The sequence below is a fragment of the Brachyhypopomus gauderio genome, unplaced genomic scaffold (genome assembly GCF_052324685.1).
Source record: "Brachyhypopomus gauderio isolate BG-103 unplaced genomic scaffold, BGAUD_0.2 sc117, whole genome shotgun sequence".
Classification (NCBI taxonomy): Eukaryota; Metazoa; Chordata; class Actinopteri; order Gymnotiformes; family Hypopomidae; genus Brachyhypopomus; species Brachyhypopomus gauderio.
The window spans coordinates 1-144,179 of NW_027506938.1; the positions used below are offsets into that span (position 1 = coordinate 1).

Consider the following 144,179-nt stretch of genomic DNA (forward strand, 5'->3'; position numbering starts at 1 on the left):
TAGCAGTAAATGAATAACATGAACGTTCGTATGATTGAACGCTATTTGGCCTCCATGAAGGTTCTGGGCGGAAACTGCTGGAATTGCCGATTTCGGAAGTGCTCTGTTTGCTTATTAAGTCAATATGATAATTAAAATATATACATATAAACTCCCGACCCCCGACCCCCCCCCCCCCCCCCAAAAAAAAAAACTCCTCGGATCTACACGATTCACGTAGGTCACCCTTTTCGACTTCAAAACGGCGAATTTCGCCGAAAGGTGACAGATTTTCATGCCTGGACGTGCCACAACTACAACACCCTCACCAGGACAACAGGGGGCGACACACACAACAACAAGGACAGACACAGTGACACAGAAAGACAGACACAGTGATGTGGAGACAACAACACCAAGGAAAACTCAGGTACTGACACAAACATGGTGTCAGGGACACAGACAGGGACATGGACAGACACTAAGATGGCGACAGGGATACACACAGACAGGGACAGACAAACAGACAAGGGAGGGTCCTGGCTGACATGCAGGGAACCTGCTGGTCCCTGGGGGGGCGCCGACCCATAGAGGCTGGAGCAGGGGTGTCTGCTTGGGCTCAGCTGGACTCTGGGCTGTGGGGAGGTGGAGATGTGTCTGGGTGTTTGGAGTGGTGTGTCCTGTTCCTGGAACAGTGTGGGTGTAGAACCTCCTCCACCTCCATCTGTGACTCAGCACTGCTAGGATCTCCAACTTCACAACCACACTCCTCTGAACACTACGACTCCTCTTAATAGGATGGAGAGTGGGTGTTGTGTAGAGGGGGAGAGTGGGTGTTGTGTAGAGGGGGAGAGTGGGTGTTGTGTAGAGGGGGAGAGTGGGTGGTGTGTAGAGGTGGAGAGTGGGTGGTGTAGAGGTGGAGTGAGTGGTGTGTAGAGGTGGAGAGTGGGTGTTGTGTAGAGGGGGAGAGTGGGTGTTGTGTAGAGGGGGAGAGAGGGTGGTGTGTAGAGGGGGAGAGTGGGTGGTGTGTAGAGGTGGAGAGTGGGTGGTGTGTAGAGGTGGAGAGTGGGTGTTGTGTAGAGGGGGAGAGTGGGTGTTGTGTAGAGGGGGAGAGAGGGTGGTGTGTAGAGGGGGAGAGTGGGTGGTGTGTAGAGGGGGTGAGTGGGTGTTGTGTAGAGGGGGAGAGTGGGTGTTGTGTAGAAGGGAGAGTGGTTGGTGTGTAGAGGTGGAGAGTGGGTGGTGTGTAGAGGGGAGAGTGGGTGGTGTGTAGAGGGGGAGAGTGGGTGTTGTGTAGAGGTGGAGAGTGGGTGGTGTGTAGAGGGGGAGAGTGGGTGGTGTGTAGAGGTGGAGAGTGGGTGGTGTGTAGAGGGGGAGAGTGGGTGTTGTGTAGAGGGGGAGAGTGGGTGTTGTGTAGAGGGGGAGAGTGGGTGTTGTGTAGAGGGGGAGAGTGGTGGTGTGTAGAGGTGGAGAGTGGGTGGTGTGTAGAGGGGGAGAGTGGGTGTTGTGTAGAGGGGAGAGTGGGTGGTGTGTAGAGGGGGAGAGTGGGTGGTGTGTAGAGGGGGAGAGTGGGTGGTGTGTAGAGGTGGAGAGTGGGTGGTGTGTAGAGGGGGAGAGTGGGTGTTGTGTAGAGGGGGAGAGTGGGTGGTGTGTAGAGGTGGAGAGTGGGTGGTGTAGAGGTGGAGTGAGTGGTGTGTAGAGGTGGAGAGTGGGTGTTGTGTAGAGGGGGAGAGTGGGTGTTGTGTAGAGGGGGAGAGTGGGTGTTGTGTAGAGGGGGAGAGTGGGTGGTGTGTAGAGGGGGAGAGTGGGTGTTGTGTAGAAGGGAGAGTGGTTGGTGTGTAGAGGTGGAGAGTGGGTGGTGTGTAGAGGGGAGAGTGGGTGGTGTGTAGAGGGGGAGAGTGGGTGTTGTGTAGAGGGGGAGAGTGGGTGGTGTGTAGAGGGGGAGAGTGGTGGTGTGTAGAGGTGGAGAGTGGGTGGTGTGTAGAGGGGGAGAGTGGGTGTTGTGTAGAGGGGGAGAGTGGGTGGTGTGTAGAGGGGGAGAGTGGGTGGTGTGTAGAGGGGGAGAGTGGGTGGTGTGTAGAGGTGGAGAGTGGGTGGTGTGTAGAGGGGGGAGTGGGTGGTGTGTAGAGGTGGAGAGTGGGTGGTGTGTAGAGGGGGAGAGTGGGTGGTGTGTAGAGGTGGAGAGTGGGTGGTGTGTAGAAGGGGAGAGTGAGTGGTGTGTAGAAGGGGAGAGTGAGTGGTGTGTAGAGGTGGAGAGTGGGTGGTGTGTAGAGGGGGAGAGTGGGTGGTGTGTAGAGGGGGAGAGTGGGTGGTGTGTAGAGGGGGAGAGTGGGTGGTGTGTAGAGGTGGAGAGTGGGTGGTGTGTAGAGGGGGAGAGTGGGTGGTGTGTAGAGGTGGAAAGTGGGTGGTGTGTAGAGGTGGAAAGTGGGTGGTGTAGAGGTGGAGAGTGGGTGGTGTGTAGAGGTGGAGAGTGGGTGGTGTGTAGAGGTGGAGAGTGGGTGGTGTGTAGAGGGGGGAGTGGGTGGTGTGTAGAGGGGGAGAGTGGGTGGTGTAGAGGTGGAGAGTGGGTGGTGTGTAGAGGTGGAGAGTGGGTGGTGTGTAGAGGTGGAGAGTGGGTGGTGTGTAGAGGTGGAGAGTGGGTGGTGTAGATCTCCTCATGGACTGACTGTCTCTCCTCAGACCAGCAGTCAACTGGTCGTCCCCCTCACTGTTTATATTAATACAGCCTTTAATACTGGAATAGTTCATGTACCAAACACACAATGTTAATGTTTCTCTCTCTATAGAGTTCTAATTGTGAGGAGAACAGAATTACTCTAATTAATCAAAGAACACCAAAACTCACAGTACTGGAGAATCTTCTGCATTCTCTCCCAGACTCTGAACTTCAGGTTGGAAAGATGTTTTGCTACATTGATCAGAGCTCCTGACACCTTCTTATGTTGTTTTGGGGTGTGATGAACTCTGGAAGTGTATAAAGCTGTATTATCATAATATTTTAGCATATATCATATTCTAATTATTTAACATTTAAATTAACACATGAAAAAAATTTCACATGAAATGTACAAAGCTGTATTATTATCTTTCATTAAACATATCAGTGTATCTAACCACGTTTTGCACATAATCAGTATCAAAAATGTATTTATATTTTCTTAAATACCGTCTTCATATATCATGTTTCTGAAATAACAGAGACCACATACTGAAGATTTGAATGTATGAGAACAATTTCACAAACACATTGTGTAACACAATATATCAAACAGAAATAATATTCACTTACTGTTTCAGTGTGGACGACACGTTCTGAGAAGGAAACAGAGGAACAAACACAGAAAGTGAAATCAAATTTTAGTCATTTTGTTTATATAAGGGTCAAACATGCATCTTCCTTATATGATAACATCAATGTGTCTAAAGACCCTCACACACACACACACACACACACACACACGCGCGCGCGCACGCACGCACACACACAAACTAAAACAAATGTCAAAACATTTTACTTATGCATTTGTGTGTGTGTGTGTGTGTGAGAGAGAGAAAGAGAGAAAGAGAGAGAGAGAGAGAGAGAGAGAGAGAGAGAGAGAGAGAGAGAGAGAGAAAGATACAGACTGGGTGATTCTTACTAGTAAGAACGGGATGTTCTCAGCTTCCATCTCCTTCTCTGTGTTTCTGATTTGATCTGAAAGAGATGCTATTTCTCCACTCATCTCCTCAATCTTCCTCCTCATCATGTGACTCTTCTGCTCCTCTTCCTCCTTCAGTGCAGCTATTCTTGCTGCTTCTTCATCTCTTAGAAACTGATGGATCTTCTCAAACTCCTCCTTTATCTGCCTCTCTGTGTGATGGGCCTGATACTGGAATGGGAGATGATGAGGAAATATAAACTGTCCAAATGTGTGTGTTTCATTATGGTGTACGTGGACAGTGATCACAGCACCATTCAGAACTCAGAGTGACCTTTCACCTTAATGTGTGCTGCTGTTTTCTCACAGACTTGTTTATGTTCCTCTAAGACCTTCAGATGCTGCTGTAGAGACTTCAGTGAGGTCTTGAGTTTGTTCTGTAAAATACGGGTTTAGTAGAGGACAGTGTGAGTCTTACAGGACTCATCACTGTATCTGTATAGATGTGCTGGAGATTTCAGAGATTATAACAACTGGACAGAATGGCATGTTTACTATGATTCCTTTTCATCCTTTTACCGTCAAATGGAGATGTTTGATATATTGTAGCCGGTTGTATAACCAATGTTTTAATTCTATTATTTTTCAATGTGAATGAAGGTCTGATTTAGTTGTCGGAAATCTCATCATCTGAGAAATTCTATCTAGAATTTCATGATAATTGTGAACACTGGAAAAACATTTAAAAACAATTAAATAAGAAGTGTACATTTCATACCTTAAAGTCACACACAGCTTCCTCTACTGGACAGCAGTCATGAGTTTTATGTGCCTTTGAAATCTGACACACCAAACACACAGGCTGTTGGTCCTCCAGACAGAAGAGTTTGAGTTTCTCATTGTGCAGACTGCAGAGAACCTCAGACCCTGCTGAAGATCTCTGAATCCTGCTGGCTTGAAATGCCTCACACAAGTTCTTTAGGACAAGATTACAGGGAGGTTCGTCTCTTGAAGATCTTCTCCTACAAACTGGACATTCTTGAGATCCCTTGGTTTCCCAGAACTGCTGCAGACAGGTTTTACACACACTGTGGCTACATGACAGTAGAACAGGATCCCTGAAGATGTCACAGCACACAGGACATGAAAACTCTTCTTCTGACAGAGTGTTTGTAGCAGCCATTTCCTCCAACAGCTGCTGTGCTGTTTCTCTGTAATGTCTCCTTCTGTACAAACTTCACTTTCACTTTTAGATCTTCTGTAATAATCACTGTAGCACAGGAGAGAATCAGTCACTGTAGTCCTTTATCCAGCTGAGGGAGTTTAGACTCCTTTCAGAAATAAGGCAGAAAGAAGTAAATACCAGATTTAAGAGGTTTTTATGATATTTATAACTCACTTTAACGTATAATTAACAAAGACCACTGTGGCGCTCCAAGATTTACTTCCTCAAACACGTAGCCGTGTACAGGGAGGAGGGGCTTCGGTATAAATGTTATACATGATTTCTCCACCAGATGGCGACAGAGCACTACAACTAAGTGAATCTGGCGACTCTCAGCTGACTGTCTTGGTCTCTGGTCTTGGCAGAGAGTAGAGTACTGCAGCTGTAGAACAGATCATTGTTAAGATGTGTTAAGTGGTCAAGTATGATTAAACTCAGTAGGTCAACAGATTAATCAGATCTAATTTCAAAATCTTAATATTTTAAATTTGAAAATGTGAAATTACATTAAACGCATGTTGTCATGAATATGTCATAAAAAGCTAAGACACCTGACACTGGGTCCTGGAGTAACTGTTCACAGAATGATCACACTGTGTAAGAAGGGCAGAAACCAGGAGAGCAGAGAGTGGAGGAAGAGTTTCAATCACGGTAACCTCAGCCAAATTGATTATACTTTTAAACACCGGATAAGATGGTGAAATATCCTATGCCACTCCCATACTCCTCACAAGGCCCTACCGCCCATCTTCTCTCCAACAACCATAACAGTGCATGTTATTAACCAACCAACCACTATTAGAACACTGCAACATCTACGAACTGATACTGGCTCGGCAAGGATCCAGAACCACAGTGTACTATGTTCATGGTCACTTGCCTCAACTGCCAAGTACTCAGACCACAACACAACCCTGGACAGACCTTCAAGCAAAGTAACAACGACGCCCACAACCACTTGCAAGCTCTTCACTGGGGTCATCAGGTGGGCACCTCCCTTCGTTGGTGTTTCATTGATTTGAGCCCACAACATCTCCAGGAGGCTCAACGGTGAGGGCTGGCGTCCCAGCCTCACCCCCCTCAAAGCTTGCTGTTCAACCACCTTTTATGTTACCCATTTCACCTTCCCAACGTCTCACTCATAAGACCAGTCAAGCCACCTTTATGGGACATGACCCCACGTAGTCTGTGCCCTCTTAATCCACAGCCATTGGCTAGATCTTTCAGCTACCACCGACAGCTCCTTCACAGCTGACCTTAACTTTCTCACTCTAAGGCAGAAATAAATAATAAAGTGGTCATTGAAGAATGAGTAAACTCAGTAGGTCAAAAGATGAATCAGATCTCATTTCAAAACGTTAATATTTTTTACATGAAATAAATGAAATGACATTAAACACACGTTGCCATGAATACATATATTGTTAAAAGCTAAGACTCCTGACACTGGACCAGCAAAATCAAAGTTGTTGATTTCAAAAAAGTGGCAGGCCGCCAAATGCATGCTGAATTATTGTGCAAATCTGTCTTTTGTCTTGTCACTAGTTCACAGGTCGGTGTAAGAGGCCTTGCCTAAGCCACGGGAAAGTCTGCAACACAACCTGAAACCAGGGGACTGGGTTTTTTCAGAAACTCAGTAGCAGGTTTAATCACTTTATCTGCGTGACATCTATGTACATAGGCAAAGCATTTCTTCATTGCAAAGCATTCTGTCATTATCAACAGTATCATCATGTGTTGGCGAAATCATTTCTTCATTGAAAAGCATGGGAACAGTTTACCTTACCAGACCCTTCCCGATCGTCACCAGTCGAACCCCTCCGACCGTCAGTCCCCGCCTTGACTTTGCTGAACTTGCTTCATTGCAAAGCATTCTATCATTATCAACAGTATAAGCATGTGTTAGAGAAAGCATCTCTTCATTGCAAAGAATGGGAACTTTTCTGAAAATAGATGAGGACTCAGACGTGGTTAAAATGATTAATTTATTAAAATAAATAAATATATAAAATGGACAAAGACAAACACAAGACAGAGACAGACATGAGAGTCTCATTCAAGCATGACAACTCTGAGAACAAGGGGGCAGTCCCCCTGCTTATATACAATCTTAAACACAATTCAGCAGTTCTAACAGCAGGTTATCTTTAGCACAGCATGTTCCAAAACATAGGCGCCCAGCAGGCTACTTTGTCTCACGTATGTGTATCTCCTAATATGGACTTCCCTAGAGTTAGCGGAAGAAACTGATGTATCAGTTGAACGGAGAGAAAGCTAACTAGTGACTAGTGACAACCAGTTAACAGAGTGCTCTTACCCTCTGCACTCTCCCTGACCTGGGTCACAGTATAGCACACATGCATAATATGAACTAAACATAAGTACATGATTACACTGAAACACACTTCATTATTGTCTAATCAAATGACATGTACTAAATCATAAAGTTCATAATGATCTCTTATAATAACTAAACATGATCTAATCAATAATTTCTGTCACACTGACATTACTTCTTGACAGAGCCCAAGAGGGGCCATTCCTCAGTAGATCAGGAACAGAAACACCAGATCTTAACACTAACACTAGTGCATGTTTGTTACAGCTCGACAGTGCAGTACTGAGAAGAGAGGAAGGATTTGAAAACACCAGGAGGTCCTTAGACTCCATTGAAATGATATTACACCATTTGCAAACAATGATAGCAGAGAAGAGCAGTGGAGAAGAATGGAACGGTCAAGTGAAGGAGCCCAAAATAAAGAGTGATGGAGACATCTGCAGTGTCACACTGAGAGGAAGATACACTCCACAACAGAAAAAGAATGATCACTCTCACTTAGGAGAACAGAGGAAGAGAGAAAGGTGGACCTGACCTGGGAGAAGAATGAAATGAAGGAGATCTCCAGAAAATAAAGGACAGAGTGACCTATTTGGAGAGATTCATAATGCAAGAAAGAGAAGAGAAGAAAGAGATGGAGGATGTGATGACCAGAGAGATTACACTGAAGGAACACACTGAAGGAGATGTACAGACTGAGAGATGGAGAGAGAGAGATGTAGAGAGTGAGAGAGATGGAGGCATAGAGAGGATCAAACAGAACAAGAAAAAAAATCTGAAGAAACACGAAGATGATTGGCATCAAATATATTTGGAGATGCGTGGTGAGAAAGAAAAAGAAACAATGATGGATTGAAGGAAAATATTAAGGAAAAAGAGACAAATTATGAAAACTTCAGTAGAGAGAAGGCCACATGTAAATCCATCCAAGGAAGGTCAGAAAACGAAAGAAAAGACCTGAATGTGAAAAGAAGCTACAGATGGAGGAGATGGACAGAAAGTGAGAGAAGAAAAAAAAGTGAGAGAAGAAAAAAAAGTGAGAGCAAGAGAGAAGAGGACCTGTGTGGGAGCATGAATACAGAAATGGTGGAAGAGTTCAAGGAGGAACATCAAATAAAAAGGGAGAAAAGGATGAAGACAAAAAAGAAGAGACAGAAGGACGAAAAGCTGAAGGAATCAGAGAAAAATGTGCTGAGAAAAACAGTAATGTTCAGCTTGAGAGGAATGAGAAAGAAAGAAAAAGAAAGAAGAGAGGGAGAATAGAAAGAGGAGAAACAAAGTCCTCTGCCTGACAGACTGAGAGGAGTTAAAGTGTGCTGGACATGAGGACACACTGGGATCACACTGACCCCACTATAATGATATTCAGTTAATGATGTAATTTAATTGTAACACTAGATGTCACTAGTGAGATAACGATAGTTAAGCAGAACATGAATAGAGGGAGTAGGAAGAACACACGTTGAGCGAGTGGGAAATAAAACAAGACAAGTTTCTTAAAGTGTCTATCTTTATTGTATTAAGAACGAATACAATAACGTTACATGGTACCAGGAGTAAATCATAAAGCCCTCTCAACGGGCACGCGACCAGTCTTTCTGGCAGCCCCCGTGGGGCGCGACGCAGGATGGCCCCTCGCCAAGGACCCCAGCATGAAACTCCACCTCCCCCTGGTGATCGCTCCCCTGATCTGGCCTCCTGAGTGGTGCTCTCTTCCTCCATTTCCTCTTCTTTACCGCCTGAACACCAGATCATTGGCTTCACCAGGGTTTCGCCACGGGACCAGTCCATAGTGCTCCCCTCAGAGGGATAGGGACAGACTTCCTCCTTGCACCCTCTCTTCCCCCTCACGGTTTCCCCGGAGAACTCCGAGGGGGGCGGACTCAAGTCCTCCTCCTCCGTTCACGGGTCACTGTCTTCCTCCTCTGTGCACGGCTCACCGTTCTCGTCCTCCGTGTACGGCTCACCGTCCGAGTACTCGGACGGAGGAGGGCGTTCTTCTTCCTCGCCCTCACCATAATACTCGGTGGGGGCCGAGTACGCGGACGGAGGAGGGCTTTCCTCATTTTCGGAGTCCTCCTCCGACTCTACTCCCTCGAACTCGCTCTCGGGGGTCTTCTCTGCTGAGCAGAGCTCTAGGGAGCCAAGCGCCAGAGGCGAGCAGTCTCTAGTGGGAGAGCCGTGTCGCTCCTTCCACATCCTCACCGCGGCTTCGCCATCGAAGCCACCTTGGTGTCCCGAGCCTGACGCAGCAGGTGCGCGCACAACGGGTCCTGCTGCATCTCCTTACTGGTCAATGGGGCTTCACGGTGCTGTGCAGGGGAAGAGGCATGGTGGTGCCTGCTGGGCCTCTTCCCCTTCTTGGCACGGGTCGTGTATCCTGGCATTCAATTGGTCGGCTCGTCTTTCTGTGATGCTCGGTGGAGGGCGAAGGACGAGGCACAGAATCCTTGCTTGATGAACGCCACGTTTATTAACATATAAGTTTTAGTGCGGATAGCGCACACACAACTATGGACACATTATCGTGTATGACTTAGACAAAGACGAGCACGGGACACTGCGCGAACGCACATTCAATAGACAAACCACATAAGCCCAGAGTGATCACGAGACGAGCCACAGTTGAGACGAATTAACACATTCCGACACATCCACACCCACGAAGATCCACAGACGCAGACGACTAGACGTAGACGACATAAATACACGCCCAAAGGGGAGGAGTCAGGGGCTGTAACGTGACAGAGATCAGGAAAACACAGATCAAACACTTAATCAGGGACAATACAGCAGAATGATCATCAACCTTATACACTTGGACTGCTGAACATTATTTATTATAGTATCATTATGGTAAGAGATTCCAGTCAGGACATCAGATCCATATTTCTCACATGTAATACATTCACATTCAGTGGACTCATTAAAAAAATTATATTTTCTAAGTCAATAATTAATAATCAAGGTCATGATTCTAATATTTTGAGGAAAAACATGTATTGAATTTTCTAAGATATAGTCAAAATATATATTTATAAATATAATGTTCATTATTACATGTATGCAGATTAATTCAAGGCAACATTAATTTTGCTGTTCCACTGTTACTGATATCTTTGCTGGTAAGATCCTCACAGGAGAGGAACTGTTATTATAGAATAAAGGGAAAACAGTGTCAGTAAAAGTGTGTGTTATAGTGCACAGGTGTGAACTGGTTAGAAGATCAGTGAATGTCACTTTCCCCCTGTCCCAGTCCAGCTGAACTCTGACCCTCTGCACTTTATCTGTAGGTGTGAGGTAGTAATCTGTCTGTCCTGGGCAGTGTGTCCAGTATTTACCAGCCATTTTACTGTAGCCCAGACGCCACACTGAATCCCAGAACCTCTCTCCCTTTCTACATACAGACTCTCTAATTACACCCAGTATCCAGGCATCACTGTCTCCAACATCAACATCCCAGCAGTGTGTCCCTGAGTTAAAGCCCTCAGAGCCCAGGACACACGCATACTTATCAAATCTCTCTGGATTATCAGGAAGCAATGAGTCCTGTGGTCTCAGTTCTACAGTAGTGAGATCATCAGACAGGTGGAGGTGTGGATGTGCAGTGTTGGGGTCCAGAGTAACAGGGTCTGAGGAGAGAGAACAGAATGAATCATCATGTTCTTCATGTGTTTATGTGATGAGGTCACATCTACAGACTGCAGGCCCTTTACTCTAAGTGAAATGCTGCAGTAGGTTGATAAGAGGGAAGTGATGGTGATGATGTGTGTTCACCACACACCCCTGCAGTACTTGTGTGCTTGTTGTTTTGACACTTGAAATTGTGTCTGTTTTATTCATTAATATATTTCTATATATCTTGGATTCATTATTTGAGTATCACATGTGACACTTAACTAGTGCAGTGTTACTGTTACAATGAGTGTCACACTGCATGTGTGTATTATTAGTGTCTGTGTACTGAAGTGTGTGTGTGTCCTCATTAGTGGGTGGATACTGTTACAGTTCCCCCACTAAAGGGCGCTACTCCCAGAGTGACTAACACCAGTGGACTGTCCCCAGACTGAAAGACGGGACCAGAGGACGAGGACCACAGTGTCCAGACCCCCCAGGAGCAGATCCTCCAGGGAGGAGTCCACCGACGTGCCACAACTACAACACCCTCACCAGGACAACAGGGGGCGACACACACAACAACAAGGACAGACACAGTGACACAGAAAGACAAACACAGTGATGCGGAGACAACAACACCAAGGAAAACTCAGGTACTGACACAAACATGGTGTCAGGGACACAGACAGGGACATGGACAGACACTAAGATGGTGACAGGGACACACACAGACAGGGACAGACAAACAGACAAGGGAGGGTCCTGGCTGACATGCAGGGAACCTGCTGGTCCCTGGGGGGGCGCCGACCCACAGAGGCTGGAGCAGGGGTGTCTGCTTGGGCTCAGCTGGACTCTGGGCTGTGGGGAGGTGGAGATGTGTCTGGGTGTTTGGAGCGGTGTGTCCTGTTCCTGGAACAGTGTGGGTGTAGAACCTTCTCCACCTCCATCTGTCAGCACTGCTAGGATCTCCACCTTCACAACCACACTCCTCTGAACACTACGACTCCTCTTAATAGGATGGAGGATTGATGGAGGATTGTGGGGAGCCCCTTAGCCTGGAGTCTTAAGGACCCACGTCTCACTTCATACAGCCCTATAGGGTCAGACTCAGAGTGATGGGGAGTGGGTGGTGTGTAGAGGTGGAGAGTGGGTTATGTGTAGAGGTGGAGTGTGGGTGGTGTGTAGAGGTGGAGAATGGGTGATGTAGAGGTGGAGAGTGGGTGGTGTGTAGAGGTGGAGAGTGGGTGGTGTGTAGAGGTGGAGAGTGGGTGGTGTAGAGGTGGAGAGTGGGTGGTGTGTAGACGTGGAGAGTGGGTGGTGTGTAGAGGTGGAGAGAGTGGGTGGTGTGTAGAGGTGGAGAGTGGGTGGTGTGTAGAGGTGGAGAGTGGGTGGTGTAGAGGTGGAGAGTGGGTGGTGTGTAGAGGTGGAGAGTGGGTTATGTGTAGAGGTGGAGTGTGGATGGTGTGTAGAGGTGGAGAGTGGGTGGTGGAGAGTGGGTGGTGTAGATCTCCTCATGGACTGACTGTCTCTCCTCAGACCAGCAGTCAACTGGTCGTCCCCCTCACTGTTTATACTAATACAGCCTTTAATACTGGAATAGTTCATGTACCAAACACACAATGTTAATGTTTCTCTCTCTATAGAGTTCTAATTGTGAGGAGAACAGAATTACTCTAATTAATCAAAGAACACCAAAACTCACAGTACTGGAGAATCTTCTGCATTCTCTCCCAGACTCTGAACTTCAGGTTGGAAAGATGTTTTGCTACATTGATCAGAGATCCTGACACCATCTCATGTTCCTTTGGTGTGTGATGAACTCTGGAAATGTATAAAGCTATTATTTTTATTTCTTTGCCTTTATTTAACCAGGTTAGTCCCTTGAGATACAATATCTCTTTTACAAGGGAGACCTGGCCATGACAGAACGAGCAGCAGCACAAATGACAACATTGTCCAGAATTTCAAACAATCTTACATAAAATCAATTCAAACATACACACACACACACACACACGCGCGCGCGCGCGTTATGACCAATGTTGGACGCTCCAGGTCCAGATGTGTCTCTGCTCCCCACCATGTCACTCTCTCTTCCTAGTTGATGCGGATTGACTGTTTTCTGCCCAAGACCCACAGTTCCGCCTTTAAAAGACCCACAAAGCAGCGAGACGAGGAGAATCTTTCTCCATCTGGTGTAGTTGCGTGTGTAGTTGCTAATATCTGTGATCTGACCTCCCGGTTTGTTTGAGTAATGTTGTACCCCAATCTCGAGTCGCTGATGTATATATTGTATATATATATATTAGGGGTGGGACGCAATAAAAAAAAATTAATTGAATTAATTAGAAGCCTTGCAATTAATTAATCGAAATTAGTCGCATTTTAATTGCATTTCAGTATTTAACATAAGAAATATTAATTTAAGTTTGAATGATGAATGAATCAATGAACATAATCATAAACATCAACATCTTGTTTATTTTTCCACCAGTCTACTACACAGACCAATAGATGAGTGCAGAAAACTGAGCAAACAGTTTTCAGAACACTGAAAATTCTCACAAAAACTGTTGTTTAATTTTGGGAGTTTTGCTCAGAATACTGGAAGAATACGAATAACTGAAGTAAATCAGAATATGTTTTTTAATACCATTTGTACTGACTAATCCTGTACAGTCAGTTCCTGGAGGCTGATGACTGGATTGTTAGGACGTGTGTCTATGCACTTGAAAGTAATCACCCAGAAAGTTCGGTTGATGAAGGTAAAATGTATGTGCTAGTTTATTTTCCCCAATAAGACAACATGGCAAATAACTCATGACAAACTTGAAAGTAACCAAAATAACACATAATCCTCACCTTAACCACTCACAATATCAAGGTCACACAGACACAGTCGAAAACTGTTGCTTCCTATCAGCCCCTGTCTCCGGTGGAGTTCACCATGGGTATTTAGAGAGTAAAAAGACCCTCTAGTGGCAGGGAGGTAAATTACAGCAACACAAATAATACATGGCTCATACACACCCACCCCTAATTGAATCTATAAGAGCAATTACAAAATCTAATGAGCCATAAACACCAAAGTGAAAACAAAAAAAAGGGAATAACCAATTACTCCACAGCTTCATTGAGCAAACATATTTTGGTTATTGGTCGTTCAATGATATTGGCCTTGGTTTGCAAACGAACCACACGTACTAGGCCACACTTATCAGGGAATGTTTCAAGTATGCGGCCAAGTATCCATGACCCACGTGGTGCTGTGTGATCTGCAACCATGACCAAGTCTCCAGGAGCAAAGTTCCTCTTCGCCTGATTCCATTTTTGGCGCTCCTGCAAGAGCGGTAAGTATTCATGAATCCATCTTTTCCAAAAGAGATTTGAAATGTACTGGGTCTGTTTCCATCGCCTCCTTGCATATACATCCCCTTTGTCAAATAGACCTGGTGGAAGAACTGGTTTTCCTTTAAGGAGTAGCAAATGGTTTGGCGTCAGTGCCTCAAGATCGGTGGGGTCCCCCGAGAGCTGTGTAATGGGGCGATCATTCAACATAGCTTCAGCTTCACAAAGCACAGTATGAAACATTTCATCAGTTGGGGTTTGCTGACGGAGTACAGAGCACAAAATTCTCTTAATCATACGAATAATGCGCTCCCAAGTGCCACCGTGATGGGACCCGGCTGGAGGGTTAAAGCTCCACTTGATTCCCCTTTCAGACAAGGCCCTTTCAATGCGGTCATGGTTCAAAGAGGCTAAGGCTTCTCGCAGTTCTCTTTCGGCACCCACGAAATTAGTGCCATTGTCAGATCTCATGTGCGCCACTTGTCCTCTACGACAGATGAATCTACGCAATGCGTTAATGCAGGAGTCTGTGTCAAGAGAGTAGGCCATTTCTAAATGCACAGCCCTGCTGGTCATGCAGGTGAACACTACGCCGTATCTTTTTACAAGGCCACGCCCTTTTTTCACGTTAACTGGCCCAAAATAATCTACCCCAACATTAGTGAATGGTGGTAGATCAGGAACCACTCGCTCCTCTGGCAGATCTGCCATTTTTTGCATGCCAGGTTTCGCACTCTGAAATTTGCAAATGAGACATCTGGATATAACCCTTCTCACTACCGTTGGTCCACTTGTATTCCAGTACTTTCGCCTGGCAGTGGAAAGAACATGGTTTCTTCCACCATGTCCAAGCTGTAAATGGAAGTAACGGAGGATTAGTTCAGAGACATGCTGATCTTTGGACAAGATGAAGGGATGTTTGATGTTCTCGGGAATAGCTGCCTTGTTCAGCCGTCCCCCAACCCGCAAAAGCCCTCCTTCTAACACTGGACTTAATTTGAAAATGCTGCTACCTCTTGGCACTTGCGGTTTGCCAAGAGCTAGGGCCGCGAGTTCAACAGGGAATCTCTCTTTCTGGCAGAAGGCAATGATGGAGGTTTCAGCCTCCAAAAGATCTTCCAGGGTCACCTTCTGATTCCCAAGTGTCATTGAGAAAATTTGTAGCTCCCTTCGAGCATTAGACATTACTGCCCTGGTAGCATGAGCGTTTGATAGCTCAAACTCTTTCCTTTTCTTACTTAATTTTAGCAGAGTTCTTTTCAATTTCAGGAACCAAGCAACTGCAACCTTCAATCTTTGCCAGTCAGAGAAGTGGGTAATCAGTCGTGATGTGGCATTGGCGTCGATAAGTATAGCATTAACCGTTAAACTTTTCTTAAACTCTGGATCATCAGCGGTAACACTTATGTCCACAGGAAATGTCGGCCACCTTTCTTCAGGTTCACTTAAAAATTTTGGGCCTTCCATCCATTTTTGCTTCAGAAGATCTTCTGCCTTACATCCACGTGAAGCAGCATCAGCAGGGTTTAGGGATGTGGGAATGTATCTCCATTGCTCAACCTCCGAGCTATCCCTGATTGCACTTATCCTGTTTGCAACAAAAGTTTGAAATCTGCGGTCCTCATTCTTTATATACTTGAGAACTGATGTACTGTCAGTCCAGAAGCATGTCTTCTCCAGTGGAATATCCAACTCTGATCGAAGCATCTTATCCACTCTTGCTGCAACCACAGCAGCCGTGAGCTCTAATCGGGGAATGGTGACAGACTTCAACGGAGCCACTCTGGCTTTGCCAAACAGGAAGGCAACATGAACCCTCTTCTCCATGTTCTCAATCCTCAAGTAAGTTGCCGTGCCATATCCGTTCACGCTTGCGTCAGCGAAGTGGTGTAACTGGGCGCTGATCTTTTCCAAGTCACCTTGAGGCCACCACAGGAATCTTAAAAAGTCTCTGTGCTGCTCTGCCACCCTAACCTGGTGAAACATAGCCTTTATGTCTGCCATTATGGCTACTTTATCCTGTCTAAACCTTAGTAGAACGCCAACTAATGAACTGGTGAGGTTTGGACCTTGCAAGAGCTGACTATTAAGAGAGACCCCTTTGTATTCTGCTCCGCAATCAAACACAACTCGTAGCTTCCCTTTCCGCGGATGGTAAACGCCGTGGTGTGGGATATAACACACCTTCCCGATTGGTGCTTTGAGCTGTTGCTGAGGCACTTCCTCTGCATAGCCGTTACTAATGACATCGGCAAGGAAACTCTTGTACTCATTATGAAAGCTTGCGTCTTTCTGTAGTCTCCTCTTCAGACCACAAATACGTTGTATAACAATGCTGAGGTTGTTTGGCATGGAGACATCTTTGCCTTTGAAAGGCAATTGAAATGTGTAGTGCCCCTCTTGCAGCTGAACTGAGCTTTTCATTGTCTCCATAAACCTTTTGTCTTCCTGTGACATTTCCTCCTGTTCGTCAGCAGCTCACTCATTGAAATCATAATTGTACTGGCTAATTAGCAGTTCCTCAATTCTATCAATTGCGATTCTGTTGGCATGGACTTGAGGATGATCAATTTCACAGTCGCTGCTACCCCTTAACGGCCCGTTTATTACCCACCCCAACAGGGTCCTGATTGCATAGGGTCCATTCTCACCTTCACGACTATTAATGACCTCCCATGGTTCCATAAGTTTGGAGGCATTGGTGCCAATCAATAGGTCAACTCCAGCATTTAGATAAGGAATTTTTACTGTCTCCAAGTATGGCCATTTTCTTAGCTCCCTTTTGCTAATGATGTTGGCTGTAGAGACGGGCATTTCTTGCTGAACACATACTTGGGGAAGTGGATAGAAGCAATCATCTGAATAGGCAGATATCTCCAGGTTGTCAACAACAGAACTCTCTACCACATTGGCATGGCCTAATGTGCGGATATGAAGCTTGAGTTTGCGCCCTTCCAAGTTCAGCGTCTCAATGAGGTTCCTGGTGCAAAAAGTTCCTGTACTTCCTGGGTCCAGAAAGGCATGCGTTTCAAGGACTTTGCTACCCTTGGAGCACTTAACTTTTACAGGCAAAATGGGCAGAATTCCGTTACAGTGGCCAACCCCTGTAAGACCACAAGCGGATGATGTAGAACAGCTGTCAGAAGTGTTTGGCTGCTCAGAATCCTTCTGCTTACTACCCGTCCGAGTCACTCCTTGTTTGTCTCCAATGTGCAAGACAGTGGGGTGCATTCTGTTACACCTTTTGCAAGTTATGCGCCTCTCGCAGTTCTTGCTCAGATGTCCTGTGCACAAGCAACTGAAGCACAAGCCATTTTCTTTTAAATACTCCAATTTCTCCCTATGCAGCTTTCTCCCCAGCTTAAAGCACTGATCCAAAGTATGACCGCTAATGTTGCAATACATGCAGGAAATGGAATCAGTCTTAGTAAATGTGACTTTGTCATAGTCATCATCTGGTGTACTGGACTCATCCTGAATGACCACCTGTGTGGCAAAGCTGTTACGTCTTAGGTAGGGTTTAACTGATGATTTGGTTGCCCCTTTGACATCAGGTGAGCCCTCCTGTATATCACCAAAGACTGGATCTGAAGTGACTCTCACCTGACGCTCAATGAAATTCACAATGTCTAAAAATTGTGCTCTTCATCCTGTTTTCTCCAAGATATCACATGCCTTAGTTCTCCATTTATCTCTGAGTTTATATGGAAGTTTTCGGCTCAGGATCTTGATGTTAGCTGACATGTTGAGCTCCTCCAAGTACTGAAGGTCAGCCATGGCATTGGAACACTCACGTAAGAAAAGTCCATAAGCCTTGAGTGCTTCAGGGTCCTCAGCTTTAATGCTAGGCCACTCCATGACCTTCTTCATGTATGCTGCAGTGATTTTGAATTCATTTCCAAAATGCTCCTTAAGCAGCTTCTTTGCTACTGCAAACCCTGTCTCAGCAGGCATATGAAGGCAGCTACGTATCATTTCCCTTGGGTGCCCCCTGGTGAATTGCTCAAGGTAGTATAAGCAGTCTCCTTTAGATGTTGATTTAGCTTCCACACAGTGTTCGAAAGCTCTGATAAAGGAGTTAAACTGCAGAGGATCTCCATCATAAATGGGCATTTCCCTGCGTGGTAGCTGTTGAGCAGTTTGCATATGAACAAGGAGAGTTGTTATGTCGTTCTGTTTTTGAAGCAAATGGTAGAGACCTGGGGTTTGATTTTGGCTTTGCATAGGTGGAAACACTTGTTGTGTATGCCGCTGTGGTAGTGAAGGCCCAAAGGTTGACATGACAGGTCCAAATACTGGGGCATTGCTTTCCAACGGTTGACATGCGTTTTGATACAATGGCGGAATCGTTGGAACCTGTGGGTTGAGCGAGGTATGTATGATCTTAGGCCTAGCCCCCTTCCTCATGTAAGAAGACATTCCATCAGATCGCTTTGAATGGATGCTGCTGCCAACTTTTAGTGCAGCCAGCTTAGCAGTCACTTCAGCTATCTCAGTGTTCAACTCCAGTTGTTCTCTCTTTTTCTTCAGAATGAGCTGCTGCTCCTCCAATGCATGTTTTTCCTCCAAAGCAGCAGCCCGAGCTAAGAGTGCATCTCGTTTTGCCTCAGCCTTGCGCCAAGCAGATGAAGTGGAAGAACCAATTGAGCCATGGTGCTGTGATTGCACATTTGAGATACTGTCATGAGGTCGGACGCCATCTTCCTCGTCGTCTTCAGTTTCCACCATTTGAATTTCAGTTTGGCCCAATAAAGCTTCATTTTGAGGGTCACCACAGACTGTTGTATTTGAACCTGTTTTAGTGTCAAACAGCCATTGGCTTACACATATAATAAATTCCTTGAAACTCAGCATTTTAGCTTGGTACCAAATATCATGTTTGCTTGCTTCATCAGCAGGTAATAACCCCAATAAAGATGCATGCACCTGATGTATATTTTCACACAACACATTAAAATCACCAAACTCCTGTTCAACCTTATTTACATGCTTGTCACCCATCAGTTTCAAAATACATTCTCTTAGATTAGTCAATTTGCAAAATGCAGACTTCCTCTGCTTTTCCAACATGCTTATCTTTTCCAGCAATGCCTTTGGTGTTAGTTTAACCACACGTTTTTCAGACATAAATTTCACATCTGCACTTTCGCAAGGTTCAGTCATTTTAAGAACGCGTTGTGTTTCTTCAGTCATAATGGTCACGAAAGGTAACTTCCCAATGAATCCCGCAAAGAGTTAAAAATCGCCTGCAACAGTCCGTACCAACCGGCGAAAGCTATTTAGATGCGCAAGCAGTTGCAGTGTTTCACAAATCGTCTCGCCGAGCAAAGCGATTTCAAAACGCATGCGAGTGTATGCACACAAATAAACAATGGCCATTCAAAACACATCAGCGCTGATCACCACATACCCCAATCGAGCGTTGGCCGGCATTGATGAGTTCCTCCCGGTGTGATGACGCTAGTATTCGGCTTGCCCCATAGCTAATGCAGTTCGGGTTTTGGCAACTCCAAATATTTGCCCTCCTTACATCCGGAATTTCCACACAAACGCCACGAACAGTAATCCCAGTGAAGCAGTTTTCGACCAATTGTACTGACTAATCCTGTACAGTCAGTTCCTGGAGGCTGATGACTGGATTGTTAGGATGTGTGTCTATGCACTTGAAAGTAATCACCCAGAAAGTTCGGTTGATGAAGGTAAAATGTATGTGCTAGTTTATTTTCCCCAATAAGACAACATGGCAAATAACTCATGACAAACTTGAAAGTAACCAAAATAACACATAATCCTCACCTTAACCACTCACAATATCAAGGTCACACAGACACAGTCGAAAACTGTTGCTTCCTATCAGCCCCTGTCTCCGGTGGAGTTCACCATGGGTATTTAGAGAGTAAAAAGACCCTCTAGTGGCAGGGAGGTAAATTACAGCAACACAAATAATACATGGCTCATACACCATTTTAGATGGTAGACTTTCTTTTAATTTCCCAGGCCTCTGCCACAGGCATCTCCATAGTGCCTAGAAGTGGTCTTCTGCATGCTCAAAGCAAATGATTGCATCTTCCATTCATCATCTATAATATGAGCTGTCACACCAAGATAATTCTTGTTGCTAACAGAGGTCCAGTGATCCCCAGTCAGAGCCACATTTGTGGCGCTCTTCACAATAACCTGTTTTACTTCCCTTTCCTCATCATACAGCTGCTGGATTGCAGTTCGTAACCTGCATCAGCTGCCGCAATTTGCAGCACTTCTTGTAAAGCCTGCATTATACTTTCGCGAGTGACCGTAGCGAGCGACTCCACCCACCTCGCGCGAACCTCCACGAACGGCGGAGGCGTTTAAACTTGCCGCGTCTTACTTAAGCCTTCGACCACAGAGAGCGGTCTACAGTCCACAGCAATCCATCTCGCCAGTGAATTGGTCAATTTGTCTGATGTGGACTTTGACATTTTGTTTCTTAATTTGAACCCCGACATGTGGTCGAGTGTTGACTGACGACACTGTTTGTTCGCACTAGGAATACATTTAGCAGCTAAGTTATCATTACTGACCTGCGCGTTAGCCCCAGAGACCGTATATATAATGGACGGTACGTCACCGTTGACTCCCGTTTGAATTTTTGAAGCCACCAAGATGGCGTCCTGGACGCTGCCATCTTGGATGCGGTTGCGCAGTAGATGAAAATTGGAGCCAGAGCATGCGCATTAGAACCGGTAGGCAGGACAGTATCTCCGCCAGAGACCGTATCTCCGCCCCAACTCTGATCACATTCTTTGAGATACGCCCACCAGTATAGACACTTTTGACGTTTTACAAAATAAACAAAGGTAAAAGGTTTTAATACTGCTGTCGAGAGTTTTGATAGAGTTTAGCTGTTGAGCGCGTTCACATTTGAGCGTCTGGTATTAAATGTCAACCAACGCAGCTATTAATTGTCAATCACCTTAACTCCACACCCCTTTAAATAACACTTAATAACTTCTATAAAATCGTAGATTATCGTAGAGAAAAACACTGGGAGAGACACTAACGCAATGGGGTGTTATAGAATTGACAAAATATAATTGCTCAAAAAACTTATTTTACGTGTAATAAAAATTCAAAGTTTCTCGTCCGGCCCGTTCACTTACATGGGAATGGGCAGGGTTAAAAGTTGTACTGCAGCCAGCCACTAGAGGGCAGCTGACACACGGAGGCTTCACTTTTCACTCGTGTCGTCCAGTCCACTTATATATACGGTCTCTGGTTAGCCCCAACATGTTTTGCGTTGAGGTGGTAACGAAGGTGCTCCTGTGATAAGTGAACTCCTTCCTACATAAAGTGCAAATAACACTATTTGTGTTTGTACTTCCATCTGGAAGTTTCTTATATTTAAATTTCCCATCCACCAGCGTAGCCTCTTCAGTCATCTCCATAATGCTCATCTTATTGTGCGTCCATATAATCTGAGAAATATTCCACGGTGCAAAAGTGTCTCATGCGTTAAATGCGTTAAAATGCGTACATTTTTTTAGTTCGTTATTTTCCATGTAATTAATTAATCGAAATTAACGCGTTAAAGTCCCACCACTAATATAGTGTGTATGTATAAATATTCGTGTAAACAGTTTAAGCCTGTTAATACAGCCCAAACGGGAAGAAAGGACTACGGCGCTCTTTTTGTTTATCCCCTTCTCTTTGTTTTGTTATAGGAAGTTGGGGTAGGTTATTGTATTTTGTTTACTTTTCGTTGAACAGGCTTTGGGTAAGGTAGTCTATTGTTTTGGTTATAGATGTATAGTTTATTATTTTGAGCATCGGGTCGTGTCCTGAAGCTACATCCCTGGGCAATTGTAAATAAAACACTAATCTTTTCACTATCCCCATCACAGTCTCTCCATATACTTTCTCTGTTAGGGCTACTGCCTAGAGTAGTCATAACACACACACACACACACACAGATGATCTGGACCCGACTACTCTTATCGGGGTCTTAAATCTACTCAAAGAAACAATGTCCTTGATTTTTATATCCATCTGTAACAGGTTCCATGTGTATGGAACAGCAAAGCTAAAGGCAGTCTATCCCAGCTCTAGGTACAACAAGTTGCAAAAACTCACTCGAGCGAAGACTGAGCAAACCCTGCCTTTCAATTCAAAAGACAGGATAAATAATAAGGTAGATTATCAATTAGCACTTTATAAATAAAAATATACCAATGTAGAAAGCGTTGTACCTGCAACAAAGTCCAATTCACTTTTGTATACAACAAACAATGATGGTTAAGTGGTCAGCAGTTTGTTATAAAATGCAAAGCACTGTAATACACACTGTCCAGTATGCTCAAACAGCGCACAGGAGCATGCATATTCAATGTATCTCCATAATCTATTATAGGCATAAACGTTGATTCAACTAACCTCTTTTTTTACAGTAAAAGAAAAACAAGATTTATTTCTGTAATAAAAATCTAATCTCAGCTTTTAAATTAAATTAAATGCTGGATATGAGGTTTAAAAGATAACTTCTCATCAATTAAGAAACCCAGATATTTAAAACTTGACACTAGTTGAATCTGTTGACCAAGTTTGGTGCATGTTACGTGTTGGAATGCGAACCCGCACACGACGCGTGTAATGTTAAACCGGGAAGACCCAAATGCCGATCACGAAATAAAACAGTGAACTGAAACCTCCGCCAAATGGAATGCGGGAAAAGCGCCAAAAGAAAATACCTCCGTAAAAGGGAAGAACGGAGGGAAACTCGAAAAAGAAAGAGAAACCAAAAGATTGCTGAATACTCGACGCGAGAAAACCAAAACAAAATAAACAAACTGAAGACGCCAGGGGAAGTAGCTGGCTCTCAAACCACAACGGGGAGCAAACAAAAAACTCTTCACAAAATAACATACGAAACTGGATAGAGAAACAACAGGCCTGGACTTGAGATTGGCCAGAAGTAGCGAAGTGGTGAGCGAACTCGGAAACGACAGGGAAAACAGCGAATACGGTAAGTGCAACAAAGACACATTGATCATCAAGAAAAGGCTGGCTGAAAGCGTGTGGAGACGGCAACAACTCAGCAATGAGACTCTGCAGTCGTCCTCCTTAAATAGGGAGGCGAACAGCTGCAGGTCATCACTGCTGATTTCGTGTTTGTGAACGCGTTCGTGAACTAATGTTGGTCTGTGCGCGAGCGCTGGTCCACAAACGAGTGTTGGCTCGGGAGCGAGCACTGGCTCGTGAGTCTCCTCCTGTGGCGACAGGAGGAGCGACTCCGGGGTCAGTCCTGACAGTGCAGACACTTTAGCTGTTTGTGTTTTTGACTTAGAGAAAAACACAAGTTTAGTTTTTCCAGCATTTAATACAAGATTCATGTGATATAATTGATCTTCTATTTGATCTAAAGCTGACTGAAGATATTGAAAAGACTTTGCAGAGTTTGGTGCTGAACAGTAAATAACTGTATCATCTGCATACAAATGTAATTTGGCATTTTGAATGTTTTGGCCAATGTTACTTATGCCACTGGATGAAAATTGATATTTTATGTCTAACTGAAACGTGGATTCAATCTGGTGACTATTTAACTCTAAACGAAGCCACTCCTGTGGGATATAGGTATATACATAGACCTAGATTGTCAGGCAGAGGAGGTGGAATATGTATAATCTATCGTGATTGTTTAGAAATTCATCAGAAATACCTAGATATCTCAAATTAATTTGAGATGCTGTCTATTAATGTAATTAGTCCATCTGAAAATAAAAGTGCATTTTCCCTAACTAATGTATACAGACCACCAGGGCCTTACTTAGATTTCTTAAACGATTTCACCGATTTTGCAGCAAATTTAGCAGTAAGTAGTGACAAAATAATAATGGTAGGAGACTTTAACATACATTTTGATAATGCGGAGGATCCACTGACAAGGGCTTTTACTTCTATATTGAACTCTGTTGGCATTACACAAAACATAGTAGGACCTACACATTATCAAAATCATACCCTAGATTTAATCTTAACGTTGGGTATCGACGTAGATAATATAAATATACTCCCGCAAACCGCAGCAATCTCCCCAAAGGGGAGCCGCCCACTTCACATTCCACACATTCCTCTACATAGCCCCTCCCCTTTTCTAATTCACCCACATACTCCATCATCACTGACACCTGTCTGTCATCACCTCAGTTCCTACTTCAGCCCACTGGTTCTGCCAGTCATCACTGTGTATTCCTTGAGCGTAGGGGAGTGAACCTGCGTGTGTTTTCTTCTGTTGCTGCACTTTGACTGCCAAGTCAGGAAATTTACACCTTAAGTGTTTATCTTGCTCTGACTATCTCTGTGTGTGTGTGGCTGTGTTTTATTTCACTGTGTGTGATTGTCATTGCTGTGTGTGTGTGGCTGTGTTTTGTGTTTTATTTCACTGTGTGTGTGTGGCTGTGTTTTATTACACTGTGTGTGTGTGTGTGGCTGTGTTTTATTACACTGTGTGTGATTGACATTAAAGATTCCATGTCTGATGTTTCTGTCACCCCGTTACTGTCAATATCAGTTTGTTTTTTATTCCTAAATATATAACATTTTTATTCCTTCTTCATATATCATGTTTCTGAAATAACAGAGACCACAGACTGAAGATCTGAATGTATCAGAACAATCACAATGTGTAAAAATATGGAGATCAAACAGAAATAATCACTTACTGTTTCAATGTGGACGACACGTTCTGAGAAGGAAACAAAGTGACAATTGTACACAGAAATTAAAATGCAATTATAATTTTCTTCAAATTATATTCTGTCAAATATCCCTTTTCCTTATATGATATAAAATCAATGTGTCTAAAGACCCTGACACATACACACACAACAAATGTCAAAACCTTTTACTTATGCATTTATGTGTGTGTGTGTGTGTGTGTGTGTGTGTGTATGTGTGTGTGTGTGTGTGTGTGTGTGTGTGTGTGTGTGTGAAGTGGTGTCAAGATGGCCAATGAGTGATTCTTTGTCACTTACATTGGTGTATTTAACATGTTTTGTACGTGTGTTTAAGTGAGAGAGATACAGACTGAGTGATTCTTACTAGTAAGAACGGGATGTTCTCAGCTTCCATCTACTTCTCTGTGTTTCTGATTTGATCTGAAAGAGATGCTATTTCTCCACTCATCTCCTCAATCTTCCTCCTCATCATGAGACTCTTCTGCTCCTCTTCCTCCTTCAGTGCAGCTATTCTTGCTGCTTCTTCATCTCTTAGAAACTGGTGGATCTTCTCAAACTCCTCCTTTATCTGCCTCTCTGTGTGCTGGGCCTGATACTGGAATGGGAGATGATGAGGAAATATAAACTGTCTAAATGTGTGTGTTTCATTATGGTGTACGTGGACAGTGATCACAGCACCATTCAGAACTCAGTGACCTTTCACCTTAATGTGGGCTGCTATTTTCTCACAGACTTGTTTATGTTCCTCTAAGACCTTCAGATGCTGCTGTAGAGACTCCAGTGAGGTCTTGAGTTTGTTCTGTAAAAATGGCAGAGGACAGTACGAGTCTTACAGGATTTAATCTCAGTGTCTGTATCTGTACTGGAGATTACAAAGATTACAAAATAATGTCAAGAATGAAAAGAAAGCCACGTTTACTCTTTGACCAAGTTTCATTTACTGTAGAATAGTAATACTATATATTTACAGTATTTGAATAAATAAACTTTGAATATAATAATTGTGAAGGTTTGTTTTAATTCTCTCAAATCCCATCCCTTGACAGGTTTAATCTAGCCTATTTAACATTCATTTCAAAATAACCTAAACCATGGAGGAAAACAGATATTACAGATAAATATATATATAGTATGTTTCATACCTTAAAGTCACACACAGCTTCATCTACTGGACAGCAGTCGTGAGTTTTATGTGCCTTTGAAATCTGACACACCACACACACAGGCTGTTGGTCCTCCAGACAGAAGACTTTGAGTTTCTCATTGTGCAGACTGCAGAGAACCTCAGACCCAGCAGAAAATCTCTGACTCCTGCTCGCTAGAAAAGACTCACACAGGTTCTTTAGTGCACGATTAAGAGGAGGGTTGGATTTAGAAGATCTTCTTCTACAAATTGGACATTCTCGAGATCCCTTGGTTTCCCAGAACTGCTGCAGACAGGTTTTACACACACTGTGGGTACATGACAGTAGAACAGGATCCCTGAAGATGTCACAGCACACAGGACATGAAAACTCTTCTTCTGACAGAGGGTTTGTAGCAGCCATTTCCTCCAACAGCTGCTGTAATAGATCGTTTTGCCTGAACGTCAATTCCGTAGGCTAAGTGTAGTTCTTCATCCAGGTTAGCGAGTATAAGGAGTTGATGCCAGAGTATAGAGATTATCTAAACATTTATGACAGACGTGAGTCAAGACAGGTGTGGTAGTCCAAGGTTTATTTGCTTAAACGGGCAGCTATGTACAGGGAGGAGGGGACTGTATAAAGAAGTCAAAAAGATGAAAACCTTTACGATATTTCCACCAGATAGCGCCAGTTCACAAACATTGAATCAGGGGGACATCAGCTAACACTTCCTTAGTTTTTACAGTTTAGTTACAGTCTGTAATGTCTCCTTTCTTAACTAAAAGCAGATCTAAACAGGTTTTGAGACTCTTCTTAAAGCTGTTTAGGGATGAAATGCCTCTGAGAGAGTTCCAGAGCTTTGGGTCATAGTGGCTAAAAGCACCCTCGCCAATCTTTAATCGGCTTTTAGGAATCACCAGTAGATTACTGTTTGAAGACCTGAGAGACCTGACGGGAACATATCTAACCATCATTTCACTGAGGTAAAGAGGAGCAAGACCATGAAGATATTTAAAAACCATGACTAGAACCTTAAAATCCATTCTAAAGCTGACAGGTAACCAGTGTAGTGAGTGGAGTGCAGGTGTAATATGATCTCTCTTTCTCCTGAGGGTCAGAACCCTTGCAGCAGCATTCTGAACTCGCTGTAGGTGCGAAATAGAGCTCTTTGGAAGAGCAGATAGAACAGCGTTACAATAATCTAGCCTTGATGTGATAAATGCATGGACAAGTTTTTCACTATCAGCAGGAGAGAGCATATCTCAGACCTTAGCGATGTTTCTGAGGTCCATTTTATGAGAGAGGAGGGAGGGACTGTATCATGTCTGTGAAGGCCACGGCACTGCCAGCACTGAGATAATGCTAAATTCATTTACAATTAACAAAATTATTTTTTATTATTATTGTTAATAATAAAATTACTAATAATATGAAACACTCCCCCACCAGGGACAGGTCCTTCCAGTGTGCCCAGCGAAGCCCCGGACCCACACTGACGGGCAGGCCTGGGGCCGCCAGATTCACACACGTCTGGGAGTCACCGCCCCCAGATGTGGGAGTCCACCATGAAGCAGCCTAGATCACCTCCCTGGGAAGACAGGGGAAAACACGTTAGACAGAACAGGGACATTCACAAACACACACAGAGGAACATTGAACACGAACGGCACAAAAGGGGAAAAACGGATTGAGGAGAAACACAGAGACAGACAGAAACACAGGCGCAGGCACGAAGGGGAACAGATTCCCAGGCCTCCATGCCTGAAGCCCCACGATGGGCTGGTGTTGGGCTCTGAACTTCTCTTCAACACTTCAGCCCACTGCGTTCATTTGATGCAAAAGGAAATAGCAGGAACACAAGACCAAAATTATTGCAATGCCAAAAAGCCTTTATTTGAACAGAGATATCTCTGGGGATCTCATACATACAAAACATGTACATCAGAGAGATCAGAAAGTTACTGGTAACAGGCATGTTTTATATGCTACTGCTCCACCCCTACAGTCATCTTCCATCCCATACATAGAGTTCTCGTACATACATGCATGACTTTACGTTATTTTATGTTCACGGTGTCTCAACCTGACAGGGTGTCATTACAGGTAGTTGTTGCAAGTCACCTTCTGTGGAGTTTATCAGTATAGAACATACTTCGCAAGAGTCTGACACTTCCTGTAGACCAAATCGTTTTCTGTTGCAACAATATGCTGAACAGCCCTTGTGGGGCCCTTCTTAAGATTTATAACTTAAAGCATTTAAGGTAGCAATTATATCTCATTTTAAAATCACTTTAACTGATGAACAAAATATACTGTTGCTGACATTATTGCTAAGCAATAAACTCATTTTCTCAAAACTGGGCTGGCAGTCCTGGTGTTACAAGCACTGGAGCCGGTGGCTTCCCCTTTGATCTCTTGACAGGGAACTACCGGAGCTACCGGCCTTCGGCCCCTTGGGAGCGTGTGCAGTCCTCTTTGGTGTCACTGGGGAGCACACACTGGCCTCAGGCTCAGTAGCAGAGCTCGCAGTCCCTCTAAGTGCCACTGGGAGGCGCGCAACAGTATTGCTCGCATTCGGTGAGCGTGCACTTCCCTCACTCACCACTGGAGGGCCACAAGTGCTGGGCTCTGTAGGAGGCGCTCTGGTGAGACCATCAGGAGACGGGCCAGGTGGTTCCTCCTCTTGCGCCTCCATCTCCTCCTCCTCCTCCTGTGAGGAGAAGTAGCTCTCCATGCTGGCACCCTCTGGGGTACTGTCCACTGGGCAGTCCATGTGTAACCCACCTCGGCAATGCTAAAGTGGATCACAGGGTAAAAGTATAGTACACAGAGTACGAACTAGTAATAAGACCTTGGCCAGAATCAGAAGATACCAAGTTCGTCAGGAGTCGATAAGATGAGCAACAGTGACAAAGCAGACGGCTGGGAAAACAAATGTTGAGTAGTCACCCTTGTATTGTTACAACACTGGGAAAATATTCAGATCTGTATAAAACTCCACAATGAGACTACCCAATTAATGCAAAACAAACAAAGTGTACACATAAAATAAAGTAAAACGTCCGTTGGGGCCCTTAAAAAAGCGAAATTGTTGTAGGTGCAAGAGGTACAAGTATATCTCCTCAGAGATGTCTCTCAGAGGTCCTGGTTCGCCATCAAGTCCAATCTGAATCACTTCCTGGCCCGTGAATTCTTCCAGGCTCCTCAAAAAACCTGACGTATTAGCAAGGTCATACTCATCACACTGTCCTCAGATCAGTGGCGTGCACAGACATTTTGGGGGGCAAGTGCTCGGGGGGGTTGAAGGGCACTTTTTAGCGCACGTGGTACACTTAATTATAATAAAAATTACAAGCACATGTTGAATGAAATTTGACATTTTATTTGTAACATTCTCTAAAGTGAGTTTTCAATGGAGAAAAGTCACACAGCCAACTGATAAAATTCATATCCAATATTAACTATATACAGTCATGTCCTTCAGTTAACTTCTGTTTACCCTCCACTGTCTGCAGGCCTTGTTGCATATATTTTGCAATTAGTAAATCAATATAGGCCTACAATTAAGACAGTAAAAAGTCCAAAAAGTACGAGAAGGAGTTATAGGCTACTGAGTGTTGTCATTACATGAATGCAAATGGGTATTTTTCCACAGGTAATGGGGAACTTCCCGTTTCTTTCACAAACGAATGTGTTAATTTATGTTGCCTAACAAAACCTATACAACAGAAAACGTTCAGCTTAACACATAGATTTGCAAACTCTACCTTAATTAATTGTATGTGGTCATCCTCATGTTATCTATCATTGATTTGGGCTAGAGCGACTAGTTTATCAGGTGACCAGTCGGCTAAAAATGCTTAGTAGTTTGGTGCTGTATGAGACATTTTACTGCACAAGAAAATGATTTCACGTTGGGCTTAGAGGGCAAACAGTACGATTTTACTTGATGTGTATGTGACCTGGCTGGTGGGGACGGGAGAAGAAGTCTATCTGTGAGCGTGTGTGCTGTACTGAAGACGCTTCCTTCCTTTTGCTGAACTGAACTGCTGCTGCAGCGCATCTGGTGTTAAAGGAAGAGAGAGGTCGGGTGTGTGCGAGGTGGTGGCTCATTTCAGGTCATTGTTTTTAATCGCTCAGGTTTTCTAAAGATCATTTCAAACCGACCTCAGTAAAATGAAAACCGAAGTTTGAAAAGGACACTTTCGTTGATAAAGGGCAGATTTGGTGGTGCTTTAGCACCACCTGATGTCTATGTGTGCACGCCACTGCCTCAGATGCATCATCATGGGTTAACTGTAAACTGCCACACATTACACCAACCCCATAAGTCTTATTAAATCTAAATTCTTGGTTTTGTTGCACATTACAGCATTATATAATGGTTCAACATGAGAACTAAAGTTCAAAACAGTTTTCGTTCATATAAATGAATCAGTCATACTGTATATATATACATTTCATTAAAATATGTTTGAAGATTAAATTAATCCAAGGCAACATTAATTTTGCTGTTCCACTGTTACTGATATCTTCGCTGGTAAGATCCTCATAGAAGAGGAACTTTCATTATAGAATAATGGGAAAACAGTGTGAGTAAAAGTGTGTGTTACAGTGCACAGGTGTGAACTGGTTAGAAGATCAGTGAATGTTACTTTCCCCCTGTCCCAGTCCAGCTGAACTCTGACCCTCTGCACTTTCTCAGAAGGTTGGAGGGGGTAATATTTCTGTCCTGGCCACTGTGTCCAGTATTTATCAGTGCTCATAATGTAGCATAGACCCCACACTGAATTCCAGTAAGACTTTCCCTTTCTCCATTCAGACTCTCCAATTACACCCAGTTCCCATATTTCACTGTCTCCAACATCAACATCCCAGCAGTGTATCCCTGAGTTAAAGCCCTCAGAGCCCAGGACACACACATGCTGATCAAATCTCTCTGGATTATCAGGAAGCAGTAATTTGTATGGTCTCTGTTCTACAGTAGTGAGATCATCAGACAGGTGGAGGCGTGGATGTGCAGTGTTGGGGTCCAGAGTAACAGGGTCTGAGGAGAGAGAACAGAATGAATCATCATGTTCTTCATGTGTTTATGTGATGAGGTCACATCTACAGACTGCAGGCCCTTAACTCTGAGTGAAATGCTGCAGTAGGTTGATAAGAGGGAAGTGATGGTGATGTTGTGTGTTCACCACACACCCCTGCAGTACTTGTGTGCTTGTTGTTTTGAAGATTGAAATTGTGTCTATTTGATTAATTATAATATGTTTACATGTTGTCTCTAGTGATGTTTACAAACAACAAGATTTTAACCATCTGCTCGACATTCTGGAGTTTTCCCAGTATGAAGTTTTCATTTCTGGACCAATACCAACTGCACGTCGAGGCAGTGGTCACATTACCAGACTGCTGGCTCTAAACAGCTGGTTCGCTACAGCCTATGCACATCAGAAGGTAAACTTCATTGACAATTTCAATGTCGGAATGTAGATTGACCAGTAAATTGAGAGCTTTGCCTTTTGGCTCAGCTCCCTCTTCACCACAACGGTCCAGTACAGCGTCTGCAATACTGCAGCCGCAGCACCGATCCGCCTGTCAATCTCTCGTCCCATCCTTCCATCACTCGTGAAAAAGAACCTGAGATACTTGAACTCCTCCACTCGAGGCAAGGACTCATTCCCGACCCAGAGAGGTCACTCCACCCTTGTCCAACTGAGAACCATGGTCCAAGTTTTAGAGGTGCTGATTCTCACCCCGACTGCCTCGCACTCGGTTGCAATCTGATCCAGCGAGAGTCGTAGGTCCTGGCCCAATGATGCCAACAGGACCACATCATCCTCAAATGGGAGACGCGGAATCCTGAGGCCACCAAACCGAACCCCCTCCACCACTTGGCTACGCAGAGAATTTCTGTCTATAAAAGTTATGAACAGAATCGGTGACAAAGGGCAGCCCTGGCTGAGTCCAACTCCCACCGGGAACCAGTCTGACTTACTTCCGGCCATGCAAACCAAGCTCCTGCTCTGTTTGTACAGGGACTGGATAGCCTGTGGCAGCAGGCCTCGTAGTCCATACTCCCGGAGCACCCCAAGAGGAATCCCGAAGGACACGGTCGAATGCCTTCTCCAAATCCACAAAACACATGTGGACTGGTTGAGCAAACTCCCATGCACCCTCTAGGACCCTCGCAAGGGTGAAAAGCTGGTCCAGTGTTCCATGACCAGGACGGAACCAACATTGTTCCTCTTGTAATTGAAACTCGACTATCGACTGGACTCTCTTCTCCAGTACCACTACATAGACCTTACCAGGGAGGCTGAGGAGTGTGATCCCCCAATAGTTGGAGCACAATCTCCGGTCCCCCCAGAGCCTTGCCATCAAGGAGTTTCACAACTACCCTGGTCACCTCAGCCTGAGTGATGGGCAAACTCCCGTCCAAGTCCCCGAGCTCTGCTTCCTCCATGGAAGACGTGATGGTGGCATTGAGAAGATCCTCAAAGTATTCCGTCCACCACCTAATGACATCCCCAGTTGAGGTCAGCAGATCCCCAGCCCCACTGTATACACTATTGGTCGGGAACCGCTTTCTCCTCCTGAGTTGCCTGACGGTTTTCCAGAATCTTATTGGAGCCAATCGAAAGTCACTTTCCATGGTCTCACCAAACTCTTCCCACACCCGAGTTTTTGCCTCCTGTACCCATCTGCCGCCTCCGGAGTCCCACGAGTCAACCAGGCCTGATAGGACTCTTTCTTCAGAATACATTGGGTTTGGCGATTGCCGCCATGACAGGCACCGACAACCTTGCGGCCACAGCTCTGGTCCACCGCATTGACAACAGAGGCGTGAAACAAGGCCCATTCAGACTCAATGTCTCTGGCCTCCCTCGGGATGCGGTCAAAGCTCTGCTGGAAGTGGGAGTTAAAGACCTTTCTGACAGGTTCCTCTGCCATGCACTTATAGACACTTCTGTGCTTGAACATGGTGTTTGTTATGGACAGACTCTGACGATCACAGAAGTCCAATAACAAAACACCATTCGGGTTCAGATCGGAAAGGAAATTCCTCCCAATCACGTCCTTCCAGGTCTTACTGTCGCTGCCCACATAAGCATTGAAGTCACCCCAGAATGCCCAGAATGGGCAACTTCTAGTATCCCCTCCAAGGACTCCAAGAAGGTTGGAACTGCCATTTGGTGCATAAGGACAAACAACAGAGCCCATTCCCCAACCCGAAGGCGTAGGAAAGCAACACTCTTGTCTAAGGGGGAAAACCCCAACACACAGGCAGCGAGCTGGGGAGCTATGAGTAAGCCCACTCCTGCCCTCCGCCTTTCACCCTGGGCAACTCCAGAAAAGAATAAAGTCCAGCCTCTCTCGAGAGGATTGTTTCCAGGACCCAAATGTGTGTTGAGGTGAGTCCAACTATATCTAGTTGATATCTCTAAGACTCGCACACCAGCTCAGGCTCCTTCCCAACCAGAGAGGTTACCTTTATGTCCCAAGAGCCAGATTCAGTAACAGAGGATCAGTACGCCAATGCCCCCACATTCGGCCACCGCCCAATCCACAATGCACTGAACCCCTACTATAATATAATAATAATAATAATAATAGAATTTTATTTATAAGCGCCTTTCAAGACACACAAGGACACTTTACAAGGGAATAGGCAACAAGAGATTAAATAAACTAAAAAGGATTAGAATAAGTCACAACAATTTAAAATAAATCATTAAATAACTAAAAACATTAGAAAGAAGCAGCAGATGAGAAAAGGGACACACATATACATAAACACGGACACATGTGAACCTACATATTCAAGAAGGCAATACTAAAAAGGTAAGTTTTTAAGAGCTTCTTAAAAGTAGTTAGGGATGTACATGTGCGGAGATAGAGGGGGACAGAGTTCCATACCTTAGGACCAACAACACTAAATGCTCTTCTACCATACGTGTTGAGTTTAGGACCAACAACACTAAATGCTCTTCTACCATACGTGTTGAGTTTAGGACCAACAACACTAAATGCTCTTCTACCATACGTGTTGAGTTTAGGACCAACAACACTAAATGCTCTTCTACCATACGTGTTGAGTTTAGGACCAACAACACTAAATGCTCTTCTACCATACGTGTTGAGTTTAGGACCAACAACACTAAATGCTCTTCTACCATACGTGTTGAGTTTAGGACCAACAACACTAAATGCTCTTCTACCATACGTGTTGAGTTTAGGACCAACAACACTAAATGCTCTTCTACCATACGTGTTGAGTTTAGGACCAACAACACTAAATGCTCTTCTACCATACGTGTTGAGTTTAGGACCAACAACACTAAATGCTCTTCTACCATACGTGTTGAGTTTAGGACCAACAACACTAAATGCTCTTCTACCATACGTGTTGAGTTTTGCAGTGCGTACGGATAGAAGGTGAGCATCTGCAGACCGAAGTGAGCGTGATGGTGTATATGTAGAGAGTAAGCCAGAAAGGTAACAAGGAGCCAAACCAGGCAGGGATTTAAAAACCAAAAGTAGTATTTTATACTGGATACGGTAATGAACCGGTAGCCAGTGCAGGTCTTTTAATATGGGGGTAATGTGTTCCCATGTCCTGGTGTGCGTGAGTAGTCTAGCTGCCGAATTCTGGACATACTGCAACTTCTTGAGGCTACTCATAGAGAGCCCAATTAAAACAGAGTTACAGTAGTCAAGTCTAGAAGTAATAAAAGCATGTATAAGTGTCTCCGCCACTGAGTCAGTAAGGGAGGGGCGCAGTCTGGCGATGTTTTTAAGATGGAAAAAGGCTATTTTGGTGACGTTCTTTATGTGTGCATCCAGAGAGAGTGTGGAGTCTAAAATAACACCCAAATTGCGAACCTGTGCCACCGAGGATGTGACGAAACCGGGAAGAGATATAGTTGGTTGGCCAATCTTCATGAGTGTGGAGGGTGATGCCACAAGAATGGCTTCAGATTTATTACTGTTCAGTTTCAGGAAGTTGTTATTCATCCATTTTTTAATGTCAATTAAACAGCTAACCAATGCATCAGGAGGCAATGGGTCGGAAGGCTTCGTGCTGATGTATATTTGTGTGTCATCTGCATAGCAATGGAACTGAAGACCACGTTGTCGGATAATATTACCAAGTGGAAGCATGTAGATGATAAAAAGAAGGGGGCCTAGAACTGAACCCTGAGGGACACCGTAGGAGTGAGACAAAGTGTCTGATCTAAAACCATCCAGTGAAACGAACTGCTGCCTGTCCGTGAGGTATGACCGGAACCAGGCCATTGCCATGTCAGTGATCCCAGTCCAGGATTCCAGTCTGTGGAGCAATGTGTCATGACAGACAGTATCGAATGCTGCAGTAAGATCAAGGAGGACAAGGATGTTCACTAGTCCAGAATCAGCTGCCAGCAGTAGGTCATTCATGACTCTTACCAGGACAGTTTCAGTGCTATGATTCGTTCTAAAACCAGATTGAAATTGTTCAAAGAGGTTGTTAGAGATGAGATGTTCTTTAAGTTGAACAGAAACTACACGCTCAAGCACCTTACTCAGGAAAGGCAGGTTAGATATGGGACGGTAGTTATTAAAATCATCAGGGGTAAGTCCTGGCTTCTTTAGTAAAGGAGTAATAGCGGCCAGCTTTAAACTGAGAGGAACTGAACCGGTACTGAGAGAAGCATTAATGATCTTGGTGATCGGTGAACAGAGTGTTGTCAAACACTCTACTACTACTACCTCTCCCACAGGTGGTGGGCCCATGGGAGAGTGAACCCAAGTATCTCTTTCTGACTGTCCACGGCCAGGCCCCATGGGTAGAAACCAGGCCACCAGGCGCTCACCAAGGGGCCCCTCCCCCAGGCCTGGCTCCAGGGTGAGGCCCCGATAACCCTGATCCGGGTGAGGGTAACTGTTATTTATGAGTTCCATAGGGGTTTTTGGATCACTCTTTGTCTGGCCCATCACCTAGGACCAATTTGCCTTGGGAGACCCTACCAGGGTCACACCATTCCATATAGCCCTGGAGCAGGGGGTGTCTGCTTGGGCTCAGCTGGACTTCAGACTGTGGGGAGGTGGAGTTGTGTCTGGGTGTTTGGAGTGGTGTGTCCTGTTCCTGGAACAGTGCACATTGTCTCTGGGGTGTTTGCTAGGGTCTCCCTAACTTCACAACCACACTCCTCTGAGCACAATGACTTCTCTTAATAGGTTTGAGGATTGTGGGAAGCCCCTTAGCCTGGAGTCTCAAGGACCCATGTCCCACTTCATACAGCCCTATAGGGTAAGACTCAGAGTGATGGTCTTCCTCTCATCTGTGAGATGGGTCCTCCTCCTGGTAGAGGAGACCAAACCCAACATACAGCACAGGAACCTCTTACACTGATTCTCCTTTGTTAGGGATGGGGGAGGAGGCAGGATGGAGGAGCAGGTGGAGGTGGTGGTGTCCTGGGGAGAGTGGGTGGTGTGTAGAGGGGAGAGTGGGTGGTGTGTAGAGGTGGAGAGTGTGTGGTGTAGAGGTGGAGAGTGGGTGGTGTGTAGAGGTGGAGAGTGGGTGGTGTAGAGGGGAGAGTGGGTGGTGTGTAGAGGTGTAGAGTGGGTGGTGTGTAGAGGGGGAGAGTGGGTGGTGTGTAGAGGTGGAGAGTGGGTGGTGTAGAGGTGGAGAGTGGGTGGTGTAGATCTCCTCATGGACTGACTGTCTCCCCTCAGACCAGCAATCAACTGGTCGTCCCCCTCACTGTTTATACTAATACAGCCTTTAATACTGGAATAGTTCATTTACCAAACACACAATGTTAATGTTTCTCTCTATATAGAGTTCTAATTGTGAGGAGAACAGAATTACTCTAATTAACACCAAAACTCACAGTACTGGAGAATCTTCTGCATTCTCTCCCAGACTCTGAACTTCAGGTTGGAAAGATGTTTTGCTACATTGATCAGAGCTCCTGACACCTTCTCGTGTTGTTTTGGGGTGTGATGAACTCTGGAAATGTAGAAAGCTATTATATTATTAAAATATATTATATATATTATTATATCATTATTTATCTTATTCAAAGTATTTAACGTTAAAAGTAACATGTGAAATCTTTCATAAAATCCATCAATATGTATTGAAATGTCTGCACATGGTCAGTGTCACGGTAGGCGGGGTCAGACCCACAGGGGAGCTGCCCACTTCACATTCCATACATTCCTCTACATAGCCCCTCTCCCTTTCTAATTCACCCACATACTCCATCATCACTGACACCTGTCTGTCATCTCCACACTTCCTACTTCAGCCCACAAGTTCTGCCAGTCGTTTGAATGTATCAGAACAATCACAATGTGTAAAAATGTGGAGATCAAACAGAAATAATCACTTACTGTTTCAATGTGGACAACACGTTCTGAGAAGGAAACAGAGGGACAATTGTGGCTTTTCCTTATATGATAATAAAATCTATGGGTCTAAAGACCCTTACACAAACACACACTAAAACAAATGTCAAATGGCCAAGATGGCCAGTGAGTGATTCTTTTTCTTCTACATTGGTGTATTTAACATGTGTAGTGTCTGTGCCTATGTAATACATTATGTAGTGTTTAAGTTTAAACTAACTGGTTTAAAATTCATTTCTCTTCTTGCTTATGTTCAGTTGAGCAGGACAAAGAGGTTGAAGAATGTGGTTTACATATGGGTTTGGTTTAGGTGAAAAGGGACCCTAGTCCAAGGGTCAAAGGTCTGGTGGGCCCTTTTCCTGTCTCTGTTTAGACTAAGTATTGAGGCCCTTCTCGCCCTACTCATCTTTCTTTTTCAATATGTATGATGGTTTACAGATGTGAGGGACCCTATGACTTCTTTGTTTAACTCGCATATAAATATGGGTAGACTGGCAGTGTTCGAGAGAGGAGATTCACAATTGGCCCGAGACCTCTCTCAAGCAAGACCTAGGTGCTTGATTTGATGCTGATCTTTTTTTTACAATAAACTTATTATTGACAACTAAGACAGTGTCGGCGGAGACTTCTTCATTCATCATCACAGCATTGCTAAAGAAGAAAATACACCTCAAGAGTTGGCACCCCAGATGGGACCGTGTTGTGACTGACAGCGCTGCTGACGACCTCTGCGCACTTATTCCTGCACCAGGCCAACAAACGGGTGAGCTGGTTTCTCACGTGTTTTGGGTGTTGGTTTATTCGTAAGGGCTGTTGTGTGGTTGCTGTCTAGTTGCACCGAGAAGAATCATTTATGTGCCATGCTGTGTTGCTGTTAGAGAAACTCTCCGTTTTAAATTTGGGTTTTAAATTTGGGGATTATGGTGGTGCATATGTTGAAATATGGGAATAGAGATGAATGGGAAATAGTGAAGATAAAGGTTTAAAGTTGAAGTAAAGAATAGGAAATGGTTTAAGTGTAGAATAGCGTAACTAGTAATGATAACAGTGTGCTAAATAACACCATGCGAGAGTAAGTTGTTTGGGCCCTTGACTTCTTAACAGTAAGACATGTGTACATTAGTCACTGCATGAAAGTTGGCTTTGTGATATAGTCTGATTTGGTTAAAAGTAAAGAGACTAGTGGTAACCCTGGGCCCAGGGCAATTGGCTACTAATAAGCATAAATAGAGGATTAAAGAGGAAAAGGTAAAGAGATAATGAGAAATGAGTTTAAGAGTTAAAGGTTAAAAGTTAAAGGAAAGCCGCAGATTTGGTTTAAAGCCCTCTGGGAGGCGATGTTAGATGGGCCAAAATCCTGGAAAGTCACTAGGTGAGTTTCAGGTCAGTTCAATGGAACTGGTGGTGTAGCGTTAAGATTCATTGTAGGTTCCCACTCAACATTAGCTGACGAGCTGTGTTCGAAGCAGCCTGACATTTGAATTGTCTACACTTCATATGGTAGCAAAAATTTTTAATGTAAGAGAAAAGGAAAATGAGAAAAGGAGCGGCTATAAAGCATGCTATAGGGAAGTGTATGAATGAGTCGACTCTGAGTGTTTGGGATTTAGTGGTTTGTAAGTTTATGCCTGGTTTAGGGTTGAGAGTTGTTTTGTGTTTTGTTTGAGGTGGAGAGTTGTCCTTTGCCTGGGTGTCTGTCTGTGTGTGTGTGCGAGCTGAGTTGGTCTCTCTGTGTGTGTGCGTATCTTGGTGGAATGCCAGATGTGTGTGAGAAGCTGAGTGAGTTGGTTTCCATGGATTATATGATTTTATATTAAATAAAGGCCTATATAAATGTTAGTAGTTGAGTTATATATGATATAGAAAATTTATGAGCCTTTTTGGGGGACTTGAGTTGTTAAAAAATAAATAATTAATAAATAAATAAAAATGCATGAGCCTTCGGAAAGAGGACTATGAATAAAGATGAGAACTTATGAGCCTCTTTCCAGGGACTTTGTTAAAATCTATGAGCCTCTTTTGAGTGGACGTAGGATATTTGAGTAAATTATATGAGCCCCAAAGAAGGACATTTATTCTTTGAAAGAAGATCAGGGAGGATCATTTGTGTGCACCAGCATAGAGAAACATTTTGTTTTTGGAGTAAAATAAAATAAAATGAAGTTTTTCATGTATGGTATAGAACTTTAATTGAGATGGACATTTGGTAGACATATGATATATGTGTTGGAAGATAACTTGGCGTGAACTGTGCTGCTCAGAGTGTCGAAACATTAAAACTCTGGTCTGTTCCTTTGTTTGTTCATGGTGTGTGTGTGTCGAGAAGGAGGAGGGGCCACTGCTTGAGGTCTGCTAACTCCAGCCTGACAAAGGCCAGTGTGTCTACTGACAAACTTTTTGACCAATCCCCTCTTCCTGAATATATATGTGTATAATCATTTAAAGTCACTAATGTTGATATATCTAGTCCAGTTTCACATTTAAGCTGTTAAAGGAAAATTTTCAGTTTGGGGTTTAATAGATGCATCTCTTGTTCTGTGTATGCAAGATACTACATGCTGTGTAGTCTTTTTATAGAACAAACCTTGGCAACAGATTGACTAGTTGATGCTTTAGTTACTTGAGGCTACTTTGATTTAGACTCTGTAAGGAGTTGTAGGTGAGAGTTTATCTCTGTGCATGGTTACTTCTTATTTGAGTTGTATTGGAGATCCATTTGTGTTTATATGGTGGTTTGAGGTGTATGGGAGTTGTGCATTGGTAATGAGTAGGTGATTGTCTTGCAGTGGATGAGAATACCTTTGGTGATAGTTGGTCTGTAGCTGGAGTCTATGCTTTTCCCTTGGGGTTGTTTTTCTTTCTAGGATATTTGAAGTGGTTTTATTTACAGTTTGATAGAGTGATTGGGAGTGACCAGTATTGTGAATGTACATTAATGTGGTTTGATTCCTCTGGAGTTGGCAAATTGTGTTCTTTTTCTCTTTGATTGCAGCAAAATAGTGATAAATAAATTTAATAAATTGATTGGTTAATTGATTAGTTATAAATACTTGAAAAAAGGAAGATTAATAAATAAGCACGTAAATAAATTTAAATAATTTAATTAAAATAAATTTGAAAAAAGAAAGAGGCAGGAAGTCAGTAAATTTTTAAATAGTCTTAAAGGAGTCTCAGTATTTTTAGTCAGTTTAACCTATAATAAGGGAATTAAGGGAGCTGTTGCAATGTCGGATAAGGACAGTAAAGCGGTAAAAGTACTTACACCTGTTGATGTAGTGCAGAAGAATAATCCTTTAGTTAAAGGTATTGCAAAGATGTCAGAGAAATGGAATAAGCGTTGGCCTGATATAGATCAACCATGGCCACTGGAGGGGACCCTTAACCCGGATGTGATCAAAACAATGCAAGTGCTTGTGTCCACATACAAGGCAGGACAAAAGAAGGGTAGGAAAGGTAAACACCGCAAAGAGAAGAGACATGCAGAGCTTGGGTTTCTCCAGTTGTTTGAAAAGGAAGGACAGAAGATGATAAAAGTTGCAAAAGAAAAGAGAGAAAGAAGTGCAGAAGATATAGAAAAAAGTGAAAGAGAAACGGAACGGCTGACGTCAGAAATTGAGACCCCTTTCTCTCACACGGATCTGGTAAAGAAGCCCCCTCCCTATGAGAAGGAAGTGAAGTTTAAGGAAATCTATCCTCAGCTCCCAGTGATCAGTCAAGAAGGCATCTATAATGTCAGAGATGAAGATGATAAAATAATAGAAACTGGACAAGCGGAGACAATTATCAAGATGTATCCAAGTTCTAAAAGCAAGAAGGAAATCGTAAGTCTGGAAACTAAGGGTAAAATGAAGGTTAAGAAGATGGTTTCTGAAGATGATGAAAGTGACCTGGAGGAAATCAGGGGTGGATATGACCCTGAGGTCAGAAGAATGCTGGAAAGAGCGGAAAGGAAGGGAAACAGAATGTGGAGGAAAGAAGATTCAGAAGATGAAAGTTCAAATGAAAGTGAGAATGGAGACAGTGATGGAGATATTGAGTGTAGGAGTTCTTCATATTCAAGAGGGTCTTGTCTGGCAGCATCTAGTACTGGGACAAAAGAAGACAAGAGGAGAGCCTCAAGGGAGGTTGAGCGACAAGGCTCCCCAAGATCAGAAGCGAAATATGTATTGCGCTCAAGAAAAGGGAAGCGACCTGAGAAGATGTGTCCAGTCATCATTCGAGGGCAGAGTATGGAGTACAAGCCCTGGCAGAATACTGATATGTCAGACATACTTGAGAAGTTGCCTACTCTTCAAGATGGAGCACATCCGTGGATTTCAAAGTTGGAAGAGATCATGGTGGGGACGCAGCCTGCCATAGGAGACATTAAGAGACTTTTGGCTAATCTCCTAGGGGTTCCAGCTATGGAAGAGATCATATTGAAAGCTGGACTGAATAGATATGTGGGAACTGCTGTGAATGATCCTGAGTTGTTTTCTGCGAATAGAGGACGAGTGTGGGGAGCACTGAGAGATACATTTCCAACAAACGTACATCCTGATAATATTCTCATTGAACCACTGGGACAGGAAGAGAACCCAAGAGCCTATGTATCAAGAGCACATCAAGTGTGGAGGAATGTCACAGGACGTGATCCAGATATGAATCAAATGGAGCAATCAATCCTGAGAGCAAAAATACAGAAGGGGCGGCCCTTACCAGTAAGAAGCAAACTGGCAGAAGTAGTTGGTCTTGGAAGTATGACCAAGGGTGTTTATACAGATCATATAGCCCATCAAGTGGAGCTATACCGGAAGAAAGACCATGACCAGAAAGAACAAGATCAAGAGATTCTAAGAAAACTTAATCAAATACAGCTGCTAGATAACAAGAAGAAGGAGAGAGGCTAAGTGGAAGGCTTTTGGCTTTGATTCTTCAGTGTTACAAATTGCAGACCAATAGGCAGGTAGGAACTTATGGTTTCAGCAATTAACTCATTCTGTAAAATCAGTAAGGAGATTGAAATGTCCATGTGTGGTGAAAGTGCCAACGCCAAGCACATGGCCTTCAATTTTAGAGACAGTACCAGAACCGCTACTTGCTGAGTGTCAGTTTTTTGCGCTATCATGGTTGTTAGTTCAACAACGTTCATCTACAGTTACTATGCTGGCATTGTCTAAGTATTTGTTTAAGCCTAGGTATGATTGCTCTTGGCTGGAAGAGTTGCCATATATGAATTGGTTTGATGAGGATGATAGTGTGATGACAGCGGTTCCTGATGCTATGGATGTGCAACAGGTAGCGGCTGAAGACTGTTTTTGTTCTAATGCTACGCATAACATACCGGGAAGGTTTATGGGCATATCAGACTGTGATAATTATATGATGGATTTGAGTAATTATAAACGAAAGACAAAAGATGAGTTGTATAAAGTAACTTTTCAGGTTCCACATCATAGACGGGGTATGACATTAATGGTAAAGAATCAAGTTTTGCCTGTAAATGTGACCATAGGAAATTTCAGAGATATTTGGTGGATTTGTGGTGATAAGGCATATATATTTTTGCCGCATGGATGGACAGGATGCTGTTACATGGCAACGTTAAAGCTTCCGTATGAGGTTTTCTCTGTTCAGAGAGGGAATAGATCTGATGAGGATCACTCTGATGCTGTTTCTGGAGATAGACCAAGAAGAGAACTAGCACAATTTCACGAGGTGGAGTCCTTCCATTGGAGGATAAGTCTAGGAGAGAAGTGGGGTATAGGTTTATTTCCATGGTATGGTGTAACATTTCTGGCAGATCATATTGATAATATTACATATACCCTACAGGGTTTTGCAGATGAAACTATAAAGGGTTTTGATCATTTGACAAATACTCAGAGGAGTCACCGTCTGACGTTACTGAAGCATGACATGGCTCTTGATTATCTTTTGGCCAAACAGGGAGGTTTGTGTGTAGCTTTGAACTTAACTGGGGATGCCTGTTATACTTTGATTCCTGATAATTCTGATATGACTAGTGTTATTGATGCATGGAAGAACATTAGGGATGCGTTTGGTCCATCTGAAGGAGCTGGATGGTCTGCGAATGCCTGGTTGCGAGAGAGATTAGGATCAATGGGAGCAGCAATGGTTCAGATTTTGATAGCAGTTCTCCTATCATTGTTTGTGATGTTTTGTGGTTGTACGCTGGTGTTGACCTTTGCAAAGGCTATGATATTGAGATGGGTTGGAGTTGTGATGCCTGGAGATTCGGTTCAGATGCCGTTGTAGCAGAGGTCTGATATAGGTGATGACGAGGAGGTGGTGATAGAAGGTGAATTAGTGGAAAAGTATCCATTTTGATGGTTATTCACATTTATTGTTTTGACATTTGTTGTTGTTTTTTAGTATTCTAGTAGTTTTTAGTACAATAGAGTGTGTGAGTGTGTGTAGGGGGGAAATGGAACAGGTGACTTATAATTTGGAGTGTGAAAGTATGATATGGTGAATTTTGCATTCCATATAGGATTAAGTCTGTGTTTGATGTTTAATTCACATACGTCTGTTGTTTTTGCAAAGATACTGGTTGGTGTTTTTTCTTCCCCTCCAGAACAAATAGTGGGGAAGGCTGCTATGAGGGGTTCAGGAGCTAAAAAATGGACAATACAGAAGGACTCTGAACAAGGATGTTGAGAGATGGTGTCCAGAGTCCACAGGCTATCGACACTACACTGAGAGTCAAGCTGCTGAGGAGCTGCAGAATGACACATCAATATGGTTTACTCCATATGCACATTTGCATACTAGTAGATTGTATGATAATATTAATCTGAATAAAGTAATAATGTGTTTTGAGTGTATTCTATGGGTAACATTTGCAAATATGATGGTTGATGGTGATATAGGATGATGTTTCTGTTAGTTGGATGAGTACATGTGGGACCTCAGATGTTTTGTTTTTTCCTCGATGCTAGGGAAAGGGGTAACTAGGTAAGGAAAGGTTCGAATTTCAGGTCCGATGGGTCGACCAGCCTGGATTTGAACATTTTGACTTTATTTTCTGAGGTTTCTATATGTATTTGTTAAGCTATATAACTACTTCATTTGCTTGTGAGGTGTATTTTCTTCTTTAGCAATGCTGTGATGATGAATGAAGAAGTCTCCGCCGACACTGTCTTAGTTGTCAATAATAAGTTTATTATAAAAAAGAACAGCATCAAATCAAGCACCTAGGTCTTGCTTGAGAGAGGTCTCGGGCCAATGTGAATCTCCTCTCTCGAACACTGCATGTCCACTCATATTTATACACAAGTTAAACAAAGAAGTCGTAGAGTCCCTCACATCTGTAAACCATCATACATATTGATAAAGGAAAACGAGTAGGGTGAGAAAGGCCTCAATACTTAGTCTAAACAGAGACGGAAAAGGGCCCACCAGACCTTTGACCCTTGGACTAGGGCCCCTTTTCACCTAAACCAAACCCATATGTAAACCACATTCTTCAACCTCTTTGTCCTGCTCAACTGACCATAAGCAAGAAATGAAATGAAGTTTAAACCAGTTAGTTTAAACTTAAACACTACATAATGTATTACATAGGCACAGACACTACATATTTCCCCCCTTCGAGACTACGTAGAGTCTCGAAAACAAGAAAATTTCATATTTGTTACATGTCATATACATTTTTGTACCAATCACATTATAACAACTCTCCTATAGTGCTTCCTACAGCACACTTAACAATACAACATCTTTGTGGAGTGTAAGAGCAAAAAACCTGTCAGGCAGAAATCTTTCTTGAAATGTCCATCAAACAATCTAGACAGGAAAATTCTCTTACGGCCCCTCTGCCTAGGCGACCACATAAAGTACTCCAACCAATTTGAAAAAGGAAGATATTTCAAGCAAATGAAGTAGTTATATAGCTTAACAAATACATATAGAAACCTCAGAAAATAAAGTCAAAATGTTCAAATCCAGGCTGGTCGACCCATCGGACCTGAAATTCGAACCTTTCCTTACCTAGTTACCCCTTTCCCTAGCATCGAGGAAAAAACAAAACATCTGAGGTCCCACATGTACTCATCCAACTAACAGAAACATCATCCTATATCACCATCAACCATCATATTTGCTCATAGAATACATTCAAAACACATGATTATACTTTATTCAGATTAATATTATCACACAATCTACTAGTATGCAGATGTATATACGAAGGAAACCATATTGATGTGTCACTCTGCAGCTCCTCAGCAGCTTGACTCTCAGTGTAGTGTCGACAGCCTGTGGACTCTGGACACCATCTCTCAGCATCCTTGTTCAGAGTCCTTCTGTATTGTCCTTTTTTTAGCTCCTGAACCCCTCATAGCAGCCTTCCCCACTATTTGTTCTGGAGGGGAAGAAAAAACACAAACCAGTATCTTTGCAAAAACAACAGACGTATGTGAATTAAACATCAAACACAGACTTAATCCTATATGGAATGCAAAATTCACCATATTATACTTTCACACTCCAAATTATAAGTCACCTGTTCCATTTCCCCCCTACACACACTCACACACACTATTGTACTAAAAACTACTAGAATACTAAAAAACAACAAATGTCAAAACAATAAACGTGAATAAATATCAAAATGGATACTTTTCCACTAATTCACCTTCTATCACCACCTCCTCGTCATCACCTATATCAGACCTCTGCAACAACGGCATCTGAACTGAATCTCCAGGCATCACAACTCCAACCCATCTCAATATCATAGCCTTCGCAATGGTCAACACCAGCGTACAACCACAAAACATCACAAACAATGATAGGAGAACCGCTATCAAAATCTGAACCATTGCTGCTCCCATAGATCCTAATCTCTCTCGCAACCAGGCATTCGCAGACCATCCAGCTCCTTCAGATGGACCAAACGCATCCCTAATGTTCTTCAATGCATCAATAACACTAGTCATATTATCAGAATTATCAGGAATCAAAGTATAACAGGCATCTCCAGTCAAGTTTAAAGCTACACACAAACCTCCCTGTTTGGCCAAAAGATAATCTAGAGCCATGTCATGCTTCAGTAACGTCAGACGGTGACTCCTCTGAGTATTTGTCAAATGATCAAAACCCTTTATAGTTTCATCTGCAAAACCCTGTAGGGTATATGTAATATTATCAATATGATCTGCCAGAAATGTTACACCATACCATGGAAATAAACCTATACCCCACTTCTCTCCTAGACTTATCCTCCAATGGAAGGACTCCACCTCGTGAAATTGTGCTAGTTCTCTTCTTGGTCTATCTCCAGAAACAGCATCAGAGCCTCATACGGAAGCTTTAACGTTGCCATGTAACAGCATCCTGTCCATCCATGCGGCAAAAATATATATGCTCTATCACCACAAATCCACCAAATATCTCTGAAATTTCCTATGGTCACATTTACAGGCAAAACTTGATTCTTTACCATTAATGTCATACCCCGTCTATGATGTGGAACCTGAAAAGTTACTTTATGCAACTCATCTTTTGTCTTTCGTTTATAATTACTCAAATCCATCATATAATTATCACAGTCTGATATGCCCATAAACCTTCCCGGTATGTTATGCGTAGCATTAGAACAAAAACAATCTTCAGCCGCTACCTGTTGCACATCCATAGCATCAGGAACCGCTGTCATCACACTATCATCCTCATCAAACCAATTCATATATGGCAACTCCTCCAGCCAAGAGCAATCATACCTAGGCTTAAACAAATACTTAGACAATGCCAGCATAGTAACTGTAGATGAACGTTGTTGAACTAACAACCATGATAGCGCAAAAAACTGACACTCAGCAAGTAGTGGTTCTGGTACTGTCTCCAAAATTGAAGGCCATGTGCTTGGCGTTGGCACTTTCACCACACATGGACATTTCAATCTCCCTACTGATTTTACAGAATGAGTTAATTGCTGAAACCATAAGTTCCTACCTGCCTATTGGTCTGCAATTTGTAACACTGAAGAATCAAATCCAAAAGCCTTCCATTTAGCCTCTCTCCTTCTTCTTGTTATCCAGCAGCTGTAGTTGATTAAGTTTTCTTAGAATCTCTTGATCTTGTTCTTTCTGGTCATGGTCTTTCTTCCGGTATAGCTCCACTTGATGGGCTATATGATCTGTATAAACACCCTTGGTCATACTTCCAAGACCAACTACTTCTGCCAGTTTGCTTCTTACAGGTAAGGGCAGCCCCTTCTGTATTTTTGCTCTCAAGATTGACTGCTCCATTTGATTCATATCTGGATCACGTCCTGTGACATTTCTCCACACTTGATGTGCTCTTGACACATAGGCTCTTGGGTTCTCTTCCTGTCCCAGTGGCTCAATGAGAATATTATCAGGATGTACGTTTGTTGGAAATGTATCTCTCAGTGCTCCCCACACTCGTCCTCTATTCGCAGAAAACAACTCAGGATCATTCACAGCAGTTCCCACATATCTATTCAGTCCAGCTTTCAATATGATCTCTTCCATAGCTGGAACCCCTAGGAGATTAGCCAAAAGTCTCTTAATGTCTCCTATGGCAGGCTGCGTCCCCACCATGATCTCTTCCAACTTTGAAATCCACGGATGTGCTCCATCTTGAAGAGTAGGCAACTTCTCAAGTATGTCTGACATATCTGTATTCTGCCAGGGCTTGTACTCCATACTCTGCCCTCGAATGATGACTGGACACATCTTCTCAGGTCGCTTCCCTTTTCTTGAGCGCAATACATATTTTGCTTCTGATCTTAGGGAGCCTTGTCGCTCAACCTCCCTTGAGGCTCTCCTCTTGTCTTCTTTTGTCCCAGTACTAGATGCTGCCAGACAAGACCCTCTTGAATATGAAGAACTCCTACACTCAATATCTCCATCACTGTCTCCATTCTCACTTTCATTTGAACTTTCATCTTCTGAATCTTCTTTCCTCCACATTCTGTTTCCCTTCCTTTCCGCTCTTTCCAGCATTCTTCTGACCTCAGGGTCATATCCACCCCTGACTTCCTCCAGGTCACTTTCATCATCTTCAGAAACCATCTTCTTAACCTTCATTTTACCCTTAGTTTCCAGACTTACCATTTCCTTCTTGCTTTTAGAACTCAGATACATCTTGATAATTGTCTCCGCTTGTCCAGTTTCTATTATTTTATCATCTTCATCTCTGACATTATAGACGCCTTCTTGACTGATCACTGGGAGCTGAGGATAGATTTCCTTAAACTTCACTTCCTTCTCATAGGGAGGGGGCTTCTTTACCAGATCCGTGTGAGAGAAAGGTGTCTCAATTTCTGACGTCAGCCGTTCAGTTTCTCTTTCACTTTTTGCTATATCTTCTGCACTTCTTTCTCTCTTTTCCTTTGCAACTTTTATCATCTTCTGTCCTTCCTTTTCAAACAACTGAAGAAACCCAAGCTCTGCATGTCTCTTCTCTTTGCGGTGTTTACCTTTCCTACCCTTCTTTTGTCCTGCCTTGTATGTAGACACAAGCACTTGCATTGTTTTGATCACATCCGGGTTAAGAGTCCCCTCCAGTGGCCATGGTTGATCTATATCAGGCCAACGCTTATTCCATTTCTCTGACATCTTTGCAATACCTTTAACTAAAGGATTATTCTTCTGTACTACATCAACAGGTGTAAGTACTTTTACCGCTTTACTGTCCTTATCCGACATTGCAACAGCTCCCTTGATTCCCTTATTATAGGTTAAACTGACTAAAAATACTGAGACTCCTTTAAGACTATTAAAAATTTACTGACTTCCTGCCTCTTTCTTTTTTCAAATTTATTTAATTTAATTATTAAAATTTATTTACGTACTTATTTATTAATCTTCCTTTTTTCAATAAGTATTTATAACTAATCAATTAACCAATCAATTTATTAAATTTATTTGCCACTATTTTGCTGCAATCAAAGAGAAAAAGAACACAATTTGCCAACTCCAGAGGAATCAAACCACATTAATGTACATTCACAATACTGGTCACTCCCAATCACTCTATCAAACTGTAAATAAAAGCACTTCAAATATCCTAGAAAGAAAAACAACCCCAAGGGAAAAGCATAGACTCCAGCTACAGACCAACTATCACCAAAGGTATTCTCATCCACTGCAAGACAATCACCTACTCATTACCAATGCACAACTCCCATACACCTCAATCATCATATAAACTCAAATGGATCTCCAATACAACTCAAATAAGAAGTAACCATGCACAGAGATAAACTCTCACCTTCAACTCCTTACAGAGTCTAAATCAAAGTAGCCTCAAGTAACTAAAGCATCAACTAGTCAATCTGTTGCCAAGGTTTGTTCTATAAAAAGACTACACAGCATGTAGTATCTTACATACACAGAACAAGAGATGCATCTATTAAACCCCAAACTGAAATTTTCCTTTAACAGCTTAAATGTGAGAACCAGACTACATATATCAACATTAGTGACTTTAAATGATGCAGGTATTGGTCAATAGTTTTGTCAGTAGACACACTGGCCTTTGTCAGGCTGGAGTTAGCAGACCTCAAGCAGTGGCCCCTCCTCCTTCTCCTTCTCTGACACACACACCATGAACAAACAAAGGAACAGACCAGAGTTTTAATGTCTCAACTCTCTGAGCAGCTTAACACAGTTCGCGCCAAGTTATCTTCCAACACATATATCATATGTCTACAAAATATCCACCTCAATTAAAGTTCTATACCATACATGAAAAACTTCATTTTATTTTATTTTATTCCAAAAACAAAATGTTTCCCTATGCTTGTGCACACAAATGATCCTCCCTGATCTTTCTTTCAAAGAATTAATGTCCTTCTTTGGGGGCTCATATAATTTACTCAGATATCCTACGTCCACTCAAAAGAGGCTCATAGATTTTAACAAAGTCCCTGGAAAGAGGCTCATAAGTTCTCATCTTTATTCATAGTCCTCTTTCCGAAGGCTCATGCATTTTTATTTATTTATTAATTATTTATTTTTTAACAACTCAAGTCCCCCAAAAAGGCTCATAAATTTTCTATATCATATATAACTCAACTACTAACATTTATATAGGCCTTTATTTAATATAAAATCATATAATCCATGGAAACCAACTCACTCAGCTTCTCACACCCATCTGGCATTCCACCAAGATACGCACACACACAGAGACAAACTCAGCTCGCACACACACACAAGCAGACACCCAGGCAAAGGGACAACTCTCCCTCTAAGCACAAAACAACTCTCAACCCTAAACCAGGCATAACCTTACGAACCACTACATCTCAAACACTCAGAGTCGACTCATTCATACACTTCCCTATAGCATGCTTTATAGCCGCTCCTTTTCCCATTTATCTTTTCTCTTACATTAAAAATTTTTGCTACCATATGAGGTGTAGACAATTCAAATGTCAGGCTGCTTCGAACACAGCTCGTCAGCTAATGTTGAGTGGGAACCTACAATGAATCCCAATGCTACACCACCAGTTCCATTGAACTGACCTGAAACTCACCTAGTGACTTTCCAGGATTTTGGCCCATCTAACATCGCCTCCCAGAGGGCTTTAAACCAAATCTGCGGCTTTTCCTTTAACTTTTAACCTTTAACTCTTAAACTCATTTCTCATTATCTCTTTACCTTTTCCTCTTTAATCCTCTATTTATGCTTATTAGTAGCCAATTGCCCTGGGCCCAGGGTTACCACTAGTCTCTTTACTTTTAACCAAATCAGACTATATCACAAAGCCAACTTTCATGCAGTGACTAATGTACACATGTCTTACTGTTAAGAAGTCAAGGGCCCAAACAACTTACTCTCGCATGGTGTTATTTAGCACACTGTTATCATTACTAGTTACGCTATTCTACACTTAAACCATTTCCTATTCTTTACTTCAACTTTAAACCTTTATCTTCACTATTTCCCATTCATCTCTATTCCCATATTTCAACATATGCACCACCATAATCCCCAAATTTAAAACCCAAATTTAAAACGGAGAGTTTCTCTAACAGCAACACAGCATGGCACATAAATGATTCTTCTCGGTGCAACTAGACAGCAACCACACAACAGCCCTTACGAATAAACCAACACCCAAAACACGTGAGAAACCAGCTCACCCGTTTGTTGGCCTGGTGCAGGAATAAATGCGCAGAGGTCGTCAAGCAGCGCTGTCAGTCACAACACGGTCCCATCTGGGGTGCCAACTCTTGAGGTGTATTTTCTTCTTTAGCAATGCTGTGATGATGAATGAAGAAGTCTCCGCCGACACTGTCTTAGTTGTCAATAATAAGTTTATTATAAAAAAGAACAGCATCAAATCAAGCACCTAGGTCTTGCTTGAGAGAGGTCTCGGGCCAATGTGAATCTCCTCTCTCGAACACTGCATGTCCACTCATATTTATACACAAGTTAAACAAAGAAGTCGTAGAGTCCCTCACATCTGTAAACCATCATACATATTGATAAAGGAAAACGAGTAGGGTGAGAAAGGCCTCAATACTTAGTCTAAACAGAGACGGAAAAGGGCCCACCAGACCTTTGACCCTTGGACTAGGGCCCCTTTTCACCTAAACCAAACCCATATGTAAACCACATTCTTCAACCTCTTTGTCCTGCTCAACTGACCATAAGCAAGAAATGAAATGAAGTTTAAACCAGTTAGTTTAAACTTAAACACTACATAATGTATTACATAGGCACAGACACTACACTTGAAATATCTTCCTTTTTCAAATTGGTTGGAGTACTTTATGTGGTCGCCTAGGCAGAGGGGCCGTAAGAGAATTTTCCTGTCTAGATTGTTTGATGGACAATTCAAGAAAGATTTCTGCCTGACAGGTTTTTTGCTCTTACACTCCACAAGATGTTGTGTTGTTAAGTGTGCTGTAGGAAGCACTGTAGGAGAGTTGTTATAATGTGATGGGTACAACAATGTATGACATGTAACAAATATGAAATTTTCTTGTTTTTCGAGACTCTGCGTAGTCTCGAAGGGGGGAAATATGTAGTGTCTGTGCCTATGTAATACATTATGTAGTGTTTAAGTTTAAACTAACTGGTTTAAAATTCATTTCTCTTCTTGCTTATGTTCAGTTGAGCAGGACAAAGAGGTTGAAGAATGTGGTTTACATATGGGTTTGGTTTAGGTGAAAAGGGACCCTAGTCCAAGGGTCAAAGGTCTGGTGGGCCCTTTTCCTGTCTCTGTTTAGACTAAGTATTGAGGCCCTTCTCGCCCTACTCATCTTTCTTTTTCAATATGTATGATGGTTTACAGATGTGAGGGACCCTATGACTTCTTTGTTTAACTCGCATATAAATATGGGTAGACTGGCAGTGTTCGAGAGAGGAGATTCACAATTGGCCCGAGACCTCTCTCAAGCAAGACCTAGGTGCTTGATTTGATGCTGATCTTTTTTTTACAATAAACTTATTATTGACAACTAAGACAGTGTCGGCGGAGACTTCTTCATTCATCATCACAGCATTGCTAAAGAAGAAAATACACCTCACATGTTTTGTACGTGTGTTTAAGTGAGAGAGAGACAGACTGAGTGATTCTTACTAGTAAGAACGGGATGTTCTCAGCTTCCATCTTCTTCTCTGCGTTTCTGATTTGATCTGAAAGAGATGCTATTTCTCCACTCATCTCCTCAATCTTCCTCCTCAAAATGTGACTCTTCTGCTCCTCTTCCTCCTTCAGTGCAGCTAGTCTTGCTGCTTCTTCATATCTTAGAAACTGGTGGATCTTCTCAAACTCCTCCTTTATCTGCCTCTCTGTGTGCTGGGCCTGATACTGGAATGGGAGATGATGAGGAAATATAAACTGTCTAAATGTGTGTGTTTCATTATGGTGTACATGGACAGTGATCACAGCACCATTCTGAACTCAGTGACCTTTCACCTTAATGTGTGCTGCTGTTTTCTCACAGACTTGTTTATGTTCCTCTAAGAACTTCAGATGCTGCTGTAGAGACTCCAGTGAGGTCTTGAGTTTGTCCTGTAAAACACGGGTTTAGTAGAGGACAGTGTGAGTCTTACAGGACTCATCACTGTATCTGTATAGATGTGCTGGATATTTCAGAGATTATAACGACTGAACACAATGGTGTGATTACTATGATTCCTTATCATCCTTTTACTATCAAATGGAGATGTTTGCTATATTGTAGCAGGTGGTATATCAATGGTTTAATTATATTATGTTTCATTATGAATGAAGGTTCTGATTTAGTTGTCTGAAATGTCATCATTTGACAAATGTAATCTAGACTGTCTAACATATATTTCAAGTAGGGGTGGGACGCGATCAAAAAAATTAATCGAATTAATCGGAAGCTTTGTAATTAATTAATCGAAATTAATCGCATTTCAGTATTTAACATGAGAAATATTCATTTAAGTTTGAATGAATCAATGAACATAATCATAAACTTCAACATCTTGTTTATTTTTCCACCAGTCTACTACGAAGACCAATATATGTGTAGTGTGCAGAAAACAGTTCAGAACATTGGAAATTCTGACCAAAAATGTTGTTTAATTTAGGGAGTTTTGCTCAGGATATTGGAAGAATTGAAGTAAATCAGAAGATGTTTTTTAATACCATTTTAGATGGTAGACTTTCTTTAATTTCCCAGGCCTCTGCCACAGGCATCTCCATAGTGCCTAGAAGTGGTCTTCTGCATGCTCAAAGCAAATGACTGGATCTTCATCATCTATAGATTCATCATCTATAATATGAGCTGTCACACCAAGATCATTCTTGTTGCTAACAGAGGTCCAGTGATCCCCAGTCAGAGCCACATTTGTGGCACTCTTCACAATAACCTGTTTTAATTCTTTCCTCATCATACAGCTGCTGGATTTTCTTCGACATTGTCTTTCTGGGGTGAGTTTCCCAAAACGTTCTTACGTACGAGGTTAAGAAGTACCTGGCGCTAAGAACGTTTTGCGAAACTCACCCCTGGACGGTAGTTCGTAACTTGCATCAGTTGACGCAATTCGCAGCGCTTCTTGTAAGCATTTATCTTCGACCACAGGGAGCGGACAACACAAATAATGTGACGCATCATGTATAAACGCGTGCGGAGTCGCGCGCCATTCGCGAAAGTTTAAATGAAGGTAATTTAAAAACCAGGACGTTTCCTCACAGGATGTGAATTACGGACGTTTGGTCACCCTATCGTACTAGGAATACATTTAGCAGCTAAATTACCATTACTGACCTGCGCGTTAAGCTGGGCGTACACTGTGCGATTTCTGGCCCATTTTCAGCCGATTTTTCACTCGTTTCGGCTCAATCGCGTGTCGTGCATCGTATAGTTTACACAGGTAAACGAGGAACGATTCACACCTCACGACCAACTCCCGATCAGAAATTGCAGCGTCGCAAGAACGTCAAACATGTTTGAAATTCAAATCGCTCCTCGTGAGAGTATCGCACTGTTGAAGCAGCTCCACGAGCCGTCGTACAGTTTGAGCTGGAGCTGAGTACACGATTTAAAATATCGCACAGTGTACGCCCAGCTTTAGCCGCAACATGTTTTGCGTTGAGGTGGTAACGAAGGGTGGAAGTGCTCCTGTGATAAGCGAACTCCTTCCTACATAAAATGCAAATAACACTATTTTTGTTTGTACTTCCATCTGGAAGTTTCTTATATTTAAATTTCCCATCCACCAACGTAGCCTCTTCAGTCATCTCCATCATGCTCATCTTATTGTGCGTCCATATAATCTGTATGCCCGGAACTCGCGCACTGAGAAACATTCCACGGTGCAAAAGTGTCTCGTCCGTTAAATGCGTTAAAATGCGTTAATTTTTTTAGTGCGTTAATTTTTTTAGTGCGTTAATTTTCCTGTAATTAATTAATCGAAATTAACGCGTTAAAGTCCCACCACTAATTTCAAGATAATTGTAAACATTGGAAAAACATTACAGTTAAAATGAAGAGCACCTCAGAAGATCTCTGACTCCTGCTCGCTAGAAAAGCCTCACACAGGTCCTTTAGTGCACGATTACAAGGAGGATCATCTCTTGAAGATCTTCTCCTACAAACTGGACATTCTTGAGATCCCTTGGCTTCCCAGAACTGCTGCAGACAGGTTTTACACACACTGTGGCTACATGACAGTAAAACAGGATCCCTGAAGATGTCACAGCACACAGGACATGAAAACTGTTCTTCTGACAGAGGGTTTGTAGCAGCCATTTCCTCCAACAGCTGCTGTGCTGTTTCTCTGTAATGTCTCCTTCTGTACAAACTTCACTTTCACTTTTAGATCGTCTGCAAAAACACCGTAGCACAGGAGAGAATCAGGTACTGTAGTCCTTTATCCAGATTTTAGTTTAAATTCCTTTCATAAATAAAGCAGAAAGAAGTAAATACCAGATTTAAGAGGTTTTCATAATATTTATAAATCACCTGAACGCAGAATTAATAAAGACTAGTGTGTCACTCCCAGACTTACTTCCTCAAACAGGCAGGCGTTCACAGGGAGGAGGAGCTTTTGTAAAGAAATAAAGGAGTTGAAAAAGTGTGATGTCTCCACCAGATGGCGACAGTTTACTATCAAGTACTTGAATCAGGGAAATATCAGCTAACTGAACTTCAGGTTTTAATTTTTATTCATTAAATAGGAGTGGAGCAAAACATTTGAAGTAAATATTTACATAATTTTGAGATCATGATTTTAATTTTCATTGTACTTGTAAATAATAAAATAAGTTAGTTAAGCAATGATAAGTTCTTTAAAAAAGTAGTTCATTTATTGTAGTTCATGTATCAGTATTTGAGAGAGCAGTGTGTGAGGGGACCAGCAAGACATTTTATAAACACAATAGAATATGGCCCGCACTTCAACTTTTGCACTGGAATTTGGCTTTTTAAAAGAGATATTTTAAATGACAGTGACTTTGAACTATCCCTGGTCAAAGATCGCCCACCGCCTGCAGTGACACTACAGGTTTGATCTTCCACTGCAGCTGCAGTGAATGCAGTTGCATGTATTACCGCCCCAACACCCACTGTGGCAACAGTGGCATCCTACACACCACCTGCAGCATCCTCCCCATCACACCATGTGTGGTGTCTGAACCTTCATCCTCCCATCACACCATGTGTGGTGTCTGAACCTTCGTCCTCCCCATCACACCATGTGTGGTGTCTGAACCTTCATCCTCCCCATCACACCATGTGTGGTGTCTGAACCTTCATCCTCCCATCACACCATGTGTGGTGTCTGAACCTTCATCCTCCCCATCACACCATGTGTGGTGCCTGAACCTTCATCCTCCCATCACACCATGTGTGGTGCCTGAACCTTCATCCTTCCATCACACCATGTGTGGTGTCTGAACCTTCATCCTCCCATCACACCATGTGTGGTGTCTGAACCTTCATCCCCCCATCACACCATGTGTGGTGCCTGAGCCTTCCCCTCTGTTTTTGTCATGTGGTGTGAAAGTAATCATTAGGCCTATTTAAACAAAATAAATGAATAGTCACAATAACATGAATGATAAATAATCTTTTTCATTTTGAGTATTTGATTGTCTAAGTAAATTTTAAATGTTACAACCTTGTTGTAACATTGGAGTGACTGTATTTAAATCAATTTTGCAACCTGTACATATTTCATAAACCCACTTAAATACATTGTTTCAGTAGTTGACACATTGAAGTTCATAATAGGGTCATTCTACAGAAATGTCCACTTTTGTGTCCCTAGATTTTAAAGGGCTGTTGCATTTTAAAAGCCCTCAAATTTAGGGATTTATTTACATTTTAAGACAAAACAACATGATATTTGAACAATTATACCTTTTTGAACCACTTACGAGTCAGTGTTTTTCCAAGTATGCCCAAAAATACCTGTCCTCGCTGTCATGCTTTGAAACTAAGGGCTTTATTTCTTAATGGAAAACATATACTTTATTAACTCAACTGCAGTTATGTGTCCATAAAGGTCCAATATATCAACCAAAATATTTAAAAATACACTATTGCAAATAAATATAATAAAATACATACTAAATGTGTACGTCCCCAATATTCATGTCACTGGTGTTACCGTATGACAAAAGACTATTATTTTAATATACAAAGCCATGCTGATGACCACACAGGAAGTCATTTTGTTTCCTCTCTGAAGATTAATTAAAACAGACACATTGTAAGTTCAATGTCATTTTTCATTTTTTATAAATTTTATCATCTACCCCAAGATTTCCTTCGAAGCTTTAGTGCAAGTCACTGGTATGCCCTACTTTAATCTTTGGAAAATGAATATAGAATAATAAAAATTGATTAATTTATACATAATTCAGTGAGTAGTTCATGACTGTCAACATGTGGTTTGATTCCCTGTGGCAGCTACTTTGTAAAATAGGTTTGTTATGACAGTTGTCACTGGTGTTACCGTCACTGGTGTTACAATCCTGATGGGTAACGGTACATGAAATCTTTAAATAAATGTACAAAAAAGGCAAAAAGCCATTTAGGTGTACCATATATATGTTCTTATAGCCAATTAGTACAGTAATAATGTAGTATAATTTAAAATCCTAAAAAAAGAAATTTATATAGGAAAAATTTCCACCTGTCAAAAGTGGACGTTTTTGTAGAATGACCCAATACAGCAAATTGGCTATTCCAGTGTAAATGGTTTTTGATTCATTGGAAAAAATCACAAAAAGTGTTACAACTGTCCCTGGTCTCCCCTATATATTTGATCACTTATTTTTTGACAATTTGGGGGAATCTGAGCTTCCCTTGCAGTCTTAGAGCAATCGCTTCTGGGATAATGTGGATCAGCCCCACAGCTGGATGGTCCGATTTTGTAACGAGTGTGAATCAGGAGACGGACACAATTGCTGGAGAGAGGCTGATTTATTGACGGAACTAGCTCGCAGTCTAACTGCGCCAACGCGGACGGTGCGAGACATAACGACTCACATTACTTTAACACACAACGATGATATAATGCATACAGCAACATTTTTATTGTCAGTAACAACTCGTCGCGTTTGCACTGATGTAACAACTCGTCGCGTTTGCACTGATGTAACAACTCGTCGCGTTTGCACTGATGTAACAACTCGTCGCGTTTGCACTGATGTAACAACTCGTCGCGTTTGCACTGATGTAACAACTCGTCGCGTTTGCACTGATGTAACAACTCGTCGCGTTTGCACTGATGTAACAACTCGTCGCGTTTGCACTGATGTAACAACTCGTCGCGTTTGCACTGATGTAACAACTCGTCGCGTTTGCACTGATGTAACAACTCGTAGCGTTAACATACAGCAATCATACGCAGAATGGAAGCCGTGAAGGCTATTTTACATAATATGACAATACAATAAAAACTAAATAAACGTCACACACAAATTTGAATCTTCAAATACCCAGACACGAAATATCGACAAAAGGTTAAAAACACGAGCAACCAATCCCAGAGAACACTCGACTAAGGAAACACCAAAAGTTGAAAAGAACCAACAAACGAGAACTACACTACAATCGACGATGACACACACCGAACTAGAAGGACACAAATCACGCTAACCAAGGAACAACTAACTGTTCCGACACATACACCGAGGAGATTAAATCAGTTAGAGACCGGGACATAAACAAACGATACCGCTGATATTCATACTTAAATGACTAAACTCTGATCATGTAGATACTCAGTTAACATGACTAGGAAAAACAGATACATAATCAGAAGCGGAGAACTCCGACCTAACATGGTTATGTGGCGTGAAACAGGAGCCTGACGGTTACACAAAACAACGACCTCCAACGAAGGAATGAGAACACAGGGAATAAAACCCCAACTCATTACACAAACAAACCCAAAACAGCTGATGAGACTAATACTGGGCGGGGGAAACAAAACAGGGCGTGACCACGGATGATTAAACAAAACAATAATAATAATAACAGCATGAACCAGGGGGAGGGCCGAGTCAGACATTACAGATTTACATACCAACGCAGCTGATACTCACCAGAATAATTTACTAAAATTACATGCACGCCTGTTATCAAGTCAAGTTCAGTATGTTAATGTTGATAATCGTTTCAAATGAATGTTAATAAAGTAAATAACGAGCTTAACATTTTCCCCTTTAGTGTTTTTTCTCTGTACTGTAAACCTTCCAAGAATAATCCTGAGGCTGCTGTTCTGAGAAAAAAGCTACCAACCTTTGTCTTAATAAATCAGTAAAGAACAATTTATTGAATTATATTCAACAATATAAAATATTTGATCACTTTTAATAGATTTCTCTAACTTCTCTAGCTGTATATCTATTTTGTGGCCCTCAATGAAAAAAGTTTGGACACCCCTGTGCTAAAGTGATTTGTGTGATTGTAATGAACGCTGTAGGCAGCCCCCCTACCCAGGACATGAACCCAGGGGTTATACCAGGAAGCGGCTTAACAAACTTTAAAATTAACAAACTCTAAAATCTGCATTGACTTAGGCTACCCTGATACCCAGTTCCTGATCAGAGTTAAAGTAATCAGGGTTGATCAACTCTGAGTAGGTTGACCCTGACAGAAGTGCATTCACGCATAACTATAAAAGACATTCTTAATGGAGCACAGATAAATTGGATTTTTCATGGACATAAGAGAGAATAAGAATAGAGCATCATATTACACACCACTGGAGCTTGAAATATTAATGACTGTATATGGGAATATGAGCAGTTTTAGGCGCAGATATAACACTGCTGAGTCTGATAAAGAAATACTATCAGCATGGTTATTTAAACTAATATCAGCATTTTACTGTCTAATGGATAGATGAAAAACACCCTAATAAAGTATTGTAATAGGTCTCTGGTCTACAATTATTTCATGATATGTATGAAGATTATTTCAAGGCAACATTAACTTTGCTGTTCCACTGTTACTGATATCTTTACTGGTAAGATCCTCATAGGAGAGGAACTGTAATTATAGAATAAAGGGAAAACAGTGTCAGTAAAAGTGTGTGTTATAGTGCGCAGGTGTGAACTGGTTAGAAGATCAGTGAATGTCACTTTCCCCCTGTCCCAGTCCAGCTGAACTCTGACCCTCTGCACTTTCTCTGTAGGTGTGAGGAAGTGATCTGTCTGTCCTGGGCAGTATGTCCAGTATTTACCAGTGTTTTTATAGTAGCACAGACGCCACACTGAATCCCAGAACCTCCATCCCTTTCTCCATTCAGACTCTCTAATTACACCCAGTATCCAGCCATCACTGTCTCCAACATCAACATCCCAGCAGTGTGTCCCTGAGTTAAAGCCCTCAGAGCCCAGGACACACTCCCACTCATCAAATCTCTCTGGATTATCAGGAAGCAGTGAGTCCTGTGGTCTCAGTTCTACAGTAGTGAGATCATCAGACAGGTGGTGTTCTGGATGTGCAGTGTTGGGGTCCAGATTAACAGGGTCTGAGGAGAGAGAACAGAATGAATCATCATGTTCTTCATGTGTTTATGTGATGAGGTCACATCTACAGACTGCAGGCCCTTTACTCTGAGTGAAATGCTGCAGTAGGTTGATAAGAGGGAAGTGATGGTGATGTGTGTTCACCACACACCCCTGCAGTACTTGTGTGCTTGTTGTTTTGATGCTTGAAATTGTGTTGTCACGTAGGGCTACGCCCCCCTCTTCTAGCTGTCACTCCGGTTCCATGTTCCTTGTGTCTGTATTCCCTGCTTGTCTGTTTCCATGGTTTCCCTCTGTCTGTCACACCCATGTCATTAGTGTTTCCAACTGTGTCTTGTTAGTTCTGTGTATTTATAGTTCCAGGGTGTCGTTATTTTGTGAAGTTTGCGATCTCTGTTTTTCTGGTATTTGTGATTCGTGATTCTTGTGAGTTTACTCGGTTTTTTCTCTTGTCTGTTCTAGCATTTGTTCCTGCATGTTCTGTTTCCCTGCCTGGTTTTGTGAGTACTCCTTGTGTTTAGTATGTCGCTACATGTTTCATGTTTGTACTCCCTCGAAGATCTGACCCGTGCCCTTCTCTTCAACCCTGAGTTTGGAATTTCCCATAATAAATCTCGCTCTCCTCAGAGTTTGTGTCTGCCTCCTCACTCTGCAGCATACAGTGTGTTTTATTCATTAATACATGTCTACATATCTTGGATTTGTTATGTATCACATGAAACTCTTAACTAGTGTAGTGCTACTGTTACTACTGTTATACTGTCACACTGCATGTGTGTATTATTAGTGTCTGTGTACTGAAGTGTGTGTGTGTCCTCATTAGTGAGTGGATAATGTTACAGTTCCCCCACTAAAGGGCACTACTCCCAGAGAGACTAACACCAGTGGACTGTCCCCAGACTGAAGGACGGGACCAGAGGCCAAGGACCACAGTGTCCAGACCCCCCAGGAGCAGATCCTCCAGGGAGGAGTCCACCGATGTGCCACAACTACAACACCCTCGCCAGGACAACAGGGGGCGACACACACAACAACACAGACACAGTTGTAATGTCAAACTCGAAACGCGGAATCAAACTGTATGGATTCATTTGAATCACGGTTACGAAGTCTGTATCAAAAGTGAAAAGCCACATGACTGTTCCAAAAATGGGTTCTGTTATGTCACGTAGTTTCGAGACGTTTTGAATCTTTTCGCACGTTTTAGTCCGCACTCAAGTTCAAGCAGCTGGTCTGATATCAGAATCTTTCCAGATTACTTGTGATTACAACTGATTACTTGCAATATTTAATAAATAAAGGATTACACAAGCATTTCCCTACATTGCAATGTAAAATTAATAATGTCAGCTATATCAATCCACTGACTAACCAGTGTATCATAATGAAAAATGAAAAATCTTAATGACATCATTAAAACAACCCTGTTCTCTGCAAAATGATATGTTTTCATGACTAAAATTGATTTAGGGACACATGCTATGGGGGAATATTTCATGTAATTTTTCATAAAAAAAACACATTACTTCTATTTCTGTTAAGAAAAGGTTGTGGATTTAGGCCCTGGTTGCCCACTAGATGTCACTGTGGTGTGTGATGATTCAATCATTTGACAAGATTGAATCATTTTCTGAATCAATTGGTTCATTTGATTCAATCTCCCAAAAGCCCCACTTTTGCCATCACTAAGACACAGTGACTGACAGAAAGACAGACACACGGATGGGAAGCAGCAACAACACTAAGGACAACACAGGGACAGACACAAAGACAGTGACAGGGACACAGAGAAGGACAGACAGACACAAAGATGGTGATAGAGAAACAAAGACAGTGATATAGTCACAGACAGGAAAAGACACAGGCACACAGACAGGGACAGACACAAAGACGGTCACAGGGATATAGACAGGAAAAGACACAGACTCAAATATGATGACAAGGACACAGACACACAAAGATAAGGGAGGGTCTCAGCTGACACGCTTGGTCCCTCAGAGATGGAGATCCATGGAACTCAGACTCAGGATACCGGACTTCCTATAGACCCCTAGTATCTTCATTTATACAGGATGGAGGAGCAGGTGGAGGTGGTGATGTCCCAGGGAGAGTGTGTGGTGTTTAGAGGGGAGAGTGGGTGGTGTAGAGGTGGAGAGTGGGTGGTGTGTAGAGGTGTAGAGTGGGTGGTGTGTAGAGGTGTAGAGTGGGTGGTGTGTAGAGGTGGAGAGTGGGTGGTGTGTAGAGGTGGAGAGTGGGTGGTGTGTAGAGGTGGTGAGTGTGTGGTGTGTAGAGGTGGAGAATGGGTGGTGTAGAGGGGGAGAGTGGGTGGTGTGTAGAGGGGGAGAGTGGGTGGTGTGTAGAGGTGGAGAGTGGGTGGTGTAGAGGTGGAGAGTGGGTGGTGTAGAGATGGAGAGTGGGTGGTGTAGAGGTGGAGAGTGGGTGGTGTGTAGAGGTGGAGAGTGGGTGGTGTGTAGAGGTGGAGAGTGGGTGGTGTATATCTCCTCATGGACTGACTGTCTCTCCTCAGACCAGCAGTCAACTGGTCGTCCCCCTCACTGTTTATACTAATACAGCCTTTAATACTGGAATAGTTCATGTACCAAACACACAATGTTAATGTTTTTCTCTCTATAGAGTTCTAATTGTGAGGAGAACAGAATTACTCTAATTAATCAAAGAACACCAAAACTCACAGTACTGGAGAATCTTCTGCATTCTCTCCCAGACTCTGAACTTCAGGTTGGAAAGATGTTTTGCTACATTGATCAGAGCTCCTGGCACCTTCTCAGGTTGTTTTGGTGTGTGATGAACTCTGGAAATGTATAAAGCTATTATTTTTATTTCTTTGCCTTTATTTAACCAGGTTAGTCCCTTGAGATACAATATCTCTTTTACAAGGGAGACCTGGCCATGAGAGACCGAGCAGCAGCTCAAATGACAACATTGCAAAGTACATTCCAGAATTTCAAACAATCTTATATAAAATCAATTAAAACACACACACACACACACACACACACACACACACACACACATTATGACCAATGTTGGTCGTTGTTCGTGTCTGACGCTCCAGGTCCAGAAGTGTCTCTCCTCCCACCATGTCACACTCATTGCTCAGAATATTGGAAGAATAAGAAGAACTGAAGTAAATCAGAATATGTTTTTTAATACCATTTTAGATGGTATATTTTTCCCTTATATTTTGCCTCTACCACAGGCATCTCCATAGTGCCTAGAAGTGGTCTTCTGCATGCTCAAAGCAAATGACTGGATCTTCCATTCATCATCTACAGTGGGGAAAATAAGTATTTAGTCAGTCACCAATTGTGCAAGTTTTCCCACTTAAAAAGATGAGAGAGGCCTGTAATTGACATCATAGGTAGACCTCAACTATGAGAGACAAAATGTGAAAAAAAATTGAGAAAATAATTTTGTCTGACTTTTAAAATAATAATGGTGGGAAATAAGTATTTGGTCACCTACAAACAAGCAAGATTTCTGGCTGTCACAGACCTGTAACTTCTTTTTTTAGAGGCTCCTCTTTCCCCCACTCATTACCTGTATTAATGGCACCTGTTTGAAGTCGTTAACAGTATAAAGACACCTGCCCACAACCTCAAACAGTCACACTCCAAACTCCACTATGGTGAAGACGAAAGAGCTGTCGGAGGACACCAGAAACCGAATTGTAGACCTGCACCAGGCTGGGAAGACTGAATCTGCAATAGGCAAGCAGCTTGGTGTGAAGAAATCTACTGTGGGAGCAATAATCAGAAAATGGAAGACATACAAGACCACTACTAATCTCCCTCGATCTGGGGCTCCACGCAAGATCTCAGCCCGTGGGGTTAAAATGATCACAAGCACGGTGAGGAAAAATCCCAGAACCACAAGGGGGGGATCTAGTGAATGACCTGCAGAAAGCTGGGACTAACGTTACAAAGGCTACCATCAGCAACACACTACGACGCCAGGGACTCAGATCTTGCAGTGCCAGACGTGTCCCCCTGCTTAAGCCAGGCACGTCTGAAGTTTGCTAGAGAGCATTTGGATGTTCCAGAAGAGTATTGGGAGAATGTCATATGGTCAGATGAAACCAAAGTAGAACTATTTGGTAAAAACACAACTCGTCGTGTTTGGAGGACAGTGAATGCTGAGTTGCATCCAAAGAACACCATACCAACTGTCAAGCACGGGGGTGGCAACATCATGCTTTGGGGCTGTTTCTCTGCAAAGGGACCAGGACGACTGGTCCGTGTACATGAAAGAATGAATGGGGCCATGTATTGTGAGATTTTGGGTGCAAACCTCCTTCCATCAGCAAGGGCAATGAAGATGAAACGTGAAGAGATCTGCATGGAGGAATGGGCCAACATACCAGCAACAGTGTGTGCCAACCTTGTGAAGACTTACAGAAAACGTTTGACCTCTGTCATTGCCAACAGAGGATATACAACAAAGTATTGAGATGAACTTTTGTTATTGACCAAATACTTATTTTCCACCATTATTTGCAAATAAATTCTTTAAAAGTCAGACAAAATGATTTTCTCAATTTCTTTTCACATTTTGTCTCTCATAGTTGAGGTCTACCTATGATGTCAATTACAGGCCTCTCTCATCTTTTTAAGTGGAAGAACTTGCACAATTGGTGACTGACTAAATACTTATTTTCCCCACTGTATAATATGAGCTGTCACACCAAGATCATTCTTGTTGCTAACAGAGGTCCAGTGATCCCCAGTCAGAGCCACATTTGTGGCGCTCTTCACAATAACCTGTTTTACTTCCCTTTCCTCATCATACAGCTGCTGGATTGCAGTTCGTAACTTGCATCAGCTGACGCAATTTGCAGCACTTCTTGTAAAGCATGGATTATACTTTCGCGAGTGACCGTAGCGGACGACTCCACCCACCTCGCGTGAACCTCCATGAGCGGCGGAGGCGTTTAAACTTGCCGCGTCTTACTTAAGCCTTCGACCACAGAGAGCGGTCTACAGTCCACAGCAATCCATCTCGCCAGTGAATTGGTCAATTTGTCTGTCGTGGACTTTGACATTTTGTTTCTTAATTTGAACCCCGACATGTGGTCGAGTGTTGACTGGCGACACTGTTCGCACTAGGAATACATTTAGCAGCTAAGTTATCATTACTGACCTGCGCGTTAGCCCCAGAGACCGTATGTATAATGGACAGTACGTCACCGTTGACTCCCGTTGTGAATTTTTGAAGCCACCAAGATGGCGTCCTGGACGCTGCCATCTTGGATGCGCTTGCGCAGTAGATGAAAATTGGAGCCAGAGCATGCGCATTAGAACCGGTAGGCAGGACAGTATCTCCGCCAGAGACCGTATCTCCGCCCCAACTCTGATCACATTCGTTAGGATACGCCCACCAGTATAGACACTTTTGACGTTTTACAAAATAAACAAAGGTAAAAGGTTTTAATACTGCTGTCGAGAGTTTTGATAGAGTTTTGCTGTTGAGCACGTTCACGTTTGAGCGTCTGGTATTAAATGTCAACCAACGCAGCTATTAATTGTCAATCACCTTAACTCCACACCCCTTTAAATAACACTTAATAACTTCTACAAAATCTGTTTATCGTACAGAAAAACACTGGGAGAGACACTAACGCAATGGGGTGTTATAGAACTGACGAAATATAATTGCTCAAAAAACTTTTTTACGTGTAATAAAAATTCTAAGTTTCTCGTCCGGCCCGGCACTTACATGGGAATGGGCGGGGTTAAAAGTTGTACTGCAGCCAGCCACTAGAAGGCAGCTGACACACGGAGGCTTCACTTTTCACTCGTGTCGTTCAGTCCACTTATATATACGGTCTCTGGTTAGCCCCAACATGTTTTGCGTTGAGGTGGTAACGAAGGTGCTCCTGTGATAAGCGAACTCCTTCCTACATAAAGTGCAAATAACACTATTTTGGTTTGTACTTCCATCTGGAAGTTTCTTATATTTAAATTTCCCATCCACCAGCGTAGCCTCTTCAGTAATCTCCATAATGCTCATCTTATTGTGCGTCCATATAATCTGAGAAATATTCCACGGTGCAAAAGTGTCTCATGCGTTAAAATGCGTAAATTTTTTTAGTTCGTTATTTTCCATGTAATTAATTAATCGAAATTAACGCGTTAAAGTCCCACCACTAATATAATGTGTGTATATATGTATAAATATTTGTGTAAATAGTTTAAGCCTGTTAATACGGCCCAAACGGGAAGAAAGGACTACAACACTTTTTGTTTATCCCGTTCTCTTTGTTTTGTTATAGGAAGTTAGGGTAGGATATTGTATTTTGTTTACTTTTTGTTGAACAGGCTTTGGGTAAGGTAGTCGATATTGTTTTGGTTATAGATGCATAGTTTATTATTTTGAGCATCGGGTCGTGTCCTGAAGTTACATCCCTGAGCAATTGTAAATAAAACACTAATCTTTTCACTATCCCCATCACAGTCTCTCCATATCCTTTCTCTGTTAGGGCTATTGCCTAGAGTAGTCGTAACACACACACACACACACACACACAGATGATCTGGACCCGACTGCTCTTATCGGGGTCTTAAATCTACTCAAAGAAACAATGTCCTTGATTTTTATATCCATCTGTAACAGGTTCCATGTGTATGGAACAGCAAAGCTAAAGGCAGTCTATCCCAGCTCTAGGTATAACAAGTTGCAAAAACTCACTCGAGCGAAGACTGAGCAAACCCTGCCTTTCCATTCAAAAGACAGGATAAATAATAAGGTAGATTATCAATTAGCACTTTATAAATAAAAATATACCAATGTAGAAGGCGTTGTACCTGCAACAAAGTCCAATTCACTTTTGTATACAACAAACAATGATGGTTAAGTGGTCAGCAGTTTGTTATAAAATGCAAAGCACTGTGATACACACTGTCCAGTATGCTCAAACAGCGCACAGGAGCATGCATATTCAATGTATCTCCATAATCTATTATAGGCATAAACGTTGATTCAACTAACCTCTTTTTTTTTACAGTAAAAGAAAAACAAGATTTATTTCTGTAATAAAAATCTAATACAAGTCTCAGCTTTTAAATTAAATTAAATGCTGGATATGAGGTTTAAAAGATAACTTATCAATTAAGAAACCCAGATATTTAAAACTTGACACTAGTTGAATCTGTTGACCAAGTTTGGTGCATGTTACGTGTTGGAATGCGAACCCGCACACAACGCGTGTAATGTTAAACCGGGAAGACCCAAATGCCGATCACGAAATAAAACAGTGAACTGAAACCTCCGCCAAATGGAATGCGGGAAAAGCGCCAAAAGAAAATACCTCCGTGAAAGGGAAGAACGGAGGGAAACTCGAAACAGAAAGAGAAACCAAAAGATTGCGGAATACTCGACGCGAGAAAACCAAAAAAAAAGACACAAACTGAAGACGCCAGGGGAAGTAGCTGGCTCTCAAACCACAACGGGGAGCAAACAAAAAACCCTTCCCAAAATAACAAACGAAACTAGATAGAGAAACAACAGGGCTGGAAAACTTGAGATTGGCCAGAAGTAGCGAAGTGGTGAGCGAACTCGGAAACGACAGGGAAAACAGCGAATAAGGCAAGTGCAACGAAGACACATTGAACACCAAGAGAAGGCTGGCTGAAAGCGCGTGGAGACAGCAACAAACAACTCAGCAATGAGACTCTGCAGTCGTCCTCCTTAAATAGGGAGGCGAACAGCTGCAGGTCATCACTGCTGATTGCGTGTTTGTGAACGCGTTCGTGAACTAATGTTGGTCTGTGCGCGAGCGCTGGTCCACAAACGAGTGTTGGCTCGGGAGCGAGCACTGGCTCGTGAGTCTCCTCCTGTGGCGACAGGAGGAGCGATTCCGGGGTCAGTCCTGACAGTGCAGACACTTTAGCTGTTTGTGTTTTTGACTTAGAGAAAAACACAAGTTTAGTTTTTCCAGCATTTAATACAAGATTCATGTGATATAATTGATCTTGTATTTGATCAAAAGCTGACTGAAGATATTGAAAAGACTTTGCAAAGTTTGGTGCTGAACAGTAAATAACTATCATCTGCATACAAATGTAATTTGGCATTTTGAACGTTTTGGCCAATGTTACTTATACCACTAGATGAAAATTGATATTCTATGTCTAACTGAAACGTGGACTCAATCTGGTGACTATTTAACTCTAATAAATGTGTAGGACCTACACATTATCGAAATCATGCCCTAGATTTAATCTTAACGCTGGGTATCAACGTAAATAATATAAATATACTCCCGCAAACCGCAGCAATCTCCCCAAAGGGGAGCCGCCCACTTCACATTCCACACATTTCTCTACACAGCCCCTTTCTAATTCACCCACATACTCCATCATCACTGACACCTGTCTGTCATCACCTCACTTCCTACTTCAGCCCACAGGTTCTGCCAGTCATCTCTGTGTATTCCTTGAGCGTAGGGGAGTGAACCTGCGAGTATTTTCTTCTGTTGCTGCCCTTTGACTGCAAAGTCAGGAACTTTACACCTTAAGTGTTTATCTTCCTCTGACTATCCATGTGTGTGTTATATTACACTGTGTGTGTGTGTGTGTGTGGCTGTGTTTTATTTCACTGTGTGTAATTGTCATTGCTGTGTGTGTGGCTGTGTTTTATTACACTGCATGTGATTGACATTAAAGATTCCATGGCACCATAATCCACGTCTGCTGCTTCTGTCACCCCGTTACTGTCAATATCAGTTTGTTTTTTATTCCTAAATATATAACATTTTTATTCCTTCTTCATATATCATGTTTCTGAAATAACAGAGACCACAGACTGAAGATCTGAATGTATCAGAACAATCAATGTGTAAAAATATGGAGATCAAACAGAAATAATAATCACTTACTGTTTCAATGTGGACGATACGTTCTGAGAAGGAAACAAAGTGACAATTGTACACAGAAATTGAAATGCAATTATAATATGACTGTCAAATATCCCTTTTCCTTATATGATATAAAATCAATGTGTCTAAAGACCCTGACACATACACATACAACAAAAGTCAAAACCTTTTACTTGTACTTTTATATGTGTGTGTGTGTGTGTGTGTGTGAAGTAGTGTCAAGATGGCCAATGAGTGATTCTTTTTCACTTACATTGGTGCATTTATCATGTTTTGTACGTGTGTTTAAGTGAGAGAGAGACAGATTGAGTGATTCTTACTAGTAAGAACGGGATGTTCTCAGCTTCCATCTCCTTCTCTGTGTTTCTAATTTGATCTGAAAGAGATGCTATTTCTCCACTCATCTCCTCAATCTTCCTCCTCATCATGTGGCTCTTCTGCTCCTCTTCCTCCTTCAGTGCAGCTATTCTTGCTGCTTCTTCATCTCTTAGAAACTGGTGGATCTTCTCAAACTCCTCCTTTATCTGCCTCTCTGTATGCTGGGCCTGATACTGGAATGGGAGATGATGAGGAAATATAAACTGTCCAAATGTGTGTGTTTCATTATGGTGTACGTGGACAGTGATCACAGCACCATTCAGAACTCAGAGTGACCTTTCACCTTAATGTGGGCTGCTGTTTTCTCACAGACTTGTTTATGTTCCTCTAAGACCTTCAGATGCTGCTGTAGAGACTCCAGTGAGGTCTTGAGTTTGTTCTGTAAAAATGGCAGAGGACAGTACGAGTCTTACAGGATTTAATCTCAGTGTCTGTATCTGTATTGGAGATTATAGAGATTACAAAATAATGTCAAGAATGAAAAGAAAGCCACGTTTACTCTTTGACCAAGTTTCATTTACTGTAAATTAGTAATACTATATATTTACTATATATTTACAGTATGTGTAACTGTGAAGGTTTGATTTAATTCTCTCAAATCCCATCCCTTGACAGGTTTAATCTAGCCTGTTTAACATTCATTTCAAAATAATCTAAACCATGGAGGAAAACAGATATTACAGATAAATATATATATAGTATGTTTCATACCTTAAAGTCACACACAGCTTCATCTACTGGACAGCAGTCGTGAGTTTTATGTGCCTTTGAAATCTGACACACTACACACACAGGCAGTTGGTCCTCCAGACAGAAGACTTTGAGTTTCTCATTGTGCAGACTGCAGAGAACCTCAGACCCAGCAGACGATCTCTGACTCCTGCTCTCTAGAAAAGACTCACACAGGTTCTTTAGTGCACGATTAAGGGGAGGGTTGGATTTAGAAGATCTTCTCCTACAAACTGGACATTCTTGAGATCCCTTGATTTCCCAGAACCGCTGCAGACAGGTTTTACACACACTGTGGCTACATGACAGTACAACAGGATCCCTGAAGATGTCACAGCACACAGGACATGAAAACTCTTCTTCTGACAGAATGTTTGTAGCAGCCATTTCCTCCAACAGCTGCTGTAATAGATCGTTCTGCCTAAACGTCAATTCCGTAGGCTAAGTGTAGTTCTTCATCCAGGTTAGCGAGTATAAGGAGTTGATGCCAGAGTTTAGAGATTATCTAAACATTTATGACAGACGTGAGTCAAGACAGGTGTGGTAGTCCAAGGTTTACTTGCTTAAACGGGCAGCTGTTTATAGGGAGGAGGGGACTGTGTAAAGAAGTCAAAAAGATGAAAACCTTTACGATATTTCCACCAGATGGCGCCAGTTCACAAACATTATTGAATCAGGGGAACATCAGCTAACACTGCCTTAGTTTTTACAGTTTAGTTACAGTCTGTAATGTCTCCTTTTGCCCAAACATCACTTTCATATTTAGGTCTTCTGTCATAAACACAGTAGCACAGGAGAGAATCAGTCAATATAGACCTTGATCCAGCAGAGGGAGTTTAGACTCCTTTCAGAAATAAAGCAGAAAGAAGTAAATACCAGAGTTAATTTCCTTGTACAGATGGGTAAGGGGGGGGTGGAGCTGTTTGTGTAGGACAGGGATGTCAAAGTCAAATACACCGAGGGCCAAAAAACCAAATTTGCTACAAGCCGAGGGCCGGACTGGTTCAATGTTTATTAAAACATATTGAAATGATTGCACATAGCCTATTGAACCAAGACCTAATACAGTGTATATTATTTAATGCTTAAATGAATAAAGCAATATTTTCTTATGGATCTGTCAGTAATTTCAAGTGAAAACATTTTTCAACAAGCAAACAGATAAAAACAAACTTCCTTCAAAGAAAACATGTCCTGTACATTAAATGAATAAAGTAATAAAGGTTTGAAAAGTGCTGGAATTTAGGCTAAAGTACTTGAAAATGCTTGAAATTGTAACTACTTCGTTTCACAACAAATATCTGTCTAACTGAACAGTTCTCTTGTATTAGGTTAACAAATACGAGCCTCTTGTAATTCCAGGACGAAACATGAGAGAATGTGAAGACGTTAAGATTGGGCGTTTTGAAAATAAACAACCATTAAATAATGTGAATAAAAAAGCGAATTATTTCGACTATATGTATAAATATTTAACTTAATTAAGTTTAACTGGTGCGCGAAGTTACAAAATTCGAGAGGTGCACTACCTTGCGAATCGACAGCATGCGACACCCTCGCGCACGGGCGGAGCCACTGCGATTACGTCATTTTCGCCGCGCAGACCCTCGCCGCTTGTGTGCGCTGCAGTGACTTCGCGAGCTACCATTGCATTGTGGGGAATGTAGTGTTTGTGCGTGCAAAACACCATCGGGCGGCTGTGGCCTGCGGGCCGGTTCTAATAGTAATTAAATATCATCCAGGGGGCCATAGATAATCAATTCGCGGGCCGGATCTGGCCCGCGGGCCTTGACTTTGACATATGTGGTGTAGGAGATAACAAATGAGGTTTGTAGTTGGTAGTTTGTTCTCACTAGGGAGCAGTAGTCCACTAACAATTAATAATTACTGATCACAAAAACCTCAACTCAGTCTGTGTGTATTACAATTATACAATAATAATAACCTTTATTTGTAAAGCACCTTTCATGCATACATGCAACTCAAAGTGCTTTACAGAATAAATAAAAAAGAACCATTAAAAGGAAGCAAAGATAAGGAGACAAAAGGAAAAGAGAAATTAAAGATAAAAAGGAAACAAACAATAAAATAATGTAATAAAGTGAATAACGTAAATAATGATGATTTAGGGATTTCAGATTTAGGGTTTCTTAACTAAAAGCAGATCAAAACAGGAAGGTTTTGAGACTCTTCTTAAAGCTGTTTAGGGATGAAATGCTTCTGAGAGAGTTCCAGAGCTTTGGGTCATAGTGTCTAAAATCACCCTCGCCAATCTTTAATCAGATTTTAGGAATCACCAGTAGATTACTGTTTGAAGACATCAGAGACCTGACTGGAATATATCTAACCATCATTTCACTGAGGTAAAGAGGAGCAAGACCATGAAGACATTTAAAAACCATGACTAGAACCTTAAAATCTATTCTAAAGCTGACAGGTAACCAGTGCAGTGAGTGGAGTGCAGGTGTAATATGATCTCTCTTTCTCCTGCGGGTCAGAACCTGTTGGGGCTTTAACTTCTATCAACCACTTTAGCCCAGCGTGTTCGTTTGATGCAAAAGAGATAGTAGGAACAACATACCAAAATTATAGCAATACCAAAAAGGCCTTTATTAAAACAGAGATATCTCTGGGGATCTCCCACATTCCAAACAATTCTCTTTTACATCAGAGAGATCCGAAGTAAACTGGTAACAAGCAGGTTTATATACTATGGCCCCACCCTTTCAGTCCACTTGCATGGTCATAGTTAGAGTTCTCAACCTACATGCATGACTCTGCATTATTTCATGTCCACTGTGTCCCAACCTAATAGGGTGTCCTTACAGGCAGTTGGTGCAAGTGACATTCTGTGGAGCTTATCAGTATAGAACATATTCTACAGACACTTCACTCCCTATAGACCAAACTGTTCTCTGATGCAACAATATGCTATATGGCCCCTTGTGAGGCCCTTCTTAAGATTACGTATAAACTAATAGTTTAAGGCAGCAATTATTTATCTAATTAATAATTATATATCTAATTTTAATATCCATTTCATTGATGAGCAAAATATACTTTTGCTAATGTTATTGCTAAGCAAAAACTTATTTTCTCAACCCCCTTTTAATCTCTGATAATAGATTACAATCATATTTTCCACTGTTATCCTCTCATCTGACTCCCCGTAATACAACAGTGACATCATACCTGCTTGTTCCCTGAGGATCCCTCTGTTCAATCATAGTGCTGATAAAGCATTCTGCTAAACTTCTTATACATGGAGTACAACAACATCCACAAGTAACTATTTTAGCCAAAAATACTGCAACTGAAGTGAGAGCCAACATGATCAGAGCTTTATACTTTCCAAAATGTTTGTCCAGCCATCCTGTAATTGGGTTTTCTGTTCCCAAGGCCTAAAGTTCCTTCCCTTAGATTGAAAGAGTAAATGTAGTACAGTTACCCTTTGTATTCCCCTTAGTTAGACTAATCATACAACCATAGCCTATGAGATCGTCCTCTGGAAATATTGAAGCCGGTAATACCATTAATTTAGGTCAGGCCATTGCACATGCTACGCAGTTCTCCATACCTGTCTCAATTGCCTGACCCGCGATCCACACGTTATCGCCTGAAAAGCTTGTACTTAATTCTAAAATTTGCTGGGGAGACCATTTAGTATAATCCGATCCGCAGATGCCTTGTAAGCCAGGTTCTGTTATGTTTATTATGAGTGGTAATGTGACGGGCGGGGTGAGCAACAAAAAGGAAGCGATCACACCAAGTCTTAGGGAAAAACGATGGTTTAATAGAAAGTGTGCAAACCTAAAACCTGTGCACTCCAAATTAAGGATATAATGACCAGCGGTCAACTGGTACAAAGACAAGACATATACGGATCACGGGCTCCGCCCACCTGAGGGACGCACATGACGTCACCAGACAACAACAACAGCCGCTGTGGACGGAGGCGGCCGGTAGGGGGCCGCCTCACCGTGACAGGTAATAAACAACTGCTCAATACCACTTGTTGCCATGATGAACAACAAGGGATGTCAGCTGTCCCACCTTCAAAGCAGCAGTTATCATTAATAGGATCCCAATATAGATACACATCCGATCCCCTATACGTAGCATCCTCCCCCTGACATTTAATAACGCAGCAGACATCAAATGTCCACGCAGTGGTCTCTCCCAGAACATATTCTAATTCTATACCCCATAGTCTTTAATACAACCATCTGTTACGCTTTTTTACCCTCGTGCTGTTGTGGTTTTGTGGTCTATGTATTAACAGCAGCAGTATTATCACACCTTCTACTGATACCACGGCCGCACAATATCTTAGCCATTTAGGACGTCAGTCCTAACAGTCTCAGTGGACTCATTATCCTATTTCTAATTTGTGGGTGACCAATAGTTTTTCTTGACACCTTCGTGCTTGAAGGGCGGGTATACCCAATCAGCCCTTCGCCCAACCCAATGAACTATTTTGGTCACCCCCTTTTTATTTACTCTAATTTAGTCTAAAGTTCCCGGTGGGTATCGCCTATTGTTATCACAAGTGAATTTGATTCTAACCCCGAAACCCCTTATACTTGGTTCTCCGTCCGGCGCTAAGGCAAAACAAAAACCCAAGACCCAATCCAATCCAAATTATTGCTTTGTTACTACATTACTTTGATTTTTTAAATCTTTATTTGACTTCCTGCCTAATGTTGTACTGCAATTGCAACACTATAGGATGCTGGAACCTCTTATCTTTTAAGTGAAAAGAGAGGGTGTCTGTATCATGTATGCTCTCAACCTCATACTCCTACACTCCTTTTAACCTTACGACAAGCACAGTTTAATACAATAGAAATAAAGAATAATAAAAGCAAGGCATCTATACAGTGGGCAGTCCCCTGTTGAACAATTTAACTCTTTTTTTTTTTAACAATGCCAAAGGCCAAACAAAATATAAATGTTGGTCACACTCCACACAACACCTGTACCGGTATTAAGAAAAGAAGAGCACCCAACTCAAGACCTCTTTTATTAAAATGTAAGTGACCCACGAAGTATGTTCTGTTTTTTTTCTTCGCCGACCCCAACTTCCATTCCTTTTCCCTCGTTGGGGGCAAGGTGGACTTTACCTTGAAGAGCCCCTGGTGCTTCACTTAAGGTGGTATTGTGACCCTATTGTGAGCTCCGTATCTCTGCGCGCTCCAGCGGTGGTTCTGATGCTCGGCACTGGCTGAGATGGTACCACGTCTCTCCTCTGCCTCTCAGTCGGACGGCGTGTGATGTCCTCTCGACGACTTTGAATGGACTGGTCCACCTGGGTTCCGACCACTTCCTTTTGATGACCTTCAGCAGGACCCACATAAGAATTTGACCACGACCACTAACAAATACCTTAGTCCCCGTATGGTATTAACATGTCAATGTAGTCAGTCTGGATCTCCTGGCTCCTATTGCCCAGGAAACTTGCCTAAACCTGGTTTTAAAACACAAGTTATGTGCATTACAAATATTCACATTTTCAGTCCAGTCTGCTATTAAGTCAGTTAAGTATGGATGTGACCAGTGACACATTTTCCTTCATTTTTGCTGCCCCGTGTGCTTCCGATAACACTGATTAAATCAATTGACTTGGTAAAAACGGTCTCCCATTAGGTCCTCCCCAGATTCCTTACCCCATTTACCACCTTTGTTTAATCACATTTTTCCTGTAGTTTACGTAGCTCTGAATCCTATGGCAGAGGAGACCACTGTCCTCTGCCCTGCAAACCATCTGATGGGCTCCTGTAACATATCCTGCCTCTTTTTAGCAGCCACATCCGCAGCTGCATTAACTCTGTATTAAATTGCCCCCTTTTGATAACTTGAACATTTAATGATAGCAACTCTTACCAATAGTAACAACACCTTTTACATCTTCTTAACATTTAATGAATTTACCTCCTGAAGTGGTGTAACCTACTCTCTTTGTACAGAGTTCTACATGAACCACTCCTTCCACGTACGCAGAGTGTGTACAGATGTTAACTTCCTTGCCTTCCACCCACCTTAGTGCTGCAATAACAGCCAAAAAACTCAGCCCTCTGTGCTGATTGTACTACCCAGTTTTACCTGAATGTGTTACCCAGAAATACATCAGCACCTTGCTGCCCCCCTTTTTTCTGAAACACAAGAGGGTGTTTCAGAAACATCTAGGGTAATCTGCCCGTGTCTCAAACGCAGCTGGTGGCTGTGAGATAAGGCCATCGTCATGAGGTCCCTCTGACCACAGAGAAGCTGGTATCTGATCTAAAATTAAGTTATGGTCAAGATGATCACAGCATTCTCTCCCATGGAATCTGCTCAACATATCACATTAGAGTAACTTTGACAAATGACATTGTTTTAATAAACCAAGTATTACAAGACTTAGCATAGCTCACACATAGAATGTTAGTTATTACCCAATCCTTAGCTAGTGGCTCCCCTAATCATACCAGTGTATCCTAATCATACCCTCAGGTGTCACCAATATGCTCCTGGTTGCAATCTCCCATAGCTGATACTGTAGCTATTCCTCAAATTCCTCCCCATAAACTAGATCCCATATTGGGTCATAAAACAAAGGAACATGCAGTGGGTCGGGTGGCAGGACGCAGGGACCAATAAGAGTAATCCACAGCTTCTAGGCCATGAACACAGAGTGGACGCCCCTCGCAGTGCAGGAGTCTGGCTCCAGAAGATGTGAACTGTGGGAGACCCTTCCGTGGAGATCACCAGTCCTAGAGGGCTACATAACACAGTAGCTCCTAGTTCAAAAAATGTCTCTTCCGCAGAGGTTATCAGGTGCAGTCTGATATGAGGAACTGGCCACATGGGGACAGTGTAAAGGTATGTTTGTTTCTCTGTAGAAAGCACCTTTCTTGTGTTCAGCAATGAGCGGAGGATCACGGAGGATCACCTAGTAATAACTCTTCAATTTGGTAGTAACACTCTGCAGAGAAGTGTGTGGCGGAGCGCGCTCGGAACAAATGAGGAACAAACTGCTCTCTTGTAAATAGGAGGAGTTTATTCACACAGGCAGGCTGTATCCAAAGTGTTCAACAGATGAAAGGGCACTCCTCTCATTTATACATACACAGACCACCCCTGTGCATGCAAGCAGCAGGGTGGGCTCAATGCTATTCTAACATAGGCAATAAATTCTACCATATATGGAAACAAACACATTCTTTCTCACGCAGGCGTGTTTGTACAGACAGAACATAACTCTTCTGTATGTAGCATAGCGGACGGGAAGCACAACACCTTGAGAGGAAATGATAAGCCTGTCTCGGGTACATAGAGAACTTTCACAAGGAGGGGGAGAGGTGTGAAATAGGCAGAGGCGGACGAAGTACTCAATTTCATTACTTGAGTCAAAGTACAGATACCACTGGTCAAATGCTACTCCGATACAAGTGAAAGTTGCATGTTCAAAATCTTAAGTGAAAGTACTGAAGTACTTGCTTTTAAAAATACTTAAGTATTAAATTACACCTTCCGTCACATTTGTAAAAAAGTTATAGTTTAAAAGTATTATACATCCTACCAAATCCTCTTTGGGCATAATATTCATACAGTCTTTGATAATAATCCATAAGGCATATTCCAATGATGTACATCATTCAGGTAGTGGTAGCAGAAAAGTTTAACCTACACTTTAGTTTAAGGAACAAAAACATTTTCTAAAACCACAATACACTGATTAGCCTAGCCTAACCTGTTTAAGCAAATTATGTTACCATATTAAAAGTCAATAATAAAATGACGGTTTTCTCTCTTTGCTAGTTAGGTATTCAGTCATCCAATACAACATTATGCTACAGTCAATATAAACAAAGACAAAGTAAAATTAGCAGTGTGGCATCTTGGTAGTCTAACCTTGCTACAACCTTTTGCAGTATGGCTAAAGCCCACCAACTCCATGCCACCCAACATGCTAACAAACTCTTTTCAAACTAGAAATCACAGCCACATTAGAATTATTGACATTAATTCTACACTGACATTAGAATGGAAACATTATTGACAAGATTCGATTAACCCACACGGTTTCCCTTATTGATGTTTCCGTAGTTTGAATTACTTGCCAATATAATGTTAACATTATTTATAGTGATCCTAGCAGACCTAGCAGTGGAGTGAGCAGGCAAAGTCATTTCACTAGCCTTACTGCAAAGCTCCTCTGACTACATAGTCACTTATCAAAACATTTAGGCTGCATACCGTAATATACTTCCTCAGGTGGGACGGTGAATTTTGGTATGCAGTGATAGTTTGTTTTTGGCAAACAAAGCATGCATTTAAAACGATAGGAATGATTCATCCGTTCAGAAAACTGGAACATTTTGTTGAGATATGGCCATGGGTGCAAAAGAGCATGCCAGGGTTGCCAGCTCTCACGCATTGAGCGTGAGACACACGCACTTGACCGTTTTCACACGCTCTCACGCTACAGTTCCGATATCTCACGCCGAAAAAAAATCTAGTTTATTTACCTCTGATCTATATCTATCAACCACCGGCGATCGCGATATAATACTTAATTTGTGTCCATTCTTCACCGCCCCGGTAACATTCGCCACCCCCCGATCAACAATTTACACTCGCCACCAAGTCCAGGTTCAAATCTCCCTCCAAGCGATCTTGAAAAGTTGGCAACCCTGGCATGCTCCATCACCGCCGTCTCCGTTCATGTTGCTGTTATTTAGGAAAAGAACGACTAGCGACACCGAACTTGATTTTACACCTCACAGACACATCCTTGATTGCTGATAGGCTGTCACCTGTGAAAATACTATCGGGGGAGGGGAGGAGAGTTGTGTGTGGAAGTAACGAGTAACGAGAGCTGGACAGAAATGTAGTGGAGTGATAAGTACTGTATTTGTTATTCAACTGTAGTGAAGTGAAAGTCATAAGTATTTTTTAAAAAATCAACTTAAGTAAAGTACAAATACTCAAGAACTGTACTTAAGTACAGTACTTAAGTAAATGTACTTCGTTACTGCCCACCTCTGGAAATAGGGGGCAGGGGTCACAGAGAACATGCGAAGAACATAATGTTCAGAGTTTACTGCAGACATAAGAAGACTAAATATTCCTTCAACAGGGTATCTGCACATTTTTAAATCTCAAATTCAATGACTTTTAAGACCTTTTTAATACCTCTCACAAGAAAAAATAATACTATTACCGGGGATGCAGGTGTGTTCCACATCGTTGACGAGGGGGGGGGGAGGGGTGGCGAACGAGAGTTGTTGACGGGGGGGGGGGGGGGGGGGGTTTGGCGAACGAAAATTGTTGACGTTGTTGAGGCCGTATACTTCAACGCTAGGAATCTGGCACTAGGACCCTGGAGCGGTTATTTTCTGCATTAGCGCTAGATTCGGCAAAGTTCACATCGCGCCAGAACAACTGAACAACACACACTTATAATAATTTAATGCCTCCCCTCATAAAATTCCAGACATTTTAAGACATTTTTAGGCCTTGAATATGGAAAACTAAATTTAAGACATTTTAAGACTTTTTAAGGACCCGCGGGTACCCTGTTCAATCCCCTCTTTTGTGATTAAATGCAACAATATCACAACACTTTAATACATTCTGCAAATACAAAGATAAAAAACTGGTCGGCTAGGTTTTCAGGAGCGGATACTTCATGTCATGAGGGCGAGCTTGTGTCAAGGCATCGGCCATAGCCCACATCCGATTCATCAGACACCTGAAAAGACAGAGACAGACAGTTTTATGCAGACTTTGATATTCGGTATAACAGTCACAGAATCAGCATCGGGTAAAATGCAGTTGATTGCTGAATGAGTTGCTCCTTTGTTTCAACCAGAAATGACAACCTTTGAGTACAGACAGTGAGGGACAGCATGGGGTCTGTCGCAGCTTTGCTGTCAGAGTTCTCATCTGGGCCCCGTCATGCCCACTGGTTAACTCCACACTCTCCAAGGGGAACAACCCTGAGGCCACTGAAGGGTTTGGTGCTGGTACATACGGACTTCTGGACCTCCCTTGTCCAATGGCGTTCTGAGGACACTCCCTCGAACCAGTGACACTCCTGCCCACAAAGAAACATCCACCCGACATGCCACGACCATAGTTGCCAGGACAACCCTGACCACCCCTGCCCCTTGCCTAACCCCTCCCTCTTAAACTTGAGTTAAATCTCATTGGTGGGTACTCCCACCCCTGTTGCAGATAGGGAACATATTGAGGAGTCTGGGGCGGGCCCCTGTACGCGTACACTGCTTGCGTACACACTTTTCTAAACCAGTTAATGTGTGAGCGTTGGGACCCTGGGTGTATACCAGTTTGGGACACCCAGATGTATGCTGCTTGGCTCAGATAACTTGTGGGAGTTGACTTATCCAACCATGTGACTAGAAATGGCGGATGCTGCACGTACTGGCCATTTAACAGAGGGCCTCACCTAATGCTCCATTATGTCTAGTGAGGGGTACTTCATGTAGCAGGTGAGTTGTGCTTGCTGCATAATGAAAAGCACTTAACTTAAACAGTAACTTCACACTGTATTCCCTGACAGTGTGGTGAACTCATTACAATTATTCTATTTGTAAGCAAAACTGCAAAACAGTTCAAACGGCTTAAAACATTAAAGTTCATACAACGATATTCAAGTTTTAATCTCAATAAGCTCAACATTTTCAAGTGAAGACAATCACTAAACTCATTGTTTTTCATTTAATATTTGCCGAGCGTCTGACACAATGCGCTCCTGCATGCCTATTGGTTAAAACCATCTAATTAGCATACTGTGATTTTTGAACAAACATGGTGGACAGTGTGGCTGGTGCGGGAAAACTACACTGTAAACCCAGCATTAAGGTTTTGCGCTGTCTTAACTTTTTGTTATGTTTTAAGTTTTGATTCCCAGACCTGAAGCCATGACTGAGGTGCCCCTGAGGTGCCCCAACCCTCAATTGCTCACCTGAGATAAAATGTAAGTAGCTCTGGACACGAGCGTCTGCCAAATGCCACAAAAATGAAAAAAAAAATGGTTAAGTTGGGGGAAATTCTATTATTATATAATTATTACTAAAAGTATTGTAGTATGCAGTACTTAAAATATATATATATATATATCTTAAAAATTAAGATTTTCCTAAACTTATATATTTTATTTAAAGTTTTATTTTTTTTTTTAAGTTAACTGTACTTAAAAATTATATTACATGAACTTAACATTTCTTAGGTAATCGGTTACAGCAAAACTTTTGAGTTTAGTTAACTTAGGAAAACAACATAGGAACTAAAGCAACTAGCGATACAGAAACAAAACAGAACCTTAGTAACAAAACCAGACTGAACATGTAGTAACCTAAACCGAAGACAAAACTGCTAGACAGGCAGATGCAAACACTAATAATTCATGAACATCTATCATACTTTCAGTAATAACCAGACATCAAAACAAACTAAGAACAAGGAGGCTAGATGAACCAGTAAAAATCCAATGCCGGCAAAGCTTCTAAACATTTACCTAAACAAACTTATGACCCAACTGACCAGAGTAACAGAGGGAAAAAACACAAGTTCACAAACACAATAACCCACGATCAGAACATAGAAAACCAGGAACTAAATCCCAGACAATAATGAGATATAAACTAGAAACAGCTGAGATGGCAAATGAAGGCAGAACTATACAATGAATGTATGACAAAGTCAAATGTATGACAAAGTGCATCAACAAAGTCTCCCAAAGCCAATATCTTTCCTGCTGTCAACTTATCTAGTTTAACTTGCCAAATACATCACCGTTTCACTCTGGCATGTCTACGTCACTTACTCACTTCGCTTATCCCGGTGTGTGCGCCATCTATAACTATCTCCACCCAGTCCCTTCTAACACGCAGTTAACACTTTACCCCACGGCCTGACTTACTTTTATTGTCTATTTCCCTTTTTCTTGGTCCCTTAACTCCCTTCTCTGTCTTTCCTAGTTTAATTCCTTTAGCAGGATTAGCACGTTTTTTATTTTATTTATTTATTTTACCTCTGCTCGCCTGCCTGTCTTCTGTGTGCAGTGTGTTATAATGTTGTTCACCACTTCCTCTCTGTCAGTCTCTTCAGAGTGCTCAGATTCACTTCCTCATTGGTCACAGTTCTCCCCCCTCCTTGCGCTCATCTTGTCGAATGACTGAATTTGCATGGGTTTTTTTACACTCTTTGTTGGGGGTTTTAACTATTTGGACTGTTCTTGTTTCTACATTAACCACTGAATAGATTCCTTTTACTTGTCCCTGAGTTTTGGTGGCACTCTCCTGTGGGGAAGCTGTGGGCATTACCGAGCGAGTGTAAATTATTAGCTGTGAAGACAGTCAAATGCGTGTTTTCCACTATGCCGGTTTAAAAAGTATTAGCGGCTCGCTAGGCTTGTAAACTAACCGCGCACCACGAAAATGTAGCAGTGTGTCGCCCCGTTTGTGCAGGTGAGCCCGCGGACCGGCTGGGGAGCCGCATGAAACCAGGCAAAGAGCCGCATGCGGCTCGCGAGCCGCGGGTTGGCCACCCCTGTACTAGACTGAGGGTTCTGTTGACACCGTAAGGTTTACCACCCTCAATCAATACAGGTTCTTGGTCCGAAACTGGGCAATTTTGGGGGTACCTCAAGCCCCCGGGACGCCCGTGACCCAGCTGACTCGAGAACGCCGTTCGGTCTTACCGTCGCCTCGTCAGGCAAACGGGAGGGTTTGAAACACTTATTAGGCCGGTAGGGACTCTAACCCTATATTTTCCTTTTAGGGACTGAAACCCTTTTTCCTTTTAAACCATATATTTTACCTTTTAAACCAAACCAAAAAAGATAATAAAAATTAAAAAATTGCTATTTAATTTAGCATCGAACAAACACCATTAGTTCATCACAATTTGGAATTATACAAATGTGCAGAAATTTTGTTGTAACAGGTATACTGCTTTACCTTTAATTGAGCCGGCTCGGACGAACTAACGGTATTTTAGAAGACGTGTTCCAAAAATCTCTCTTCCCATCACGTCGGAAGGTCACCAATTGTTGAGGGCTTTAAACTTCTATCTACCACTTTAGCCCAGCGCGTTCGTTTGATGGGAAGGAGATAGCAGGAACAACCATACCAAAATTATAGCAATACCAAAAAGGCCTTTATTAAAACAGAGATATCTCTGGGGATCTCACATCCTAACATTTACATCAGAGAGACCAAACAAGTGTTTGTACATGCCGTCTTTATATACGATTTCTCCGCCCCCAAACGCTTAGATCTTCTTCTATACCTTACATGGTGTTGTTGTTCGAGCAAACATGATTTTGCTGTTCAAGCAGACATGACTTTTCCATTTGTTTCAACATATTAGAATATCTGTTCAAAGGGATGCGGTCCTACACCGGTATGTTGTACTTCTCCTTTATCAGTCTAACACTGCGGTCCTCAACTTCCCGTTGACCGGGTCATCTTCCCTTTGAAACTCCTTACACATCATGATTTCCTAAGGCCCTTCTTAGGGTTCACAGCTTAATGCCTATAACCTCCTGTAGCTTTCAGTGTCACACTGAACTGTAAGGGGCTTGGAGCACATTACAGCACAACACAACTGGATACTCAAATAAAATTGGGTACTACTAAATAACTTTGTAAACTGGGTCAGAAAATCATGCATTAGCATACCTAATAGTATGGTTACCCGATTTTACTACAGCTATGGTGAGCAGTATACTTTGGAAGGAGAAAGAGAAATCTCATGCTGATTAAGACTGATGTAAATTCTCAGTCTGAGCTGCATGCATGGGATTAAATGACACTAATTATATATAAGATTTAAATTTCTTTCTTTCCCTGTCACGTATGGCCGTGCCCCCCTTCCTTAGCTGTCACTCCGGGTTCCCTCGTGTCGGTGTTCCTTGCCCGTTCACCCCGCCCTGCTCGTTTGTCTCCGTGATTCCCTATTATCTACCACGCCCCTGTTTCATTGTCATCACCTGTTCCTTGTTTTCAGTTCTGTGTATATTAGCCCCTGAGTCTCCCATGTCCTTCGTCGGATATTCTTGGTTGTTCTTGGTTGTTTCATGGTACGTTCAAGTTTTGTTTGCTTATCGCCTGTTTCTGTAACGTGGGTCCACTGACTACAGAGGACCCACGGGGTTTTTTGTTTGATGGGCTCAGGAGCAAACTCCAAACACAAACGGTGAACTGAGGCCTCTGCGAGGAGCGGGAAACGCAGAAAATAAAAGCAGAGAATATGTCTCTGAAAATCCCAACGGAAAACACACGGAGGCAACGACTCAACGTGTCTGCACAAAACAGGAGCACAAACGAACAAAATAAAGAAGCCAAAGAACCAAAAACACACGGAGGCAATAACTCAACGTGTCTGCACAAAACAGGAGCACAAACGAACAAAATAATGAAACAATGATACAGGAAGGGAATAGTGAAGGAAAACTTGAGGTAGGCCAGGAAGGGCGCAGGAGAGAGACTCGAAGTGGAACAGGGGAAAGACAAAACAAACGAGAGAGAGAACGCACTAGAGAGGAGTAGTATACCGGCTGGCAGCACGTGCGAGTAGCAACGAACAACTCAGCAGTGAGGCACTGCAACTGTGCCTGTTAAATAGGGGAAGACACAGCTGCAGGTCCTCACCGCTGATTGCGTCTCGTTTGCGCATTCAGTCTAGCACTCCTTCTAGTGGCGACCGGAGGGACGGTTCTGGACCCAGCCCTGACAGACGTGGGTAGAGCGCGCCCTCTAGTGGCGACAGGGGGAACGGTCCTGGGTCCAGCCCTGACAGTTTCTCGTGTTTCCTGTTTCTCCCTGCCTTGTCAGTGTTTCCCTGGTTTCGTTATGCCCGTGTATGCATGTTATTCGGACTGCCCTCCTGTTAGGACCCCTGACTGCTTCTCGGACTCCGATGATGGTATGCCCCTTAATAAATCTCGCTAGTCTCAGCATTTGTGTCCGTCCCCTCGCTCCGCAGCTCATGCTGCGTTACATAATATCCGACCATGCAAGGACACAGCGAGAGAGCGGGACTCTGGTAAGTCTGTTCGCTGTAATGAGATGTTGGCTGGTTTAATTCGGTTCGACTCTCCGGTATTACAGTTCGAACAAACCAGAGACAGGAATACCCCTGGCGCAGTAGGAACAATGAAGTCTCGTTGCAGACCGAAGAAAGCGCAGCCGCTTTCAGTTTCGACTGGCTTTTGCGATGAGACTCCTATCGAGCGCTGTGTGTCTGCTTTGAGTGCACAGATGAGCGTTTGCTTAACCCTCGGTTTGCTCTCTATGACCACTGCGAGCTCCCGACGCCTCGAGGGAGGCGGCGCCATCACAGAGAGAGCAACCGAGGAGCTTGTGTGTCTGTGTGTTCTGCCATGCTCGCCCAGGACCCCGTGGAAGAGGACCTGAGAATTTTTTGGGGGGAGTAGTGGCCACGTCAGCCGGGAGGCCCCGCCTCCCGATGACGTCGGTGTGGCGGTCACGCTCCCCTGAGGACATCAGCCCGTTGGTCCCATCTCCTGAGGACGTCAGCCCGTTGGTCCCGGCTCCAGACGACGTCGTCTCGGGGACCCCGGCACCCCTGCCTCCTGTTCCCGCGACCCGGAGGGAGTCGTCCACGCCTCCCATTACCGCGACCCGGATGGGGTTGTCCACGCCTCCTGATGACTGCGTTCCGGTGGCCACGCCCCCCCGATGACTGCGTTCCGGTGGCCACGCCCCCCGATGACTGAGTCTACTCGGCGGCCCCGCCTCCCAATAGCATCTGCTCGGCGGACTCGCCTCCTGATGGCGTCTGCTCGGCGGCCCCGCCTCCCGATGGTGTCTGCATGGTGGATTCGCGTCCAGATGGTGTCTGCATGGCGGCTTCGCCCTCTGCCCAGCCATCTCGCCCTCTGATGACGTCAGCCCTGCATCCCGTCGTCCAGTCCCTGCGGCCCGCCACCCGGCCTCCCCTGTTCCCGCTGCCCGCCAGCCGGCCACGCATGTTCCCGCTGCCCGCCAGCCGGCCACGCCTGCTCCCGCTGCCCGCCAGCTGGCCACATCTGTTACCCCAGAGACTGTACTGCCCTCTAGTGGGCATGGACCCTGTGGCTCTCATGTTTCGTTGCCCATGTTTCCCTTGCTCCCGTCTTCCGTCCCTGGTTTTGTGTTGGTCCTGGTTCCTATGTGTGTACCTGTTCGTGTCCTTGTGCCCATTCCTGTGTCTGTGTCCAGTGGTGTCGTCTCTGTCCCGGTCCCCATGTCTGTTCCCCAAGTGATCACTCACTTTGTTCCTGTCCCGGTCTCTGTTGTCCATGGCATCTTTGCCTCAGTGTTTGCCTCTGCCCTGTCCCCACTCCCGTGTCTGTTCCTGGTCCGGTCCTGTCCAGCCCCGCTCCTGTGCCTCGCCCTGGTCCTGTCTGGTCTCCCCTTGTCCCTGGTCCTGTATGTGCTGCCATGCCACGACCCTCCACTTGGCCAGTCTCCCTGTCTCCGGTCTCTGCCATGCCCCAGGTCCCACATCCTGTTTTGTCTGGTCCTGTCCCTCCGGTCTGTCCTATAGTGTCCTGCCCCGTGTCCGCTGTCCCGCGTCATGCCCCGTGGTTCCCTGTCCTAGTCTGGTTCCTGTCCTGAGGGGGGGTAATGTCATGTATGGCCGTGCCCCCCTTCCTTGGCAGTCACTCCGGGTTCCCTCGTGTCTGTGTTCCTTGCCCGTTCACCCCGCCTTGCTCGTTTGTCTCCGTGATTCCCTATTATCTACCACGCCCGTTCCTTGTTTTCAGTTCTGTGTATATTAGCCCCTGAGTCTCCCATGTCCTTTGTCGGATATTCTTGGTTGTTCTTGGTTGTTTCGTGGTACGTTCAAGTTTTGTTTGCTTATCGCCTGTTACTTGTGTTTCCTGTTTCTCCCTGCCTTGTCAGTGTTTCCCTGGTTTTGTTATGCCCGTGTATGCATGTTATTCGGACTGCCCTCCTGTTATGACCCCTGACTGCTTCTCGGACTCCGATGATGGTATGCCCTTTAATAAATCTCGCTCTTCTCAGCATTTGTGTCCGTCCCCTCGCTCCGCAGCTCATGCTGCGTTACATTCCCCCTTGTAAGATTTGTCGTGTCATTTTTTTAGAAATTAAGTTTTAAAAAAAAAGGTCTCAAAAGTGAGTGTTTAATCAGATATTTTATCATGACATTTTGCAATGCTTGTCAACACTTGCTGAGTCTGTAATGGTGAGTGACTGAGTCATCTTAGCACTTCAGCATGTTTTAACTGTATTACCAGTTGTTGCTATGGTAGCAATGAACTGAGGAAACCTAAGGAAAAAGATCTGTACTGAACATTAAAACACAATAATGATCAACATATACCAGCCCCAACAGAATGTGCTGGGCTAGGAGGCCAACCAGACTGTTGAGGTGCCACTACACGGAGAGCATGGTCCTGAGAAAGTGCTGGAGATAAAGGTCTTTTGAAGCTGCACTCATGCTCATGTCACCCTGTTCCATGGAAGTGGATACAACTCAGTCACATGTATACCAGACCATCAAAGACCTACAAGCATCCACAAGTCACCATATTTTATAAACACACTGTATATTTACAAGAATGCCCACAAGATGGCATTCCTAAGGCTATTTCATAACTATATTTTGGTTTTGCCATTGTAGTTTGATGATATTATATATACAGTATGATATGGAAGGGGGAGGGGTGACTGCACCTGAGTGTTTTACTTTCGATTCTGTGTGTATACAAAAAAACATACATGTTGAGGTTAGCTGAGAGTTCAAACCAATCTTGCTGAAGGTTGCTCACTGTCCAACAACATATCTCCTTTTAACAATCACTTTTTTCATAGATTGTATAAGCTGAACAGACTTCTGCAAAATAACGGAAGAGAAATCCTCAGTGGTGCCTGTGAGATTGCTGTGACAGTATTGTTTCAACCAGGAAGAAGAAAAAACATTATTTTGAAGACATGAGTGATCAGGGTGAGTATGAAACATTTTGTAACATTCACCATTACCTTGTTGATATATGAAGCATAATGACACTAACAAGTCCAGCATCCAAGCTGAAAGTGGAAGGTTTTTCAGTTGATAGGCTTTGTTTAAATAGTTCTTAAACACACAAAAGAGCGTGGTGTGAGATAATAATAGTATACTGGTGCACTACAGTACATAATACAGTACACTATTACTATCTCACATAGAAGTAAGTTTTATATTGTTTTAGGATAAATTAGTGACTATTAGCTAGTTCAAAAAACAATGGGTCAAAAATGACCCTCTGGGTGTATTGGTCCTTTGTAGATACAACATTGTGACAGTCTTGTATTTGGTTAAAGCCTTGAAATAAATGCATTTTTTATATGTTTTAGTAAGTTACCATGGTAGTACAGGAGCAGAGACAAAAAAAGTAAATACCTCTTTATTTTTAGGGGGTATGGCTGCTCCCTTTTCAAGACAGAAAGCAAAAGTTCACTGTAAAACTTAGTGACATTACAGTGACAACTTACAAAACTTACAAGTATTAGAGCAACTTGAAGCTGATGTTAGTGACTTTGGCCCTGAATTTGACAGTGATAGCCATTCTGATGAGCTGTTTCAACCGCATGAAAGAGATGGTGGTGAATCTTCTTCTCAAGACAGTGACTTGTCCAATGACTCGTCCAGTGCTGGAAGCACATCTTGCACGCTGTAAGTTTCCCATCAGAACCCGTTGCTAGTACATGATGTTCTTCTGGCATTTCTTGTCTGTTGCGGTAATCAATGCATGGCTTCTTTACCAGCATGACTGTAAGGCACACAGAAGTGTCAATTCCAGGTTCAGAAAGTAAAAGTCCTCACCAGGATTTTGCTCAGGGTTCCTGGATTGTGTTGATTCCACTAATTTTACCTGGATTGCACTAATTAGAAAATCTAGCAAGCTTGAGAAAATCCTGGTGAGGACTTTAACTTTCTGAACCTGGAATTGACACCTCTGAAGGCATTTTTGTGTTCAGGGAACTTATAGCAGTCATTTAATGCATAGTTTATAATTTTCCAAAAAAGAAAAGGGTTCTTGGGTTCTCCAGGGTTAAGTAGAAGTACAGAAGTATTCAGCATTTTTTGTACTTAAGTATCGCAAGTAGTTTATTCAAAAATGTATTACTCAAGTACTGAAAGTAAAAAGTACAAGTATTGTGTTTTGAATTAATTAAAGAACGCCGTCAAAGTTTGATTATCAATTGACCATTAGTAATCCCAGAGCTCCTTGCATTCATGAACTTGCTGTAAATTCTACAAAAACCTATTAAGACTGGACAGCAGCTCACATGAATCATAACAAAACACAGTAATATGCAGTAATATCAGAATACAAGTGTCACGGTGAGGCGGCCCCCTACCGGCCGCCTCTGTCCACAGCGGCTGTTGTTGTCGTTGTTTGGTGACGTCATGTGCGTCCCTCAGGTGGGCGGAGCCCGTGATCCGTCTCACCTGAGGGTCGTTTGTCTGTCTATATATGTCTTGTCTTTGTACCAGTTGACCGCTGGTCATTATATCCTTAATTTGGATCTATTGCACGGGTTTTAGGTTTGCACACTTTATATTAAACCACCCTTTTTCCCTGAGACTTGGCGTGATCGCTTCCTTTTTGTTGCTCACACCTGCCCGTCACAGAATGACCAGCCACCCTTCGGAAGCCGCCGAGTCTCTTTTTCTTTCTCCTTCGTTCGTGGTCATGTCTCGTGGTAAGTGTTTGTCTGCGTGGTGTTTTGTTTGAAGAGCTCCGCCGTGCTTTTGTGTTTTGTGTGTGTGTGTGTGTGTAGCACGGCGAGGACCAGGGCAGTCTGCCCTGAGACAGCTCTTCGTGTCCGTTGTATGTTGCGGGAGTTTCGCCGTGCGCTTGTGTGTATGTGGCACGGCGAACACCAGGGTGTCTGCCTGGTGGACTCTCGTGTGTGTTTTGTATGTGTGTACGGGTGACGGACGTGTGGACCGGTGTGCGTGCTCGTTCTGTTCTATGTTGAATGTTTTATGTGTGACGCGGTTGCTGCTCGTCACTGTCGCCTCGCTCCCCGTGTGTCGTGTGTTTAATGTGGGGAGCGACTGCGGCTCTGAGCAGCGCGCGTCACTGTGTGTGTAAGCAGAGCGCGCATGTGATGGGTTCCGTCTGTCCGTTTGTACACCGTTTTTTGTTTGTCTAGTATTTGCGTGTGTGTTTTGTCCTAGCGTTATGTCAACTGTTAAATGTAATTCCACACATGCTCCTCCCCTTAAATGTGTGTTTGGGGGGGGGGGGGCGGCTGTGGTCCCGTGCCATGGGGTGTGGCACGGAGGGCGTCTCTCCCGAGGGAGGCCCTGAATAGGGTAGGGCGCGTTTGTGTTTCGTGTTTGTATATATGTGTGTGGTGTGTGTGTGTGGTTGTGTTCTTTGTGCAGGTGCTTCTCCTTGGCAGTGTTCCTGGACCTTGTGGGGGTCTCCACCTGGCAGGAGCCCCCTTGTGTTGTGGGGTGACCGGAGCCCGGTCGTGAAGAGCCCCTCCCTAGAGGGCTGGGGCCCCCGGATGTTTGGGGACCATGGGGCTCCGGTCTGAAAAGCTCCTGCTGGGGATGGAGATCCTCCCTCCTGCCCGGGGTGACCAGGAGGCCCTTGGGGCTGCTCCCTAGCCCGCGTCGGGGGTGCTCTGGGCCTCGGTCTCTGGCGCTCCTGGGTTGGGTGGAGGAGTCCACCTTGAGATGAGAGGCCCCGGGAGGGGTTGGCTCCCCAGGAGGCTGGGGTGACCCCTAGCAGAAGGCAGGGGTCAGCTCTGGGAGGAGGTAGGTCCAGGAGGTGAAGTAGCCACGCCTTGGAGAGGTAGCCTGCACACACACACGAGGGACGAGAGAGGAGCCGTAGCCCCTCGTCCTCACACCATGGGGCTTACCAGCTGAATGCCGGTTAGGGCGTGAGGGCCCTGTGACCGACCGGGGCGTGGTTTTGTGTTGTTAACGGCCCGGTCGGTCCAGGGTCCCGCCCGGGGAGGTGAGCTGTGTAATGTTTTGTGTTTTATGTTTCAGCTCCCGGACGGCAGGAGGTGTGTTCCTGCCTGTCTCTGCCTTCCTGCCCCTTCATGTTTTGTGTGCAGCCGCTGTGTGCCACACACCCAGTGGAGGGGAGTGCGGCTTGGTGGGGGGGTCTGTCACGGTGAGGCGGCCCCCTACCGGCCGCCTCTGTCCACAGCGGCTGTTGTTGTCGTTGTTTGGTGACGTCATGTGCGTCCCTCAGGTGGGCGGAGCCCGTGATCCGTCTCACCTGAGGGTCGTTTGTCTGTCTATATATGTCTTGTCTTTGTACCAGTTGACCGCTGGTCATTATATCCTTAATTTGGATCTATTGCACGGGTTTTAGGTTTGCACACTTTATATTAAACCACCCTTTTTCCCTGAGACTTGGCGTGATCGCTTCCTTTTTGTTGCTCACACCTGCCCGTCACAACAAGATGGTATTGTAAATATTTACTGTAAAAATTACAGCAGTCGTTTACAGTGTTGAACTGAATTTAATATTGAATATATAGAACTTCTTGATCCCGAAGGAAATTACTGCTCCCCTGGGGCCTCAGTGTAAAGCACCGTGAACCCAGAGCGGCCCTGCAGCATAAAAAAATAATAAAATTGCACCGCCGTTCACAGATAGTGGTGAAAAGAGATAAACATTAGGAGGAGACAAAAAATATGATCACAGATTATTTTCTCAACAGGACAACACTGTGAATATGCAAAAAAATCCCCATAGCACATACAAGCATTGAAAACACAGACAGTCAAGCAATGAGAGGCATGTTCATCTACGGGGGAGGGGGGAACCAGGCCTGGCAGTTTTTGGGTCAAAGTTTGCTTTGTAATAGATCATAAATTGTTGTGGTAAGCTTTAAAAAATCTACTGTTTGTAACTTTTATAAGTCAAAAATAAAATAATATATTTAATATATTTAAATGTTTACAACGTGTTTTTACACAGTTGTAAAATGAATCATTCAGATCAACATTTCCCCCATGTGTGGACACAAATATGGCCAGCAGAGCAAGTTTGGGGTTAGGTTAGGTCTAAAAGATAGAACAACTACAAAGTGTGCCGACTATGTGCATTAAGGAAGGTTTAGGCAGGGATGGGAATGCATCAAAGCTGTAGTTCCATCATGCAGAAACAGGTGCAAGCAAAGTATGTGTTTACATGTTTCAAATATGTGGAACTTCAAGAACAAGGGTTTAAGAAGATAAAATGTTCATAAAGGTTTTATTAGCTTCATTAAATAGCCAAACAAACAAAAAAGATCCTGAGTAAACACATGTTAACTTAAAAGGTTTTTGTTGAAGGAGCTGTAAAATTAAGAATCATTTACGGCAATTAGCAGAATGAGAAAGATAACTATTGGGAACAAAGCAGCACAGCTAAAAAAACAATATAAACCAAGAAGAAACAGGCAGAATAGATTAGAATAGAGAACAGGTGATATGTTAAAATAGCCTGACACACTGCCACACTGACAAAGTGATACATTGACACACTGATACACTGCCACACTGACACTCTGCCACAGATACACTTGCAGACTGATAAACTGCCACACAGATACACCGGCACACTCATACAACACCGGCACACTCATACATGGATATTCTGACACACTGTTACACTGACAATCATTGCCACCCTGACACACGGATAGACTAACACACTGATACACAGACCCACTAACACAGTGATACACTACCACAGTGATACACTGATACATCTTGTGGGTTTCTTTCTCTCTTTCTGTCTGTCTTCTGAATTTTTTTAATTTTTGGTTTCTTCCAGTACGTTTGCTTCAAAATGATGAGAATTCAGACGACCGGTCTGGTGAGTATTCATTAAAATATGGATCAAATTAAATATCAAATTAAGATGCCTGTGGCTATGGGAGGCTGTACAAATCAAGCTATGTTTAAACAAAAGAATTTTGTTAATACGGAAGTAAAAGATAAAAACAGCAATCACTTAACATATTCACAAACATCAAAAGTCCATGAACGAAAGGGTTCACAAGCAACAACCCACAGGGCTAAGATGTACAGAGGAATATTTATACTGAGGAAGGAAGACACAGGTATCACAAGGAACACCACTCACAAGATGGTGACAAAGTGGGAAATAAATAAGCGGGATGTTTGCTTTGTATTGGTTTCACGTCTGTATACTTCCTGTTAGAGTTGAGCGATATGGGAAAAAATCTTATCACGATAACTTTTTCATATCTATCGATATATATCACGATATAAATCAAAACGCTATTTCCTTTAAACTTTAAGTGAGAAATTAACAACACGACTATAATACAACTCGTTTCTGGCTACAACCTGCAGATTGTTAATCACAAGAGTTGTTATACAGTATAAAGGCTTTGATATTGTCTTTAGATTCACAACACACGGGTGTCAGGAAAGAGTTCCAAAGTTTAATAAGAATTGTAACTGAAGAAGAAAAGTTGAAACTGAGGGGCAGAAACACGGATAAGGGAATGAACAAAATTTTAGAGTCTGATTGAACATCACAGACAGTGAATCATAAATCCCTTTACATATAGTCTCTCATTATGTTGAATGCCGCTGTTACAACTCCTCGGCAGAATCTGACTCCCCTCGTTTGCACACATATAAAGATGCAACAGATGATATTTGCGATTTCCGTTGTTTGTATGGATAAATAAGGCGTAATCTTCAATTATTCATCATAGCAAAACAAAACAAGAGTGCTCAGTGAACTACATTATAATCACTGTAACTCTCAGGACTGAAATGTCTGGTTAACATCTTTTTTTTATTTTGGTGACTTATCCTCATGTGTATGCTATTCCACAAAAAGCACATCTCTACGTTCAACAAGTGTCTAATAATATAACCCTTTTTACATTAACCTTTTTAATGGAGGCTTTAATTTTAACCCAAATATCATCTATAGCGTCTTTATGTGCACGCAAACGAGGGGAGTCAGATTCTGCGGAGGAATCGAAATTAAGCACAACTGGACTGGAATTTCTAATGCTCTTTAAATGTAGCTAGATAGATAACTAGCTATTTAGACAAAAACTAAGGGTAAAGGTCTTTAAATGTAGCTAGCTATGTATTTAGATAAAAACTAAGGCATACACTTTTTCAGGCTTAATTACCTAGCAATCTACATCTACAAGACCTTTACTAATTCAGTCTCATTACATTGTATGTAATGAGATCCTGTATAATACAACTCTTGTTTCTAGTTACAAGCCTACAGTGTTATTCCATTCATCTTACCAGGTTATGTTTAGGCTATTTTGTGGAATCATTTTGAGTAGGGGTGTGACAATACACTCAGCTCACGAGATGAGACGAGACACGATATTATGTTCACGAGAACGAGACGAGATTTTAAGAACACTAAAATGACAAATTATATGACTGGACAACAGACTTTTATTTAACTGAGTTACACATGCATTTTGAAATGTTTTATTATATCTCAACATGCATTATGTAAGCATGAACTTTTAATAAACTTCTTCCTCTACAAATTGAAATTAAAATAAAATTTCATAAAAGTTAAAATAAAATAAATAAAATAAAATATTTCTCCTTTTTTTCAAGCGCAAACAATATTATAGTGAGTCCCCGCTTAACGACGGGGTTAGATACTGAAAAGTCCATGGTAAAGCCGTTTTCGTCGTTAAGCGTGACCCTAGATTTAGATACGCTTTAATCGTAAATACAGTATAAAAAAACTAACAATGTTCTCGTGCGTACAGCGTGAGAGAGCGATCACGTTGCCGAGGTGGGCTGTGGTGCATTAGCGGTGCTCGTACACAACACTCCACAATACTCCACAGTAGGGATGTGATGAGATCTCGTGTCAGTACTCAAATCAACATATCTCACTTGAACGGAGGTAGCAGGGACAGAAAGGCAAGTTGAGACAGCAAAGGATATCAGGAGCTGTGTGGGGATGCTAATATTCTTAAAAATGAACATGACAGTATAGTTGCAGCAAATTCAGTGACATACTTGGTCACGCTCTGTTTGCACTATTTGCACTCTGTATTGACAGAGAAAAACTTTTTGTTTTGCACATAATACAGTGAGTCCCTTCTTAACGACGGATCAGAGTTACGACTGACTTTTTATTTTATTCCGCGCAGTGCGTGGAGGAGCACTGGCAGCACAGTGGAGTGTTGTGTACGATAAGCCCATCTCGGCAACCCGATCGCTCTCTGTCACGCTATACGCATGAGAACATTGTTACTTTTTTTCTACACTGTATTTACGATCAAAGCGTATCTAAATCTAGGGTCGCGCTTAATGACAAAAACTGCTTTACGACGAACTTTTCAGTCTCTAACACTGTCATTAGGCGGGGACTCACTGTAATATTGTTTGCACTTGAAAAAGAGAAATATTTAATCCTATTTATTTTATTTTAACTTTTATGAAATTTTATTTTAATTTCAATTTGTAGAGGAAGAAGTTTATTAAAAGTGCATGCTTACATAATGCATGTTAAGAGGTATAATAAAACCTTTCAAAATGCATGTGTAAGTCAGTTAAATAAAAGGCTGTTGTCCAGTCATATAATTTGTAATTTTAGTATTCTTAAAATCTCGTCTCTGTAAGGAATGCCACCTGATCTCCACTGAACCAGCCTCACCTGACGCTCATCACCACGCCCCCCTGTATACTGTACTTATACGCCCACATTCCACTTCCTAGTCACGAAGTATTGCCGACACATGCCGCATACCAAGCCTTTCGATTACCTGTTTGCTCTCCTGTGTTCTGACCCTCGCTTACGTCCCCGACCTTGTCTCCTGCCTAGTCCCTCTGTACCTCCTGACTTCTGCTCCCCCGTTATGACCCTGGACCGACCCTGGACCATGCCAAGAAAACACTGTTGCTACTGATCCCAGTGCTAGTGATACACTTGCTGTACGAGTGTCTCATTTAAATAAAAGCGGTATTCTTCCGCGTTTGGATCCCTCTGTGCCTGGTCAATACGTTACAGTCTCGTCTCGATCTCGTGAACCCAATATCGTGTCTCGTCTCGTGAGCTGAGTGTCTCGTCACACCCCTACTCCACAGTGCTGCCACTGCTCCTCCGCACACCGCGCAAAATAAAATAAAAAGTCGGTCGTAACTCTGGTCCGTCGTTAAGCAGGACTCACTGTATTATGTGCAAAACAAAAAGTTCTTCTCTGTCAATACAGAGCGCAAATAGTGCAAACAGAGCCTGACCAAGCATGTCATTGAATTTGCTGCAACTACACTGTCATGTTCATTTTTAAGAATATTAGCATTTCCACATATTAGCATCCCCACACTGCTCCCGATTTCTTTTGCTGTCTCAACTTGCCAAAGTGTGCCTTTCTGTCCCTGCTACCTCTGTTCAAGTGAGATATGTTGATTTGAGTACTGAGCTGTGGTGGTTGCTGTAAATGTCTGCGTTGTGCTCGTATTATCCTTGCATATGGTCCGTGTCTTATTAGTCACTCTCTTGCCATTTATCATTTCCACCGGGTACCCAAAATGCTGCCAAACAATTATTTGAAAGTGGCGGGGGCATCTTCAATAGTAATACTTGTATTTTCCGACATCATTTTGGCTGCTTGCTGGATCACATATCCCGCGAGATTTTTAACGCGACGAGAAATCTCGCCGAGTTATGTCTCGCGAGATCTCGTGACACCCCTAGTTTTGAGACATTGCATCATTTTTCTTACACGTGATAAAATCGCTTATCACTTTATTTCAAGCTAAATGCTCTTTAAATGTAGTGAACTAGCTAGGTATTTAGACAGAAACTAAGGCTTAAAATCCCATTTAATACAACGTAGTTTCTATCTAAATAGCTAGCTAGTTTAATTAATACAGCTGCTACATTTAAAGAGCTATACTACTTAAATCCCATCCAATGTAATGAGAAACTGTATAACACAAGAGTTGTTTATGGCTAAAAACCTACAAAGTGCCTGCATAAAAGCATTTGTTCAGAAAAACTTCCGTTGTGTTGTGGTCTAACGTTATAGACGGGCAGGCATGATGCAAACGCAGGATAATGCAATTAGAATTATTAGTTTAATATAGGGGAGGGAAGACACGGCAACAGGGAAGCAAGAGTTCGTAAGGGGAACCACATTCAGGCCATCACAATGTTTATCAGTCTCAGGTCCATGTTGGGATATTTTCTGACCCAGATAGGCCCCAACACTGCCCCGATGAACCGATTGGTTTTGACTGAGTGACCCAAACAAAGTCTTGACACCAAAAGTTCTTTTAGATTAATTTATATAGAATATAAATGAATACAATATAATCAAAGTATACGTGGTACAAACTCTCCAGTGCACTGGTGGTAGTTGCCTAGAAGCCTACCTGACCCCAGTGGATCCCAGCAGCATCCGAGCAAAAAGTTCCCATGCTGGGCGATGTCCTCTCTTTCATACTCTTCCTCTCTAAGTTTCGATAACTCCCCTCACCTTTGCTGCTCTCACTCGAAGCCCCCGCCGGCTCCTCTCTAGTTGTCTGCCTGCTTATCTCAAAACTGCTTGTCTGTTCTTCTCACTGAATGGGCTTGTTCTGTTCTTCTCAAGGCCACTGTGGTCTCTTCACTTCTGCTCTCCCACAGTCTCCCTGGGAAACATTAAGTTTAAACATTAAGTTGTTTCACCTTAAAATTTCTTTTTTCTTACAGGTCATATTACTAGGGAGCTAGTGTCATATTACTAGGGTCGGTCATTCTGTAACTGTTTCAATGGGCAGGCATGACGCAAACGCAGAATAATGCAATTAGAATTATTAGTTTAATATACAACGAGGGAAGACACGGCAACAGGGAAGCGCTATAAACGGGAAACACACAGGAGCTAACATGATAGATAAACGAGGAAAGATAACTAAGGAGAATAACTATACAACTACACATTTAAACTCACTGAACACAAAGGAACGAGAAAGCGACAAGGAGAACAACCTAAAGTTAGAACCTAAACATTTCAATCAATCAATCAAATTTTATTTATATAGCGCTTTTTACAACAGTTGTTGTCACAAAGCAGCTTTACAAGTGCCGAGTCCTAGCCCCCAGTGAGCAACCCAAAGGCGACAGTGGCAAGGAAAAACTCCCTAGTTTAAACACTACTAGGAGAATCACAGATAATAAACAGGAAGTAACTGAAACTGAAAGGGAAACAAACAAAGGTAAACTGAGACTGCTTTAATTGAGAACGGTGAAAAAGCACGGAGGGAATCAACGGGTGAGGCACATGCTACAAGACACAAAAGGGGAAACAAACTAATCGGAGGGAGAATCGGAGGCGGGCGGAGACAAGGCAACATGAGGGTACTTGCAATCAACGACCAACAACGATAGACTGGGCAGGGGAAACTAAATACACAGAAACAGGGAAGTGAAAAGAGACACAGGTTAAAACAGTGAGTGCAGGGGGTGTGACAGACAGAGGGAATTCTGGAAACGGGGAGACAAGGTGGGACAAGGGAGGAGGGCAGAGTTGGGCATGACATGTGGCTGGATTTGCAGCGTTTCTGAATTTGTAGTGCGTTTCAGAAATGTAGTGCACACCTCCTCATTTTGATGAACTTGCTTTGCGTATTTATTTATTAGCATGTGCGCTAAGCTGCCACTACTCCTACTTTCAGTGCTGTATGCTTCAACCAACCCTGAAATGGTTGTTTCAAATACTCTAGTTCATCCACTTGATTGGTCTGGGCGGCGCTATTGTCATTGGCTATTCATGTTGTCTGTCAAAACATGGTGGGAATTGAATTTTATCGATTTCAATCAAATGCGTCATATTTCTATTGAGACGTTATAATGACCTTATAGTTTTATCGCCCAGCCCTACTTCCTGTGGTTTCTTTAGTTTTGTTATTAATCTCCTTCAAAGTCCGCACTTGCATCCAGCCTCCAACCCACAACAGTTGGAAGCATGCCAAGCATTTTCTATTGCATTGATCTTTATTCTGTCCTTATTGCATGTAGCCTAACACAACTTGACAGATAGCTAAACAATAGTGTTTGAATAAAGAGCTGGACCAAAGGCGTTTCAGTGTCTTCAGTGTTTACTTTTTCCAAATTCCCATTTCACTTGTGAAACTGCAAACAAACATCACATATCTTAATACAGTGTACATCAACATTTGTAAAGCACCATGACCATGCATCCACACAGAGCATGAAACAGAAATGCAGCTAACTGTACTAACAGGTCACAGATATATGTAATATTCTACTAATGCATCTTAAAACATACTGCAAAAAGTTGTACTTACAAAACAGTGAAAGATATGGCACAAACCGTGAGGATGGATAGAGATGCTTGTAAAGTTGTTACACCTGCTTCATCACATGCACAGCTCAGTCTAAGATGGCCACATTGACCTATGAACCTCGCCATGTGACTAAACTAGCAAATCAGAATTAAGTGACAGAGCATTAATGACATTAACAGCACCACCAGTGGCTGTAAAGGGGAATAACAAAATAACAGTCAGAACACTCCCCATCTGGAATTGTAAAATACCACTATACCCTATCAAAATTATTTCCATCTATGATGGTGACATGAGATAGATTATTTGGGAAATTGGTCTGAGGTAAGTCTTTGCAGTACCACCTTTAACAACTTTCAGCTCAACTTTCCTGACGTTCTCATCACTGCCAGGAAAAACTTGTGTTATGCGAGCCATAGGCCATTCGTTTCTCTTAACTTGAATGTCCTTCAGCAAGACCAATTCCCCTTCTTTGACAGAAGACCTCTCGGTCTGCCATTTCCTGCGGCTCTGTAGAGTGCTGAGGTATTCAAGCCTCCAACGCTCCCAAAAGACATTTGCAAGATGTTGTACTTCCATTTTTGTCGGAATAGATCTTTGGTGTCGAATGTACCTGGCACAGGAAGAAGAGGGCTGGCCTTTTGGGTTAGCAACATGGCTGGGGTCAAGAGAGCAGGTGAATCAGGATCGCTAGAAATGGGAGCCAAAGGTCTTGCATTCACTATTGCAGAGACCTCTGCCATAAGTGTACACAACACTTCATGAGTGAGCCGTAACTCGGCCGTATGCAGGAGCTAGGGTTAGGATCCAATATGCGCCGACAGATGCCAATCATCCTCTCCCAAGCCCCACCCATATGGGAGGCATGGGGAGGATTAAAAACCCAGCGACAACCTTCCTCACCAGTGTTGCGAATAACGCCGTTATTTTTAACGGCGTTAGGTAACGGCGTCATTTTGTCAGTAACGGGATAATATAATTAATTACTTTTCCTGTCGTTACAACGCCGTTGACGTTACTGGTCATTAAAAGCGGTGCGTTACTATATCGGGGCTACGGGGAGTCATGGCCTGGTGGTTAGGGAAGTGGTCTTGTGACCGGAGGGTCCTGGGTTCGATTCCCAGACCTGAGGCCATGACTGAGGTGCCCCTGAGCAAGGCCCTTAACCCTCAATTGCTCACTTGTATAAAAATGAGATAAAAATGTAAGTCGCTCTGGATAAGGGCGTCTGCCAAATGCCATAAATGTAAATGTTACTATATATTGATATACTAACATTAATCCGAGCGGACCGCTGCCCAGGATAGTGAGGAGTTCTCTGTGTAATACCTGTTTAACTTAACAAGTCAGTAAGCGATTGGCTAAGGCAGCGTATGGTAGCCAATCAGAGCCAGTGTTTTTACACGTGTGCCGAAGCACACCAGTGACACATGACACAAACGGAGAGGAGGCAGAAATGGCGAGTCAGGAGCAAGCCAAAGAAACACTAGCATTTTCAAGGTGGTGATATGAACATTATTTAAGAAAATGCAAGTTCCTGAATGTCTACCAGACTGGGTATTTGATTTATTTAATTAAGAATAGAGGTTTAATTGTTAAGTTTACTTCTGTTGTGAACAAACCAGTTGTCTCAGGTTGAGAGAATTTAATTTAATTAGATGTAAATGCACTTTATATGGTGTAACTGTTTACTTTTTTTTTTTTACAAAGATTTGGGATTTTAAAGGATTTTATCCTGCACTAGTTTGTTGATGTGCAATAAATATCAAAAGTTAAACACCTTTCTGATCTACTCATTTCAACTGACTGTGAAAACTGCTTTTTCAAAAAATCCTTATTCATTGGCATATAACTTTTTTTTTACTGTAATGCAAATAGTTACTTTCCCTGGTAACGAGTTACTTTTATTATAGAGTAATTCAGTTACTAACTCAGTTACTTTTTTGAACAAGTAGTGAGTAACTATAACTAATTACTTTTTTAAAGTAACGTTCCCAACACTGTTCCTCACTTAGGTAGGTTTTAACACTTGGTTCCTCCAGGACCATGAGCAGTTCTTTACAAGCACCAACAAAATTGGAACCACAATCGGAGTGTATTTGTTTTACAGGGCCCCTTAGGGCAAAGAAGCGTCGAAGTGCGTTCAGAAAGCTGGATGTGTCCATTGATTCAATCAACTCAATATGGACAGCACGGACACACAATCATGTGAAAATGACTGCCCATCGTTTGTTACGTGCATAGCCTCCTCGAGTGCGCTGAGAGACAACTGTCCATGGTCCAAATACATCTATCCCAATGTAGGTAATAGGAGGATCTGTTTTGAGGCGGTCCTCAGGAAGATCAGCCATTTTTTGTTCTGTGGTTTTTTATGGTTTGACCTGGTTTGACTGTTTCTCACCTTTTTTGGATTTTGTACCTCTGCCTGACTTGGACTGCTTTTTCACATTGACATTGGATTATTATTTTTTCTCCCTTGATCTGGTTTTGACCTGAGCTTTCTTTGACTACACCAGTCGTCACAGTGTAGCAAATCTGGAAATCACAATGTATGATTTTTAAAAATAATTTGTAAGTATTTTTGCCAATCAGCAAAAATTTTGGCCCTCAAAGACCTGTTAGTCCACCTCTAAAAAGTCCACCTCCACTTATTCTAAATTAGAAGCACCTGTTTGCGGTCGTTAGCTGCATAAAGACACCTGTCCACCCTAGGGCTACAGGGAAATTGCCAAGCAGCTTGATTCAGGCTCGCTGATGAACATTTGCATCACCGAATTAAAATATAATATTTGTGAATGTAATAATAGAAACACTTAGAATATTGTACAGTAGCCAGTTTAAAATGTTACCATATGTGCACATGTACACTTGAGCTTTCATTTTCCTTGTCAGCACCATTCACTTCTGTATTCAGATCTGATGTTGAAGGATTACACAGGCAAACAGGGCAGTGCAGGTTAGGCAGAGGAAATAAAGAAGTACACGGGAATATAGTGTAGTCAAGCAACAGCAACTGGGAACAGGCAGGAAATCAGTACACAAACTGAGCAATGTGGGGACAGAGAAACAAAAAAATGAATCATTACTGAATCGTAATTAAAGAATAAACCAAGCAGCACAGCTACGAAACAGTGAAGAGGAAGGAACAGGTAGTCCTTATTAGCATACTCTAATTGGAGAACAGGTAATCTGTTAAAACAGCCTGTAATGGGGAGCAGGTGGTTGAGGACGACACAACAACACACCAACACAATGACACACTGACAGATGGGCACACTGACACAAAAACACACTGATACGTTGATATGACACATTGCTTTTAGGTTAGGATTAGGCTTGTGTGTCCTCTGAATCCAGAAAATAGAATTTTTGAAATACAGTTTTGTTTTTCTTACAGCATCTTTTAACAATGATGAGAGTTCTGGTGAGTATACATTCAAATATGAATCCAATTCCGGGAGATTATATGTGACTCGCGGGCATCAGGGAGCCACTACTGAAATGCGGGAGACTTGGGATGTCTGTATCATGGTCAACACAAATCAGCTTTATAAACTACAGCTGTGAGAAAAAACATGACAAACAAGTGTCAACTGAGACTGCTTTAATTGAGAATGGTGAAAAGGCATGGAGGGAATTATGACATATACACTACCGTTCAAAAGTTTGGGGTCACCTAGACAATTTTGTGTTTTCCCTGAAATCTCATACTTTTATTTATCAAATGAGTTGCAAAATGAATAGAAATATAGTACAGACATTGACAAGGTAGAAATAATGTTTTTTTTTTTTTTTTTTTATAATTTTCTACTTTAAACTTTGCTTTCGTCAAAGAATGCTCCCTTAGCAGCAATTACAGCATTGCAGACCTTTGGCATTCTAGCTGTTAATTTGCTGAGGTAATCTGGAGAAATTTCACCCCATGCTTCCAGAAGCCGCTCCCACAAGTTTGATTGGGTTAATGGGCACTTTTTTCGTACCATACGGTCAAGCTGCTCCCACAACAGCTCAATGGGGTTGAGATCTGGTGACTGCGCTGGCCACTCCATTACCGATAAAACACCAGCTGCCTGCTTCTTCTCTAAATAGTTTGTGCATAATTTGGAGGTGTGCTTTGGGTCATTGTCCTGTTGCAGGATGAAATTGGATCCAATCAAGCGCTGTCAACAGGGTATGGCATGGTGTTGCAAAATGGAGTGATAGCCTTCCTTATTCAAAATCCCTTTTACCTTGTACAAATCTCCCACTTTACCAGCACCAAAGCAACCCCAGACCATCACATTACCTCCACCATGTTTGACAGATGGTGTCAGGCACTCATCCAGCATCTTTTCAGTTGTTCTGCATCTCACAAATGTTCGTCGGTGTGATCCAAAGACCTCAAACTTTGATTCGTCCATAACACTTTTATCCAATCTTCCTCTGTCCAATGTCTGTGTTCTTTTGCCCATATTAATCTTTTTCTTTTATTAGCCAGTCTCAGATATGACTTTTTCTTTGCCACTCTGCCCTGAAGGCCAGCATCCTGGAGCCTCCTCTTCACTGTAGACGTTGACATCGGCGTTTTGCGGGTACTATTTAATGAAGCTGCCAGTTGAGGACATGTGAGGGGTCGATTTCTCAAACTTGAGACTCTAATGTACTTGTCTTCTTGCTCAGTTGTGCAGCGGGGCCTTCCACTTCTCCTTCTACTCTGGTTAGAGCCTGTCTGTGCTCTCCTCTGAAGGGAGTAGTACACACCATTGTAGGAAATCTTCAGTTTCTTGACAATGTCTCGCATGGAATAGCCTTCATTTCTCAGAACAAGAATAGACTGTCGAGTTTCAATTGAAAGTTGTCTTTTTCTGGCCATTTTGTGAGTTTAATCGAACCAACAATTGTAATGCTCCAGATTCTCAACTAGCTTAAAGGAAGGTCAGTTTTATAGCTTCTCCAATCAGCAAAACTGTTTTCAGCTGTGCTAACCTACTTGCACAAGGGTTTTCAAGGGTTTTCTAAATATCCAATAGCCTCCTTACACAGTTAGCAAACACAATGTACCATTAGAACACTGGAGTGATGGTTGTTGGAAATGGGTCTCCATACAGCTATGTAGATATTGCATTAAAAACCAGACGTTTACAATAAAAAATAATGTATAGAGTGTATTTTTGATGCATTTAATGTTAGCTAAATTGAGAAAAAAAACTGCTTTTCTTTAAAAAAAAGAACATTTCTAAGTGACCCCAAACTTATTATAAAAATAAAACATATTTTATGGATACAGAATGTATCACTAATTATAAAACATAGAGCATTTTGATATATTCAAAGACAATCACAACAGTTTGGAACATTAAATACATTATGCAGTCAGCAACTGGTATAGGTTTACAATATATTATCAGTGATCGAGTATTTAGAAATCACCTACTGCATGTTCATTTGAAATTTACCGGTTCACAGAATATTGTAAACTTTTTAACTAAAAGGCCAGCTCACTGTTCTTCAGTCTCCCAGAGGACCGGACTATTTGTGAAAAATTAAATATACAAAAAATAAAAATCCAGAAATCAGAATGTTTGATTAAAAAAATAATTTCTTTTTATGTTACTGCTAGGGCTGTGAATCTTTGGGAATCCCACAATTCGATTCAGAATCGATTCTTGGAGTCACGATCCAATTCAAAAACGATTCTCGATTCAAATGAAAGCAGAATACATTTATAAAGATATTATAATTGTAAATGTTTGATTAGCATATTGCAATAACGTAAACACACAAAGGTAAATCCAAGACAATATGTCTGATTTATTTATTCTTGCACATATGTTTTTAACTTGTACAAACACAACACAATATCTTTGAGGCTGACACTCAAGCTACTTGAACTGCTCACAGTTATCAGAACACTACATTAAACTAATAAAACTAATAAAATAAATAACATTGGTAGGCTTAGGCTAACTGCCAGAACTTGCCACTACTCAAAAATGTAATTATACAAAAATACTGCTCTTTTTGTAAAAACAACAAATTGCTTTGTACAAGTTTTAGGCTTAGGCTAGCTGCCTATTTTTGAAAACATGCCACTTCCAGAAACAAAATCACACTTTTTTCCTTAACAAATCACAAAAATGAAACATATATGAAAGTGCTTCCAAAAATTAAAGTGCTGTTACGTTAGCTGCCAGAACTTCCACTTCACAGATGAAAATATATATATATATATATATATATATATATATATATATATATATATATACCATACTTTCTAAAAGCCGCATATATCTACTGAACTGATCAGTTTCTGAATGGTGACTGTAGCATTTCATGTGCGACAGATTTGGCTTTCAGCCAGTGTTGTCGAATTCTGACTCCCCTCGTTTATCTGGCATAAAGATGCTACAGATTATATTGTCGATTTACGTTTCTATGCATAAATAAGAGCTAGACATTAATTAACCATCACAGCAAATGGGACGGCATTATCTATGTCCAAAGACACAGTGGCTCGAGAGTGTTAATTATTTTAAATAAAATACACACTGGCTATACCGAAGTTCACCTCTGACCACGACTTTGCAGTATTACAGCAGTATTATGTCTAATAATCTAGTTAGGACAAAACTAGAGTGCTGAATGTACTAAGTTATAATCACTGTAACTGCCGAATATCAGCTGTAGCGCCTTTATGCGTGTGCAAACGATCAAGCCCATTCTTACCCGGGCCAGGTTGATGATAAAATCTAAAGTGTTTCCAAATGTTTTCAAAGACCGCAGAGCCATTTGTACTTCTTTTTCTTCATACTTCAGCGGCGCAACAACAAATACCATACACTACACAACCTAGGGTGACCAAACGTCCGTATTTCCCGGGACATGTCCGTATTTCACGTCGTGTCCCGGGCGTCCCGGGATATTTTTTAAAACTGTGGAAATGTCCTGGTTTTTAAATTACGTTAATCGGGCCATTCATTCTACAGGCACTAGGACCCTGAGCATGGCGCTGTATGACACGGAATCCCTGAGCCTCATCAGTTGAGAGCCTCATTATAAGAGGGTTTTCCATCCACCGAGTTTTTGCGCATTTTGAAAATGTGCATGAAAAAAACTGGATGGAAAAAGACCAAAATTCGAAAAAAGCCCCAAATATCGCAAAAAGATTTTTACGCTAGGAGGAGGTGGAAAAGTTAGACTATCGCATTGCCAAAATTCGGAAAAACTGGATGGAAAAGGGTTTTTCGCATAAACGATGACGTATCATGCCTCAAGTCATGTGGTTCTGTACACGATCGCGATGTAAAAATGGCAAATGCATACAAAAACAGTTCTGGAGAGAGCAAAAATTGAATTTAACTTCTCCATGTATAGAAAAGAAAAAGAAAAAAATGTTTCAAAACCTCAACGTGCAAAAATGCTTAACTGCCAGATGGACGTAAAACCACTATTGTTTTTTCGAAAGGTTTGGATGGAAACCCGGCTAGTCTCAACTGGCGGAGAATCAACAACTTACGTCCGCCAACCCCCCCCCCCCCCCCCCATCCGCACGACAACTTACGTTCGCCACCCCAACCCACCCCCCCCCCCCCCCCCCCCCCACGCTCGACAACTTACGTTCGCCAAACCCCCCCCCCCCGCCCCCCCCGTGTCCTGGTTTTCCCAAACAAAAATATGGTCACCCTAACACAACCGTCTTTAGCCTAGGCTTTGCATGCCTGTACATAGTCAAAGCTGTTTCCTCGTTTTGCCTAGCACTACGGTGGCTGAGAAGGCACACCCGCACCTAAAAAAAAATCGATTTTTTGAAAATGAGAATCTATTCTGAATCGTTCAATGTTAGAAACGCGATTCGAGCTCGAATCGATTTTTTCCTGCACCCCTAGTTACTGCGGCAACTAAGCATTTGAACATCTTCCAATCAGCAGAAATACTGGCCATCAAAGACCTGTTAGTCCACCTCTAAAAACTCCACCACCACTTATTCTAAATTAGACACACCTGTTTACGGTCGTTAGCTGCATTAAGACTACCTGTCCACCCCACACAATCGGTAAGACTCCAACTACTAACCTGGCTAAGACCAAAGAGCTGTCCAAAGACACCAGAGACAAAATTGTAGACCTCCACAAGACTGGAAAGGGCTACGCGGCAATTGCCAAGTAAAGAAGAAGTACATGGCAAAAAGTAAACTACACAGCAGGCACAGGAATATAGTGTAGTCAAGCAACAGTAACTGGGAACAGGCAGGAAATCAGTACACAGACAAACTGAGCAATGTGGGGACAGAGAAACAGAAACATGAATCATTACTGAATCTAAATTAAACAGGAAACCAGGCAGCACAGCTAAAAACAGTGAAGAGGAAGGAACAGGTAGTCCTTATTAGCATACTCTAACTGGAGAACTGGTAATCTGTTAAAACAGCCTGTAATGGGGAGCAGGTGGTTGAGGACGACACAACAACACACCAACACAATGACACATGGGCACACTGACACAAAAACACACCGATACGTTGATATACTGACACATTGCTTTTAGGTTAGGATTAGGCATGTTTGTCATCTGAATCCAGAAAATTGAATTTTTGAAATACAGTTTTGTTTTTCTTACAGCATCTTTTAACAATGATGAGAGTTCTGGTGAGTATACATTCAAATATGAATCCAATTACAAATAAATGAACTTAAAACTACAAACTGAAGCTACATTTCCTGGAGCATACTGTGATATTGACATCGGTGTAAGTAAATGCATATTTCTATGGCAGCAAATACAGCTTAAAAAAAACATGTATCATGGTCAACACAAATCAGCTTTATAAACTACAGCTGTGAGAAAAAATGATATACAGGACTAATGTTTATCATGACATACGAATAAATAAAACATACTTTATAGATACAGAAGGTATCACTAATTATGAAACATAGAGCATTTTGATATATTCAAAGACAATCACAACAATTTGGAACATTAAATACATTATGCAGTCAGCAACTGATATAGGTTTACAACATCTTCCAATCAGCAGAAATTCTGGCCATCAAAGACCTCTTAGTCCACCTCTAAAAAGTCAACCACCACTTATTCTAAAGTAGACACACCTGTTTGCGGTCGTTAGCTGCATTAAGACTACCTGTCCACCCCACACAATTGGTAAGACTCCAGCTACTAACCTGGCTAAGACCAAAGAGCTGTCCAAAGACACCAGAGACAAAATTGTAGACCTCCACAAGGCTGGAAAGGGCTACGGGGCAATTGCCAAGCAGCTTGATCCAGGCTCGCTGATGAACATTTACATCACCTGTTGCGATTGGCAGTAACAAACATGCAACCTGACATTGACTGTCTTGTCAGCCGAAAGCAGGTTCATAGTTCACACTGATTATGGAGAAGCACTGTATGAGGTAGCGTGATGGAAATTATTAACTAAAATGTCAATTAAAATTTTGCATTATAAATTATAAACATACTACAAATAATGCAACCATTATCACAGTTTAGAAAATTTTTTACTAAAACCTAGCCACTAGGGTGCACACACCAGTGTATTTTAGTGCCGGTTCCAAGCCCGGATAAATAGGGAGGGTTGCGTCAGGAAGGGCATGCGGTGTAAAAACTGCACCAAATCAAATGATGCGGATCAAAAACAGAAATTCCATACCGGATTGGTCGAGGCCCGGGTTAACAACGACCGCCACTGGTGCTGTTGTTCAACAGGGCATTAGTGGAAATTGGACTACTGTTGGGACAAGGAGGAGGAGGAGAGGGGGGAAGAGGGTTCTGAAGCTGAAGGAGAGGAGACAGAGCAGGACGGTGGAGGTTAGAGCAATGTGGGGACAGAGAAACAGACCCAAGACAGAGAAACAGAAACATGAATCATTACTGAATTGTAATTAAAGAGGAAACCAAGCAGCACAGCTAAGAAACAGTGAAGAGGAAGGAACAGGTTGTCCTTATTAGCATACTCTAATTGGAGAACAGGTAATCTGTTAAAACAACCTGTAATGGGGAGCAGGTGGTGAGGACGACACACCAACACAATGACACACTGACAGATGGGCACACTGACACAAAAACACACTGATACGTTGATATACTGACACATTGCTTTTAAGTTAGGGTTGTGTGTCGTCTGAATCCAAAAGACAGAATTTTTGAATTACAGTTTTGTTTTTCTTACAGCATCTTTTAACAATAAGCGTTCTGGTGAGTATACATTCAAATATGAATCCAATTACAAATAAATGAACTTAAAACTACAAACTGAAGCTGCATTTCCTGGAGCACACTGTGATATTGACATCGGTGTCAGTAAATGCATATTTCTATGGCAGCAAACACAGCTTCAGAAAAACATGTGTCATGGTCAACACAAATCAGCTTTATAAACTACAGCTGTGAGCAAAACTGATATATACAAGACTAATGTTTATCATGACATACGAATAAATAAAACATACTCTAAAGATACAGAAGGTATCACTAATTATGAAACAGAGCATTTTGATATATTCAAAGACAATCACAACACTTTGGAACATTAAATACATTATGCAGTCAACAACTAGTATAGGCTTACAATACATTATCAGTGATCGAGTATTTAGAAATCACCTACTGCATGTTCATTTGAAATTCACTGTTTCACAGATTCTGAAGTGAGGATTGTTCTGGTGGGTAAAACTGGAGTGGGAAAGAGTTCATCAGGAAACACCATCCTGGGCACAGAAGATGCATTTACAGCAGAAGCTTCACCTTCACCAGTTACAGAGGAGTGCAGCAAAAAGACTATGAACAACCATATGGGTAGAACAGTCACAGTGGTGGATACACCTGGCATCTTTGGATCATCGACAGAGGAAGAAACATCTGCTCAAATAAAGAAGTGTGTGCACATGTGTCTTCCTGGTCCTCATGCATTCCTGCTGGTGATCAGTGTGGGGAGGTTCACACAGGAGGAGCAAAATGCTGTGGAGTGGATTCAGAAGTTTTTTGGAAAAGAGGCCTTAAAATACACCATCTTTCTGTTCACTCATGTCGATCAGCTGAAAGGAAAAAAATTGGATCAGTTTTTAAAGAAAAATGATGACCTTTGGAAATTGATCAAAAGGTATGGTGGATATTTTGGATTCAACAATAACAATGTAAATGACAGGACTCAGGTCACAGAGCTCCTGCAAATGATAGATGAGATGGTGAAGAAGAATGGGGGCAAGCACTACACCAACGAGATGTTTCAACAGGCCCAGAATAAGATTAGGAAGATTAGGGAGATTAGGGAGAAGATGGAGATTAGGGAGATTAGGAATGAAAAGATTAAAGATGTGGCACTAGGAGTGGGATCAGTGGTGGGGGCAGGAATAGTCGTGGCAGGAGGGGTGGCAATTGGGGTGGCAGAGGCTGTAATATTGGGACCTGTGGCAATTGCAGCTGGTGGCGCTCTTGCTATTGGAACAGGGGTGAAGCTCGCATATGATAAGCTGAAAAAGCAGACACCATAAAACACCAAATGAACCACGAGCATTCATTGTCTGAAAGTTGCAGTTTTGCTGATGTTTGTCTGAATCATTCACAGTAGACATAGCTTTGTAATCATGTCATCTTACTTTCTTTTACACTTTTACTGGTCTTTCATAATTTTTTTATTTGAAAAATCTATAACCAATTGTACTGTTTATAGCTTTCATGATTCTAATGTTACAATTCTAATTCTTTAATTAATTATACTGTTAAACTTCTGTACTGTTAATCTTTTGCAAATCCATAACAATTTTTATTTGTAAAGTCCATAAAATATTAAATATTAAAATATTCCACTGTAATTGCTGGACTGTGTATGAACTGTACTAATCTACAAACTGTGACGCTCGGGGCAGGGCGAAGGACGAGGCACAGAATCCTTGCTTTCACAAACGTAACTTTTATTTCACATCAATATAGTGCGAATAGCGCACGTGAAACAATCACACTCTTAAACATGAAAGACTCAGACAAAGACAAGCATGGGACACTGCGCGGACGCACATTAAATAGACGAACCACATAAGCCCCAAGTGTTGACGAGACGAGCCACAGGTGAGACCAATGAACACTCGGACACAACCACACCCACAGAGATCCACAGATGACGAGACGTAGACAACGTAAACACACGCCCAAAAGGGAGGAGTCAGGGGTTGTAACGTGACACGAACATTTTCAGCCTTACTTGCTTTATTTTATCAGTAAATCAGTAAAGATAGGGCAAACCATTGAACACTGGAGTAATAGAAAATGAATCGTTTTTGACCATGTTATAAGAGACGACTATAATTTCTAGAGATGCACTGAAGGATAATTTTGGGCCAAAACCAAACAAAAAGAGACATTTGGCCAAATACCACATACCAGATTTTTTTCATGGTGTTTAATTCATTTTGCTACTTTTACACCAATACCTAAATTAAATATGCTAAATGTATTTGTAACGAACAGACCTGTCAGAGGAAGATAAAACTTCGGAATAGCGCTGCCTTTATTGAAAGAGATACAATCGCTCGAGGCGACCAATACAAAATACAGCCAGTGGCACGGAACACAGCAGTGTTGTGCAGAATGTGGGGACAGTTCAGGGTCACACCGGGAGAGCAGAGTCCGGGAGGTATAGGTACTAGGCAGGGTACGAGGTCTAGGAGGAAAGCAGAGGTCAGAGCACAGGAAGACAATCGAGAGAGAGAGAGAGAGAGAGCGAGAGAGAGAGAGAGAACGCTCAGTATGCGGCATAGTTGGCAATACTTCACAACCTGGAAGTGTGATACAGGCATTTAATAGCAAAAGAGAGGGTGTGGCAACGAGAAGCAGGTGCAGCCAATATCCCTAGGAGAGAGATTGAGTGCTGCTTCAGTATTTTTGTCTTGGTTTTCAAAGAAAAATGCAATGCAATTCAATGACAACTGCATTTTAAAATTATTTACTGCACATACACTACCAGTCAAAAATCTGGACTGTTTATTATTTTTAACATAAAAAGAAATATGTTATTAAGCTTTAATAAACAAATATTAGATTATTTCAAGTAACTAACCTCTATTTTTATTATATACATTTGCATGCTCTTGGTGTTCTGTTAATCAGCATCTTGAAGCAGCACATGATGATTTTTATTCATCCTGAAGACATTCTCACATATGCAGAGCACTTGTAATAAAGGATATAAAACTGAATTAAAACTTTGCTGAGGGCGCATTTAAAATATGTGTTTGTGTTAAGAATGAATTCATATATACAACACCTTTTCCAAATTATATTATTATAATATTATATTATGCTTAAATATTATAACATATTTAAGCATAATCCTTGTCGTGGAAATTTTCTGGAAATGGATGAGGACTCAGACGTGGTTAAATGATTAATTTATTACAAAAATATAAATATATATAAATAGGAAAAAGACAGACACAAGACAGAGACAGACATGAGAGTCTCATTCAAGCATGACAACTCTGAGAACAAGGGGGCAGTCCCCCTGCTTATATACAATCTTAAACACAATTCAGCAGTTCTAACAGCAGGTTATCTTTAGCACAGCATGTTCCAAAACATAGGCGCCCAGCAGGCTACTTTTGGCGCATTTCCACTAGGGCCTGCTTGGCGTGGTACGGTTCGATACGGATCGGTTCGCAACGGAACGGTACGGTCCCGTTGTGTTTCCATTACAATGGTGGACCACCACAATGTGGGTGGAGTCGCTGTTGGCGCGCGGGTTGTAGTGCCGTGACATCATTTGTATGCGACCACAACACCGTACAACAATGGACGAGATGGCGATAGCGGAGGAGTCGCTCTCCTGTGACGACACTCCCTGGCCACCGCGCCAAGCAGGCCCTAGTGGAAACGCACCATTTGTCTCACGTGTGTATCTCCTAATATGGACTTCTCTAGGTTTAGCGGAAGCAACTGATGTATCAGTTGAACACAGAGAAAGCTAAATGACCCAAGTATAGTAGCCTAGTGACTACCAGTTAACAGAGTGCTCTTACCCTTTGCACTCCCCTTGACCTGGGTCACAGTATAGCACGCGTTACATTTACTCAAGTAGCTTTTTAGACAAAAATGTACTTGTAAGAGTAGTTTTAATATGAAATACTTCTACTTTTACTTGAGTAAATATGTGTTGAGAAAAATGAATTTTACTCCATTACAGTCAGATTTGCGCAGGGCGCTACCATTACTTTAGTTTTGGAAATAATTAGTCTTTTCAGTGAGAAGACTGACCAACGTCTCGTCACCTGAGTATGAGTGACCAATCAAATGAAGCCGGACAGTCACGTGATCACATACGCAAACTTTCTCCACTGGTAGCAAGAAAGTATGGTGATGGAAAAACCTACCGAGCATCCCTGACCTCACATAAAAAGGACAGTTATATAATGCGCTGTCATTTGTGTCTGCCAAACGTGTGGACATTTCAGCCTACAAGAACAACATCAAATTTGAGGAAACTCATTGTGATAAGTTTGCCGTATGTATAATTTTGTGTAATGTTATATCTCTGAGGCATAATGTTTGTATGATGTAATTATTAAATGTAACACAGTGCAATACTAAATACCAGTTCACACTCTGAGTGTACACAATATGATTAAGTTTGCTACAAATTGATTCAGTTGGCGTCTATTTGTAGCTACACGTATTGGCTGACAGTCTCATCAGTTAGTGCCTTTTTGGATCACATATTATTTACAATAAATAATTTTTATATATTATATATATTTTAGTGGTGGGACTTTAACACGTTAATTTCGATTAATTAATTATAGGGAAAATAACGTACTAAAAAAATTAACGCATTTAACGCATGAGACACTTTCGCACCGTGGAATGTTTCTCAGTGCACGAGTTCCAGGCATACAGATTATATGGACGCACAATAAGATGAACATGATGGAGATGACTGAAGAGGCTACGCTGGTGGATGGGAAATTTAAATATAAGAAACTTCCAGATGGAAGTACAAACAAAAATATTGTTATTTGCACTTTATGTAGGAAGGAAGTTCGCTTATCACAGGAGCACTTTCACCCTTACCGGCTCAGCGCAAAACATGTTGGAGCTAACGCACAGGTCAGTAATGATAACTTCCCAGCAAACATGCAACGTCAGAAAGACGTTAAAATCATGTCTGTATCATGTCGGTCAGTCCAGGCCCATTGTTGCACCTCTGGTGGATGTTCAAAACTGGTTCAAAATCTGACAGTCTGACTAGGACCTCAACTAGACATCTATGGACGTGCATGACGAGTTTTCTATCTGAACGTCTGACTAGGACCTTTATTGGATGTCAGTGGACGTGCAAAAGCTGCAACTGAACGGCAGTAATAGACGTTCAAAAGACGTTTAAAAATGACGTCGCAAAAACTTTCATTCTGGCTTTTCAGTGGACGTCTTTTGAACGTCTGACAAAGTGTCTTTGCTCAGTGGGTCAGCTGCTAAATGTATTCCTAGTATGATAGGGTGACCAAACGTCCGTATTTCCTGGGACATGTCCGTATTTCACATCCTGTCCCGGATTTTTTTATGTGAGGAAATGTCCTGGTTTTTAAATGACCTTCATTGGACCATTAAGACTGAGTAAACTTTCGCGAGTGACCGTAGCGCACAACTCCGCGCGCGTTTATACATGAGGCGTCATATTATTAGTGTTGTCCGCTCTCTGTGGTCGAAGATAAATGCTTACAAGAAACGCTGCACATTGCGTCAACTGATGCAAGTTATGAACTACTGTCCAGGGGTGAGTAAGAACGAGGTTACGAAGTACTTAGCGCTAAGAACGTTTTGGGAAACTCCCTAGTAGGCATTTCAACGTTGAATCGACGTTGAATCAACGTCGAATGTGATGGTTGAATCAATGTTGGATTATGTGTCGATTTTGAAAGGTGAATCAACGTTAATATGCCAACGTCGTTTCAACGTCATACATTCAACCTTGAATAAACCATAAAATTCACATTGATGATGCTCAAAATTGCATAGGAGAGAGGAAAAAAACAACTGTATGCCATAATGAAAAAAGAACAATTTAATTTTTTTTTATTCTCTCTGTAAAATTCTTCTCGGAGAACCACCACACAACCCCAGTCGTGGCCTCAAGTCTGGGAATCAAACCCACGACCCTCCGGTCTTAAGACCAGTTCCCTAACCGCCAGGCCACGACTGCCCTGCCCTACTCTCTTTAAACCTGTTGATTTGTCATTGCGAAGTTTTGTTTCTGCCTTAAAACATTTCAAACTGTTTCATTGTCTGATGTTGTCTTCCTGGTTAATACCTGCCTGTTTTTGACGACGTTTTTGGACGAATTAATAAATAAGTAAAAATTATATTATTATTATTATTAGTATTATTACTACTACTAATAATAATTATTATTATTAATACCTCTTTCAAAACCCTCAGCCAATGCCAGTTGTTTGTACTTTTTTATTGTATGTGTTTTTTGAACTTGAAATGGTAATACAAAGGCAGGTTGAAGATATTACGTTGATTCACCGTTAATAGTTCAACGTTTGCGCAACCATTTAACATTAAAAGTTGATTCACCATTAATAGTTCAACGTTTGCGCAACCATTTAACATTAAACATTGATTCAACGTTGTTTCAACGTTGAAACAACAACAGACAGTATTTCAACTATATTTCAACCACATTTCAACGTTGAAGGTCGGTCGTGTGCCAGCTGGGTCACCCCAGAAAGACAATGTCGAAGAAAATCCAGCAGCTGTATGATGAGGAAAGGGAAGTAAAACAGGTTATTGTGAAGAGCGCCACAAATGTGGCTCTGACTGGGGATCACTAGACCTCTGTTAGCAACAAGAATTATCTTGGTGTGACAGCTCATATTATAGATGATGAATCTATAGATGATGAAGATCCATCATTTGCTTTGAGCACTATGGACTAGGCACTATGAGATGCCTGTGGCAGAGGCCTGGGAAATTTAAGAAAAATATACCATCTAAAATGGTATTAAAAACCATCTTCTGATTTACTTCAATTCTTCCAATATCCTGAGCAAAACTCCCAAAATTAAACAACATTTTTGGTCAGAATTTCCAGTGTTCTGAACTGTTTTCTGCACTCATATATTGGTCTGTGTAGTAGACTGGTGGAAAAATAAACAAGATGTTGAAGTTTATGATTATGTTCATTGATTCATTCATCATTCAAACTTAAAATAATATTTCTCATGTTAAATACTGAAATGCGATTAATTTCGATTAATTAATTACAAAGCTTCAGATTAATTTGATTAATTTTTTTAATCGCATTCCACCCCTAATTTATTTATAATAAAATATTTCTGTCATGATTAAATTGTCATTGTTTCCAGTAATTCAATTTCCCATGATGTAATTTATTGACACGAGACAGTACCCATGCATTTACTCACTACTTGAGTAGCTTTTAATAAAAGTACTTTTTTACTTTTACTCAAGTAAATTTTTGGATGCATACATTTACTTTTACTATGAGTAACATTTGGTTTAAGTAACAGTACTTTTACTTGAGTAAAATTGTTGAATACTCTACCCACCTCTGCATATACGTATATATATATATATATATATATATATATATATATATATATATATATATAATTATTCTACATGTTCATTCTTATATATAAAGATTAATTCAAGGCAACGTTAACTTTGCTGTTCCACTGTTACTGATTTTTTTGCTGGTAAAATCCTCATAGGAGAGGATTGGTTATTACAGAATAATGGGAAAACGGTGTCAGTAAAAGTGTCTGTTATAGTGCGCAGGTGTGAACTGGTTAGAAGATCAGTGAATGCCACTTTCCCCCTGTCCCAGTCCAGCTGAACTCTGACCCTCTGCACTTTCTCTGTAGGTGTGAGGAGGTGATCTATCTGTCCTGGGCAGTCTGTACAGTATTGACCAATGATTTATTGTAGCCCAGACGACACACTGAACCCCAAACCCCTCTTCCCTTTCTATACACTGCAAAAAACGATTTTTAAGAAAGTAAAAAACCCTTGTTTATGGACTTTATTTCTTATTTTTGTCTAAAAAGAAAAAATATTCTTAACAAGCAAGTTTTGTACAAGAAAATTAAGCTCATTCTAAGAACATTTGTCTAACTTTTTCTAAATAAGATATTTCAGCTCATCTTGAGCTTTATTTACCAATTACAGGGTATGACTATGGTTTGGTTGAAATTCTAGAATAAGAATAAGATTATTCTTCTTATTTAAAGAATAAGGCCACTTAAACAAATTCTCATTTTAAAACCCTCCTATTATGTGCATCCTTTTCAAACAGCCGTACTGTTTAGGGTCACTTTAACCCTGGTGCATGTTTAATTGTTCAAAAGATGTCTGAAACCAAAAAAATCCTAACAAACAGTGTGAATATTTAATTACTAACTACATTACTAATTATTCTATCAATATTTAGTGCAATGGTGTTCCTTACTTGTAACAGGTAATGGTTCAATTAGGATCGTTTTTCATAAAAATGTGAAAATTTCCATGTTCAAACTATGATACCAAACACACACAACACTCTCATACACTTATACACACACACTCACACACATACACACACACATACACACACAAAAACACACATACACACAAACACACACACACACACACACACATACACACAAACACACTCTCATACACACACACACATACACACACACAAACATACACACAAACACACACAAACACATACACACACATACACACACACATATACATACACACAAACACATACACAAACACACACACAAACACACACACACACACAAACACACACACAAACACACACACACAAACACACACTCAAACACACACAAACACACACACACACAAACACACACGCACAAACACACACACACTCTCATATTCACATACACACACACACACATACATACACACAAACACACACACATACACACAAACACACACACAAACACATACACAAACACACACTCTCATACACACACACACACTCAAACACACACACACACTCAAACACACACTCAAACACACACTCAAACACACAAACACACACTCAAACACACACACAAACACACACACAATTGTACACACACACATACACACACACACACATACACACACACAAATAAAAAAAATAAAAATAAAATTTTTTTAAAAAGGGTCAAAAATTTAAAAAAGGGTCAAATTGACCCGAACAGTATCTATGTGATATAAACATGCAGGGGGTGGTTGCAAATAACTGACATGAATTATTTTCATATAATATGTTGATTACACTAATTAACCCAAGCAGAAGAAGTTTCATACTGAAAAAATTATTTTAAATAGTTTTCCTACATCTTCAAACTTTGAAACGGGTCAAATTGACCCACAACACGATAGGATTAAGAAATTTACTTAATGACTCAAGTTTGAAATAATGGCTGTCATAATGTTTCATACAACATGTGGTCTTACATGAACAAAAGCTGCAAGACTCAAAGCAGTTGGTAAACATGAAACACAGTTAAGCAAGCCCCATTTGAAAGACATAACATACAGCACAACTCATAGCGTTCACTTTAGGCCAGGTCAAACAGATGAACACCTTTAGCAAATCTTCACCATAATAATCATGTACCAACTACAGCGTTCGAATGTCAGTCTCTTGCTACAAATGGCCACAATAAAATTTTTAAAATTGCCGTAAAACTGTCCAAAACAACCATCTAATGATCCAATCCATCCATGTAAAACAGAGTACCTTTTATAATATATCAGATGAGATATTTATAATATATTGATATGACAGCATAGGTCATATCAAATCTATAATCAGTTCTGTTGCTTGTGCCATGTTTGGAATCTCAATTTTACATGACATGTAATCTGTCATAGCAAATGGTATTATACTGTTGTAATTCAAAACAATGTAATGATGAATTTATCACATAAATATTTCACACAAGCCCAAATACAGGAAAACCACTATAATTAACAGCACTCACAATTAATGAGTTATTCTTCATGTTGTAAACACGATACTCTTTGACACATCCATCTATACCACAAACTACATGGAAATCTGGACTATGGCTATGTGCAGAATTAATATGACTAAGTAGGATTTGAGGGTCAGACCCACAAAAACGAAGCAGATAACACACCGCCAAATCATTTTGCTTTGCTGGTCTGTGAACTCATTTACCATGAACCTAAGAAAACCTGGATTAGTCTATTAAGAGGTATACGGTTTATCATAAGCCGGTGCCTCACAAAAGCTGGAATAAATAATAGTACACATTCACTCGTTTATTTAAAAAAATATATATATATATGCTTATAAATAAAGGCAGATGCTATTTGCACCCGGGTATATGCAGCAGTGTGTGCTATTTGCACCCGGGTGTACATAGCAGTGTGTGCTATTTGCACCCGGGTATATGCAGCAGTGTGTGCTATTTGCACCCGGGTGTACATAGCAGTGTGTGCTATTTGCACCCGGGTATATGCAGCAGTGTGTGCTATTTGCACCCGGGTGTACATAGCAGTGTGTGCTATTTGCACCCGGGTATATGCAGCAGTGTGTGCTATTTGCACCCGGCTATACGTAGCAGTGTGTACTATTTGTACCCAACATTTTTATTTATCAAAGATTAGTACTATTCTTTTGTGTTCCATTTTACTTACAAAATTATTTTACAAGAAGTGAAGATACTTTTATTTGGGGTTATGGGGTAGACTGTGACGGGCAGGTGTGAGCAACTAAAAAGGAAGCGATCACGCCAAGTCTCAGGGAAAGAGGATGGTTTAATAGAAAGTGTGCAAACCAAAAACCCGTGCATGGTTCCAGATTAAGGAAATAATAACCAGCAGTCAACTGGTACAAAGACAAGACATATATAGACGAACAAACGACCCTCAGGTGAGACGGATCACGGGTCCCGCCCACCTGAGGGACGAACATCACGTGACCAAAAACAGGACCGCTGCCGCTGTAACCGGGGGCGACCGGTAGGGGGCCCCCCCACAACGTGACATAGACCTCAGTTTGAATTTTGTTTTTCACTTGTGAGTCTTTTTCTTTACCATGCTTAGAATTTAAATAGCAATTTAATTATCCTAAGTCGCTTACCGCTAATGGCAGTAATCACATGGTAAATACTACATGTAATATACACTGCCAGTGATAAATAATGTTAAAACAAAATGTAACCCAAGTTAATATCTGTCTGTAGCACCCTGATATGTACACCACATTGTATGTGTCACGTTACGGTCCCCGACCCCTCCCTTTGGGCGTGTGTTTACGTCGTCTGCGTCAGTGGATCTCCGTGGGTGCGGTTGCGTCCTGTGATAATTCGTCTCACCTGTGGCTCGTCTCGTCATCACGTGGGGTTTATGTAGTTTGTCTATTTAATGTGCGTTCGCGCAGTGTCTTGTGCTCGTCGTTATTTGAGTCTACGTGTCGCTATATGTCTGAGTGTTAAACGTGCACTGTCTGCGCTATATGTGTAAAGACAAATAAAGTAACGTCTGTAGCGAACAGGATTCTGTGTCTCGTCCTTCACCCAGTCGCCAGCGTTACAGTATGATGTATACAAATGTTCTTCCTGCCAGTACATTATCGGCCTCTTTAATTTTATTTAATTTCACAGAATGCAGAAGACAGATTTGACTTTTTAATTCATTTTTTCTGGATGGTTTGTACATTTTTTAAAGAAATAAATTGGGGTTTTTATTATTTACATCATGTTTAAATAAATTTTAATTTTGTGCATTGGATGGTAGCCCTCTTCACTCCATAATCTCAGTGCTCTCTGGAATTCCTCACAACTGTCGAAGGAGTATCCTTCACAAATGTTCTTTAGCTTTTCTTCCTTCTTGGGAGAAAACACAAATATTAGCTTATATAAAATAGTCATTACATTATAAGTCTGGCATATTGACTCTGTCATGCAAAAACCTTAATTCAAAAGGACTGTACATCTTTTGTTATACACATTCATGTCCTTTGTGTGTACTGAAACAACACAAAAATAGAGAACAAAAAGACAAAATTATATAATTTTACACAAAACTCAAAAAATAGACTGGACAAAATTGTTTTTGTAAGATAGCAATGCGACTGTCACGTAGGGCTACGCCCCCCTCTCTAGCTGTCACTTCGGGTTGCTGCTCCTCGTGTCTGTGTTGTTCCCTGCGTGTCTGTCTCCATGGTTTCCTCTCGTCTGACACGCCCGTGTCATCAGTGTCTTCACCTGTGTGTCTAGTTTAGTTCTGTGTATTTATAGTCCCAATGTTTCACTTATCGGTTATCGGTTGTTTTGTTCTATTTGGTTAGTTTGTGCTCTTGTTATTCATGCTCTTTGGTCGTGTTGTGCTCTTGTTATTCATGCTCTTTGGTCGTGTTGTGCTCTTGTTATTCATGCTCTTTGGTCGTGTTGTGCTCTTGTTATTCATGCTCTTTGGTCGTGTTGTGCTCTTGTTATTCATGCTCTTTGTTCAGTGTTCTACGCTTCCTGGTCTCTGAGTTCTACTCGTTTCGTTGCTCAGTCGTCTGTGTTTTCTGTAGCCTGATTTTCTAGTTTGTATGCGTTTACCCCGTGTTTGGTTTGAAGTGTTCGTTGGATGGCTCGCCCGTTATGACCCCTGCCTGTTTGAACGACTGGAATTCCCATTAATAAATCTCACTCTCCTCAGCGTTTGTGTCCGCCTCCAAGCTCTGTAGCGCGAGCTACGTTTAGTGTTGCCACCTGTCCCAGTTTTCACGTCGCTGTCCCGGTTTTCCTTCTTTTTAATATTCGGTCCCGGCAAAAAATAAAAATCATTTAATGTCCCGGTTTTCACTAGGTTAGTTCGACTATTTAGACTGTTTCTGCACACTTGAAATCTGTCTTTTTTTTTTCTCGCTGTGTCCATTTTACACCCCCCATCCGGTAACACTTTACGTTCGCCACTATTATGCTCCTATTAGCTCAAAAATATATCAGTGTTCATTGGATAATAATTCTCACACTATTTCTTAAATATATATCTTAAAATGTAGAGTTAAATTGAGTGATGGTCCTTTATACATAACTATTAACCAAATTCTGCTTACCGTTTCCTACTGTCTCCGTTTCGGTTCCTTTGAATTTGCCCCTTTTCGCTCCCGCGCATTCATTAGTAGACATGCGCAGATGGGTTCGCTTTAGGGGTGAAAATAGCCTCGCTGTGTGGCAAATGCTACTTGTACCCAGGTGCAAATAGACACTCCGATAAATAAAACGTGAACTAAACTATCTCCATCCCCTCCCCCACACTCCTGGAGATGGTATCGCGCCGACGGTTAAAGACGACGGTTAGACTGTAGTAGTGATGGGCAAATGAAGCCTCTTGAAGCAATGAAGCTTTCCAACCCTTTGCTTTGCAAAAAGGTTCATTACTCGAGGCTTCATTCATCACTCACTAGTGACATCTGCTGGTGAAAATAACAGCCTCGTCATTCAGTTGGATCATACTTTCAAAAATTTGTAAATGCAATATTGTCACAAAGTTTCAATCAAACTCATGTTTAGTAACAGGAGAATCAATTAAATCATGTTTTAATTATTAAAATGATTTGTAGCCAATCTAATCCTTGACCATTAGTGGTTGTGTTGGGTTTTCTTGTATGTCACATGGACTTATTTGACAATGAAGATATGTTGTACTTTACTATATTGGGAATTGAGTGATTGTTGAGGCAGACTGAATATTTTGAGTTAGAAAATGATTTAAAAAAAAACAGAATGTGTTTAAAATAATTGCTTCTTGGGGGTTCTAGATCTGGTTTGGCAGTCATGGCCTGGTGGTTAGGGAAGGGAAGTGGTTAGGGAACTGGTCTTGTAACCGGAGGGTCGTGGGTTCGATCCCCAGACCTGAGGCCATGACCGAGGTGCCCCTTAACCCTCAATTGCTCACTTATATAAAAATGAGATAAAATGTAAGTCGCTCTGGTTAAGGGCGTCTGCCAAACGTAAAATGTTTTTAACATTACAAATAAGGTTTGCCTCTTCCAATGGCTTTTAGTCTGTTTTTGATGTGTGAATCTGATATACATCCTGATCAAACAAAAAAGAATTTAGAACGTTCCAGATTTTAAATTTAACCACCTACTACAACCCACGAAGCAACAGGGTTCATAGCGCTTTTATTTAGAAAAACGATACGCAAAATGAAGCAATGACGTCGCCGATGTAATGCGAGGCCTCGTTTGTTGCTGATCACGTGATTTTGCTCAATATGACACAAGCTCCGAAGCGGGGCTTCATCGGACACGCCCCTTTTTACTCGGTACACGTCTCGAAGCCTCGCTTCAGATGTCCCATCACTAGACTGTAGGGTTAAGTGCTACTGAGGTTCAAGTTTGGATGTGATTTCATGGTACAACTAGTGAAGAATTGAAGGCAAGTTATGGAGAAACTGGACGAAATAACAATTTCCACTCTGAAAGGTATGTAACAGTTTTTTTCTTTGTTTAGTGTTAATCTATTTTGTATGTTATGTCGCTAGCATGCTAGGCTATGCACATCTTGATGCAGGGAGTTATTAAAACATTCGTGTGCAGTTCTCAGTTTCAGTCTCTGTGAATTCTTTCAACAGTAGTGTGCAAAACGTCATGATTTAATGGCAATTAAAATTGTGGCATTTTCAAAATTCGTCTTTAAAAGTTTCCAACAGGTTTGGCACATATTAGCATGGTCCCGGACAGGGCAGGACTATCCAATATCTGTCTGATCTAATGGCGCTAAGCGGTTGTGTATCTAGTTGAAATTCTATTTAGAGCAGGTCTGAAAGGTAATGTTTGGAGGCTGTTAATTTTAGGTAATGTTAATGTGTACGGCTGTTGTATAACGTGCTTTATGCCCGAAAACCCTTTTCCAGTACATAATAGTGATGAGTCGTTTCCAAAAGATCCGGTTCTTGAACAGCTCAGTGAAATTAATTCAATTAATCGATACGCGGCTATCGGAGTCGTTTTATATATTAATCTGCACATTCACCTTCGCATCAGTACAGGGAATCAGTCATAGTGTGAGACTGTTATTAGATTATAAAAACAAAAACTTTCCGTATTTTCACACACATAGAGTGAGCGAGAGAGAGACTCATAACTCTCATAACTCATATAAAAAAAAACATACAAAAATTAAGCAGTAGTAGCATATAGACAAATAATTGAGAAATAACCTTGTTTTTTATGTTAGACTTGGTTGAATTAAACAATTTTAAAGGAAAAATGCACTTTAAAAAATGGCTTTAAAGGAGTCCCATCAATACACGCACACGTCCGCTTCCACTCGGCTAGGGTTCGTGGCGGTCTTTCAGGCGTGACGTCAGCTGCGTTCTCTGAGAGCATATTGTTTGTTACAGTGTCCAGACAATTTAATGATATGATAATGATATGCATCAATGTTGTATCTATTTATAACACGAATTATGGATTATGTAATCTAGTGATAATTGGAAACTTCTATTGCAGAAGCAAATGTTGGAGAAGACCTGCTGTCTTCACTGTCCCGAGATGACATCAAAGATCTCTTTCCTGGTCCTGAACATTTCCTCAGGCGTCGAGCTCTATGGCTTGCAGTGCGCAAATGTGAAGAAGTAAGTTCTGCTTTATTGCTTACGGAAAAAACTGAGGACACACCAGTTTCTTTTATGCAGTTAAAATTAATTTTACCAACACACACTTACCAGATACCCAGTAGAAGGGCTGTTGGTGGTTTTCTTTCATTTTGGCTTTAAACAAATGGCCTACAAATTTATCAAATGCACACATTTTAAATTTTACAACAATTTACTGATATTTTTGCTATACATTCTTGCATCTCTAGAGACCTAAAGTGCTTATGCAATTGATTCAGCTGTGTCTTTGTGATGTACGTGAAGTTCTTGGCACCTTCATGTCCCAGGAAGAGTTTAAACACCCAGGTTTTCTGTCTGCTTTCCAGCTGGACACTTGTGTGATCATCTGTATGTGTGATCGAGAAATCAGCTGTGGTGTAAACCAGCTATATAACATCAGGCATTTTAGTTTTTATTGCAAACACAAAGTATAAACTTGTTGTAGAGGAATCTTTAGTGTTTTGGCCACTGGTTGCATCCTGCAGTTTCTAAATAACCATTCATATATCAACCTTATGCCTTTGCATTACAATATAGGGCAGTTTCTATTTAGATGTTGTGATAATCCTCCGTCTCGTATTGAAAAAATATATCTGCATGGACACTGAATGGAAGCTTTAATTTATAAGATTAAATCACAATCACATAATATGCAGAAAAATCACAAGTATATTTTCCCCCATATCATTAAGGGCTTGTTTCTGTACCTTTTTATTTAAAATAGCTGTAGTACGTCTGGTACTTGTAATGTACATTCACACAATCTGCTTAATATATAGTTACAGTTTTTACTATTATCATTTGACTATTAGGTGTTTTAGTTGGGTGTGTGTTTCTTGAGGTTCTGCTCTAATCATCCTCATTCTTTTCTGGCATGTAGACTTCAGAAGACCATGAAGGCTACCTTCGTCGGCGACCCCTGGCCTGCCCAGTTCTGCTCGTCTCTGAAGGCAACTGCATGATTGCTGTTGGAACCACACCAGTGACCACCTTTGACCGAAAGTATCTTTATGAGGGACTGCTCTACCTCATGGCATATTACTATGCCCTACACCTCACATACCCAAAGTACATTTCCACGTTGCTGTCTATCTTGCAAACTGAAATACTCAAAGATTCCATCCATGACGGTGATTCAACCCCCTCTTACAAGAAGGCGCTTGGTGAGTGGAACTCATTCATTGAGTGAGTCTCTCTTAGAATCTACTTCCCTGTGTTTGTTTTTTTCAGAAAAGTGGTTCAACACATGTTTGTTTCTGAGATCTTTAAAGATGTTCTTCTGAGATAATGGAAACCATATGTTAGAATATTGGTTTTTAGGCTGCAGGGAAATGTATTTTTGATCTTAGTAGTTAGTATTCCCCATTCGAGTATCTGGATTAAGCACTTAGTGGCAATGCTACACAGTACCCGGCTAAAAATTTAGGTAATGTTAGGCGTGTTGTTTGGATGGACATATAAAGACTGTCAAAATACAATTGCTGACCTATTGCTGTGTTAATAAAAATGCATACATTAAGAATGCTTCTAGTGCCTTGATTTTAAAATAAAACAAATTGTCTTGTTTGTCTTGAAAGAAACAATTAGTTTTAAGAAAACTTGTAGTAAGCTTTTTTTGTTACATGAATAATTTAAATTAAGGTGTAAAATCCTAAAGTAAGCAAATAATTCTTTAAATCAGCAAGACATCAAGAAAGCATAATTTATTTCAGGAAAGATTTTCTACAAAACTCTTGTTATGAGTCACATTTTCTTAAATTAAGCATAAAAAATCTTGAAATCAGCTTAATCAAGATTTTGTCACACTCATTTAAAAAAAATATTTCTTAAGAAAAGCAATTTTTGCTTGTAAGAAGCACAATTTTCTTTAATTTAAAAACACACAAGTTAGATTCATTTGCTAGTTTTAAGAATTCTAGACAAGCAACTTTTGCTTACCCCATTGGCAGATTTTTTTTCTCAAAACAAGAATAAATGGTCATATTTAGGAATATTTAGCTTATTTCAAGTAGTGCTGTTTTTGCAGTGAAGAGACTGCACAAGCACTTGAGTAGCTTCCTATGAAAGGAAGGGTCATATTCTCCGTATGTTGCAGAGGAGAAATCTGCAGGATCTGGTCAGTTTTGAAACATGTGTTGAGAAGGACAACTCGTTGTCCAACGTTACACCCAGGCTTCAAGCAGTTTCTGGTGGTGTTAACAAGATGTTCTCAAAGGAAACTGTGAGGTTGTTGTGTGGGTTTGGGGTTCCTGGAATGTATAGAAGCTCAGTTTTGCAAGGGTTGAGCTTCAAGTGGTGAGCAGTCATCCATGAAGCAATATCTGCCAAGTATGCTGAGATACGCCTAGAAACCTGGATGTCAGAATGAGGGAAGGAAATAATTAGCTGGGTGTCAACAGCATAGCAATGATAAGAGAAACCATGAAACAAAATAATGTCACCAAGGGAACGAGTATATAAAGAGAAGAGAAGAGGGCCTAGGACCGGGCCTTGGGGGACACCAGTGGAAAGTTTACGTGGATCGGATGTAGATCCTCTACATGTTACCTGATAGGAACGGTCTTCAAGATATGACTGGAACCATTTCCAAGCAGAGCCAGTCACACCGAGGTTAGAAAGAACAGAGGAGGATGTTGTGGTTGACCGTGTCAAAGGCTGCAGAAAGATCTAGAAGAATTAAAACTGATGATAGCTTCTTAGCCTTGGCAGCATGGAGCGTCTGCTTCAATGCTTTGAGGACAGTTTCTGTTAAGTGTGCCCATTTGAAGCCAGACTGATTAGGATCATGGAGTTGGTTCTGGGTGAGGAAGATAGATTTAAGAACATTTAACATGTTTGATTTTGGTTCTTTCTTTGTCTGTTCCTTCAGTTTACTGTCTAACGTGACTGTGGTGATCTTGAGAGGACATTTAAGCAGGACGTGTAAGCAGAGTCTGATTACTCCCTGATAATCTCATCCAGAGTCTGATTACTCCCTGATAATCCCATCCAGAGTCTGATTACTCCCTGATAATCTCATTCAGAGTCTGATTACTACCTGATAATCCCATCCAGAGTCTGATTACTCCCTCATAATCTCCTCTCACACCTGGACATGGACTGAAGAAGGACAGTGTGTGTACATAAGAGAGATGATGTACGTGGAGGTGTTCCTCAAGTGAATTTTGTGCCTCATTTGTGCTTGTTGCGAGCTGTTTTGTGTTTTCATGCTGTAATGTTTTATGTTTGCTTGCTGTAATGTTTAATGTTTGCTTGCCGTAATGTTTTATGTTTGCAGTAATGGACATTAAACCCTTTGCTACTCCACCCTTCTGCTGCTTCCTCATTGTCACACACTAATATACCACACAAACTGGTTTGTCTTTGACCTGAAATTAAATAACTAGTGGAATGCAGATGTGAAGACTGTATTCATACATTTGTTATAGAGACTAAATTATTTGGGCTGTGAGAGGAACCTTTACATTTACACTTACATTTACATTTATGGCATTTAGCAGACGCTCTTATCCAGAGCGACTTACAAAGTGCTTTGCATCCGATCACAGAATTCATCCTAGGAAATAGTACGGATAGGCCAGAATTCAAGATACCATTGAGTCAGACTACTACTAAACTGTAGCAGACAATATCATTACCTAGTGTTTTGCAAGATAGACATTTGCCAAGAAGCACAAATAACCATAGACAGACATACAATTTAAAGAACAACGGCAAGTGGTATCTGCTGAGTTAGTGTTCTGGTAAGAACTCAACAAACAGGTGAGTCTTCAGTCTACGCTTGAAGATAGCAATAGACTCTGCAGTCCTAGCAGCTAATGGAAGATCGATCCACCATCTTGGAGCCAGGATGGAGAATAGTCTGAAGCTTTGTCTTCCATGAGACTTTAAGCATGGAGTTTCAAGTCGAGCCAAGCTTGAGGATCTGAGTGTTCGCTGCACGGATCGGCTTTTGACCATGGACATCATGTAGGGAGGGGCCAGTCCATTTTTGGCTTTGTAAGCAAGAATCAAGGTTTTATATGTGATGCGTGCCACTACTGTAAGCCAGTGAAGAGAGCGTAGCAGAGGAGTCACATGTGAGAACTTGGGGAGATTGAAGACCAGTCGTGCTGCAGCATTCTGAATTAGTTGTAGAGGTCTGATGACCCGTAGAGGAAGACCTGCAAGTAGGGAATTGCAGTAGTCCAGCTTAGAGATTACTAGAGACTGCACAAGCACTTGAGTAGCTTCCTATGAAAGGAAGGGTCATATTCTCCGTATGTTGCAGAGGAGAAATCTGCAGGATCTGGTCAGTTTTGAAACATGTGTTGAGAAGGACAACTCGTTGTCCAACGTTACACCCAGGCTTCAAGCAGTTTCTGGTGGTGTTAACAAGATGTTCTCAAAGGAAACTGTGAGGTTGTTGTGTGGGTTTGGGGTTCCTGGAATGTATAGAAGCTCAGTTTTGCAAGGGTTGAGCTTCAAGTGGTGAGCAGTCATCCATGAAGCAATATCTGCCAAGTATGCTGAGATACGCCTAGAAACCTGGATGTCAGAATGAGGGAAGGAAATAATTAGCTGGGTGTCATCAGCATAGCAATGATAAGAGAAACCATGAAACAAAATGTCACCAAGGGAACGAGTATATAAAGAGAAGAGAAGAGGGCCTAGGACCGGGCCTTGGGGGACACCAGTGGAAAGTTTACGTGGATCGGATGTAGATCCTCTACATGTTACCTGATAGGAACGGTCTTCAAGATATGACTGGAACCATTTCCAAGCAGAGCCAGTCACACCGAGGTTAGAAAGAACAGAGGAGGATGTTGTGGTTGACCGTGTCAAAGGCTGCAGAAAGATCTAGAAGAATTAAAACTGATGATAGCTTCTTAGCCTTGGCAGCATGGAGCGTCTGCTTCAATGCTTTGAGGACAGTTTCTGTTAAGTGTGCCCATTTGAAGCCAGACTGATTAGGATCATGGAGTTGGTTCTGGGTGAGGAAGATAGATTTAAGAACATTTAACATGTTTGATTTTGGTCCTTTCTTTGTCTGTTCCTTCAGTTTACTGTCTAACGTGACTGTGGTGATCTTGAGAGGACATTTAAGCAGGACGTGTAAGCAGAGTCTGATTACTCCCTGATAATCTCATCCAGAGTCTGATTACTCCCTGATAATTCCATCCAGAGTCTGATTACTCCCTGATAATCTCATTCAGAGTCTGATTACTACCTGATAATCCCATCCAGAGTCTGATTACTCCCTCATAATCTCCTCTCACACCTGGACATGGCCTGAAGAAGGACAGTGTGAGTACATAAGAGAGATGATGTACGTGGAGGTGTTCCTCAAGTGAATTTTGTGCCTCATTTGTGCTTGTTGCGAGCTGTTTTGTGTTTTCATGCTGTAATGTTTAATGTTTGCTTGCCGTAATGTTTTATGTTTGCAGTAATGGACATTAAACCCTTTGCTACTCCACCCTTCTGCTGCTTCCTCACTGTCACACACTAATATACCACACAAACTGGTTTGTCTTTGACCTGAAATTAAATAACTAGTGGAATGCAGATGTGAAGACTGTATTCATACATTTGTTATAGAGACTAAATTATTTGGGCTGTGAGAGGAACCTTTACATTTACACTTACATTTACATTTATGGCATTTAGCAGACGCTCTTATCCAGAGCGACTTACAAAGTGCTTTGCATCCGATCACAGAATTCATCCTAGGAAATAGTACGGATAGGCCAGAATTCAAGATACCATTGAGTCAGACTACTACTAAACTGTAGCAGACAATATCATTACCTAGTGTTTTGCAAGATAGACATTTGCCAAGAAGCACAAATAACCATAGACAGACATACAATTTAAAGAACAACGGCAAGTGGTATCTGCTGAGTTAGTGTTCTGGTAAGAACTCAACAAACAGGTGAGTCTTCAGTCTACGCTTGAAGATAGCAATAGACTCTGCAGTCCTAGCAGCTAATGGAAGATCGATCCACCATCTTGGAGCCAGGATGGAGAATAGTCTGAGGCTTTGTCTTCCATGAGACTTTAAGCATGGAGTTTCAAGTCGAGCCAAGCTTGAGGATCTGAGTGTTCGCTGCACGGATCGACTTTTGACCATGGACATCATGTAGGGAGGGGCCAGTCCATTTTTAGCTTTGTAAGCAAGAATCAAGGTTTTATATCTGATGCGTGCCGCTACTGGAAGCCAGTGAAAAGAGCATAGCAGAGGAGTCACATTTGAGAACTTGGGGAGATTGAAGACCAGTCGTGCTGCAGCATTCTGAATTAGTTGTAGAGGTCTGATGACCCGTAGAGGAAGACCTGCAAGTAGGGAATTGCAGTAGTCCAGCTTATAGAGATTACTAGAGACTGCACAAGCACTTGAGTAGCTTCCTATGAAAGGAAGGGTCATATTCTCCGTATGTTGCAGAGGAGAAATCTACAGGATCTGGTCAGTTTTGAAACGTGTTGAGAAGGACAACTCGTTGTCCAACGTTATACACAGGCTTCGAGCAGTTTCTGCTGGTGTTAACAAGGTGTTCTCAAAGGAAACTGTGAGGTTGTTGTGTGGGTTTGGGGTTCCTGGAATGTATAGGAGCTCAGTTTTGCAAGGGTTGAACTTCAAGTGGTGAGCAGTCATCCATGAAGCAATATCTGCCAAGTATGCTGAGATATGCCTAGAAACCTGGATGTCAGAATGAGGGAAGGAAATAATTAGCTGGGTGTCATCAGCATAGCAATGATAAGAGAAACCATGAAACAAAATAATGTCACCAAGGGAACGAGTATATAAAGAGAAGAGAAGAGGGCCTAGGACCGGGCCTTTTGGGGACACCAGTGGAAAGTTTACGTGGATCGGATGTAGATCCTCTACATGTTACCTGATAGGAACGGTCTTCAAGATATGACTGGAACCATTTCCAAGCAGAGCCAGTCACACCGAGGTTAGAAAGAACAGAGGAGGATGTTGTGGTTGACCGTGTCAAAGGCTGCAGAAAGATCTAGAAGAATTAAAACTGATGATAGCTTCTTAGCCTTGGCAGCATGGAGCGTCTGCTTCAATGCTTTGAGGACAGTTTCTGTTAAGTGTGCCCATTTGAAGCCAGACTGATTAGGATCATGGAGTTGGTTCTGGGTGAGGAAGATAGATTTAAGAACATTTAACATGTTTGATTTTGGTCCTTTCTTTGTCTGTTCCTTCAGTTTACTGTCTAACGTGACTGTGGTGATCTTGAGAGGACATTTAAGCAGGACGTGTAAGCAGAGTCTGATTACTCCCTGATAATCTCATCCAGAGTCTGATTACTCCCTGATAATTCCATCCAGAGTCTGATTACTCCCTGATAATCTCATTCAGAGTCTGATTACTACCTGATAATCCCATCCAGAGTCTGATTACTCCCTCATAATCTCCTCTCACACCTGGACATGGCCTGAAGAAGGACAGTGTGAGTACATAAGAGAGATGATGTACGTGGAGGTGTTCCTCAAGTGAATTTTGTGCCTCATTTGTGCTTGTTGCGAGCTGTTTTGTGTTTTCATGCTGTAATGTTTAATGTTTGCTTGCCGTAATGTTTTATGTTTGCAGTAATGGACATTAAACCCTTTGCTACTCCACCCTTCTGCTGCTTCCTCACTGTCACACACTAATATACCACACAAACTGGTTTGTCTTTGACCTGAAATTAAATAACTAGTGGAATGCAGATGTGAAGACTGTATTCATACATTTGTTATAGAGACTAAATTATTTGGGCTGTGAGAGGAACCTTTACATTTACACTTACATTTACATTTATGGCATTTAGCAGACGCTCTTATCCAGAGCGACTTACAAAGTGCTTTGCATCCGATCACAGAATTCATCCTAGGAAATAGTACGGATAGGCCAGAATTCAAGATACCATTGAGTCAGACTACTACTAAACTGTAGCAGACAATATCATTACCTAGTGTTTTGCAAGATAGACATTTGCCAAGAAGCACAAATAACCATAGACAGACATACAATTTAAAGAACAACGGCAAGTGGTATCTGCTGAGTTAGTGTTCTGGTAAGAACTCAACAAACAGGTGAGTCTTCAGTCTACGCTTGAAGATAGCAATAGACTCTGCAGTCCTAGCAGCTAATGGAAGATCGATCCACCATCTTGGAGCCAGGATGGAGAATAGTCTGAGGCTTTGTCTTCCATGAGACTTTAAGCATGGAGTTTCAAGTCGAGCCAAGCTTGAGGATCTGAGTGTTCGCTGCACGGATCGACTTTTGACCATGGACATCATGTAGGGAGGGGCCAGTCCATTTTTAGCTTTGTAAGCAAGAATCAAGGTTTTATATCTGATGCGTGCCGCTACTGGAAGCCAGTGAAAAGAGCATAGCAGAGGAGTCACATTTGAGAACTTGGGGAGATTGAAGACCAGTCGTGCTGCAGCATTCTGAATTAGTTGTAGAGGTCTGATGACCCGTAGAGGAAGACCTGCAAGTAGGGAATTGCAGTAGTCCAGCTTATAGAGATTACTAGAGACTGCACAAGCACTTGAGTAGCTTCCTATGAAAGGAAGGGTCATATTCTCCGTATGTTGCAGAGGAGAAATCTACAGGATCTGGTCAGTTTTGAAACGTGTTGAGAAGGACAACTCGTTGTCCAACGTTATACACAGGCTTCGAGCAGTTTCTGCTGGTGTTAACAAGGTGTTCTCAAAGGAAACTGTGAGGTTGTTGTGTGGGTTTGGGGTTCCTGGAATGTACAGGAGCTCAGTTTTGCAAGGGTTGAACTTCAAGTGGTGAGCAGTCATCCATGAAGCAATATCTGCCAAGCATGCTGAGATATGCCTAGAAACCTGGATGTCAGAATGAGGGAAGGAAATAATTAGCTGGGTGTCATCAGCATAGCAATGATAAGAGAAACCATGAGACAAAATAATGTCACCAAGGGAACGAGTATATAAAGAGAAGAGAAGAGGGCCTAGGACCGAGCCTTGGGGGACTCCAGTGGAAAGTTTACATGGATAGGATGTAGATCCTCTACATGTTACCTGATAGGAACGGTCTTCAAGATATGACTGGAACCATTTCCAAGCAGAGCCAGTCACATCAAGGTTAGAAAGAACAGAGACGAGGATGTTGTGGTTGACCGTGTCAAAGGCTGCAGAAAGATCTAGAAGAATTAAAACTGATGATAGCTTCTTAGCCTTGGCAGCATGGAGCATCTGCTTCAATGCTTTGAGGACAGTTTCTGTTATGTGTGCCCATTTGAAGCCAGACTGATTAGGATCATGGAGTTGGTTCTGGGTGAGGAAGATAGATTTAAGAACATTTAACATGTTTGATTTTGGTTCTTTCTCTGTGTCTCTTCCTTCAGTTTAGTGTCTAAAGTGACTGTGGTGATCTTGAGAGGACTTGTAAGCAGGAGCATCTGTGAGGAAACCACAGGTGGTTTAACATGTCAGTATTTCACACCCCAATCAAAGCTAGAAATCCAGTGTACAGTGTGTGAGGGGACCGGTGTGTGAGGGGAATGGTGTGTGAGGGGACCAGTGTCTTTCTCATTATTCTATGTAGTCTTAAATGGTTGTGACCTTTGACCTTTGTAGACATGTTAAGTTGGGTATTAAGCTGTTTCAGCATGATGCTGTAAACCATAAGGAGGTCACTTTCTGTTAGCAGTTCTACATGTTGGAATAAATCTCTTCATCCACTGACTGTTTGTCCCCTCTATGAATGAATCAGTCATATGTTGGATACCTGTGGGAGACATGAGATGGCGGCGCACGCGTGAGCACACGTGCAGCGGCCGCTCCGGATCCGAACGGTGTTTTTTTTCGTTGTTTTCGTTAGAAAAAGTTTGTTTTAAATCTTTAATGTTAGATATATGGACGTTGGAACATCGACTGTCCATGTATATCACCGACAGACACTGCTCAGATACAGGAAAAGGACAAACTACATGAATGGAGATCTGCGAGACAAGCTGCGTGTCCTCGGGTTGCTACGGAAATCTAGCCCTGAAGCCTCGGCATTTCCTGATGCCGGTGGCCGGGGGGGGAGACGCCGAAAGCGCTGCGAGAGGAAACAGAAGCGCGGAAAGCGAGGGGGAGTCCATGCTAGGCTAAAAGCTAAACCAACCCGGCCGGCTCTCCCGTCTCTGTTGCTTTCCAATGTCTGCTCGCTGGATAATAAACTGGACTACATCCGACTTCAGAGAACTACTCGGCGAGAGTATAGAGACTGTTGTGTTTTTGTTTTTACGGAGACATGGCTCAGCGACAGAGTTCCCGACGCCGCCATTCAGCTAGACCGGCTAGCCGTGTTTCGAGCCGACAGAAAGCCAGCTCTGTGCGGTAAGACTCGCGGTGGTGGACTGTGTGTTTATATCAACACTGAATGGTGTAAGAACTCTGTGCTAGTCTCTAGTCACTGCTCTCCGCCGTTAGAGTTTGTGACTGTTAGATGTAGACCTTTTTATTTACCACGGGAACTCACCACTGTTTTTATCATCGGTGTTTACATTCCACCCGATGCAAATGCCACGCAGGCGCTGTGTGAACTTTACGGTGCAATCAGTGACCTGCAAAACACACACCCGGACGGACTCTTTATTGTTGCCGGAGATTTTAACCACGCAAATCTCAAAAAAGTTCTTCCTAAATTCCACCAGCATGTGAACTTTGCTACGAGAGGAACGAACACGCTGGATCTTGTCTACACGAACATTCCCGGCGCGTACAGGGCAGAACCCCGCCCCCACCTCAGATACTCTGATCACATGTCTGTCATGCTAATTCCTGCATACAGACCCATCGTCAGACGATCGAAACCTGTTCTGAAAAAGGTGAGAACCTGGCCGTCAGGAGCAATCTCAGCTCTTCAGGACTGTTTTGAATGCACTGACTGGGACATGTTTAGAGAGGCTGCAACATACAGAGACATTGTTAATCTGGAGGAATACACATCATCGGTGTCTGGTTACATCGAGAAGTGCATCGATGACGTGACTGTCTCCAAGCTCATCACCATCCGCTCCAATCAGAAGCCGTGGATGAATGCAGAGGTGCGCGCACTGCTGAAAGAACGGGATTCTGCTTTCAAAGCAGGAAACCAGGCGGCTCTCAGAACAGCGAGGGCCAGACTCTCTCGGGCCATCAGGGAGGCAAAGCGTGCACACGGCCAGATCATCCACAGCCACTTCATGAACAGCAGAGACACACGGCGCATGTGGCAGGGCATCCAGAGCATCACCAACTACAAGACTTCACCACCTGCTTGTGACAGTGATGCGTCCCTCCCAGATGCGCTGAATCAATTCTACGCACGGTTCGAGGCACGGAACAACGTGACTGCGAGAAAGTCCACTCCCTCTCCGAACGACCAGTTGCTGTCTTTCACCGCAGCCGACGTAAGGACAACTCTACGCAGAGTCAACCCACGAAAAGCTGCTGGACCAGACAACATTCCTGGAAAGGTGCTCAGAGAGTGTGCAGACCAGCTAGCAGAGGTCTTCACTGACATCTTCAACACTTCTCTGAGCAGCACCGTTGTTCCTACATGCCTCAAGACCACCACCATCGTTCCTGTGCCCAAGAAGTCCTCTGTCTCCTGCCTCAATGACTACCGCCCTGTTGCACTCACACCCATCATCATGAAGTGCTTCGAGAGGCTCGTCATGAGGCACATCAAGACCCTGCTGCCATCCACTCTGGACCCCCTACAGTTTGCGTATCGTCCCAACCGCTCCACAGACGATGCCATAGCAACAACCCTTCACCTGGCACTCACTCACCTCGATTATAAGGACTCTTATGTTCGAATGCTGTTCATTGACTTCAGTTCAGCATTCAACACCATCATTCCCCAGCACCTGATCAGGAAGCTGAAACCACTGGGCCTGAACACCTCCATCTGTAACTGGATCCTGGACTTTCTGACTGAAAGACCTCAGGCAGTCAGGATCGGAAATACTACCTCCAGCACCATCACGCTGAGCACTGGAGCCCCCCAGGGCTGTGTGCTCAGTCCACTGCTGTTTACACTGCTGATTCATGACTGTGCAGCAACGCACAGCTCAAATCACATCATAAAGTTCGCTGATGACACGACTGTGGTGGGTCTCATCAGGAAGAACGACAAGGCAGCATACAGAGAGGAGGTACAGCGACTGACGGACTGGTGTGGAGTCAACAACCTGTCTCTGAACGTAGACAAAACCAAAGAGATGGTTGTAGACTTTAGAAGAATGAGGTGTGATCACTCACCACTTAACATCGACGACTCTACTGTGGAGATCGTCAAGAGCACCAAGTTCCTCGGTGTTCACCTAGCAGATGATCTCACCTGGTCCTGCAACACCAGTTCCATCACCAAGAAAGCCCAGCAGCGTCTTTACTTCCTGAGAAGACTGAGGAAGGCTCATCTTCCATCTCCAATCCTCACTACGTTCTACAGAGGAACCATCGAGAGCACCCTGAGCAGCTGCATCACTGTCTGGTTTGGGAACTGCACTGTAGCAGACCGCAAGTCCCTACAGCGGATAGTGAGGACAGCTGAGAAGATCATCGGTGTGTCTCTTCCTTCCATCACCGACATTTACACTACACGCTGCACTCGCAAAGCACTCAGCATTGTAGGTGATCACACACACCCCTCACACACACACTTCCAACTTCTGCCATCTGGGAAAAGGTATCGAAGCATTCGGACCCTTACATCCAGATTCTGCAACAGCTTTTTCCCACAAGCTATCAGACTTCTTAACAACCTAGTCTGTGCTGTCTCACGCACACATATGCACATACAAAAACACTAGACCTTGGACTCTTCTTATACTTATGCACACACATAAAAACACTGGACTTTGGATTCCTTTTTTTACAGTTCTGATTTGCTGCTAAGACTGTACCAATGTCTACATAACTGTCTGGACTGTCTTTATCATTTCACTACATTGTTCTAAGGTACATATCTGGTTTTAGCTGCTATAAAGAGTGTAGTAATGTTTACATATTTTTTGTTTACATTTTCTTTACATCCTGTACTCTACATAGCACAATGCACTTTAACACACACTCAGTATTGCAATGTCACCCCCCCCCCCCCCCCAGTATTTATCGTTTGTATTGGAAATTGTTTATTGTGTTGTATTTTTACTGTCTTGTATTTAATGTCTTGTATTTAATGACTGTTTGCGGACTAGCACATGTTTGCACAAGTGCACTTTGTTTTTGTTTTTGTATTGAGTATTGTTCTATGTAGCACCTTTGGTCCTGGAGGAACGTTATTTCGTTTCACTGTGTACTGTACTGTATATGGTTGAAATGACAATAAAGACTACTTGACTTGACTTGACTTGACTTGAGGTGCCCTGTAAACAGCAGTGTGTCATCCATACAGTACAGGATCAATAGGACATGAGAAGATCTCTGGTGTGTTCAGGCTGTGGGTGGTACTGATCCAGCCATACTGAGGTACAGGGACCACCATCATATATCCACCTCAGTCCCTGTGCTGGTAGAGGACCCAGACTCTCCTGGGTCTGAAGATACTCTCATCTTCTCGGAATGAAGGAACAGGAGAGGAACGCTGTCAGGTGAGAGTGATGTCAAACATCCCATATACAAAGGAAATGGAAAGTAATTTACATAACTATAACAACTAATTGTTGAAATTTTGAATTGAAATGTTGAAATGTTGAAAAAGAACTATAAAACTATTACCTTTGCACTTCCGACCGATCGTAGGCTTATATCTCCAGGGCCTTCCTGTGCTCAGGCCACAGAGAGAGAGCTCCACCTGAAACACTTACACCACAAAATACCTGTGGGTGTAGTGTGGAACTCATCGCTCTGGAACAGGAAAGGCTGCAGCTCAAATGTGAAAAGCTCAGACAGAAGAAGAAACATCATGAAGAACGACTGTAGAAGAAGAAGAAGCACCAGCAAGAGCTGCTGGAACTGAAGAAGGCCAAACTCATCATGGCCAAACAGCAGTAAGAGAGGATCAGGTGTCACAGTAGGACGGCACCTGGTTCAGGGGACACGCCCACTCTCAGCCACACCCCCGCTACACCACTCCCTCACTCACAGTCACCTGAACACTAACACGTCACACCTGCGCACATTCCACACATTCCTCACATTCCTCTGCTCCACTATTGAAGCCTACAGGTCCCGTCATCCAGTGCTGCGTATTGTCTGATCTTGAGCTGAGTGTGCTGCCTGCCGTGAGCATGACGCTACGTCACCGTCCCTCTGTTCTTCTTCTTCGTTGTTGGTCTAATCTTCTTGTGTTTATTTGTTGCTGGTGTTTGTTATCTTTGATGGTCAATAAATCTCTACAAACACCCTCATCACCTCCTGCTGCTTCCGTCCCATCACAGTGAGGACCTCAATTTCTGTTCCAATTATATTGCCCTCTGAACAAGGTGAGATACTTAACCAAATAATACTAAATGTCAGTATACTTTACTGAATATTCACTAAGACATCTATGAAATAACTCCCATTTTGTGGCAATGACATTAATATAATTTTCCTTCTAGACAACAGTACGAGTATAGACACTCAGAAGGAGTTTCACAGAAGATGGAAGACCTTTTTGTTTCATGATATCATGAATTTTTATTATTTGCACATTACTTAAATAACATTTATTGAAAGTAACTTGCACCACAATAAATGCCTCAGAGTGTATGTTTACAATGAAAATCTAACACACTCAGATCACTTAGGTACGTGTATCTATGCACAAACATTCCTTATAATTTGCCTTCGTTTATCCAGGTCAGCCTGGTAAAGTCCTTCTCTCCTTTCTCCTGTTAAATCTAGCAGAACATTTCTTTCCTCTGTCTCCTCATCCTCCTCCTCATCTTCCTCTTCTTGAAGGTGTATTCCAGCTTGCACTGCAATGTTGTGCAGCACAGCACATACAACAATTACAGCTCAGCTGCGTTCTGGAGAAAATCGAAGCCCAACTGATGACTTGTGGAGGCACCGAAAACGCATTTTCCAAATGACCAAAGCTCTCTTGATCACACTTTGTGTTCTGCAGTGTGCCATGTTGTATCTCAGCCTCAGTCTGGGGATTTGATACAGGCGCATGCGCACGATTTGAGTGCGCATGTAGCTTCAGAGTGCATACCCGCTGTCAGCTAGTGCATGTCCACCATCAAATGCACCGTCCCTAGCCATCTGACACACTCCAGAATTGGCCCAGATGAAGGAGTCATGAGTACTCCCAGGCCACTTGGCCACAATGTCCATAAAAAGGCCTTGGTGATATTACTTGTAAAGCAGAGAAGCCTTTACACAGCGATCATCGAAGCTGTACTGACTTCATCCATAACGACCTGGTTTGGCTCGTCCACCTCGCAGGAACGAACCAGACTGCAGTGCATAGTCAGGACAGCGGAGAAGATCATTGGTTGCAGCCTGCCATCACTTCAGGACATCTACCACAGCAGGGTCAACAGACGGACAAGAAAAATAACCTCTGACCCCTCTCATCCTGGACACCACATCTTCCAACCACTCCCCTCTGGCAGAAGATTCAGGGCTATAAAAACCAGCACAACCAGACACGCAAACAGTTTTTTTTTCCCAGAGCTGTAGCACTCAGCAACAGATCCAGCCCCTCTGCACCTTAAAAAACCTCTATGCCACTTACTACACTCAACTTCTTCTCCACCTACCTCAATGGACATGCTGACTTTTGCTGTCAAACAGCATTGTGCAATACATTATACCACCCCGTGGCATTTTACTGCCAATTACTGTTATTACTGTAAATACAACTTTACAACTGTCTATAGCATATTTATTTATTACATATCTATTCTGTACATAACTCTTGTTTTGTTTAGTCTGTGTGTTGTCTTGTCGTCCAGTTTTGTGTCATGTCTTACTTGTGGGGCCAACACCAAGACAAATTCCTTGTATGTGCAACATACTTGGCGAAATAAAGTGATTCTGATTCTGATTTACAGCAGATGTAGATTGGGCTCAAGAGGCTGGGAGTGTGTATGGGGATCAGAGTGCCGTCCACTCCACCAACAACTCCAGGAATGTTTGCAATTGCATGAAAACCAACTTTGGTTTCATGTAATGCATCCTTGGAAATTCTATATATGTTGCTGCATGGCGAAGCAATGCTTTAGTAACGACTATAAGTATAACGTAAGTTACGAAGAGTTTTGGGAAAAACTCGAAAATTTAAGAATATTCTTACGTACAAGGTTACGAAGTACTTAATGTTATGAACATTTTGGGAAACGCACCCCAGATCAGTAACTGTGGAAATAATCAATGGATATGTTCAGTATGCATAAAGGAGACATGATGATACTTCATAATAAGTATATGAATGCAGACCGGTTAATTAGATACTTATAATTAGGAACAGGTGCAATCACTTCAATAATCATTGTGGACACAGGAGTGGGCCCTGATTGGTTGAGAGTGATGGAGTGACAGCTGAGTTGGGAGTATGTGACCAATGGGAAATGGAGACAGATACAGGGGGCTTGACAATCACTCACTGAGTTTAAATCACACAGGTAATCTTTACACTAAAAGGAGCCTGCAGCTGAGGACACTTTATATCTGTAGCGGATACATATGTTAGTTTATGGATTATGAACGGGGCACCATCCTGATTGCTCAGGAACCAGTATTGTGACAATGGAGATAGGTGGAATATGGTTTAATCAGTCTCATTACTAAAAGGGTTAAGTTCTGGTTCCGCGCAGTGACCTAATACCATCGACCAAAATATGTATTTACCACCGTGACCAGATTAATTACATTAAATGGTTAATATTACAATTGATATAAAGAATAGCATATGGAATGATTTGGCTCAAAGTGAAACTAAACCTATATGTGAATCTATTGATCTAAACCAGGGATATAATAGTGAACAACAAAGAATATAAAATTAAACAACAACAGCGAATGATAAACAACTGTCGGTGATCATTAGATTTAAATGGATTATATGACTATCCTAAGGCTTGCCTAACTAGCATAGGACCCAGAGACGGACACGAGATCTTTAGAGAGAGAATAGAAAAGGGAGAAAGAGAAAGTTTGGGCAGGATAATGGTAACAGTATTTACTATTTCGGACTCTGGGAGAGATAGAAGCTGGCAACCCCAAAACAGCATATGGACCTAAACTAAAATGGCCAGAACTATTGCAATACTGTATAAAACCAAACTTCACTATATATACTGTACTGTTCTTTAATAGTTCCACACATGACCTATTGTGTGGAGATATGGGGAAATGCATATAAAACGAACACACATCCAATTTTCATGCTGCAGAAAAAAGCAATACGAATTATCAACCAAGCAGGATATTATGAATCAACCAATAAACTGTTTCTTAAAAAACATGCTCTAAAATTTTATGATATAGTTGATTTACATATTGCACAGATAATGTATAAGGCAGAAAAAAATTCTCTTCCTAACAGTATACAGAAGTTATTTGAAATTAGAGACAACACATATGAACTTAGGGAAACAAGTAGATTTAAAAAAATAAGAGCAAGGACTAATATAAAAAATAGATGTGTATCGGTTAGGGGGTTAACTTTATGGACTAATTGCAGTAAGGAAATGAAAATGTGTAGTTCAGTAAGTAAATTCAAAAAAATGTACAAGAGTAAAGTAGTAAATTCTTATAAACTTGTACAATGATTATATATGGATTAGGTGATATTTAATTATTCATTTATTTATTATTTATTTTAATGTTATTTTGTGACTTTGCTTTGGTATACAAATTATGAGAATGGCTTAATGTAAAAAGGGTAGGTATAATAAGCTACAAGCTTCAACCTCTACCTTTTCGGTTATATGTATTTTGCTGATATGTTTATTTATAACTGAGGTTGTGTTGTTGTTTTGTTTGTTTGTTGGTATATATATTCTTTTTGATTGTGGAGCACATAACCGAAATAAAACTTTTCAAACTTCAAAAACTTTCACCTTCCAAGTGACCAAACCCTACACACGGAGAGGTGTCCTAGCCACCATCAACGGTCTGTTCGATCCACTGGGGTTTGCTGCACCAGTCACAATTCAGGGAAAGATGCTGTTCAGAGAACTCTCAAGCAAGACTTTGCTTGGGACTCTCCTCTTCCTGCAGACAGGGAGGCTGGATGGAGTGCATGGAGAGATTCTCTCAGTGATCTTCAGCAGTTACAGATTCGAATACCTTATGCTGCTACCTCAGTTTCAATGGCTACAAGGAAAGAGCTACATGTTTTCTCTGATGCTTCAGTGAAAGCTATTGCAGCTGTTGCCTACCTCAAAGTCATTGATGTAGAAGAGAATCCTCACGTCGGGTTTGTACTGGGCAAAGCAAAACTAGCTCCACAGTCTGCGCACACCGTCCCCA

At 42.1% G+C, this 144,179-nt stretch overlaps 3 protein-coding genes, 1 long non-coding RNA gene and 1 pseudogene across 4 annotated transcripts; 1 reads left to right on the forward strand and 4 right to left on the reverse strand.

Annotated features, from left to right (window-relative positions):
* Nucleotides 1-2,804: 2,804 nt before the first annotated feature.
* LOC143497947 (uncharacterized) lies at nucleotides 2,805-3,760 on the reverse strand. The gene is made up of 3 exons (XR_013125923.1): nucleotides 3,615-3,760; nucleotides 3,266-3,288; nucleotides 2,805-2,940 (listed from the first exon to the last, which is right to left on the reverse strand). It is a non-coding gene; the product is annotated as an uncharacterized LOC143497947 (long non-coding RNA).
* Nucleotides 3,761-9,722: 5,962 nt separating this feature from the next.
* Nucleotides 9,723-26,403, reverse strand: LOC143497957 (E3 ubiquitin-protein ligase TRIM39-like; annotated as a pseudogene).
* A 1,635-nt stretch (nucleotides 26,404-28,038) lies between these two features.
* On the reverse strand, nucleotides 28,039-55,836 carry LOC143497940 (E3 ubiquitin-protein ligase TRIM35-like). The gene is made up of 6 exons (XM_076993599.1): nucleotides 55,335-55,836; nucleotides 53,282-53,377; nucleotides 52,943-53,173; nucleotides 37,360-37,382; nucleotides 36,855-36,973; nucleotides 28,039-31,027 (listed from the first exon to the last, which is right to left on the reverse strand). The coding sequence occupies exons 1-6, from the start codon at nucleotides 55,587-55,589 to the stop codon at nucleotides 30,483-30,485; spliced, it is 1,269 nt and encodes a 422-aa protein (XP_076849714.1). The 5' UTR covers nucleotides 55,590-55,836; the 3' UTR covers nucleotides 28,039-30,482.
* A 4,447-nt stretch (nucleotides 55,837-60,283) lies between these two features.
* On the reverse strand, nucleotides 60,284-71,366 carry LOC143497939 (E3 ubiquitin-protein ligase TRIM35-like). The gene is made up of 6 exons (XM_076993597.1): nucleotides 70,812-71,366; nucleotides 70,384-70,479; nucleotides 70,043-70,273; nucleotides 69,723-69,745; nucleotides 63,520-63,638; nucleotides 60,284-60,828 (listed from the first exon to the last, which is right to left on the reverse strand). Exons 1-6 carry the CDS (start codon nucleotides 71,214-71,216, stop codon nucleotides 60,284-60,286), a joined length of 1,419 nt encoding a protein of 472 aa, XP_076849712.1. The 5' UTR covers nucleotides 71,217-71,366.
* A 17,278-nt stretch (nucleotides 71,367-88,644) lies between these two features.
* Nucleotides 88,645-111,922, forward strand: LOC143497954 (GTPase IMAP family member 9-like). The gene is made up of 6 exons (XM_076993608.1): nucleotides 88,645-88,817; nucleotides 89,409-89,525; nucleotides 93,652-93,693; nucleotides 108,743-108,769; nucleotides 110,316-110,339; nucleotides 110,784-111,922. Exons 1-6 carry the CDS (start codon nucleotides 88,805-88,807, stop codon nucleotides 111,632-111,634), a joined length of 1,074 nt encoding a protein of 357 aa, XP_076849723.1. The 5' UTR covers nucleotides 88,645-88,804; the 3' UTR covers nucleotides 111,635-111,922.
* The last annotated feature ends 32,257 nt before the right edge of the window (nucleotides 111,923-144,179 follow it).

Excerpts from the sequence above, each read along its gene's own strand:
- LOC143497939 (XM_076993597.1), bottom strand. The coding sequence starts at position 71,216 with ATGGCTGCTACAAACATTCTGTCAGAAGAAGAGTTTTCATGTCCTGTG. Across the intron at positions 63,639-69,722 it reads GTATCGTCCACATTGAAACA|AGTTCATCACACACCAAAAC; the intron begins GTAAGTGATTAT and ends ATACATTTCCAG. Across the intron at positions 60,829-63,519 it reads GCAGAAGATTCTCCAGTACT|ACCCTGTTAATCTGGACCCC; the intron begins GTGAGTTTTGGT and ends CTCTCTCCTCAG.
- LOC143497954 (XM_076993608.1), top strand. Across the intron at positions 108,770-110,315 it reads TAACAATGATGAGAGTTCTG|CATCTTTTAACAATAAGCGT; the intron begins GTGAGTATACAT and ends TTTTTCTTACAG. Across the intron at positions 110,340-110,783 it reads TTTTAACAATAAGCGTTCTG|ATTCTGAAGTGAGGATTGTT; the intron begins GTGAGTATACAT and ends ACTGTTTCACAG.
- LOC143497940 (XM_076993599.1), bottom strand. The coding sequence starts at position 55,589 with ATGGCTGCTACAAACCCTCTGTCAGAAGAACAGTTTTCATGTCCTGTG. Across the intron at positions 53,378-55,334 it reads GGAGTCAGAGATCTTCTGAG|GACAAACTCAAGACCTCACT; the intron begins GTGCTCTTCATT and ends CGTGTTTTACAG. Across the intron at positions 37,383-52,942 it reads AGAACATCCCGTTCTTACTA|AACGTGTTGTCCACATTGAA; the intron begins GTAAGAATCACT and ends TTTCCTTCTCAG.